Source organism: Eulemur rufifrons, chromosome 3 (assembly GCF_041146395.1).
Source record: "Eulemur rufifrons isolate Redbay chromosome 3, OSU_ERuf_1, whole genome shotgun sequence".
NCBI lineage: Eukaryota > Metazoa > Chordata > Mammalia > Primates > Lemuridae > Eulemur > Eulemur rufifrons.
The window spans coordinates 25,444,273-25,580,523 of NC_090985.1; the positions used below are offsets into that span (position 1 = coordinate 25,444,273).

At 58.0% G+C, this 136,251-nt stretch overlaps 8 protein-coding genes across 9 annotated transcripts; 6 read left to right on the top strand and 2 right to left on the bottom strand.

The window, feature by feature from the left end:
* Positions 1 to 28,709: 28,709 nt before the first annotated feature.
* LY6D (lymphocyte antigen 6 family member D) lies at positions 28,710 to 30,097 on the top strand. Its single transcript, XM_069465923.1, has 3 exons — positions 28,710 to 28,761; positions 29,571 to 29,669; positions 29,862 to 30,097. The coding sequence occupies exons 1-3, from the start codon at positions 28,710 to 28,712 to the stop codon at positions 30,095 to 30,097; spliced, it is 387 nt and encodes a 128-aa protein (XP_069322024.1).
* Positions 30,098 to 37,356: 7,259 nt separating this feature from the next.
* On the top strand, positions 37,357 to 42,668 carry LYNX1 (Ly6/neurotoxin 1). The gene is made up of 4 exons (XM_069465924.1): positions 37,357 to 37,450; positions 38,451 to 38,624; positions 38,840 to 38,941; positions 39,141 to 42,668. Exons 2-4 carry the CDS (start codon positions 38,573 to 38,575, stop codon positions 39,335 to 39,337), a joined length of 351 nt encoding a protein of 116 aa, XP_069322025.1. The 5' UTR covers positions 37,357 to 37,450; positions 38,451 to 38,572; the 3' UTR covers positions 39,338 to 42,668.
* Positions 42,669 to 44,194: 1,526 nt separating this feature from the next.
* Positions 44,195 to 48,071, top strand: SLURP2 (secreted LY6/PLAUR domain containing 2). Its single transcript, XM_069465925.1, has 3 exons — positions 44,195 to 44,249; positions 47,581 to 47,685; positions 47,935 to 48,071. Exons 1-3 carry the CDS (start codon positions 44,195 to 44,197, stop codon positions 48,069 to 48,071), a joined length of 297 nt encoding a protein of 98 aa, XP_069322026.1.
* Positions 48,072 to 55,537: 7,466 nt separating this feature from the next.
* On the top strand, positions 55,538 to 57,617 carry LYPD2 (LY6/PLAUR domain containing 2). Its single transcript, XM_069465926.1, has 3 exons — positions 55,538 to 55,595; positions 56,657 to 56,776; positions 57,412 to 57,617. Exons 1-3 carry the CDS (start codon positions 55,538 to 55,540, stop codon positions 57,615 to 57,617), a joined length of 384 nt encoding a protein of 127 aa, XP_069322027.1.
* Positions 57,618 to 62,905: 5,288 nt separating this feature from the next.
* On the top strand, positions 62,906 to 64,078 carry SLURP1 (secreted LY6/PLAUR domain containing 1). Its single transcript, XM_069465927.1, has 3 exons — positions 62,906 to 62,963; positions 63,329 to 63,448; positions 63,951 to 64,078. The coding sequence occupies exons 1-3, from the start codon at positions 62,906 to 62,908 to the stop codon at positions 64,076 to 64,078; spliced, it is 306 nt and encodes a 101-aa protein (XP_069322028.1).
* A 4,207-nt stretch (positions 64,079 to 68,285) lies between these two features.
* Positions 68,286 to 72,529, bottom strand: THEM6 (thioesterase superfamily member 6). 2 transcript variants are annotated; one of them, XM_069465929.1, is made up of 2 exons: positions 72,107 to 72,529; positions 68,286 to 69,773 (listed from the first exon to the last, which is right to left on the bottom strand). In XM_069465929.1, the coding sequence occupies exons 1-2, from the start codon at positions 72,458 to 72,460 to the stop codon at positions 69,660 to 69,662; spliced, it is 468 nt and encodes a 155-aa protein (XP_069322030.1). In that variant the 5' UTR covers positions 72,461 to 72,529; the 3' UTR covers positions 68,286 to 69,659. The 2 variants fall into 2 exon arrangements, with proteins under 2 accessions (XP_069322030.1, XP_069322029.1); XM_069465928.1 differs by having other exon boundaries at positions 71,948 to 72,529.
* Positions 72,530 to 80,757: 8,228 nt separating this feature from the next.
* On the bottom strand, positions 80,758 to 82,664 carry PSCA (prostate stem cell antigen). The gene is made up of 3 exons (XM_069465930.1): positions 82,613 to 82,664; positions 81,323 to 81,430; positions 80,758 to 80,972 (listed from the first exon to the last, which is right to left on the bottom strand). Exons 1-3 carry the CDS (start codon positions 82,662 to 82,664, stop codon positions 80,758 to 80,760), a joined length of 375 nt encoding a protein of 124 aa, XP_069322031.1.
* A 9,779-nt stretch (positions 82,665 to 92,443) lies between these two features.
* Positions 92,444 to 95,713, top strand: JRK (Jrk helix-turn-helix protein). Its single transcript, XM_069466817.1, has one exon. It carries the CDS (start codon positions 92,894 to 92,896, stop codon positions 94,610 to 94,612), a length of 1,719 nt encoding a protein of 572 aa, XP_069322918.1. The 5' UTR covers positions 92,444 to 92,893; the 3' UTR covers positions 94,613 to 95,713.
* Positions 95,714 to 136,251: the final 40,538 nt, after the last annotated feature.

The following is a 136,251-nucleotide window of genomic DNA, read 5'->3' on the forward strand; positions in this document are numbered from 1 at the left end:
CAGGGTAGCAGGGCGTACCCAAAGAAGTACTCATCTCCATCTGGGATTTCCCCTGGGAAGTACTGCTTTGGGGTCCCCAGATGGAATCTCCCTCTAAAATTCCCCTAGTTATTCATGAGAACAATGTTAGGGAGCTGGTCCGATGAGCAACTTCAGATCTGCTGTGGACTGAGGAGGGGAGGCATGAGGAGTCCTAATAAATACGTGCCCCTCATTGACCAGCTGTCTAAGCAATCACAAGCCCAAGGAGTTCCTTTCGTGTCTCCACAGACAAAAATATATCCAAGTGGTGCACAAACAGTACCCGCTCCAGTTTGAAGATCTCTAGAAAGGTTTTAGGTAACATTAGGGTTATATTTTTAAACCAAGGGTCTGTATTAGGGAGTTGATCCTGTCCCTGCAGGAGCTCACAGGCTGCTGCTGGTCTCCCTAAGCCTTGGGGTACATTTCTGCTGGCGTACTATGGTAGAAATAGTGGTCCCGCGGTCCTTATCTGAGGGCTTAAAGCATTTCTTAATAAGATAATTTAAAGAGGGTGCTGAAAAGACTGTAACAGTCGAGTTTTTACAATAGGGTCAATGGAGAGAGACCGATTGCCCAGTAGAAAGTACACTTGTGACAGTATGGGTCCCTACTGTCACCTTGTATATAATGTCTGATAAGGGGCTGGGTAAGAAAGAGACATGGGGCCTGACACGGAGTTATTAATTGTACCCTGTAGGTGATCCAAGAGACAGGCTTCCGCAAGTTCGACGTACAGGAGGGTACGTTAGTGACATTGTATACAGGGACAACTATAGGGTCAGAATGGTCTTGCACTGAACGAGGTTTAGGATGACAACGCAGCAGCAATTCAGGTTAGCCGAGGAGGGAACAGTTTGAGAAATCCTAGAAGAGTTGTCTCGCCAGGCAAACAAAAATTCCCAAGGAACAAGTGAGATGCATAGGTTATATAACTTCATGTTACTTATCTCTTTTGTGGAAGAGTAACTTTAGGCCCCCTGCGGGCTCACAAGCCCACTGCTCCTCCAGTCACTCCACAGGTGATGAATCCTAGAAGCATGGGGTCTCTGGCAGGGCTGCCTCTTTTCTCCCAGGGAGATGAATCCATGGTTCAGCTCCTGCGAGTCTGACTGACGAGTGAGTTGTCAGGAGCACCTCAAATGGGCCGATCCACGGTGGCTGTAGTCGGTCCTCAGGATGCTGGTTTCTGCAGGTTGTCAGTAACACCTTGTCTCCAGGCTTTATGGGGTGAAGGGGCACGTCCATTGGAAACTGCAGCCTGTTGGAAGCAAACTCAGAAATAGCAGTTAGCGTATTACCGAGCTGTTTTACGTATGAGCCTTCATCTCTGGGGGCAGACAGACACTGGGTGAGTCCCGGCTGGGAGTCCTTAGGAATGGTCTCCTATATAAAATTTCAAAGGGGCTAAGAGCCAGCTTTCTTCTAGGGGCCACCCAAATTCTCAGCAGGGCAAGGGCAACACTTTGTCCCAAGTTACATTGGTCTCTTGACAAATTTTGGAGAGAGTTTTTTAAAGTTTTATTCATTTATCAAGTTTTCCCCCAAGACTGGGGTCTCCATCATGAGTGCAGTTTCCAAACAATTTCTAAAATCCTTGATATTTCTTGGGTGATTTTGGCAACAAAGTCTTCTCCATTATCACTTTGGAGAGTTGATGGAAGTGCAAACCTAGGAATAATTGTTTTAAAGGGCCTTAGTGACTTTCGACACCCTTTCAGTCCTGGTGGGGTAAGCTTTAACCTGTCCTGAAAAAGTGTCAACAAAGACCAGCAAATATCGAAGATTTCCGGGGGCTCACGGCATCGTGGTAAAGCCTACCTACCAGTCTTCTCCTGGGAAACTCCCTCTGCATTGTGTTCCTTCCTTTGGGGGTGGCTGCAGGCTCTGGGAGGCTTTGGGTTATTTTTCAAGCATATAGGGCAGCTTTGGACTAGTGTCTGAATAGTTCTCTGTAAGTTGAGTCCAGCCATATGGGGCTGTGTCTTATCTCAAACCAAGCAGTACTGCAAACGACCTAGGTCCAAATGGCATAAAAGCCCAAACGGCAGAGACAAAGGATTTCCAATGTGCGCACTAGTTTTGAAGAATGTAGTCAAAAGAGTTACTTTTACATTCAGCAATCAAATTCTTATTTCCCATAGTCACACACACAAACGCACTCACACGCCAAAGGGACTGCAGTTCCAATAAATAGGCCTAAGGAGTGCCAAATGCAAACAGCCAGAGATCCTGCTCACCCAGATGACTGAGGCCTCCAGCCCAAACGGGAATCCCAGAGAAACTTCCTAAATGGAGAGAGAAGTTGCTCTGCTGTGTGGTCCCTTCAAACAGCACTCACCTGTCAGGACGTGAATGCCAAAATCCAAGGGTCAAAGGTCCATTCTTCCCCAACAGTCAGGGATGCTTTAGGGGCTGGTGACAGTGAAGTCAGTGGGACAAACCAAAGCCAACCTCCTGCAGAGACTCAGTTGGGCAGCTGCTAGGGAGGCTTTAAAGTCTATCCCTGCTCCAGGGCCCCCAAGCCATGAGCAACAAATCCCGGACGAGCCCCCAAATTGTTAACGAACCCACAAGTGGGGTTCAATGTTGCTCACTGCACAGAAAGGCAATTACTGAGATGAGGCAGATTGTCAAGGAAGAAAGGATTTATTACAGTGGACAGGTCTACTGGGAGGAGGGAGATATGAATAGCTTCATATAGCCTGCCTGCCCTCCAGGGGTTTTTCTGGAGGCGAAATGAACAACGCACAAGGGGAGTGAGCATCACTACAGGTCTGGGACGGAGCGCAGGGCACGTGAGTGCAGCGAGACACTATGCTAGTACATACGTCCCATGATCACAACATGGTGGGTAAGTCCCTCCCAGGGTGGGGATTTCAGTACTAAAATGAGCTAGGGGTTAATACTGGTCATTCTTTAAGCCTCATGCGCAGGCTCAGTGGGTCTTCGGACACGGTCTGCAGTGGGGTATTGCTTACCTCGTCTTTGCCGAACACACAGGTGGTGTGAGACTGTGTAGGAGGCTCCACCATTTCTGCGAAAGAAACTCCAAAGAGAATGCACGAGTGCAACAGAAAGTTACAAAATTCTAGGCAGCACATCTTACTGGCCTGGGAACTTGAAACATAAGAGAACTGCAAGAAAAAAAAACTATTAAAGTGATGTTTTCTTGTTTATGGAGTCAGTTACAGCACCCCCAAAGCCAAAAGAACCCCATGAATTTGGGGAAAGGAGAGCTCTGTGTGCGGTCACAGGAGGCTTCTGGAGGAGAACTTGAGGAGAAGGGAGAATCAGGGGCACCTGCAGGGCAGGGGCACCGCCAACGGGAGGTGGTGGCAGGCACCGTGAGGCTCCCCAGCAGCCAACCACAGACACTGTGGGACCCTCGGCGACAGAAGCGCATTCTTGCTGCCCGAGAGCCAGGCTCTCCTGGAGTGGGCTGGGAGCACCCAGAGGAATTCCTCGGCCTATCAGGAGCAGGTGGAGAAGAGCCCCTGCCAAGCCAGTCACCGCTCTGCTATACCTCCTGCCTCAGTTTCCCCAAAGTGCTCTGGACCAGAACGCACAATTGCTCAGAGGAAAGCCCTCCTGATGTGGTCCCTCTGCATGTGGACTTGCCGTCAGAGGGAGCACGTCCTGCCTTCAGGGCCCTTGGCAGACAGGGCGGTTCTGGGGCTGGCGGCTCCCTCTAAGGTGCCCACTCGCTGGCCCTCAGTCACGCCCTCAGCCCAGGGGTGCATGTGCCTGGCCTCCCCTGGATGCAGTGTCTCTGCCCACAGAGGCCACAGTCTCTCCAGAAAACTCCTGGATTTGACACAACTGGGTAAAATCCATGTCCATACCCTCCTCCCAGCAGGGGCAGTGGCAGTGTCCTCCCCGCTAACCCCACCCCCCTGTAACTTGTGGCCACCATCCAACTGTGCCAGTGGCTGTGGGTAGCCAGTGACGGCTATGTCTGAGGGTCCCACAGAAATAGGAGGGATGGGGGCCACGCTCCAGGGGTTCTCGGGTGGGCTGCAGCATGGAACCTGCTCAGCTTCACAAAGTTCTCTCTGGAATACTGCCCCCAAGTCAACAACACCCACCTCTGGGTCTCAGCTGAGCTCTCCATCCCACCTCCCCTGGGGCTCCTCCTAAGCCATCTGTGGACAGCACTCCTGGTCCAGAAGGCAGCGGGGGCCTCTGGGGACGGCCACTGGCTCCACTGCACCCTCCCAGGCCCCCCAGGGGTGCCATGCGGCTGTCCTGGCCTGCCCTGGGTGGCTCCTACTGCCCGCCAGGGGTCGCAGCTCACAGGGGGGTTGTGGGGGTGGGCTAAGGGGAACTGGACACTGGATGGCTCTTCTGCTTCCCAAAGGTCCCAGCAGAGGCTTGGGGGGCAGCCCCCTCCTCCCTCCACACACTTGCACCTGGGCACCCAGCTCCCCTCCCCCTTCTTCCCATAGGGTACCCCACTGCACAGCTCACAGCACCCCCTTCTAAGCCCCTCCCAGCACCTGGAAAACACTTGTAGAAGAGATTTCTGTTAAAGGGGCCTTCAGGGAGTGAGTCCCACGTGGCCCCACCGTGGGGAAGAGGCCTAAGGCCCCTTCTGCCTGCCGGATCAGTAGGCCCCACTCCTTCCCCCCGCGGCTCTGGAGTGGGTCCCCGTCTTCCCCACCCAGCCCCTCCCCCACACTCTCAGTCAGCCCTGTGGGACCCTCCCTGAGAGTGGCTGTACTGGAGGAGTGAAGGAGCTCAGCGTGAGCAAAGGCTGGAGGCAGGAGTGAGCCGGGTGCACTGTGTGTGTGAGTGTGCATGTGTGCAGGTGTGCATTGTGTGTGTTTAGGTGTGTATGTGTGTGAGTGTGTGCACGGTGTAAGTGTATGAGTGTGTAGAGGTGCATGTGTGTGGTATTATATGTGATAGTGTGTCAGTGTGTGTTGGTGTGAGGGTGGATGAGGAAGTGTGTGCGTGTGTGTAGGAGTATGTGTGTGCATGTGCTTGTGTGTGAGTGTACCGTGTGTGGGTGTGTGAGTGTGTGCATGCCTGTGAATGTGTGTAAATGTATACATTTATGTGACCGTGCATGCATGAGCATGTGCATGTGTGTAGGAGTATGTGTGTTTGTGTGTGCATGTGCTCGTGTGTGTGTGTGTGTGTGTGTGTGTTTGTGTATTGTGGGGAGTGCATGTATAAGGGAGTGTGTGTGAATGTGTCTGCGTGTGCGTGAGTGTGCATATGTGTGTGTTGTGTGTGTGTGCGTGTGTGAAGCAGGGAAGAGGTGCAGGGCGGGGATGAGTGGCTGGAGATGAGATGGGGGCTCTGGTGTAGAAGGCTTTGCGTGTGTGATGACTTAGTTCACATCAGAGGCCAAGACAGGATGTGAGGCGCAAGAACATTTCGTGAGAAAGGCCTGTGAAGGATGGAAGGTGGAACAGGAGTGGGCCGTGGGAGCCGTTGGACACCGTGCAGCTCTGACAGCTGTGGAAGGAGGTGGGAGGTTCCTAGATGGCAGGGCCATTCTGAGATGTTGGCCGGGTCCGTGAGACATCCCAGCCAAAGTTGCCCTACGAGGAGCCCATGGCAGGAACAGTCCCCACCGTGCTCAGTCACCGGCTGGGAGTACCGCAGGGCTAACGAGGGCTGGGTCCAAAGGGCAGGGGCTGGGGCTTCTGTCCCCTCGGCTCCCCACAGCAGAAGGGGCCCTGAGGGGCGCCCTGCCTTGGCTGCCCAGCTGTGGTGAGGGGATGAACTTGGCTGCACGCCCGCTGTCTGTGTTCCGCTGGGGCGGACAGAGACTCCGTGAGCCGCTTTGCCAGCAGGGGCTGCTAGAGGGAGGCTGGGGCACTGCCGTACCCAAGACGGCACATCAAACTCCTCAGCCAGGCTCTGCCGGGGGTTGCTGAAATTTCTGTCCCATGTCACTAGAAAGGAACTGCAGGGCGGCATGTTCAGAGAGGGGAATATTCCCTAAGAGGACTGCCACATTCACTGGGCCCCTGCTGTGGCTGGCGAGCTCCTATTCATCCTTCCTGGCCCACCTCTGGTGCCCCTGTCTATAGGCCCTGTAGGAGCAGCCTGTGGCTCAGTCCCAGGGTGCAGGGGAAGGCAGGCCGAGCTGTCCCCATGCACCCTGAAGGGTGCTGGGAGCTGACGGGGGACCAGGCCACCTTTGTTTATCCAGTATGCCACCTCCTTGCTCCTGGAAAATACCAGCTGCTCCCCTGCATGCTGGCTCCTGACTGGCCAGTCCTGCCAGAATGTGCACCCAGTCTGCCTGGGAACCCGGGGAGAAGTACCTGCGTCCTCCACCTCCCTGCCCCAGGCCCCCTCCTGAGGGAGCCAGCATAGCTCAGGGAGGCGGGCAGCCAGGACATGCCTGGGCAAGCAGCTGAGGTGCAGCCCTGTGCAGCACTCAGTGAAACCCGAACCCAAGGGCAGCCTCCCTCAGGGTGGGTTTAGAAAAGCTGGTGTCCTCCCTGCTCCAGGAGGACAGAGGCAGCAGGAGGCAGGGGTTGCAGGACCAGGCATTGAGCAGGAAGGAAAGGAGGCGGAAGAAGCAAGGCTGGCCAAAGGCAGGTGCCCTGGGGCGCTCCCTCAAAGAGCCCCACCAGCATGAATTCCCAGCTGCTCTTTGAGCCCTTTGGAGGGTGCTCTGTGCCCCTGAGCAAACCGGCATTTCTTTGCTTCCCCCAAACTCTGATCCTAGATCCTAAGATTACATCATCCAATCCCTACAACCAGGGGCAGGACTCAGAATGTGAGCAAGATCAGGGCACAGTGTGTGACCAAGATCAGAGCGCAGTCTGTGATCAAGGTCAGGGCTCAGTGTCCAGTGTCAAAGCACAGTTTGTAATGATGATCAGGGCTCAGTGTGTGACCGGGATCAAGACTCAGCATGTGACCAGGGTCAGCACTCAGCGTGTGACGAGGGTATGACCAGGTCCCAGGTCCAAGCCATGCCTGGAAATCAGAACATCCGTCGTGGAATGATGATGGGTGATGAGGACTAAACTTTGATCTTTTCCTTTTGCCCAAATTTCTTTCTAAGGGGGCCTGGTGAGTCACGCCTACAAATGATAAACAGGTTTTTATGACAAGGTTTACTTCCCGACCTGATTCCGGCATAGCATCCCACGAAGGATGGAAGACCTTATCTTAACTCAAGCGTTCCTTTCCACTGATTTCCTGGTCTTTGGACAAAGCCGAACTCTTTCAGCCAATTGTCAACCAAAGAATCCCTAAATCCACCTAGGACTTGTAAGCCCCCCTTGAGATGTCCCACCTTTTGGGGCCAAACCAATGTACGCCTTCCATGTATTGATTTATGACTTCACCTGTAATTCCTGTCTCCCTGAAATGTATAAAACCAAACTGTAACCCAGACATAGCGCGGCTTGGGGGACAGATTAGGGAGTGGGCCCAGCACCCTACAGCGTGGGTGAGTGGGCCTTGGCCTGAGCCCAGGCCTCTGTAGGTACCTTTCTAGACACCCGCATCTCTCCCTGAGGGAGGAGCTGGGATTCTCTTGGACTCTGGTCCCAGCCCAGGCCTCGAACCACGGGACTGCTCTCCCTGAACACAAAGATCCCTGTGGGCCGCATGGCCACAGGAGGCCCAAGCCCGGCACATCTCCTTTCCAGCAGCTGGCTCCTCTCCCACCAGCCTCAGACTCAGTTTCCCTTGCATGAAGCCCCCACTAGTGGGGCAAGCTCACGCTGCTTGGGCACCACTCATGCCCCACCCGCTAAAGCCTGAGACAGGGAGGGCCCCCACAGGCGCGAGGGGCTGTGGGGGTGTGGTGGGACACACCAGGCAGCCGGTGGGGGGTGGCCACACAGGCCTTGAACTATGGTCTATAAAGTGCATCCTCACTGCGAGGCCAAGACAATGACCCCCTTGCCCTGCTGGTTAAAGGCTCCAATGAGGTGGGTGCAGATGTCCAAGCATCCAGGTGGGCAGGTAACAGGTCCTCAGGACTTCCAGGGACTCAGTGCAGTGGTGTGGCCTGCCCTCATCTCCAGGGCCTGTGCCCGATACCCCTCCAGCCTCAGCCCCCAGCACAGGTGAGAGAGAGGCTGGGGGAGAGGGAGGGGCCTCGTGAGGGAGGGGGAGAGAGGCTTCAGGAGGGAGAGGAGGGAGGAGGAGGGCAGGGAGGAGGGGGGGAACAGGAGGGAGGAGGAGGAAGGACTGGAGCAGGAGCAGGACCCAACCACTGGCTCACTCAGAAGCCTTGGGCTCCTAACTGGGATCCCAGGTCCCTCCTGGAGGTGGGATCAGCTCCTCTGGGCTGGCAGGGCTTCCCTGGCTCCCTCACCTGCCCTGCACACCCTGGGACTGGGAGCTCCTGCGTCCCTGTCCCTTCTCAACCTCTCTAGGGAGCTGAGTCTAATGCCAGGCTGGGGAAGCCCCAGCCCGGTGCGGACAATGCCCAGCTTGTAAAAGAGTGATGCTTGGGGCACACCCCACCCCCAGCCAGAGGGGGACATGGGGCAGCCAGCAGGGGCAGCCCCTGCCCTCAGGCTCTCCCACAACCCGAGGGCCCAGCTCAGCACCCCGCCCCTCGGGGCTGCAGAATCTTTGCCTCTGAAGGCCCTTTGGGACCACTGAGTTCAGCATTTCTCAAATCCCTCTGCAGCCTCACAGAGCCAACACGCAGACCCTGTTGTGAGACCTGCCCAGGCACCAGCCAACTCTGCCTGCCCTAAGAAACTGAGAAGTTCAGGGATAGTCTGGCCCTGCCTGGTCTGCTCTACCCCGGGTAGTCTCCTGCTTTCAAGGACCACCCCCCATACATCAAAATGCAGCCCACCATCTCCAGGGAGTGGCCAGGCCCCCTGGTACAGCCGGCCTGCACACAGGGCTTCACCGGAGTCATCAGACCATGGCTATTTCTGTTACTGTGAGCCCAGCACTCACGCTCATGCACATCCTTGCATCCCCAGCCCTTTGTCCCTGCACCCCCAGCGTCCGGGATCCTCTGCCTGGCACTGATTGGTTCACTATTCAGGGCATGGGGAACCCAACACCAGGTTCTCTCACCCCCTCCTGCTGCCTCTGCGGCCCATGTCCCTTTTGCACCCTCACGTGCAGAGCCCTGTGTCAGGGCTACTAGGGCGCTAGGAGAGGGCCGGGCCAGAAACAGGTCTGGGTTGAGGGAGAGGAGGCTTGTCATAGTCCAAGAAGGCAGTGGCAGCTTGCACAGGCCTCGCTTTCCCTAGGCAGGGCCCTGCGGGGAAAGCTGGAGAAAGGCTGCCTGCCGCCTTGAGACACCCCTCTGGGGCCCTCCTACCCCTACCGGGGAGGCCCGCCCTGAGGGCATGCTCTGAGCCCTCCCCTTCCCTCCGAGGCTGGGGCCTGTGCACTGCCCAGCTCTCCCTCCCAGCGCCAGGCTTGCTTCTGTCACACCCTTCCCACCCTCCAGCCCCAGAGCAGAGTGAGGAAACTTTCTTAGCCCTGGGTTGGGGTCTGAGATGGCATCTGCGTAAGTGCCCAGTCCCTGTCCTGGGACAGCTCTAGGCAGGGCTGGGCCACGGACCTGGGAAGCCAGGGGCTGTTGGGCACGGCCGAGCCCTTGAGAACTCAGGGCCTGGCTGGGACTCCCACACCACACATCCACGGCCGCAAGACCACCAAGCTCAGAGGTGACATGGAGCGCATGGTGTGGGAGGAGCTGAGTGGAGCAGGCTACAGGGCGTGGCGCTCTGGGATCGCCCAGCCAGCACCTGTCGTGTTTTGGGGCCGAGTCTCGGGGCACAGATGTGCACTTACCCCAGGGGCAGTGATCAGAACTCCAGTTCAACCCTGCGTGGTCCCCTCTGGTGTCCTGAGGAGGGTGGGCCCTTCTGTTTCATGTTGGACTGAGGCAAATTTGGGCCCACACACCGTGTGCCCAGAAATATGGAATTTCTGAAAGAAGCTAAAGTATGGTTAAAGTAAAATATTGTTGACAAATACACCGTCAACACCATTCGGAGGAAAGCCTGGGGTGAATTTAAATTCCAAACTCCCTGGCCTTGGTGCTGGGAGGTGGCTGCACAGAGAGAGCCAGTTGCGGCCCTCGAGTGGGCCCCGCACTGCCCACCCCCAGCCCCATCCCCAGTGACCCCGTGCAGGGCATCCAGCCCACCTCCCAGCCCCCACCCTTCAGGCAGGGCAGATGGAGAAGAGGCCCCTTGGGCTCCCGACAGGGTCTGGAAAGGGGCCCGGGCCCAGGCAAAGGGGTCTAAGAGTGCTCCAGACAAGGACGACCTTGCTGGGGTAGGGATGGAGGAAGAGTGTTCCGGGCACAAGGCTCAGCCTTGGCAAGGGCCTGGAGGTGGGTGTGGGTGGCCCATGCAAAGGGTGGGGAGGGCAGACAGGAGGTGAGGAAGAGGAGGCTGGAGGAGCCTGGGGGAGGGGCGTCATCTGAGAGTGGGAGCTGTTGAGGGGATGGAGGAGAGACACCAGGTGGCATGAGCTCCCACCCCTCAGCCTCTGGGACAGCAATGGGACAGCCCCACTGTGAACAGGCCATTTCTCGCATCCCTGGGACACCCGTGCCACCCATGTCACCCCACCGTCCCCTGAGCCTGGCCTGGCATCAGATGGACAGTGACTCAGACACAGCCAGAGCTGCCCCTGTGCACCTCCGGCTCTGCCCTGGTCCAGCAGCCCCACCAGGAAAACAGAGTGTCAGGCTCTGTCCGGCCTCCTCAGTCAGCATCAGCATTGTAAGCGGATGCCCATGTGATTTGGTGCACACTGAAGATTAAAGGGTGCTGGTCCAAAGCCCACTTTCAGCCTACAGTGCCCCAGTTTCCCCATCAGAATGGGTTTGGCACCTCCCTCCCCGCCCCAGTGCACAGGGTAGGGCAGAGGGGACGTGGCTGTGTACACTCAGAAGAGCTGTGGGTGGGGCCCGTTTGCTCAGACCACGGGGCCAAGCCATGGCCCCCTGAGAACTCCCAGCACCCAGGACAGGGCTGTCACCCACCAACCACCTTTCTTCCCCCTGGCCCAACTGGGGCCTATTGATACTCTTGATACCTGCAGGGAGGTAGGCCTGTGGCTCAGGACCCAGGGTCAGGCAGAGAGGGGACACAGGGGACCTTCTGAGAGCTCTGGGGCCCTGGGGGAGGGCAGAGGGAGGTCCAGGCATGAGTCAGGCCAGCCCTGCTCTCCCCAGCTCACCCTCCAGCTAAATTACCAGGTCTGGCCCTAGTCGGGCTGCCGCCATATAAAGGCACCCCCGCACTGGTGGGTCCCCAGTCGCTGGTGGACATCCCATGATGAGGCCTCTCCTGGTGCTGCTGCTGCTGGCTGCTCTGTGTGCTGCCTTGGGTAAGACCACTGGCCACTCCCCGGGAGGGACTAGGAGAGGCAGGCACCGGGATGGGACCACAGGGGCTGGCGCCGGCTGAGGAGCTTCGTGTGCCCATCCGGGGTGTCTGCCTGAATTGGGGCCTACGGGAAGAGGGGTGGCCTTTGTGACGCCTCCCTGTCCTGCCAGGTAGTGTGGAGACCTCTTTCTGGTGTCTTGTTGGCTCTTGTTGGGGGTGAAAAGCCCCACGTGAGTCCTGAGGCCACAGAGCTTCTTGGCCAGGCACTGGGACCTAGGCTCCAGGCAGGATGACAAACCATCCTCTATTTCCCAGGACAAAAGAGATTCCTGAAGTGTGGGACTCTCAGTGCTAAAAAAAAAAAAAAAAAACCAAAACCAAAGTCCTGGGCAAGCTAGGATGAGTTGGTCACCCCCCTTCTAGAGCAGCTCTGCCCTGACCTGGATGACCTGGCTTTGGCAGCGGGGTGGAGGGCTGACAGAGTCTGTGATTATCAGCTGAATAATTATCATCTCCAGGATAATTAGGCTTCCCCTGAGAGTGGGGTGGCTGCAGGGGGAGGGGAGGGAAGGGAGGCCTTGGGGAGCAGTCCCTGCTTGAGGAGGGGCCCACAATGGGGGAGTCTGGACAGACGGATGGAGGGGCCTTGGGCAAAGGCCCGAGGCTGCCCCAGGGCACAGGGCACAGGTCAGGTTGGCCTGAGGCATCACTATCAGAATAGCTGCAGGGGAACCAGTGCCCAGAGGTCCCAAGCTAGGGCATCCGCTCCGGTTCCTCCCTCCCCGGTGGGAGAAGAGGGTTAGGGTTAGGATGAGTCAGGACATGGGGACATGCCTGGGATGCCTGTGTCCTCTGGGGCTTAGCTTTTCTGGGAGGTTGACCCCTATAGTGCCCACTCTCAGACAGCACCCACCAGGAGCTGGCCACTGCTTCAAGGACCTGACAAGTGTGATCGCGTCTCCTCTCTTTACAGCCCAAGGGCAGGGGACTGTCGGGACTCCCCTGGGGAAACTGAGGTACTGTAAGTCCTTGCTCAGAGTAGCCTAGGTGTGGCTCCCTGGCCCACACCCCAGGACCGGAGACTTAGTTGCAGGCAGGGGGCCAGGAACAGACAAGCTGATTTCTCTTGAGGGCTTCCAGCCTGGAAATCGTAGCCTCTGAGCCATGAAGGGGGCTGCGAGGGACTGAGCCAGACCATTTGCTGCCTGGGGTTCAGCTCCAAGTGCCCCCCACTCTCCATGCAGAGGACAAATGGCTTTGACATCGGCTCACCTGTGTGTGGAAGGTGCAACTACCCCATTGAGCACGTACTGGCTCTGGGGTCAGAGCAGGTGTGCTTCACCCAGGGCACGCCCATGGGACACCCCCACGGCTCACCCCCATGGGACACTTTCCACAGGACACCCCACAAGGCACCCACACATGACACCCCCACAGGACACCCCCACAGGACACCCCCTACAGAGCCCCCCTCCCAGGGCCTCCACCCCTGAGCCCTGGCACAAAGATGCCTTTCCAGGCAGCACAACTTCCACACCAGGACAGTGTTTCTGGCTTCCCCCTCCACTGGCATGCCTGTCACAGCTCCTGGGTCCTCATGCCCCATACAGAGTGTCTTTGCCTCTGTCATGCTGCACCTTCTGCCCCATTGTGTGTTCCCCAGACTACAAACAGGAATCCACCCAACTAGGCCCAGCTCCAGGGTCTCCCACTCCAGGAAGCCTTCCCGGGTCACCCCTGCCCTCTATCAGAACAAAGTTCCCTCTTGGCCAGGTGTCTCCACAGAGCGTCCATTGCACCTTCCCTCTGTCTGCTCCAGGTCTCACCCTGCACATCTGTCAGCCATGCCCAAGGAGCCCGTGGGCTCTCCAGAGCAGCAGCCCTGTCCCTGTCCTCCCTGTCATTGGAAGGTGGGGCCAACCACATAGCACACAGGGGCCAGCCAGAACAAGGGCCCCCACCTCTCCCAACCTGCAGCCTGGACCAGGGCCCCCCACTCCTCACGACCTGCAGCCTGGACCAGGGCCTCCCACCTCTCCCGACCTGCAGCCTGGACCAGGGCCCCCCACTCCCCCTGACCTGCAGCCTGGACCAGGGCCCCCCACCCCCAACCACCTGTAGCCTGAACCAGGGCCCCAGTCTCCCCTGACCTGCAGCCTGGACCAGGGGCCCTGCCTCCCCCAACCTGCAGCCTGGACCAGGGGCCCTGCCTCCCCCAACCTGCAGCCTGGACCAGGGCCCTCCCCTCCTCCCCCCATCTGCAGCCTGGACCAGGGCTCCCCCACCTGCAGCCTGGATCAAGACTCCCCCACCTCTCCTCACCTGCAGCCTGGATCAGGGCCCTTCGCTGGGCTCAGCCTGTCACCAGCAGGCTTCAGGCAGATAGAGAGAGGAGCCCATTGCCTATTCCTTCCCTCTAACTAAACAACCCTTAAGCACCTACTGTGTGCAAAGCACTCAGAGCCACACCTGCCCTGTGTAAAGCAGCTCAGCTGCCTCTGGCTTCCAGGCAGCCTCCCAGCCCTGGAGCCTCCTGTAATCCTTCCCCCAGAACCGGAGGGTGAGGCAGTAGCCAGATGTCTTGTGCATTGCATGATTTCAGCCTCTCACAAGCCCAACAGCCTTGGCTGTGATTATTCCAATCTTATGGGTGAGGACATTGTGGTTCAGACAGGGGACAGAGACAGTGAGAAGTGGAACCCAGATCACCTCTGAAGTCACCTCTCCTATATGCATCACACTGCCCCATCCCTTCCTCTGACCACCATCCACCCCTTTGTCCCTCCACCCTTCCATTCACCCAGACCCACCCATCCAAATTTCTACCCATCCCTCCATCCCCCCACTCATCCTCCCATCCCCCATCCATCCACCACCCACCCCCCATCCATCGAGCCTCCCATCCCCAATCCACCCTCCCATCCATACATCCCCCCATCCCCCCATCCATCCACCACCACCCCCCATCCATCCACCCACACATCATCCCCTCCCTCCCCCCTCCACCACCCCACCCTCCCACTGCTCCACACATCCAATATTTCCTGATCTTCTGGTCTTTCCCTTGTTTAGCTGATGAGGCTCCACTACATCCTCTAGAGTCCCCTGTCCCCTCCCAAGAGGCAGCTGCAGGGGGCAAGGGGACCGATGAGTGCATGAGTTTGTCTGTGCTAGGGGAGCCTTGGGCAGAGAAGGGGGTATTGTCAGTGAGACTAGCGTGGGGACAGCCTGCTCTGCTCCACACCTCCCCCTCCCTCATGCTGAGAGCCTCATACACACACACACACACAGGGCACAAGGGGACAGAGTGGGGAGCCACTACCACGAAGGGTCTCTAAGGAGACCCTTAGCCCCATCCCAAAGGACCCTGAGCTCCAGTGGAGGGAGGGAAGAAGAGGAGGCACAGAGAGGGAGAACTTGGGTGGGCCACAAGCAGGCAGCCTGGCGCTTAGCTCCCCACTCCCAGACCAGAGTGACCAGCCCCTGCTTCCTTCCCCCAGCCCAGGCCCTACACTGCCACGTGTGCTGCGGCCACGAGCACTGTGAATCTCTGGTGGAGTGCGCCCCGACCGACAAGTACTGTGTGATCACGCGGGCGAGTGAGTACGGGGGCAGCCCGCCCCGCCCCACGCAGCCCAGCATGGCCCCCTTCACACCCCTTCAGCTCCTTAGCCCCGGCCTGGTCCAGAGCTGACACCACTGCCTTTAGGCAGGATCCCACCACGGCCCGTGCCCACAGGCTGTCAGTGGCAGACTAATGTGTTTACTTTAGTAGCCGTGCATTTATGCGGGTCTATTACAGAAAGCCCCGCAGCTCCCAATAATATTGTCAGAACAAGGCCAAAAAGGGGCTTTACAGTTTAACTGTAAACTAGAGGGGTCCCTTTAAAATATTAGGGAGGGAGAGGCGGTTCTGAAGGTGCAGCCCCCCTTGGAGGCGTCCGTCTGCACTGTCTCCCGCCATAACCTCTAGCCTGGGTGCTGCTCCCTGAGCCTGGAACTCTGGCCCCTCCATGTGCGGCAGACCAGCCTCCCTCAAGGTCCCCTGCCGGCGCCCTCCCCACGTGTGCTCCAGGACAGACCCTCTCCTTCCTCTGACCTCCCATGGACCCCTCTGCTGTCTCGTTCTGGCCTTAGCTGAGCTAGGGCCCAGCACTCAGGTGTAGGGGGGACACAGGGGAGGAGGGGTGGGAGTGGGGAGGTGGTGACAGGCAGGGGCAGGGTCTCATAAGGCTGCAAGAGCTCGTGGAGACCTGAGCAGGGTGGGGAGGTGACAGAGCTGCGGGCCGAGGCAGTAGGTCCCTCACCAACGGTGACCCCTTCATGTCAAAGGCCCTTCTAGCTCCACTCAGAGCCACCCATGTTACAGAGAGACGCAGTCCCCTGCCCAGGGCCAGGGCCGTCTCCCACACTATGCACCGCACCGCCAGCCAGGAAGCAGCACACCCCCCTGATGCCTCCAGGACCCACCTATCCGGTTGGGCAGAAAAGGACCCTGCCCAGAGACACCAGCTCTGTCTCTCTGGGGGAGGCTAGGGGACACCCCCACGCCGCTCTGGCTGCCCCCACGCCCAGGGCAGGGATGGCACAGGGAGAGGCCGCTCCTCCCTCCACCCCCAGCATTTCCCCTGGGCTCCTAGTGAGCATCCGCAGGCACTGGGCCTGCCACTGCACTAGGCAGGAACAAGGACAGGATCCATGGAGGGGCTTTCTAGGGGGAGGTGGCCAGAAAACAACGAACCACAAAGCAAAGGGGCTCTGGAGAGACAGAGCTGGGAGGGACACAGAGGGGCAGAAGGGCACTCTTCTCCCCAGGAGCTCCCAGCACATCCAGGACCTCCTGGGCCCCCCTTGCCTGAAGGAAGCCTGAGGTCTCACACTGGGACGGGGCCAGCCGCCCTGGGGGCTTCTCTCAGACTCCCCAGGCTATGCCCCTGCCTCTCCTCCAGCCTCCCCTCCCTGTGCATGCACCTGTCCGTCCATGGGTCTGCCAGGCAGCACCTCCCTACACAGAGATCCGTGGGGGCCTCCCCGTCTTCCAGGAGCCCCAGAGGTCACAGCTGAGCCTGACCATGTGGAAATGTGGGTGCCAGAGCTGACACTCGGGGAGGGTGGTCCTCGGAAGGGCAGCGTGGGCAGGAGGCATCCAGCAACAGCAAACAGGGGGCACAGGAGCCTCTGGGAGACAGAGGAAATCCAGGTGACTCCTGCACCCTCCCAAGTGACCCCAGCAGGTGACCCCAGGCCGGGACCTGCTAGAGTTACTACAGGTGGGCAGAGCAGGTCTGCCTGGCCCCCGCAGGGTCTGGGGGAAAGGGCCCTGGGTGGTCTCCTGACCCTGCAGAGCAATAGGCCCCACGTGGTTTCGTCCGTCTTCTGGCTCAACCCTCAGTAGCCCCAGCTCAATATCCCCCATTTCTCAGGTGAGGAAACTGGGGCTCAGATTCCACCCTGCCCGAGCGAGGAAGTGGCCAAGTTCACATTGGAGCCCAGGGCCTTCTGTCTCCAAACCCTCTGGCTAGAGACCCACAGCCAGGCCTGTCCCATCTCCCCAGCAATTCCTCAAAAATAGGGTCAGTGAATGCTGTCTCTGTTCCATTTTATCCATGGAGCAAAGCTCCTTATTTTATTTTTTAAAAACTTATTATTTTTAGAAACAGGGTCTCAGGCTGGAGTGCAATGGCTAATTTTTCTATTTTTTTGTAGAGACAGGATCTTGCTATGTTGCCCAGGCTGGTCTCAAACTCCTGACCTCAAGTGATCCTCCCGCCTCAGCCTCCCAAAGTGCTTGGATTACAGTCCTGATCCACCACGCCTGGCCCTTTTTTAAAAGCTGAGCATAAGCATCACTAACCACCACGTTTAGCTAAAGAATCATCTCTGTGCTGCTCCAGGCTTGGGAGGAGGGCACGCCCACAGAGGTGGCACCTGAGGGGTGACTCAGCCTTTCCTTTCGGCCCCTCACGTGGATTGCTGCTGGCTCTGGTGCTGTCCTTAGTCCAGGAGCCACTTGCATCCATCCACACCTGGCGGTTCTGTCCCTCATCTGCCAAGGCCGGGATGTTCAGAATTTGACTCTAACTCCACTGCTAACTGCACAGGGCTAACAACTAACCAGCACCCGCCATGCACCGTGTCCTGGTGCTGCCCTCACGCTCCTCAGAAATTCCTTCATTTAAACCCAGAACAATCACAGAGAGGGTTTCTATTATAATCCACCTTTTCCAGACCAGGAAACAGAAGCACAGACTGATCAAGCACCTTGAGGTAGAATCCCCCACCCCACCCGTGGTTCCTGTGCCAGCTTTGAACAAGAGGTCCATTTGGCCAGGGTTACAGTTTCCAGAATGTCCTGAACAGTGTGGGTTAGGGGAAGCAACTCGCCTTTCCCCGCAGCTGCTGGGTTCTAAGCAGCCTGCTGCATGGTCACCTCAGGAACGCTGTTGTCCCCACTGTGTGGGTGCAGAAGCCCAGCAAGTCTGCCACAGAGGCAGGCCCCCTGGCAAGGCCCCAACTCTGTCTGCTTATGGGACACGAGACCATTTCATGTGACTTTCCTGCATCAGAGCAAGGCTGAGAGCCAGGGCCAGGCCACCTCTCCACCTCTCCAGAGAGGGAGTGGGAAGGGAGGCAGGAAACTGGAGGAGGGACGAGCCCCCAAATCCCCCTGTCCCAGATGTCACAGAGCAGCCTGGTCTCTCTTTGGGACATATCCCCCAAGCTGCCACTTCAAGGCCCCACAGGCATTTGGAGCCCCCAAAGCAGGCTGTGGCTGTGGTGCCCCGTGGTGTCCCTGGGTCCCTGGAGGTGGGATGGGAATGCACGACATGCAGCGCCCACAGACCCTCCTCTCTCCGCAGCTAGCCCGGGTGGCATCCTGGTCATGAAGTCCTGCTCTCCAACGTGCCCCAATAGCACCGTGTCCTCCGACGGCCGTGCCCTCTCTGTCTCCTGCTGCCAGGGCAGCCAGTGCAACCGCAGTGCCGCCTCGAGCCTGGCGGGCAGCCTCGGAGCCCTGTGGGCCAGCGTTGTGGCCAGCCTGCTGTGGGCACTGCTCTGGGCGGCCTGCTGAGGACCCGGCCATTGCTCCCGCTGGGCTCAGCACGGGCTCCTCTGCAGCTTCCGCAGCTCCCGCACTCCCACCCTGCAGAGAAGGGTCCTGGTCCTCTGCCACTCCCCTCCTCCCTCGCCAGGCCACACCCACCCCTCCCAGTCCTGGAGGGGCCACAGCCCTGGTGAGGGAAACTCTGCTCCTGCCTCAAGTAACCACCTGACCGGACGCACCAGAGGGGAGCACCTGCCCCAAGACCCCACCTCCAGGACACCTTCAGCCCTTAGCGGGGGTCCTGGAGACCCCAGGCCATCTGTCAGTGGGAAGAGCCCCTGAGCTCTCCGCAGCACCTCTACCCACATTTCAGGGGCTGGAGGTCCCTCCTGCTCGGGCCCTGCCTGGCAGGACCTCCCTCAGGCCCCTTGGTGTCCTCCTGTGCCAGCGTGACCCTTGCAGGAAGGACAGGCTCAGAGGCTTGGTCTTTGGACCCTCGGGGCTATCCATCCCCTCCACCAGCCCCTTCTCAGCCCTCCCTCCCGCCTTCCACTGCTGCTCATCTCCTGGGCCTGGGCTCACTCGCCTCCTTCCCACCCGCCCCCGCCCACCCTTCCAGTCCCCCTGGGCTACTGCATGCACCCATCACCCTGAGACACCCTGAGAAGGGACTGCCTCCACGCTCTCACTGGGGGGCCCAGTCTTTGGGCCAGAGCCCCAGGCCAGGGACCCCTTCCAGGAGAATTTGCAGGCCTTTTAAATAGTCCCCTGACTGCCCACTGAGAGATGAGACAGGTCACCTTGGGGCTCAGGACCAGGCATTGGAATGGGGGGCATCCATTCTCACTGGGCGTCAGGTGGGGACCAACCTAACCCCCAGCAGTGCCATCTGCCAGCCCTCTCCAGGCTGTTGTGAGAGAATAAAACTGCAAGCTCAGCTTGGTCCTTCTCTAAGATGTCAGGTCTGGGGACTTTCTTGTTGGTCAGCCTCACCGTCGGGGAGGGGAAGGGCCCCCCCCAGAGGCGGCAGGGACACTTTACAGAGGGAGGGGGAGTCCCCGCTGCACAAGCTCCGGGTGGGAGGAATGCACTTGCCTGCTGCCTCGGAGTCCCGTGTCTGCAGAGCCCCTTGGCCAGGGTGGCAGAAACACAATCCCAAGTAGGGGTGTCATCTGTGCTCCTCTGGGAAGCCCTCTGAGTCTCACTGTCCCCTGTCTGTGCTGCCCCCTGGATGCCCACACCCTGTGCACTCGGTCCTGGGCCCTGTAGGGTGGCCCCCGACCCCACACCCCAGTCCTGTGTCCTTGCTGGGGCACACAACTCCTTTGGCCACTCAGGACTCCCAAGACCATGTCTCCTCCCAGGGCTGCTTCTGGGTGGCAGGGTGAGGGCCCCCCATCCGCCAGGGCTTGGCTGCCAGGGCAGGCACAGTGCCCTTGCTCAGACCACCCAGGGTTCTCTGCTGTGGGACCCTGAGTCCTCGCCCTCCTGTCCTGCCCTCCTGTGCTTGGAAGCCAGATAGAGATGTCCTCTCCCTCCACCCTAATTCCTCACATCCCTTCCCTAGGTGACCAGGACAATCTTCCTGTCCAAGTGAGTGGCAGCGGGCCTCCTGCCTGCAGAGGCTGCTCCCACAGCTAGGGGCGGGGCTGGAGGGGCGGCGGTCTCCCACAGGCCAGGAGGGGGGGCTCCCACGTCCCACAGCCTGGAGAGTTTCCACAACCTGGGACAGGAGTTCCACAGCCCTGGGGGTTCCCATAGCCTGGAGGGTTCCCACAGCCCAGGGGCTCCCACAGCCTGGGTGCCTGATCCTGGAAGCCCCCCTAGGCAGATGTTCGCCTCCTCTGAGAATCCACACAGGTGCATAGGCCAGATGCCCAGCCTCCTGCAGCCTCTGCAGCCTCCACCCACCCCAGCTGCCAGGCCTCCCGGCAGGGAGCCCCCCCAGACTCTCCCCACCCCCGCTGGCCTGAGAATGCTGCAGCCTCCCTCGCCCCTCCCCATGGCCGGGCTTTCCCAGCAGCTACTTCTTCAGCCTCCCAGGGCTGCTGCCAGCCCTTGGTGTCCAAACTGGAGTCCCCCACCCCTCTGTGCCCTGCACATCCCTGCCCGAGCCTGTGCTGGGGCCACAGGAGGTGCTCCCGGCGCCCAGGATGCAGAGGGCTCAGGCCAGGGGGAGAGGGCTCCTTCTGTCTCACGGGGGCTTCTCCCCATTACTGCGCCTTGAGCTGTCTGGAGGATAAGAAAGGACAAGGTAGGCTGAGGGCAGCTGGGTGAGCCTGTGAAGCCAGGCTGTCAGCACTCCGTTGGGGCCCTCCAAGCCTCTGGCATGACCTCCCTGCGTGGCCCCGCTGTTGGGCTGCAGGGACGCACAGGGTGGTGGGTACAGGGCTTTGTGGGGGCAGCTTGCCCAGGAGCAAAGCTGGGTTTTCCTTTCCTAAGGAAGGGGGGTCCCTGACTGTCCTGTCTGATGGGGCTTCCCGGTCCTCCTGACTCTGGAAGGGCCCCACGCTTTAGGGCACCCCCCTCCCAGTGAGTCACAGCCACATGGATGTGGCCAACTCCGGCAAGAGCACCAGCGCCAGGGTGCAGAGGTCGGGGTGGGGCCAGGGGACCGTTTCCACACAAAGGTAATCGACTCCCTTCCTCCTGAGACACGGAGAGCTCTGTGGACTTGCCTGGCCCCACAGCTCCTGGGGGGCAGCCTGGTCTTCGGGAAGCCTGAGTTCTCCCCCTGCCCCCACACCTTCCCCACAGTCACAAGCAGCTGTCACTGAGAGAGAGCCTCCTGCATACCAGGCACCCCACAGCTTCTGACACCACAGAGACAGGCACAGTCCCTGCCCCTGAAGCAGGAGAGGCTGGGGACAGCAAGCAAAGTGACAAACCCTGGTGGGCCTCAGTGCCTGGCAAGGGCCGTGTGGGAGGGAAAGGCCTGGGTGTGCTGCTGAGATGGGGACAGCATGTGCAGAGGCCCAGAGGCAGGAAAGGGCTCAGGAACTGTGAGGAGACCCCGGGGTGGGACAATGTGGGAGCCGGGCTACACGAGAGTAGTGCACGGCCAGCCTGGGCAGGGCCCCAGGCAAGGCAGGGAGGCTGGGCAGATGCTAAGAGCATGGGGGGCTCCGAGGGAGGCTACAGGGGAGGGGCTCTGTCTGACCCAAGTCCAGAGTGTGCTTCTCCCTGGGAAAGGAGTGCGCACCGTGGCAGCACTGGCGTGGGGGCAGAGGAAGAGGGGTGAAGGGTGCCCCAGGACTTGGGAGGTGTGGACTCGGGCGAGGGGTGGGTTGCAAGTAGGTTGGGACATGTTACCCCTGAAATGCCCCGGGGAGGTCTGGGTGGGGCAGGGGGAGGGACTGGGCCCAGAAGAGCTGGGGCCAGACAAAATGACACACAGGAAGCGGAAGCTAGGGCTGGCTCTGTGCTAGACTCAGCTGTGACAGCCAGGAATTCTGGAACAAAGATGGGGTTTTCTCAGGTCCCCTCCAGCCAACCCGGCTCTGTGTGACCTGGGTTCATGGTCAAGGCTGCCCCTCTGTCCCCAGCACAGTTTTGGGGGGGCTCCCGGGATTCTGGCAGCCACATCCCCTCCCCCAGCACCTCTGCTCCCCGAGGACCCGCCCACCCTGCCCTCTTACATAACCTCCTGGGTTGTGATGACACACCTCTTGATCCCTTAAGCTCTTAAGATTGTGGCAATGAGCCAGGCTTGGGACCCTCCTCCCTCCCTTGGAGGCCTGTCCTCACCCTTAGGGAGGATTGCAACAACATGCAAACCTTCTAGATGAATCTAGCGCCAAACTCAGATCCCGGGGGCCACGAGGCTGAGTGGAGAGTGACCAGGCAGCTATTCCAGCCTCAAAGCTCAGCAGCCACCTGAGCCTGGGGCTGGGTGGGGTGTGCAGTCAGGGACAGAGACAGGCCTCCTCAGCCCCAGGCCATGCAAGGGCAGCTCACACTGCCCTGTGAGAGGTTCTGGTGCCAATGACAGGCGGAGGACAGGACACACAGTGCGTGCATGTCAGGTTTTTCTTTCCTTCTGAAGGGCTAGGATCAATGGTGTCCTCCCAAAGGCTCCTCCCACCCCCTAAATTATCACATAATCTTTAGAAAGCATGTGTCTGCAGGCTGGGTGTTGCCAGCCCAGAGCTGCCAGTGACTGCTTGTAGACCCGAGGGTCTCAGAGCCTCCTCCAGGGTCTACTCTATGAGCTTTGTGAATTACCGTTTTCTCTTGTCAGGGGAAGGTGTGTGTGAATAGGAAAGGGAAGAGTGCGGAGGGGACAGAGAGAGAGAGAAAGAGATAGAGACATAGTAACTATCTCCTAGAGGACACATAGGTAGTCTGAGGGCAGTGCCCACAGGTGGGGACATCCTGCTGGAGACGGCCTAGAGGGACAAAGGCACCGCAGACCACCAAGTAGCCCTTGCCTGGGAAGTGCTAAAGGCCACCACCTCCACAGTCTTGCTGGGACCTCCCCCGGAGCTGGTCTGCACTGACTCACAAGAGAGAGAGCCTTTGGTGGTGCAGGAACTCCCCAAGGTCAAAGAGAGGACCACAGGGAGAGTAAGAAGGTGAAGGCCCGTCCTGAGAGCAGGGCAGCTGGTGGGAAGCAGCCCATCCACAAGGGGACAGTCTGGAGGGATGTAATCAATGCCTTGGGGCTCTTTTCTCACTAGGGACTAGGGAAAAGCCACATTGTGCCAGCAGCACTCACTTCATCTATGTCTCCCTCAGGTGGTCAAAAGGTCTGACCCATTGGTCCACCCTCCCTGGGTCACTCTATCTACTTGTCTTCACAGGCCCCCTCCATACCTGACATCTCAGAATGCATTTTGTTGTCTTTATGGAATGGTGCCCTGAGAAAGTGAGCTCTGTGAGGGTGCAGATGTTCACATCTGCATTCCTGCATATAACCCAACATGCTGCCTGGCAAATGGCTGGTGCTCTTCACATAATACTTATTGGATAGATGGAGGGACAGATGGTAGATGGATGGATGGATGGAGGATGGATGGGTGGATAGAGGGATGATGGGTGGATGGGTTGACAGGTGGATGGGTAGATGGATATGGATGGATAGATAGATGAATGGATGAGTGTGGGTGAATGGATGGATGGATGGATGGATGGGTGGCTGGGTGGATGAGTCAAGGGGTGGAATGAGTCAAGGGGTGGATGGTAAATGGATAGATGTGTGCGTGGATACTGGGAGCAAATGAAGGCAGGGGAATAAGGAAGGAAAGTGACCAGGGCTCTGTGTTCACCACCCTTGATCCTACCCCATTGAGCTAAGAGTTGGCAGCCATAAGCTCCAGGCTACAGCAGGAGGTGGAGGGAGATGTGGCATAGCAGAGGGGAGACCCCAGGAGTTATGCATGAGCACAAACTCCTCTGTCCTCCCCTAGAACCCTGGTTAGAGCTTGTCCTATCATGCAGAGAATGAACCACCGCCAGGGAACCTGATTCCCACTCAGATTCTTTGAGTTCCGAAATTCTAAGGTTCTGTGTTCTGCAAGCCCATACTGCTAAGAGCCTGCAGTCCTGGGACTCTGAGATCCCCATGGTTCCTTGGCTCTGTGGCCCCACCCCTCTGTAGGCCTCCCCCCACCTCATGGAGGACCATGGTGTGAACTGAGGGCTTCTCCCTCATCACCCAGACCTCAGCACTGGGCACCCCTGGCCAGAGTCCTGAATGCCAGTGCCTCAGAGGGACACAGCAGGTTGTCTGACAATTAGGGCCCACCCAAAGGCTCCATGGAGGGGTGTCCTCATGCTGGTCCTAGGTGCTGGTATGGCGCCAGCCTTCACCTGTGGGCACCACCAGCCGGGCCTGAGAACTGGTTTGTTTTTCCTGGACCTCAGGAATCCAGGGCCCCAGTCCAGCCCTTCCTGGGAACAGGGTGCACCCCAAGGCAGGGAAGCGTTGCTCAAGCTCTGCCCTGTCCATGCAGCTGCTCCCTGGATTTGCATGCTGGCAGGGCAGGAGGGAGAGGCCCAGCAAGCCTGCGGGCCCCACGCAGAGGGGCAGAGCTGTCCCTGAGCGCAGCCCCTGGCCCAGCCCATGGAGCTAACTGCACCCAGCAGCCAGGCCCAACAGTGGGGGAGGTGCTGCTGGTGGCCAGGGTCCCAGGGGATGATCTAGGACATGGCAGGGCCATGCCAGGCCCTGGGAAACCTCCCCCCACCTCATGGGAAGCAGGTGACAGAGACTCATGTCTAAGGTTGTGGCTCCATGTGTAAAGGTGACTCCTGTGCCAGGAGGGAGGAGTGGAGAGGCCTGGGTGTGGGGGAAGGGCCCAGGCCCGAGACCAGGCCCAGCTGTGGTGATGCCGAGTGAGGCCTGCCCCTCTCTGTGCCATCCAAGGCCCCACCTGTGCAGGTGTGTGACACAGAGGAGCAGAGCAGGCCCGAGACAGACCCTGCATCACTCAGCTGCCTGACTCATGGAGCTGCTGAGGAAAGAGGCAGAAAAAGGATGTGACACACTAGGCTACAGGGGGCCTGGAGCCTGGGCCCTGACACCCTACCTGGCCACCCGCCCTTCAGGTATCAGCTTAGGTGGCCCCACCCAGGTCAGTCCTCCCGAGGTCCCCGAGCCCCAGGTCCCTCAGTCTCCATATGGTCACACTCCTAGGTGTGTGCCACACAGCAACCGACTGTGTCTCCCCTGCCTGCACGGTCTGGGGGCCCTGGGCTGGGCGCTGCCTCTCCCCTCTCTTGGTCTCTGTTATACCCACGGTGCCTGGGATATGGCAGGTCCTTATAAGATGTTGTTGAATGAATGAATGAAGCACCTCAGGGCAGAGGGAAGTATTTTATTTTATTTCTGAGACAGAGTCTCACTCTGTTGCCCGGGCTAGAGTGAGTGCCGTGGCGTCAGCCTAGCTCACAGCAACCTCAAACTCCTGGGCTCAAGCGATCCTCCTGCCTCAGCCTCTCAAGTAGCTGGGACTACAGGCTTGCGCCACCATGCCCGGCTAATTTTTCTATATATATTTTTAGCTGTCCATATAATTTCTTTCTATTTTCTTAGTAGAGACGGGGTCTCGCTCTTGCTCAGGCTGGTCTCGAACTCCTGAGCTCAAACAATCCGCCCGCCTCGGCATCCCAGAGTGCTAGGATTACAGGTGTGAGCCACCGCACCCGGCCACGGGAAGCATTTTAGAGCCTTGGGGCTGTGGCTGGGACTGTGCATTTGCCATGTGGCCACCTGAGGCTGAAGAAGCCCCTCCCCATGCCCCAGGGTTTGCCAGCACCTCCAGCCCAGGGGCCTGACTTGTCCACTTGGTGTCCACCCCAGACCAGGGTACGGCCTCGGGCTGCACTTTCAGAAGGCCTGGAGTATTGTGCTGTGCCGCCCTGAGCCAGGTGCCTCCCTCTCTGTGTCCCCACACCCTGTGTGATGCCAGTGGCGCAGCACAAGGGGAGAGGACAGGAAGGCGGCAGGGGCATGAGCAGGAAACGTCTGCCCCAGACAGAGGCTCAGGATTGCTCCCGCACCTGGCTCCCCAGCCCGCTAAGTTCAGGGAGCTGGCAGGACTGGGGGTGGGGTGGTATCACTGCCCCACCCCCCTTCCTTGCCTCCTCTGTTGTCGTTCCTGCTGCCAACTTCCTGATAGTACAAGTCAGATGCAGGGCCCTGGCCCCAGGGGCTGGCGAGAGGGGCCAGGCTCTAGAAAGAGATGACTCTCTCCAGGGGAGGAGGGAGGAGATGCCAGTGGTGATAGGAAGTGCCCGAGACCCTATCAGTTGCCACCCCACTCCCAGGGTGTCCTGGCACCTGCCCAGCCCTCTTTGCCCTCATTTTCTCACCAGTAAAAGGATGTTGGCAGGGGGCTGACATAGGGGACCATGGTAGCGTCTCTCTCCCCACTGCAACCTGAACTGCCACCAAGGCCCCAGCCAGACCACTGTCTACAGGAAGCCCTCCCTGACTGCACTGCCCTCACAAGCTCCCAGCTCTCCAAAAGCTCCTGGCGTCAGAATCACCCACTTTTCCCTGAAAGTAAACCGTGTCTGGGGCTGCTGTCCATGCTTCTGCTGGGAGACTGCCAGGGACAGGTAGCTCACATCCTCGAGGACAGTCCTGCCTCCTCCCACAGGACTGGAACCCAGCTTCGGCCTCAGCTTCCATGCCTGCATTCCCCCAGGGACATGGCCACAGTGGAGTCTGAAGCGCCCCTCAGGGCCTTCTCCAGCCCAGACATGGGAAGCCCACCGCCCCGAGGCCCCACACCCAGACCTCCACTCCCAGTCCACCTGTCGTCATAGACCCTACAGCTCCACCAAACCCAGCAGGAATCCCAAACCTGTTTTTCCAGCAGCTTCCATGCCCCCTGGCCCCAGTGAGTCACCCCTCCCCACCTGTCCTCCCCACCTAGTCACTACCCTGTCACCAAGCCCAGAGCTCTGCTTCCCAAGGCCTCTGACAAACCCTTGCCCAACCCACCCAGGCCTTGCAGTGGGCCCCGTGCACAGGGAAGCCCTGGAGCTGGGGGCTAGTTTCCCGCTGTGTGGGGGTGTGGACCCCTGTGTCACCTGCCTTGTCCAGTGAGACTCCAGCTGCGCTGAACAAACCCTGTGAGCCTGGGACCAGCAAGCAGGACAAGGGGCCATACCAGGCACCGGACACAGATGCGGGGCCTCCTCAGGGGGCTTCTCCCTGCTCCCCTCCTGGGCTTCCGAAGGCACTGCCTCCTGACCCCTCTGCCCTCAGGCAGGTCCTCCAGGTGCAGCGACTGCTTCAGGGAGAGTCACACGGAGCCTTCTCAGGAAGCACATGTGCTGTGGCTGTAACTTTACCCTACCTGGCAAGGGAGAGGTAAGGCCCAGCACAGGAGCTGGCTTGCCCAGGGCATGCCAGGGGGAGGGGCCGAGGGTCTCCAGCCCAGTTCTGACCGGCCCAGGGCCCACAGTGCTCCAGGCACCTTGGCCTGGCCCAAGACCCCTCCCAGCAGCAGGCCAGCCCTGCCGTGTGCTTGGTGCATGTCCACAGGTCTCGGGCAGGGACAGCTGGTGGGCCAGGCCAGGGCTGATCTCCATCTGTGCCCTGGACCCTCTCACCGTAGCCTGGCCTGCCAGGGCAGGGGCAGAACGAGGCCTCTGTGGGTCCCACTCACACCACCCAGCAAGGGGCTGCCAGGCTCAAGTGAGCAGGTAGACGGGGAAGCCAGCAGGGAGAGGGGTTCGCCCTGCTACAGGCAGGTGGGGTCTCAGAGATCCTCCATGAGTACAAACAGGGTGAAGGTGGGACCTGCCTCCCACCTACTGGGCAGCAGACCCCAAACCCTGCACTGGGGCCCTGGGCACTGGGGACCCGGCCCAGAGGAGCTAACAGTCTTGGGAGGACCAGGGCAGAGGCACGTTGGGCAATAACCACAAAGTAGGATGGTGACACTGCTCCTCCAGGCAGCGGGGGCAGGGGGGTGGTGTGGAGGTCAGGAGCAGAGGGAGAGAGGCCTCCCTCCATGGGGAGGGGTCCTGGGCCCCCAGAGGGTGGCACGGGGCTGGTGGACAGATACAGGTTCCTCGGTTCCTCCTTGTGCAATGAGGGGTTGAGTCCTGGCCTCCACCCCCTGCCCCGGCCCCCAGGCCCCCAGGTGCTACAATGGTCCCAAGAGGGGTCCTCATGGCCCTCACTTGGCCCAACACTCACCTCTCCCAGGGGGCGGCCTCTCATCCACCTCCCACACCCCAGCAGCCCATGCCACCCCAAGTCCTCCCACCTCAGCAGGGACCTTTGCTTCTGTGGGGTTCCTTGTTCCGGGCTCTGCTGAGTGGAACCAGCAACCCTAGCCCAGAGCCCAGGAAGGCAGGGCCAGCCCTCCTCCTGCTGCCTCCCAGCCCCTGGGCACAGCCCAGGCACTCACGGCACCCAGCACAGGCTGCCACCCTGCAGAAGGGACTATCTGAGGGTGGGGGTACAAGAGCAAAGACACAAGCATGGAGACGGAGACGGAGAGTGGGTGGCAGGTCAGAGACAAAGTGACCCAGGAATGGATGGACAGCGAGAGAACAGAGACACCCAGAGGCACAGAGACCAGGGCAGGGAGAGACAGAGACAGTCACAGCGAGCTGCCGGGCCCAGAACTGGGAAGGACTGACACTGGGGGCCCCTGTCCACGCCGCCCGCTGGGCCCCGAGGGAGGGGGCAAACCGCTGCCTGGGGAAGAGGCCAGGCGAGAGCTGGGCTAGTGGGTGTGGGCCAGGCAGGGCGGGGCAGGTCTGGGAGGAATGCCACTTGCTGGCTCTCTGCCCACCCCCGCCCCTCCCGGGTCCCAGCTATAAGGCCTCCGGAGAGGAGGAGCCCCCACTGCTCCCAGACAACGCCAGAGATGAAGACCATCCTGCTGCTCCTTGCTGCCCTGGCTGTGGCCGTGGGACCAGGTGAGGGGCTGGGCCAAGGGGACTGGGTGGGGTGGGCTGCTCTGGTCTGTGTGCCAGACCCTAGCCTCAGCCAGGATGGGCCCCACTGGCCATCATCAAACACTAGAAGTTCTTGGCCTTCAGGCTCAGGGAACCCTGACATTGTGGGATGCTAGACTCTTAGAATTTAAACCAAAATGAACCCACATCTTAACTTAATGGGATCAGATTTTCAGTATTTCAGAATCTGAGAATTTTAGAAGGAACCCATGAAGTCACAGACACTCTGAGAGGCAGTAGAGCCGGGAGTTATCTTGAGATGCCTCCCCCAGGGGTCATCCAGCCCCTGCTGCCAGCCCCTCCTGGTCCCCAGCTCCCTCCCAAGACAGGCCAGGAAGTGACCCAGCCCTTGCCCCCACAGGCTCAGAGCAGCCAAGCTGACAGCCCCCAGGGCCTCAGCTCAGTCAGGCCCTCAGAACCACCGCTGTCCACTCTGGAGACAGCCCCTAGGGTGGGGGACAGCAGCCCTGTTCTGAGAGCTGCTCTTAGTGTAGTCCCAGATCTCCCTGATCCTCTAGAGGAAGGGTCTGCAATGCACTGCAGACCGTTTGCTTCCTCACCATTCCCCAGACAGGGCCCAGGGCGGGGCCCCTGCTCCAGGTGGTGGCACCTGAGCTGACATCTGAGGCTGTATTCAGGATATAAGCCCGGCAGGGCCCCAGACTCAGAGGGGACAGGCCTAGGGCAGGGGTGCTAGGGGCTCTGTTCAGGAGGGGTCTTTGGGGGCAGTGGACCAGGCCCCACTGATCCCCTGCCACCCTCGCCACCAGCCCGGGCCCTCCGCTGCCATGTGTGCACCAGCACCACCAACTGCAAGCAGCCACAGACCTGCTCGGCCAGCTCGAACTTCTGCAGGACCATGACCACGGGTGAGTGGCGTCCCCAGGGCGGTCAGCAGGGGTGATGTGGGTGACAGCTTGCTTGGTCACACTGGTGCCACTGGCCCAGAGGTGGAGGATGCTGGCCGGGGGCTGAATGATGGGCTGCCACGGGTGTGAGCTGGGTGGTGTGAGTAGGTGAGAGGTGGCCGCTAGGCCTGACCACACCCTCCCCCCACTCAGTGGAGCCTCTGTCGGGGAACCTGGTGAAGAAGGACTGCGTGGAGTCGTGCACACCCACCTACACCCAGCAAGGCCAGGTCAGCAGCGGCACGAGCAGCACCCTGTGCTGCCGGGGGGACCTGTGCAATGAGAAGCTGTACAACTCAGTGCCCGCCCGGGCCCCACTCGCCAGCACTGCCCTTGGTCTGGGGCTGGCCCTGGGCCTGCTTGCTCTCCTTTTGGCCCCCAGCCTTTGACCCCCCAGGGAAGGGCTCTCATCCCTTTCCCTCCCTTTCCTAGGGATTCACAGCCCCTCCCTAGCCGTGATGGGGGTGCAGATGCCCTAGTCTCCCTGGAAGGCCTGGGGCTGGGCCCTGGAGCACTAGTGACTTGGGGCAGTCCCTTAGGGTGAGAGGAGGCAGCCCCCAGCAGCATGAAGGGCAGAGGACAGAAGTCATTCTGGTCCCTTTTGATTTTGTATTCATTCTGTTTGTTTACCGTTTCTTTTTCTACTCAAATCTCTGCACAGGAATAAATGATTTAAGACCAGAGTGGTGTGTCTATGCTATCCCGGGAGCGGGGGACGTGGTGGGGGGATCAGGCCATTCAGGTCCCCTCGAGCCTCTGACACCTGTCACCCGGGGCAGGTCATGGCAGTGTGGAAGTGTGGCAGTGTGCGAATGATACCTGAAATGCCACCGTCAGCACCCACCCTGGGAGAGGGACAGGATCCTGCCTAGGCACCTCCGTCACAGTCCCGGAGGTGGAGGGCATTCCTGGAGGGAGGTCTGAGTGGAGAGCAGTGCAAAGGGTGTTGGGCCTCCACAGCACTCAGGGGAGAAGCATCCCCCACCCCACCCCAGGCCACGTCCCTGAGACGTTGGTCTAAGAGCCTTCTAAGGGGCTGGCTCAAGACACCTCAGGCCCAAACCCAGCCTTGAACCTCTGCAGGCACTGACTGCCCACAGCCATGGCCCAAGGCAAGTCCAGCTGCCTGGGGTGACCCCGTCCCCGGGAGCTCAGAAGCCCCCGTGGCAAGACCTCACCATGCGGGTAGCGTGACTAAGAGCACACGGGCGAGGTGAGGTTGCCAGAGGCAGGGAGGGGTCCAGGCTCGCTGCCTGGGTTCTGGCAACTTTCTGGGCACGAGGCTGTGAGGTGGCACAAGAGCAGGAACCCAGCAGACACCCAGCGAGCAGCCCTTCCCACCGGGGAGGGCCAGAGCTCCCGGCAGGCCTGCCCCACTTCCCAGCAGGCCTTGCCGGAGGTCCGCACAGGCTCTGACTCCCACTGGGGCTGGCACCCTTGCAGGCCTGGCCTGGAAAACCCTGTGTGGCAGCTGGTGAGCGGCCAGTGGCGCTTCCTGGCCCCAGGTCCAGGCACTCGCCTCTTTGCTCTCACACACCACGAGACAGGCATCGGCACTGTCCCCAGTTCCAGTGGAGAGCCCGGGGTGCTGGACACCCTAAGAGGTGGCCTGTGGTTTGGTGAGGCCATTGCCCATGACCACACAGCCGTCCGCCTCCCCTGGGCCACAGAAGAGAGCTCTGGAGGGCTGCCACCCAGGCCAACGCATCACAGCCCAGGGCTTGGTCTGGGGTGAGCTTCGCTGCCCCACCCCCCTGACTGTGGGGCCCCTTCTCTACACCTAAGTCCCGCCCCTGGGTGGGCTGCTTCTTGGCCTAACTGGGCGGCTCAGTAGCCTACATGTGCCCTTGGCACCCCCCGGTGCAGCCATCACCCCGTCAATGCCACCTGTGGCTCTAACTGGGGGCCCTGGCCACGCAGGGCTGCAGGTGTCCCCCTCGCTGCACTCTGGCTCAGGAGCTATTCCAAGTGGGGGCCAGTGCGCCCCCTGGTGGCCACTGGAGAGCCAGGCATCGGGGCACCTGCGAAGGGAGCGTCATCCTCCCTTGTGCCCGCCAGCACTTGCCAGCGGCCCCATCTGTGCCCCTTTCTGGCCCATTCTGGACGGGTGGCCAGAGGGGAAAGGCACGTGGACCTGGGAGTCATGCAGGACAGCAGAGGGGTGAGTGTGCAGGCCGCAGACCCATCCCATTTCTACGTGTGGAAACCAAGGCTGGAGAGAGGAGTGACTGCTGCCTTCGCACAGCAGGCTGGCCGCAGGAATCCAAGCCCAGAGACAGGCACATCCACCCTGGGGGAGGAGAGGGTGCTCTGTGCCTAGTCCATCCTGGAGACGGCCCGGACATGGGAGACAGCTGCACATTCCTGGGAGGGCCAGGCTTCCCGCTGGCCACAGCAGGGCCTGTGACGTGGCAGGACTCAAGACCAAGCCCCAGAACAGTCCTAGCTCCCAGCCCATCACTGCCCTCTGACCCCAGCCTCTCAGGGTCCCCATCCCAGGCTCCCAGCCACTTGTCTGCCTCTGTGACCCCACTGGGTAGCCCCTTCAATTGCTCTAGCCCCATCCTGACCCCAGCCCCACCCTAGCAACAGCTCCGGGGCAGGGCCTGCAAGAGCCAGGGGTGGTGGCCTTCTCCAACTGCCCCTAGCCCTGTGAGTGTAGACGGAGAGGCTGGCCCCTGAAGGAGGGTCTCCCTCTGCCAGAGCCTGCACATGCACAGTGATGTCTGGGGCAGGTGACAGTGTAGGGTAGGGCTCCAGGGTCAGCCACCCTGAGGTGCAGCCAGCACCCAGGGCTGGGGCTCCGACCCCCTCATGGGGTGCAGGGCTGCCTCTCCTGCCCATCCGGCACACTGAGACGAAATTTTCCCTATGCCTTAATAGAAATGCTAACATTAGTCAAAGTACAATTTCGAGACAAAGGGCTGCTTTTCAGGGAGATTCTGCAAAAGCAACTGATGGCACCTTCTGAGAAGGGACACCCAGACACTCACCCTTTCTAGCATCTGTTCTCCTCATGGCCCAATGTGGCCTGCGTTCCAAGCAGAAGGAAGGAGCCGAGGTCAGAGGGGCCCCTTCAAGCCCACCTTGGACTCCTGGGCCCTACAGAGGGTGTGGGGGTCACCACCCTGCCCAGGAGCAGCTAGATGTGGCTTGTGATAGGCTTCTCTCTCTGGCCCTGCCATGAATAAGCAGGACTGCCGGGGGGGGGGGTCGGGGGGCGGGCAGTGAGGGGGTTCCATGGTCCCTGCTCTTGGAGGGATGTTCTCAAAGAACCAACTTTTGGTTTAGTGATCGTCTCTATTAGTTTTCTTTTTCTATTTTATTGATTTCTTTGGCTCTTATTCTTGTTCTGTCCTTCATTTTGCTTACTTTGGCTTTGATTTGCTCTTTTTGTTCTAATTTCTGAGGGTGGAAGTTTAGGTTGATGTTTGGAGAACTTTCTTCTTTTCTGACAAGACCATTAGGGTAAAACTTCCCTCTAGGGCCCCTGTGTCCACCAACTTTGATGGATGGTATTTTCATTCAGTTGGAAACATTTTCTGATTTCCTTTTTTGGTTTCTCTTTTGGCCCATAGGTTATGTAGAAATGTGTTGTTACTTGGCTTCTAAGTATCTGGGAATCTTAAAGATATATTTCTGTTACCGAGTTCTAATTTAATTCCATTGTAGTCCAAGAAAATGATCTATATGATTCCAATGCTTATAAATTTATTGAGATTTGTTTTGTTTTATGGCATAGAATATGATAAATCTTGGTGAATGCTCTTGGTTAATAAAGGTGTGCTCTCCTTCTGAGGGGTGGCATCCTATATAATCAGTAGGTCACACTGGTTGGTAGTGTTGTCCAAGTCTTCATCCATACAGATTTTTTGTCTACTTCTATCACTTATTGAGAGAAGAGTGTTGAAATCTCCAACTGTTATCAGGGATTTTCTTTTACTCCTCTTCGTTCTATCAGGCATTGTTTGTTGCTTTGTGTATTTTAAGGCTTAATTGTTAGGTGTGTGAGCATTTAGGATTGCTGTGTCCTTGTCATGAGCAGACCCACTTATCATTTGGTAATATCCCTCTTTATGTTCTTCACTCTAAACCCACTTTGATATTAATGTAGTCATTCCTGCTTTCTTTTCACTGATGTCAGCACGGTATATCTTTTTCCATCTTTTTACTTTAAACCTATTTGTGTTTTTATATATCCAGTAAGTTTCTTGAAAACAGTTTATACTTGACTCTTTCTCTTTTTATCCAATCTGGACAACCTCTGTTTTTTGAGGTGTTTAGACCACATAGTGTCATTATTGGTGTGTTTGGGTTTAACTATCACCTTGCTATTTATTTTCTATTTGTCCCATCGGTTATTTTTTCCTTTTTCCTCCTTATGCTTTCCTGTAACTAGTTAATTTTTTATAATTCTATTTTATCTCCTTTGTTGATTTATTAGCTAGAGCTTGTAGATTTTTCCTTCCTTCTTTTTTTTAGTGGTATTTAGTGCTTTTGTACACATCTTTTACTTATTAGTATACCATTTCACACATAGTATAATCAGTTTGCAGCAGTGTACTTCCACTCTCTCCCTCCTGGTCTACTTGTGTTACTGTGGTCATACAATTACTTTACACTTGCTAGAAATTCCATAATACATTGTTACTATTTTGGCTTCAAGCAATTATCTTATTAAGTGATTCAAATTTTTTAAAAAATTACCTTATATTTCCCATTTCAGGCGCTCTCCATTTCTTTACATGGATTCCTATTTCCATGTAGTGTCACTTTCCTCTGCCCAAAGGACTTCCTTTAACATCTCTTCTAGAGCCGGTCTGCTGGTAGTGCATTTTTTTCTGCCTTTGTAGATCTGAAAAATTCTTTATTTCACCTTTATTTTTGCTGGGTATATAATCCCAAGTTGACAGGTGTGGTTTTGTTTATTTTTGTGTTATGGGTGTTTTGTATGTTAAACACAGCACAGCATCATTGTGTCGGCTTGCATTGTTTCTGACAAGAACTCTGCTGCCATCCTTATCTTCAATGCTTGCATATAATGTCTGTTTTAATATTTTTCTGTCACTGGTTTTGAGCAATTTAATCATGATGTGTTTTGATGTGGTATTTTTCATATTTCTAGTGCTTAGGGGTTCGTTGAGTTTCTGGGTTCCATGGGTTTACATTTGCATCAAATTTGAAAACAGTTTAGCCACTATTTTCCTGCATATTTTTTCTTTTCCTTTCATCCTCTCTTCCCCTTCTGGGACTTCAGTGGCACACAGTGGGCCACTTGAAGTGGTCCCGTAGCTCCGTGATGCTGTGTTAATTTTTTCAGTCTTTTTTCTTCTGCGATTCCTTTTAGTAGTTTCTAATGCTGGGTACTCAGGTTCTCTAATCTGTCTTCTCCAGCCTAATCTGTTGTTAATCCCACCCAGCACAGTTTTCATCTCAAATCTACTTTTCATCTTTAGAAGTTTGATTTGTATCTTTAAAAAAAAAAAACTCCTACATGTTCATGCTCTCTTCTACTTTCTCGAACATATGAAATATGCTTACAATATTTGTTTTAATATCCTTGCCTACTAATACTTCATCTGTGTTATTGCTGGGTCTGTTTCTAATGATCAGTTTTTCTCCTCATTGAGTATCAGATTTTCCTGCTTCTTTGCATGTGTGGTGGTGTGTAATTAGTGCTAGGCATTCAACTGAATGAATTCTGTATTGTTGGGTGCTGGATATATATATACACACATATATATAGAGAGAGAGAATATATATGCAATATGTAGTATATATATAGTATAGTATTAGAGAGGGAGAGAGAGTATTCTTTTAAGTAATTTTTAGTTTTGTTCCAGGATGTAATTAAGTGACTTGGAAACAATCAGAGCCTTTCAAGGCTGGCTTTTAAGCTCTGTTAGTGGGGACCAGTGTGCTCTTTAACCTGAGGCTGACTCGGCCCCACCCTTGGGGCAGTTCCCTTCTGAGCACTCAGCTGGATGGCCCAGGGAATATGACGTCTGTCCTCCCAGTTCACACGGATGAACTCTTCCCAGCCAGTGTGAGCTCTGGGAACTGTTTTTGCCTGCTCCTTGCACGTTTGGGGATTCTTTGCACATTTGGTTCTTCGCACGTTTGGGGGTAGGTTCCTCCAGTGCAGGCACTCACTGATCGGTACTCAGCTGAATCTCCCTTTCTCCAGACAGCTCTCTCCGGACTCTCGCCCTGTAATTCTAGCTGCCATGGTCTCCTGGAATTCCCCACTCTGTATGTCCAACTGGGAGACTAAGTACTCCGGTGGTTTGGGGGCGGGGCTTTCGGAGAAGGGGCGGGAAGCGCCTGAGCAGCAGGCCTGTTCTGACTCAGGCTTTCTGTATCCTAGGATTGGCACCCGGGAAGTGGGTCATGGAGGATTTGTTGTTCCCAGGAAGGGGGAAGTCTAATTAGCTCCCCAGGGTGGGGCCGGTCCAGATCCCTGCTCTCCAAACCCCTTCCCAGAGGGTGGGCATCCTGCCCTCCCTACAGTACCTTCTGTAACACGCTTCCTTTGTTCCTCCTATCCTGTGCTGCCTGTCAAGCAGTTTCTGAAAAAAAGTTATTTGTATATTTTGCCCCAATTTTTGGTTAAGACAGGACGGTAAATCCAGTTCCCGTTAATGCATCTTGGTGTGATGCTGGAGGCCATGACAAACTCTGGTTTTGACCTAGGCGTTAATTGTACGTCCCACTCCCGCCCCCCCTCCGACCCCCGCAAATAGAGTGTGAGCCCCATGTGGGTGGGAATATTTGGGAACTTTTGTCCGCTGTGTTCCCCGCTGTACCCCGGCACACGGGGGCATGCGCCACCACTGGGCAACAGAGTAACCAACTGTCCGGGTTTGTCTGGGATGGATGGATTCCCGGAACCAGAGCCAACATACCTAGTAGGCGCAGGGGTCTGGGCCTTGGGCCCACAAAAATGTTTATAATCTCTTTTAAAGAAAATATTAGCTTTTAGGGCAAAGAAAATGTTTTGGTTTTTTTTCACATTGGAAAGAAATGAACATTTTAGGACCCATAAAAATCTATTAAATTTTGCATAAAACAGACCAAAAAATGAGGTATTTAAAGTTATATTAAAGTAATTATTTCATATTGCTATTATGATGGTGGGAGGGGTCCACGAAACAGCGGAGACTGTCAGGGATTGCTTTGTCAGGTGGGGACACCAGATCAGCTCTGGGAGCCGCTGCGCCCCGGGCGGTGTGAGCTGCGCTGGAGAAACGCGGGCCTGGGCCGTGGGGCTGGGGGGCGACTAAACCGCAGGGCGTGGCTGCGTGGGGAAGTGCGGCCGCGGGGGAGGATTCCGCCTCGGGCGGATTTTGCAACAGGACCGGGTGCAGATTGTCTGTGACGTGCTGGGCGGAGCACGTGCGCCTGAGGGTCTCCAGGGTGTCACTGCGGGATAACCTGCGTGCCTGATGGCTGGGTCCTGATGCCTGGGCCACTGTGGGGGTGCCTCCAGTGCTAGGCGCGCCAGCGGGGCGGGGCCTGCAGGGAGCTCGCGTGGGGGGCGGGGCCTGCAGGGTGGGCAGCGCTAGGGGCGTGGCCGGGGCGGGGCCTGCGGCGAGCTCTCGCTGGGTGGGCAGTCCCAGGGGCGGGGCCGGGGCGGGGCCTGGGCTTCCCGGGAGAACCTGCCGGGGGCTCGCGGAGCGGGCGCTGCTGGCCGCATCGACGGACGCACAGTCAGACAGAGAGAGCCCGTCGAGCGGCCACGGGTGAGTCTCAGGCACGGGGGCCTTAGGGTGGTGGGTGGTGAAGGTCACTGGCGAGGTCAGAGCGATCCCCAGCTCGAACCGAGAGCCCTCCCTCTGGCGGGGACTGCAGTCTTTGGGGCGGGGCTCTCGGAGAGGGGGCGGGAAACGCCTGAGCCGCAGGCCTGGCCTGACTCAGGCCTTCTGCATTGTGGGGTTGGCGCTGGGGAACTGGGTCATGGAGGATTTGTTGTTCCTAGGAAGGGGGAAGTCTAATTAGCTCCCCAGGGTGGGGCCGGTCCAGATCCCTGCACTCCAAACCCTTTCCCAGAGGGTGGGCATCTCCATCCCAAACACCAGACCCACACTGGGAAGTGTTTCCTGTCTTGCCCAAGTGCCCTCCTGGGATGCCTTCAAAGCGCATTTCCCCACTGGCTGAACTCAGCTTCTTGATGTCCCGGGAGCTCCCGCAGTGGCCAGGGACTCAGACCCGAGAGGCCCATGCAGGGCTCTGAAGGCCTTCCTGGGAGAAGGGGCCCCATGCAGGGACACCCTGGGAGCGGAGGGGAGGAGGAGCAGTGAGAAGAGACCCGGCGTTGGGCCATTCCTGCCCTGGCCAGCCACCCAGCACCTAGGGCCCTGCGTGGGGAGGGAGCTGGGTGCCAGGTTCCCATAGGGCCCCTGCACGAACCATCCCCTGGGTGAAATTCTGGTTTTAGCCTAGCATTCAAGGCCCCTCCTGCCTCCCTTTGAGGCCACCCAGCCCCTCCCTTTCTATAGCCCCGCCCCTCATTCTCCAATTTTCGTGGGCTGTCTTGGACTCTTGCAGGCGCTGGTCTCTGGTTGGAATACCCCGACCTCTGCTCCTTTCTTGTCCTATCTCAAGTCTCCCCTCATCCAGGAAACCTTCCCTGACACCCACTGAGTGAGATGACTTCTCTGCCCTCCTGCCCCCCTTCCCAGGCCCCCTGTGGGGTCCCTCAGATCCAGCACTGATCACATGTGTTTGTCACCCTCTGTGCAGGGCTGCAGCTCCCACAGTAGACCAGCAGCTCCAGGAGGGCAGGGGGCTGTCCCACCTTCTCTGTGATCCAGGACCAGCTGTGCCTGCCTCCTCACTCTCACACTGCCCTCTCGCCTCCAGCCATGACACCCCTGCTCACTCTATTCCTGGTGGCCCTGGTGGGCCTACCTCTGGGTAAGATGGACCTAGGATGGAGGGATGGACAGACCTACATTTGGGGGCAAGCAGGCTGGCAGTGGGAAAGGAATCCAGAGTTCCCAGTGGCCACTTCTCCTGCCAGCCATCCTGCCCAGGGGAAGGTGATGGGCTGAGGGTCTGGTGGGCAGGACGGGAGCCTTGCCATGTTCTGTGACCCCTCCCCACCGCTCCTGCCCACCCCTTGGCCCCAGCCCAGGCCCTGGACTGCCATGTGTGTGCCTACAACGGAGACAACTGCTTCAACCCCATGCGCTGCCCGGCCATGGTCACCTACTGCATGACCACTCGCACTTGTGAGTCTGTGGGAGCCCCCGGGCCCTGCCTGGGGAGCAGGAGGGGAGGCTCTGCCTGCTCCTGAGCATTCGGGGAGCCTGGGGAGGGAGCTCTCAGCTGAGGGGGCCCTTTCCTAAGGGGCCCGAATGCTGGGGTTGGGCCAACTGGGAGGTCCCAACCCTCTCACAGAAGCTGGCCCATCTCCCCACCCCTCTGCAGACTACACCCCGACCAGGATGAAAGTGAGCAAGTCATGTGTGCCCAGCTGCTTTGAGACTGTGTATGATGGCTACTCCAAGCATGCATCCACCACCTCCTGCTGCCAGTACGACCTCTGTAATAGTGCCAGCTTCACTGCCCTGGGAGGCCTAGCCTTGGCCCCTATACTCCTGGCCACCCTCTGGGGTCTGCTCTAAGCCCGGGACCCCAGGCAGACCCTCTCAAGGACAAAGCTCTTGAGAGACACGGCTACACCCTCTCACCCTGCACACCCCACCCAAGTCTCTACCTTCCCGGAGACCCCCTCAGCCACCCCCAGGGCCCAGGACTGTCGGCAAGAGGACTCTGACCTCCTCCAACCACCCAGGGGACCTCACTTGGCAGCCTTGGCCTTTCATTTTCAAAAGGCTGGTGTGTGGGACTGGACCTCCCGGTGTGGGAACTGGTGTGTCGGACTGGACCTCCCAGAGGTGTCTGCGTTGATGGGTGAGCGTGGGCCCTCCTTCGTCCAGGGCTAGAAGTGTCTGGCAAAGTGTCATTTCTGGTGAGGGGCTCAGCCGGCCAAGGAACACTGATTTGATGGGAGCTGTGGCCAAACCCCACCCTCTGGGCAGACCTTGGGTTGCAGTCCTAGGAGGAAGGGCTCTCCCAGGCCTAGGGAGGGCTGTCTCTGCTTCCTCCTGAGGCCAGCAGCCACCCAGGGCAGCTGTGGGATGGAGGGCCAGGTGAGGAAGGCCTTTGCTCCATCACCTGTCCTAGGAACTCGTGCCAGGCCTGGTGTGGGAGCAGCCCTTGGCAGGGGAGGGGGTGGCCCTCCAGCCTCAGAGGCTCTTGGTGTCCAGCGGGGGTCTGTGCCCTCTAATTGAGTCACATACCTTGACCTTTCCACATCCCCCCACGAGGCACTGGGCCTGAGGCTGGCAGGGATATGGGAGCAGTGGCCGAGCTATATTTGGTGGGGCCTGAACACTGACCAGGGACCAGGGCCAGGGCTATTCTGGGCAGGGAGGAGGGGGGCAGGGCAGTGGGCCCCCAGGGCCTGGTCCTTAGCCTCAGCGGGTTGGGCAGCCTGCACAGGCTCCGGGAAGCCAGACTGTGGTGTCCTGCTGGGCCGCTCAGGCTGAGACCCTGTCCAGCCCCCTTGGCCCTGCCCCTTCAACCCTGGGTTGCGTCCACAGGGACTGCTGGCGCTCCACCATAACTCAAGCACCCCCTCCAGCTTGGAACTCTCATGGACCCCAACCCAGGTCGGGGAGACACAGGTCTGCCCTGCCTGCTGTCCTCGATGCAGGTGGCCCAGGGAGTGCCTGTTCCACTTGGAGAGAGGCCAGATGGGCTTGAGACGCCATGGTGCCCACAGCACCTGAGGCTTTCTCACCTGGCCAGTACCCCCCCACCCTCAAGCACCAGTGTCCATCAGCTGCCGCCTCAGCTGGCCCAGCCCCGGAGGGGCGGGAGGGTGGCAAATGCCCATGTGCTGGGATTGTCCCTAGCCCCATTCGTGGCCCATGCCAGGGCAGCCCAGCTGGAACTGTGATTGAGAGCTCCTCTCCAGGACCCACTTGGGGGATGAGGGTTTCCAGCCCAGGGGCCTCCTCTTGCAGGGGCTCAGGGAACATGTGGCAAGGGTCCTCACATAGGCCTGGGCTGGGGGCAGTTTTCTGGCCTCAGTTTCCTCCTCTGGAGGACAGGTTGCTGAGGAAGGATGGGAGGGTGGAGTCCTTAGCTGAGGGCCCACCCACAAGGAGGACAGGGTGGATCTCTAGCAGAGTGGACTTAGGTGGGAAGGGGCCCAAGGGTGGGGGACATTTGACTTTCCAGAGGTAGTGCGGGCTGTGTACCAGGCCAGGAGGTGGGAAGGCGAGCAGGGCAGTCCTGGACTCCCCCCACCCACCCCTCCAGTGAGTGGGCCAGGCCCTTCCCCTGGGGCCCAGTCGGTTGTGAGCCCCTTCCTGGGGGAGGCTGGGAGTAAGCCAGGTGCCACCCCAGAGCTCCCACAAAACGCCCACCAGTGAGTGGTCAGCCTCGGGGTGGTGACCAGACAAGGCCACCTCAGCTGCAGCCCGCACGGGACTCGGTGCTGGCTGGGAAGGAGGCTCCAGCCCCAGATGGCTCCTGACTCAGCGGGAGGGGCCTGGGACGCGGTCATTACCCTGCTTGTGCAAGTCCATGGTCCTGATTCAGGTGGTGCCCTTAGCCAGAGCTGGGAGGGGCCCCAGGGTAAGGTCCTCCTTCCCTCCCTCCTGTCTGTGGGGTAATGGGGAGGAGGCCTGGTTCACCTGTGGGCTCGGGGACAGTGTGAACAAGGGCCTACGGGAGCTGGGGGTGCTGGGGGGTCGGGGAGGAGGGCAGCTTCTCACACCTGCCTCTTGCGTCCATCTGTCCACCTCTCCCGAATCCTGACCTGGTCCAAGCCCTGCACTGACAACACTGCCCCCAGCCCTGGGACAGGGCTGCCCACCCTACCTCTACCCCGAGACTGGGTTCTGCCTGGCTGGCCTACCTAGCCCAGAGCACACAGAAGGTGCTCAACTTATGCTGGGCCAGACTGATTAGGGGAAAGTGCATGGCTTTGCAAAAACAGAGATCTGGAATGGCAGTGCCAGCAGAAATCAAACCAGTAAACTTGTCCCTATTACATCAATGGTGGTGACGAGTGACATCGGTCCACCCCACCGCAGCCTGGCTATAAGCATTCTGCAGCAGCCCTGCAAGGTGAAAACTTTGTCATGCCCCTCTGACAGAGGCACAGAGAGGTGAAAGTTGGCCTCCCTGCACGCCCCTGCCCCTGCCCCTGCCCCTGCCCCTGCCCCTGCCCCGCTATGCCGTCTTCTCCAGCCTTGGAGGCTCTGCACCCCGAAGCCTGGGAGGGGAAGGCGGTTTCGTACACATGGTGATTGTAAGAGCTTAGATCAGGAAGCTGAGGGGGAGATTGGAACTGGAAATTTCGGAACCCCCGAGGACTAGAGTCAGGGTGGAGAGCCACAGGGCCCCACAGGCTGACCCTCCCCCACCCGTGTTGGCTGTGGCCATTCCCGCTTTGGGGACCCCCCTGACAGAACAAGGAGCACCCTCCGTAGGGTGGGTGCTCGGAGCTATTCACTGCTGCTCTCTGTGGTGTCCCCACGCTGGGAGCGGCCTGAACGTCTCAGGAGTGGCTGCTCGAATGTACCACGGCACCCTGGGATGTTACGTGTTCTCCGTGGAATGTGCTACGCGACTGAGAAGCAGCTGGAGCTTCGGGCAGTGACCTGGAGACAGCCGGGTGGGCACCGCAGCGAAAGGCGCAGGCACAAGGGAGGTGCAGGGGTGGGGCCTGGTGCCAGCCTCAGGGCTGGACGCGGGGAAAGGGCCAGGCCAGCTCTGCTTCACCCCCCTTCGTAGTGTCTGATTTGTTGTAATGAATATTAACTGTATTCATAATTCTAAAACCCTGGAAAAGATAAAAAGAAACTGAGCGGCCCCCTCCTCTGACTTGACGTGCTGTGCCTTCCTGGGCACGCTTTGGTCCTGCAACTCTGGGCGACCTAGGGCTCATCATGCTCCACCTCTCCAGGCCTCAGTTGCTCACGGATGAAATAGTCCCTGCTCCGCTGGTCATGGTGTAAGTGCCCAGCCCGGGGCCTGAACATGGGAGGCCCCAAGTGGGTGGGTGGATGCCGTCCTTTCCCTCCCATCTGGCTTCCGGGGGTCCAGGCGCTTCCCAGGGCCCTGCTCCTGTGCTGATGCTCACCTGAGCCCTGGTGCTGACCGGGACTTGGAATTCCACCCTCAGGTGTGGTTCCGCCATGCTCGCTGTACCTGGCACCCACAAGTGGCCCTCAGTCCCCCACTCAGAATAAATGGATAGATGTACCATCTGCCCTTCTCTGCGGCCCCACCACCTCGGCCTGTGCTCTGCCTCACCTTCCTAGCCCAGTTTGGGTGGTTGTCCTGGCTCCGTGGTCCTAGACCCCTGTCCACTGTACCCCATCCAGGACTTGGGGCCACCCAGTCTCCTCCAGGCCTGATCTGACCGCAGAGTCAGCCCAGGCACCGGGCAGGGACCAGCAGGATTCTTGGGGCCACGGGAGAGGCAGAGCCAGGGCACGCCCACCCCTGGGGAGGCCAGGGGTCCTGGGTGAGGGGGACAGGACCAGGCCCAGCCCATCACTGCCGACCTGGCCTCTGGATTTCTGGTTCCTGACCCCAGCTTCCCACTCCCCCTGGGAGGAGGGTCTGAATCTGCCAGACCCTCTCAGGATCTCCCTCCCTCCGGCCCCACTTCCCCAGCCCTCGGGAGCCCCCCAGACAGGGGGTAGACAAGCTATCTGGGCAGCCAGAAAGCAGACGCAGGGGCCCTGCCTGGCTCCCAGGCCCCTCCAGCTTCCAGCAGAAGAATGATGGCTCCTCCGGTGTGTTCCTCTGGGCTGTCACCCCCCACCTGCATAGACCCTGGGACCTTGGTGACAATCATGGGACCCTGGGGACCTCCACAAGAGGCTGCTCCCAGCCATGATTCTTCTGTGCTCCCAGCCCTGGGAGGGGCTGGGACAGGACGAGACTGGAGGCCCAGTGGCCAGGCGAGGACGTTCTGGCCTCCTCAGAGGAGACCTGGTCATCTAGCCCACTCCAGGGCAGGAGTGCTGATGAAGGTCCCTGGTTTCCATCCACCTGGAAGCTCCATTTTCATTTTAAGGGGAATGGGGTTTCTGGAGGCCTGTGCCAGCCCCTCATCCCAGGCCACCAAGGGAGAGTGGCCTAAGCACTGAGTGTCCACCCTATGCCAGGCCCAAGGGATCCTGACTAGTAAACTGGGATTAACCCTACTTTGTGGACAAGAAAAGAAGGTTCCTGGGATCAGACAGGGCTTGCCCCAAGGCACCCAACTGGCCAGCTTTGGGGCCAGGTTGGCCCCAGCACTGCCTGGGCCCCAGCCCAGCTCCTCTGCGGAGCCAGGCTGCCCGGTGACTCAGACCTGTGGAGCCCTGGAGCGGGCGAGGGCCAGGGCGGGGTCCAAGCAGGTATAAGGCAGCCAGCCAGGGCGCCCGAGAGCCCGTCCTCACCAGAAGAACATGCAGCTCCACGTTGGGGTCCTGCTGGCCGCCGCCGTCTTGATCCTGCAGCTGGGTGAGTGCTGGGGTCGAGGCGTCACCTGCCCTTGTCCTCCCTCCCCCTCCCCGATTGCTCCAGCCTGACCCTCAGCCCTCTGTCTCCACACCAGCCCTGGCTGTGACTGCCCACTCTGGGGGAGCGCGTTTCCTGTCCCCTATCTGCCAGTCACAGCCCTCCTCCTAAGCCCCGCCTGGGCCCACAGGCCCACCCAGCTCAGCCCTGCACTGACCCCTGCACATCTCAGGGCACTGCTCCGACTGGAAACCCCCTCTCCCCTTCCCCACCCCCCAGGCCTCTCCAATTCCACAGTGGCCCCTTGCACACGAGAACATGCTTACTCACACACACACTGGATCCGACTGCCCTCCTCTGGCCCTCTCTGGTCTGACGTCCACTGTGTCCACTGCTCACCGCTCCCATCTCCCAGCCCTGTCCAAGGTCCTGTCCTCTGCCCTGCTCCTGGCTTCCTGGGGAGATCTCATCCATTCCATCCTGCCAGTGTTCTCTGACAACGCCCACTTCCGCCAGCACTGTCCCTGTCTCCCTCAGCTCAGGCTCTTTGGCCCAGGTGCCTGCCCGAGGGCGCCAGGGGGACACCCCCTGAAACACAGCTGTCTGCACCTGCCTTGTCACCTTCCAGCAGAGCCTGAGCTCATCTCGGGACGGCATCTCCATCCCGCACCGCGATGCCCGGACAAAACCGGCTGGCTTCCTTGGTCCACCAACTCTACCTCCCCAAACCCAACTAGCCCCAGCACTCCAGCCCTCACCTGGCAATGTGTCTATTTCCGCAGCTGTGTGTGGGATGACCTGGGCAGCCTCTGCCTCGAGGGGCGGGGCCTAATGAGACGGGGTAGACAGAGTGTTTGTGCATCCCTGGTGCTGGCTCAGGAATCTCTTGGACCTGTCTAGTCTCCATCCCCTTGGGCGGCCCCTGTCCTTTGAGTGGACAAACCGCTGACCTTGAGGACTTCCCCAGGGTCTGGCAGATCAGCCCCATCCTCAAGTGCTGCGGCCCTTAGGGGTGTGCGGGAGACTCAGGCCAATGTGAGGAAAGCCTTTGTCACTGTCAGGGCCGGAGCACAAGGGATCAGGTGGCCTCCAGAAGGAGTAGCCACCCATAGGTCACCCCTTCCCCATGTCAGCCATGGGCCAGCATGTCACAGGAGCCTCAGCCTGGGTGCCAGGTGCCCACTGACTCATCCCCGACCAAGAGACCCTTCCCACATGAGGGGATCCTCCAGCCCCTCCCTGTGCTGAACTCCCACCTGCCCCACGAGGAAAAGCCCCAAGCCAGGCCATCACTCTTCCAGTCACAGCCCCATGAGCCTCTCTCAGGGGCACCCCGGGTCCCACACCCTGGCCAGGTATCTGCTGTCTGCCACCCTGGGGCTCACCGTCTCCCATCCTCAGGCCGGCCCTGGGCAGCCCAGCCACTGTGCCTGCTTCAGAGAGAGCAAGCCCAGTGCAGCCGCTGGGCCACTTGGCTGGACCCTGCCATGTTCCTCGTACTCACAGCCCACCCGCCTGCTTGTCAGCCCCTTCCCCCCTCCTCCCTCCTTTCTCCAGAGCTTGCACGCATGTCCCCAAACATTCACAGCCATTTCCTGTTTGGAGCTAAAACTTTGCCTTCCTCTCCACCATATTGCTAAAAATACGAACCCCCTGATAAGGAGCAGAATTATTATTGTCCTTGATAACCCAGCCTCTGCCCCCACTCCTGGAACTCGTTCACTCCTTTGTTCATTCATTCATTCCTTCAGCCCCTCCTGGGCCTCATCAGGTGGGGGGTGTGGGTGCAGTGCCACATGTGCTCTGGGGGAGCTGCTGAGGAGTGGGTGGATGCCTGGGTTGGTGGGGAGGGAGCACTGAGCACAGCCACATGGGGCAGAGACACTGATACCAGAGGCAGGCAGGAGGCCCTCTGGGAGGAGGTGGCATTTGAGCTGGGGCTTGTTTGCCTGGAGGAAAGAAGGAGCAACATGTGCAAAGCCAGGGAGGTGCTTGGGAGGATGAGAAGGGGGTGAGAGGCAGGTACTCTCTCCCTGTGGCACCCTTGGGGCACAGACACGCCTGCCTGTCCCTTATAATGGAGTAAGGTGCATGGGCTTGGTGGCAGCCATTGTCACCTTTCTTGCTTGCAGGTGAGGGTCTCAGCCAGCTCTGTATGGCTGGTAGAGGAGTCAAGGCTGATGGTGGAGGCACCACCACGGTTGGGTCTGCCTGCCTCTGTCACCTGCTCTGTGGTGGATTCCACCCACAGGCCCCAGGGTCCACCAGGGGTTGGGCAGGATGGAAAGACTGAGGTCAGCTCAGCTCGGACACATGCAGACCTACCCTGTCAGCAGGAGCCCGGCCTCGGAACCTGCGTTGATCAGGTTCCAGCCCTCCCTCCTCGGACGGCAGCCGTTACAGGTCACACCGTTGGCCCTGTGGATCTGCAGGCTGGAGTGCCAGGGCACAGGCTTGTTTACACAGCCCTGAGGGTGTGAACCAGAGGGGGGGCAGGGAGAGTTGGAGGCTGAGAAAAAAGACAGAGCCAGGCAGGGGGCGCTGCTGAGCCTGGTGCGGTGCCCACAGCAGAGGGCAAGACTGACGGGCAGACCCAGCAAAGGCATTTGGGAACAAATTTAGCATTTCAAAAGCAAGGAGGCTGTCCTCATGGAAAAAGGCAAAAAGGAACTTTGCCAGCCTCCCTTATGCTCGTTTGACCGTTCAGTGCTCTGTCTCAGTGCTCTGTCATGTTTGTTCTGGGTTCCCTGCGGAGGTGGGCAAGGCCCCCGCTGTTTCAGCCACCAGAATGGAGGCCCGGTGGGTCTAAAAGGTCCTGCTCGGGTCCCCGGAGGCAAACGCGGGCATGGCCAGAAAGCATGTCTTGGGGTCCCACCACCCCCTGCCACAGGCTCCCCGCAAAAGTCCAGGCCCCTGCACCTCCACTGCCTTGGGAGGTCACACAGCAGCCAGGGCTGCCCCAGCCCACACCCTGCCTGGGGCTCCTTCCTGGGCAGAGGAAGCAGACCGCCAGTCCATGCCGTGGAGCTGGCTCCCACCCACGTGACCGTGGCCCTCCAGCCTCCACATGGCCACCTGCACTCGGCAATAAGCAGCCCCACACAACAGCCAGCCTTGGCTGAGGCTTGGTGTAGGGTGACCTTCCTCTATTCCTATCCTTGGGTCTTGAGGGGCCAGGTACCCCAAGAGAAGGGATGGGAGCCCCAGCTCCTGGGGGAGCTGGATCACAGAATTGGGAGACTGGCCCTGAGGATGGGAGTGGGGTGGGGATCGGATGGTGTCATGCCATCACCTGCCCTGGTGTGTGGCCATCTGTCTGTCCCTCTGCCTGCAGCTTCAGCCCAAGCCATGCAGTGCCACCAGTGCAAGGGCTTTGGAGGATGCTCCCATGTGGCCAGATGTCCGGGGGACTCCACCCACTGCATTGCTATCGCCACCCGTGAGTGGGGGTGTGGGGGCTGGCCAGGCTCTTCTTGCCCAGGTTGGGAGATCTGGGATCAGAGTGGGCAGAGCCTAATCCAGGCACCCCACAAGTCAGGAGCACAGTGGGAGAGCGTCTACATGTGCCAGCCTGGGAGGGTCCCAGTGAGGGGCCACATGGCCTGATGCACTTGGGCGCCAGGTGGGTCAAGGGGCCTGGGCAACTCAGAGCCTCGGGGAGCTCCATGGCTCTCTCTGCACACCCCAGGGGACCTCATCAGCTTCAAGGACCTGCCTCTGGTCACCAAGATGTGCCACAGAGGCTGCCCCGACATCCGAAGCCTGGGCCTGGGCCCCCACGTGTCCTTGATCTGCTGCCAGGCCAGCCTCTGCAACCATGACTGACCACCCACCACTCCCGGTGGACTCTAGGCCCCATGGTCCCCACCCCAGGCCAGCCCTCCCGCTCGCCAGCCCACACAGCCCAACCTCTGTGCCACCGTCCAGCACCACTATTCCTTAGAAGTCCTGCAAGACGTCTTGCCTAAATCCACTGTGGTCCAAGCCTGGGCCTCCCTATGTGCCACCCCTCAAGTCCTGACCCCTAATAAAACATGGCTGGATCACTTGGCTGAAGCTGTCTGGTGAGAGTGGGGCACTGCGTCCTGGGCTTGGGGGTGTCTGGCCCCTCACTCCAGGCGGCCCCTGCAGCCTTTCCCACCCACCTTCATCCACTGAAGGCCTTCCCACATCCAGGACCCTGGGCAGGGAGCTGGGGCTGGAGCACACGAGGAGCCCCTTCCTACCCAGAATGGGAGTCGGGACCCCTCGGAGAAAGGACATCCATGCTGAAGATGTGGAGGCTGTGCATCACTTGTACCCGTGCACTTGCACACACACACACACACACACACACACACGCCCCTTGGTCGGCTGCCCATGGGAAGATCTGCTACCTCCTTGGCCTGGGGTCTCTGGCTCCTGGCAGCCCCCTGCCTGTTCCTCCTCCGATGCCAGCCCCACCTGCCTTTGTGCTCACCTTGCTTATTTCTCCTGGGAGCCTCATGTGCCCACCCAAGCCCTGGGTGCCCCTCTCTAGGAAGCCCCTAGAAGCAGGGGATGCTCTCTCCAGCTCCTCTGGGCACCGGGTGCTATGCTGGGGAGGTTGCGTCCAAGAGTTGGGAGAATGGGATTGACATTTGTGATCACTCATCTTGGTGGGGGGGCGGGACACGGGAGTAAAGTGAGCCAGTGTTTGTGGAAGTTATTCACCCGCTCGGCAAACATGTAGTTAAGGGCTCCAGCAAGGCCTGAGCTGAGCCTCAGGCTGCGAGGCCGAAGGACACTGGCAGCCCTGGCGCTCCTGCTTTCAGAGACGTTGAGGCGAGTCAACAACTGTGGCGTACGATTCTTCCCCAAGTTAACACCTGCTAAGCAACGAACCACCAGGCCCTCTCCTTGGCCTTTCTTGTTCTGACCTTGGCAAAGTTCTCATGAAAAATAGACACATGAAAAAGCCGATGCAATTGTAAAGCTGCCTGGCAAGGCAGGGGGAATGTCCCAACATAAAGTAAATCAACAAGGACCCCATTCAGGGCGGTCACAGGCACAGAAAGAGATGGGAGGGACCCGTTGGCGATGCCCAAAGAAGCCCAAAAGCAACATAGAATGTGGAACGTGCTGGTGGTGGTTCTTCAGATCAGGGAGGCAAGGAGGGAGCACAGGATGCCACGCGGGCTGCCCGGTTGGATCCTGACTCCCTCGTTCTATCAAAAGGCAGTCCAGTTGCAGCAAAGAGTTAAATGTAAAAGGAGAGCGGTGTTGAATGTAATGTAATGTAGTAATCAAAGGGTTAAATGTGAAAAGAGGATTGGCTCATGCCTGTAATCCTAGCACTTTGGGAGATTGAGGTGGGATCTCTTGAGACCAAGAGTTCGAGACCAGCCTAAGCAACACAGCAACATAAAAAAATAGAAAAATTAGCCAGCCGTGGTGGTTGGTGGCGCATGCCCGTAGTCTCAGCTACTCGGGAGGCTGAGGCAGGGGGATGGCTTGAGCCAAGGAGTTTGAGGTTGCTGTGAGCTAGGATCACACCACTGCACGCCAGCCTGCGTGACAGAGTGACACCCTATCTCAAAACAAACCTAAAAAAAGTGAAAACAAAGACTTTTTTAAGTGCTAGATAATTTAGAACAGAAAAGCTAGACACATTTCCCAGAGGATTAGACACAGAGTTTACCGTAGACCCAGCCATTCCGCCCCCAGTCATACATCTGAGAGAAGCAGAAACGTGTCCACACAAACACTTGCTCACGCATCTTCGTAGCAGCATTACTCATAGCAGCCCAAAGTGGAAAAAACCCCAATGCCCATCAACTGATGGATGGATAAACAAAACATGCTCTGTCTACACTGTGGAAAACTGCTCAGCCACACCCAGGAAGACAGTCCTGATCCGTGCCAAAACACAGCAGCCGTGAAAATTCCGTGCTTGGTGAAAGAAGCCAGACACGGAAGACCACAAATGCTGTGATTCTATTTGTGTGAAACGGCCAGAACAGAGCTGCAGAGGCCGAAGCACACGGGGTGGCCGCCAGGCACTGGAGGGGCATTGTTAGGAGGTAGGGGGACCAGAACACCGTTTCCCAGTCTCATACCACTCAAGGCCATACTTCAAATCTGCTTACCAAAATGCGTGTGGGGTGTTCTCCACCCGCAACCAGCCGATTCTGCAGTGACACCGGCTGGGTGTCCCCTCATTCTCCTCAATTCCGACACCATCTACCTGGAGGTATCATCAGATCCCCCAGGGTGAGAGCTCAGTCCCACAAGGCTGTCCCTACTTCAGATGCTGTTGCAAGCCCCGGGTGTGGCCTGTGCTTCTGGCCCACCAGCCATAAATCCAGCTTCCCTCTAGGGTTCCCAGCCATAGCCGCCTCATTAGCATGCAAAAGACACTTGTCACTCTGGAGATTCCAAGGGCTTTAGGAGTCCTATGGCAGGAAACCGGAGGACCAAATAGACATCTCGCCTTATAGGGGACAGGTGGTGCTAGAGGGTGCAGGGTTTCTTTTCTAGATGATAATGACATTCTAAGGCTGACTGGTGATGGCTGCACATGTCTGTGAATACACTAAAAACCATCAAATTATGCTCTTTAAATGAGTGAGTTGTACGGTACGTGAAGAATATTCAATAAAGCTATTCAAAATTAAAAAAAAAAGAAAAACAAGACAGAGAATCCAGATGGAGAAAGGTTCATAAATGACTATATAAAAATATTTTAAAAAATGAAAAAAGAATACCATAAACAAAACTAAAAGACAGAAGACAAACAAGGAAATATTTGCCACACATGTAAAAAAAAAAAAAGACGATTCTCTGTATATGCTCCAGCCTGGGTAACAGGGAAAAAAAAACCTTGTCTCAGGAAAAAAAGAAAAAAAAAATCCTTCCGGGTTCCTCAGGGGAAGGGCGACACCATCAACAAGGGCGAAGGAATGAGCAGGCTGCTCAGAGAAAAAGCCATTCGAGCGGCCACGTGGAAGACAGGAATTCTCCCACACTCAGGGTCAGAGAGGCGCAAAGCAGCCTTTCAAGTCTAGGAGCACAGGAGCGACAAGGCCGCAGTGAGAAGGGCCAGGGGACGGCGTCTGTGTGTTGTCACCCAACGCCAGGATTTCTGCCTTGGAGGAATGAAAGACGCTGGCTCCGGGGGGCTGGAACGGGACTTCGTTTTCTAGCCCCTGCAGCCTAAGACGATGCTGGGCCGGAGGAGGGGGTGGATGTGTGGGCCCCCTTCCACCAGCACGGGCTTCCCCATTGGCCAACCATGGTGAGATACCACCATGGACCCGAGCCCAGGGGTGCTCTGCTGTTTGCAGCACCCCGTCTGCTCTGCTCTGTGTGGCCTCTCCCTGGTCCTCTGGACTGGCCGCATTTTTTGCTTTAAGCACTTCTGTTTTGGGGCAGAAGTCCTCAGGCTCTGCGTGGGGGACCTGGGGCCAAGCCCAGTTTCGATCACATTCTTAGGGAAGGCCTCACCCCATCCCTGAGTCTGGCCCCTGTAGGAGCTGGCACTGTTACCTAAACAGCCTTGTCCCCTGCACAGCCCCTCCAAATTTATGTCAGTAATACACACTCAACCAGAAGAGTTCTTTCTCTGCTGGGGCTCCACGGCCTGGTATGCCCTCCTCCCCAGCCTGCCTTCAGGGTGGTCTCCTCTGGGCAGTCTCTGCTGAACCCCAGCAAGGCTGAGGGGTGTCCCCTCCTGGGCTCTGGCTCCAGCAGAGCAGACCGAAGGCCTTTAATCCTAACCTATTTTATCAGGGTCCTAGCCCAACCGTAACCAAGCTCCGCCCTTGAAAGACCTACCTTAAGTCAGACTCTCAGATCCCAGGAGTGCTGGGGGGCAGCTAGGGCAACGCATCCACAGGTTTTTTGGTGACATTTTGGGGAGCCAGCATTGGACAATACTCTGAGGGCATTTTAGAGTTTTATGGACAGTGCCAATTTGTGCTCCAGGGGCTGCATCCCAAGACAGCACACAGAGGCCTTATCACCCCTGTGCTCCGAGATTTGAAATGCTGTTTCACTGCTCTCTAATTCTGGAGCAAGATGCAGTCAGGGATGAGGAGTTTCTGCTGGTGGCAGAAAAGGAAGACAGAGATTGAAGCCCGAGGAAGACACAACACTCCGGTGCTGACTTGCAGGCGGAGGGGCCACGCAAGAAGGAGCAGGGGTGGCCCTGGAGCAGAGAACAGCCTCTGCTGACACCAGCAAGGAAACAGGGGCGTCAATCCTACAACCGCAAGGACCCAACTCTGCCGACACCTGAGTGAGGCTGGGCGAAGCTTCCTCTCCAGGGCCTGAAGATAAGAGTGCAGCCGGCCACACCTGGACTTCCTCCTGTGCGACCCTGAGCAGAGAGCCCAGCTGAACCCACAGGGTGAGAAAGGACTGAGCTGTGCTGAGTGCTGTTTTAAGCCACTGAGTGTTGGGTGATTTGTTACACAGCGATAAAATCTAATGCCGCTTGCAGACTTTGATGAAGCCAGCAGCCGCATCGAATGGGCCACAGGGCAAGGAACTGAGGACAGCCTCCACCAAGAGACAGAGAGGCACAGAATCCGGCCAGCACCATGCCAGTCTGGCAGGAGCAAGGGTGGCCTCTCTTCCCTCCTGCCCTCCCCCTACTCTGTCTCCATGACAGAGTTGACTCTTCGCCTGATCTGATCTCCAAGGTTCTGGAGAAGGATGGCACAGCAGAGCTCCAGTGTGCCCAGAAAGGCAGTGGTGCTGTGGGAGAGTGAGCAAGGGCAGCATCCGATCCCTGGATCATAGGTCAGGGGCAAGTTCTGGAGCGCAGCAGCTCCAGGGCGCCTTCCACTTCCCCAGTTTAGCAGCAGCATTGCTGTGGAGCTCGTCCCTGGAGGACTCCCTCATCACAGGCTGAGCCCTGCCTGATCCTGGGCACAGGCTGAGCCCTGATCCTGGTCACACACTGAGCCCTGACTGTAATAGGGAATGGCCAGGAGAAGAAAAAAAAATTCTGTCTCTTTAAAACTTCCCCCACTCTTTTTGGGACCTGCATTCTGGCCTTCACCAATCCCTGAGGCAGGTTAAGTCTTTTGTTAAAACTCCCAGGTGGTACCAGGCCCCAGGCAGGCGGCTGGTGGAGTTCACAGACTGTCTTTGGCAGAGATGGGACTATTAGAATAGTTAACCACAGTAATTGCCTGAAGCCTGGAACCCTCCCTTTAAAAGCTCTGTATTTCTGCCTATGTTCAGGTGATGTGGGTTTTGAGATGATAGTCTCCATTTTTCCTCCCTTTGCTGGCAAAGGAATAAAAACGTCTCTTTCCTTCCTCCTCAGACCGTTTGTCTTTGTTCTTCTGATTCGGACTTGTGGACAGTGGCCGAGTTTTAGTAACATGACCTTGGTCACACACTGAGCCCTGATCCTGGTCACACTGAGCACTGAACTAGAGGTTTCTGGAGGAACTGGGAAGGGAAGGGCGTGGGCCTCCCAGAAAAGAGCCCTCTCAGACAGAGCCAGTCCAGACCCTGGCCAGGCCACATTCCTCCCCACCCCAAGCAGGTGGCTGCAACTTTGCAGAAAGGCTCCGCCTGGGCTTCCCTGGTGGGGGTCAGGCAGAAACTCTAGGAGGAGCTGAATGCCTGGGGGCCAGGCAGGTGTTCCACGTAGAAGGTGGGGGTGGAACCCCTGGGTCTGAGGACAGGAAGAAGGTGGGCCCTGCCAGGCAAAAGAATTGGGTCAGGCCTCAGGAGGAACCCAGGGTGTGTGTGGTGTGGCGTCTAATCCAGTTAGCTTCACCCAGAGTCAATGGTTGGTGGCATCTTGGCCGTGTGGTGACATGCAAATCAGACAGGCTTGAGCTGCTACTCGGCCACCACCCAGGCCTCGCTAGGCGACCTTGCCTAAGTCAATTAGCTTCTCGGAACTCCAGTGCCTTTACCCAAACTAAAGTCAGTTAGCCCCGTGTACCTCCACCGCTGCAGTGAGGAAAATAAGATTGTTAGGCTAAGTCTCTACACGTGTTGGGTGCCAGGGATCCTGGGTGCCCCCCAAAGCCACCACCCACGCACCCTCAGCTCCCATCCAGAGCTCGGGGAAACACAGGCTCTCCCAGTCACATGGGGCAAAGCCCAGATCCCAAATAGAGCTGACCCAGCAGGAAGGCTTAGGGACCAAGAAAGGGCCATGTCCCCAAAGACAGAATTTCAGCCACTGGAGGGACAGGAGAGGGAAGGGCATTCCTGGCAGTGGGGACAGCAGGAGCAAGGTCCAGGAGGGGAGTGAGATTTGTACACTTGGGCAGATGGCCAGGGCTGCAGTGTGAGCCTGGACACAGTCCGGTGAGACTGTAGCCTGGACCCTCAGGGTAGAGACACCAAGACCCTGTCAACCCACCGGCCCCCGCCAACATACTCTGGCAGTATGGGACTTAGAGGAGGGGGTGGCAGGATCACAGTCCAGGCCCACCCTGGGGAGGCTGGAGCAGGCACTTTGGGAGGATGTTCATGGGGGCGTGGAGAGCTATGGCTGCACCTGCCCTGAGCCCCCAGACCCAAATTCACCTATTTCCTGTCTGAGCCTTTGTCAAGAAATGTCACCTCAATTTCCTTACCTATAAGGAAGCTAGGTAAGCCCTGCCTCGGGGCAGCCTCATTAGACTATTAGAAATCAAGGTGCCCAACCAGCAGAGCCAGGGGACACAGGATTAGTGCCCCCAAGGCAACCCCAGCCCCTCCCCACCTACCCCTACCCTCCATTCAGGACTTTCTCTGTTGACCCAGCAGTTTTCAGTGCCTGTCTCCTTAAGCCTCTGAGCAAACTTTGTGGCTTGTCGTCCAGTGGCAATTGAGCCCCCAGCCCCCAAAAGCCCTAGCCTGATTCCCTCAAAGGAGCTGGGAGGTGGGGCCAAGGTCATCAGGGAAGATTCTAGCCTGGAGCCACTGGATCATGAGTCTGCCCTGGAGACAGGAGTAGGGCCCAAGGCAGGAGGGGACCTGTGGGGTGGGCGGGGGGACTCCCAGGCCGTGTCTGGGTGGAGGGGAGGGGAGAGAGGATCCCAAATGGGAAGGGGGGGTCCTGGAGGGACCATGGGGCGAGCTGGAGGGGTCAGGAAGGGGCAAGGAGAAGGAGGACCAGCCTGGGGCAGGGAGGGAGGAGGCGGGACCAGGCAGGGAGTGGCCCCACCATGCCTGGGGTGGGGTCTCCCCACCTCCACCTGGTAACTGGAGCCCACTAATCTGCTCAGCCAACCAGTCTGGGCACTTGGTGTCCGCTGTCCCTGCTGTCCCTGCTGGGTAGGCCCAGGATGAGAGTGGAGCCAGCGGCTGGGACCATGCTGGGGACCCGGCTAGCACTCCTGGCGCTGGTGCTGGCCGCCTGCGGGAAGCTCGGTGAGGCGCGGGGACACGCGGGGCAGCCCAGGCAGAGGGGACCCCACCCCATAGACATTCCCACACTGTCCCCAGGGAGGGCCCTTCAGGAGGGGGCCTCCGAGGTGGAGAAGACAGAGGGAGTGGGGGGTCCCAGGAGGGTGTGGCCCACCAGAGGGTCTAGGAAGAGAGTGGGGCGGGGTGGCCGGGGGCCCTGGCCGGAGTACAGTGAGCAGAATGTGGCCTCCCAGGTGGGCAGGGGGCCAAGGCTGGCATGGCAGTGGATGGTGAGGAGGGAAGGAAACCAGACAACAGGGTGGGGCCACTGGGCTCAGGTCTGAGAACAATCGGGACCATGACCTGGACTCCAGGGGCCCCCACACTCAACCAGGAAAGAAGCTTGGTCCAGTGGGCCTGAGCCAGGCAGTTCTGCCCATTTCCCGAAGGGAGAAACTGAGGCCAACCAGAAAGGGGCAGAGGCCCCAGGCAGCTCACACTGTGGGGATGGAAGAGCCTGCGGGCTCACTGTGTAGGGGGCTGCTAGGGCCAGTAAGAGACAGCCAGACCCCCTGCGCTCCTGTGGCTGAGGCCAGGGACACTAGGGCAGGAGGGAAGTAGATTCATCTCCAGCCCCAGTAGCCTGCACCTCCTGGGGAGAGGACGCCTTTTGTTACACAGACACCTGCAGGCACACCAGACACGCCAGCCCACCCTGCACCTATCTCCTGGCCTGATCCCTGAATCCTCACGAAGCCCTTCCCTGGGAGGGAACCAAGGGGTGACCTGCTCCTACCCATGCCTGAGACCCACCCAACCTTGGTGCCTCTCACTATGGAGACGCCAATGCCTCAGTCTCCCTGTGCCTGCCAGACACTTCCAAAGCTGCTCCATCTGCCCTGGCCTGTGGGCTGCGCCCATCTCCCCAGTGGCCTGACCCCAAGGCCAAGCTTGTGGAATCTTCCTTGAGTTTTGGCCAGTGGGCATGGGGACCCTGGCCAGTGTCATTGTCCCCCTCAGAGCTGGGCCTCCATGGCAGGGCTGAGGACCACCCAGCAGACTGTCCCTGATTACTTCCCTTCCAGCACTGGCCCTGCAGTGCTACACCTGTCAGGAGCCCACGAGCGTGTCCAGCTGCACCAGCATCACCACCTGCAACGCCAGTGAAACCATGTGCAAGACCACGCTCTACTCCCTGGAGATCGGTCAGTAGGCACCGGTGGGGCGGGGCTGGGGTCCCAGGTTGGAGCCACCTCCAGGCCAGGCACCACGGGCCAGCTCAGCCCCCAGGCACAATGGGCAGCCACCTTGTACTCCTTCCCAAAACAGGCTTTCTGTCCAAACAATGAGGCCTCCCTCTCTCCTTTCCTTCTTTCCCCCACCCTGTCCCTTCCTTTACCGCAGCCCAGTACTGGTCCCGGCCTGTTAGGAAGTAGGCCACATATCACTGCCTGAGCTCTGCACCCATCCCTGCAACCCACGACACCTCATCCCCCCTCCGCAGTCCATGGAAAAATTGTCTTCCCGGAAACCGGTCCCTGGTACCAAAAAGGTTGGGGACCGCTGCTTAAACGGGGACATATCCATAACCTCATTTGGTAGGTCACTGGCTTGGTTCCACCATCTACATTGGGGCAGCAACTGTCCCATAAGGTGAGAAATGCTGGTGCAGGACACCAGGTGTGTCCCTGGCATATAGCAGGCACTCGGTCACTGAGCCAGGAGGGACTGAAACCCGGATAGGCAGCCCCAGAGGGGATTCTGCCCAAGGGGACCCTGGGGTTGCAGCTGGGGGGCAGTAAAGGACGGCCCTAACAGCTGACTACTCCTGGATCTGCAGTGTACCCCTTCCTGGGGGACTCCACGGTGACCAAGTCCTGCGCCAGCAAGTGTGAGCCCTCGGATGTGGACGGCATCGGCCAGACGCGGCCAGTGTCCTGCTGCAACACAGAGCTCTGCAACGTGGATGGGGCATCTGTCCTGGACGGTCCCCATGGCCTGGCCTTGGCCCTGGCCCTCACTCTTATCCCCCTCTTGAGCCTCTGACTCTAGACCACTCCCACCCTCACGGCCCCCTGCCCTGTTTAACCCAGCCCCAAATCCCCTGAAAGAGCGTTGCCTGAACCAGGCCTCCTGAGTCTCCTTTCTGGGCAGGGCTGCATCTCTGGCTCCGTCCCTGTCCCAGTATGTCTGTCTCTCTTCCTGTCTCCCTGTGATGTGCTTTAAGCGCTGTAGCAAGGACAGTAACTAGGCCTGGGACACAAACCAGGCAGATCTCTGCCCTTCACGCCCTCAGGGACTGCTCAGTGGAGCACCCTGCTGCCCACCTCTCCAGACCCTGAGCAGGGCGGTACCCCGAGGCTGCTGCGAGGATGCTGCGGGTGGGAGTCCAGCGAGATCACCGTCTGCCTTCTCCAGGGCCACCCACACATCCAGTCCCCGCCCCTGCTCTCCTCGAGCCCCTCTCTGGGGTGGCGGACGTCAGGTGCCCAGGGTAGCCACAAGCTCCAGTGTGGAGGAGCCTTCATGTCACCTTGGCTTGGAATCAGCACCTGAGTCCTCCAGGCCAACCCCCTAGAGAGTCCTCTGCCCCACAGGCCTCCAGGCTGACGCAGCAGTAGCAGGTGTGGACACACACGCGTAGGGACACAAATGCACGCACACACACTTGGTACTAAAAACACAGAACGAGGGCCCAGGAACTTGAGGAAGAATGGGACCCAGCCCTCCCACCCAGCACCAGCCCCTCCCCAGGGCTGCCCAAGGGAGGTGGGGACAGGAGATAGGCCCTGTCCTGAGCAGAGGACTGGGCAGGGCCCCCTCGTTTACCCCGGGACCTGCCCCGTGGCCCTGGCCTTGCCCCTGCCAAGACCGGACTGCAGAACAGGACAGTCCCTGGCACCTCTCGCAGCTGCTCCTGGGCCCCTGGGCGAGCCAGCCTCCTGGGGCAAGGCCTGAAGGCTGCAGGGCTTTCGCCCCCGGCCTGCTCCCAAGGGCAGGACCCCCACAGCCCAGTGAGCCCCACTGGCCCTGGAGTGCAGTCAACCACACAGCGGAGCCACCATCTATCAGAGAGGCCCTGGGGGCGGAACCAGGGTAGCCTCCCGGAGTCAGGGGTGACGGGGAACCTGGGAACATTCTACTGCTGTCTTGGATGCCCCATCTGGGGCTGTGACCCTCAGACCCTGAGCTTTGACTTTGTCAAGAGGGAGCCATGGCTGTCAGCCATCATGTCATACCTCTCACCTGGATTTTCTCATGTCTCCCAAAAAAGTGAGGAGTCTTGGAGTCACTTGGCCTCAAAGCCTGGGCTGAGACTAGTTAGATACACACATACATACCCTACAAACACACATGTACCCCACAAACTCCCACAGAGACTGGAAACCAGGCCCATCTGTGACCAGAGATCAGGGCTCAGTCTATGACCAGGGATCAGGGTTCAGTCTGAATCCAAGGCTTAGGGTTCAGTATATGACCAGGGTCAAGGCTCAGTATGTGACTGGGGAAAGGATTCAGTCAATGACTGGGAAGGGTTGAGTTCACGCTCAAGCACAGGCTATGTGTGAGGCCCAATCCAAGCCTTAGAACCCTACCTTTGACATTGTCCTCATTGGTTATGAGGCCAACTTTTGGGTATCTGTCCCTGTCCTGAGGCTCCCTATAGCCTGAGTCCTTCAGCCAGCAGGGAGGAGAGGCAGAAGGTGAGCTGCTGGGGCAGGGACCCAGCCAAGCCAGGGCCCCACCAGTGTAGCAGCCTGTGCAGTTCCACAGCCTGTAGGAGCTGGACAGTGCAAGATGTGGCATGGTGGGGAAGGGAGGAGCTAGTGGCCCCAGATTTGGGCTGGAAGAGGAGATGGGAGCAGGTAGGGAGGGGAAGGAGCTGGATTCCATGTCTGGTGGCACAGACCACCCTACCCCTAGCTGGCTGCTCCTCTCTGTGGGGGGTTGTGGTGACCAGGAGAGCAGATCTGTCCCACAAGGGCAGGAGCTGTTCTGAGAGGGAGTGAGCTCTGCATCCCCAGGAGTGTCCAAGTCTGTGCTAACTAAGCTCCATCAGAGAGGCTAAAGGGCATAAGTACCCTCAGGAGTGGTCACTCTGAGTGCCAGGCCAAAGTCTGGGCCACAGACAACACCTGTCCTGGGTCTCCTTGTAAGAAACAACATTAGTCACCCAACAACCCACCCATCCATCCATCTCTCCATCCACCCACCCATCTGTCTGTCCATCCCTCCATACACCAACCCACGCCCCCACCCACCCATCCATCCATCTCTCCATCCGCCCACCCATCTGCCTGTCCATCCCTCCATATACCAACCCACGCACCCACCCACCCACCCATCCATCCATCGAGCAAACCCTGCTCAACAGTGAGCATGGCCAGGCCCAGGGTGTGGGGGGCTCACAGGAATGGAGACATGTTCCTCTACGGGAGGAGGAGCTAGCTGACAGTCTGGCAGCCCCTCAGGCCAGGCCAGGCAGGGCGGGCACCAACCGTCAAGGGTGGGGCAGGGCTTTGCCTGCATCCTGAAGGGAGTGGAGAGCCCGGGAGGGTTCTGGGAAGAGCAGTGGTGAGGTACAGTGTACATTTCAGCCGGTCCCTTGGAGTGGAGGGTGGAGGGTGTCGTCAAGCAGGAGAGCCAGTCCCCAGAACACAGATGGCCTGACCTGGCAGATGTGGCCAGCTGGGTGGGCAGGTACAGGCAGGTCCACCTTGGGTAATGGGCCAGGCCTGGAGAGAAGCCCTGGAGGTTCCTCTCTGTCCTCCCCCGACTGAGGAGGGCAGGAAACAGGAGGGAGGGTGCGAGGGCACCGCACTGGAGTCTCTGCCAGCTGCTGCTGACAGTCTTGCAAAGCCCAGACAGTTTTCACACACAGCCTCGCATTTCAACTGTCCAGCAATCCCAAGGGCTAGGAGTGACCAGCGTCCCACTTACACATTGGCCGCTGAGGCTTGGACAGGGCTGAGGCCGACCCAGATGAGCACTCCCAGGCTCGGGGAGCTGAGTTGTCCCCAAGGTCACACACTACCCTTGATAGGGCTCAGGCCTGGTCTCTCGGTTCCACATGTGGGGCCAGCAGGAAGAGCATGGATTCACCAAGAGGCGGGAGGAGAGGAGGGCAGTCGCTCAACTAGGGCATAAATCCTGCCCTGCCTGGTTGTGTCTGGCCCAGGCACAGTGCTGCTTTCCCACCTGCCAATGGGTGCTGGGCGCAGGGATGGGCCAGGGTGGTGCCCGTTCTGCCCAGAGGCAGTGTGCCCCTCTCCTGGCTGCTACTCCCACCCTGAGCATCCTCCCAGGTCTTCCTTCCCTTTCAAAGCCAGGGTAAGCAGCATCCTTCCAGGCAGCCACAGCCAACAGCACGCTGGCAACTCCATGGACAGGGCCCACACCTGTGCAGCTCGCAGGGATGCCCACCTCACCTGTGCTCCAGGTACCCCTGCACTGTGATCTATGTGGGGCTGAAAGCCCTACAGAGAGACCCATCTTAGCCCAGCCCTTGCTAGTTTTCACAGCCACCGGGTGGGGCGGATGTTCCTCTGCCCAGTTTGCAGATGAGAGAAAGGGGGACGAGAATGCCTTGAGCAGGCTTGGGTAACATGGGAGGTTGGGCGGAGCTGAAACCAGGCTCCAGAACTGGACAGTCCCTGGCACCTCTAACAATGTCTAGGTGTGTCTACAGCTCCATTGTTTGATTTGCAGTAACCACGGTCCCGCCCTTTGCAAACCATGCCCTCCCCTTGCGTTCTTGCAACCATCCCCAGCCTTGTACAACTGGCCTCAGCCCACACAAGACCAGGTCACTTTTCCAATCTACAAACAGGAAACCAAAGTCTAGAGGGAAAAATGGGCCACCCCAAGGCCACATATAGAGAAAGCAGCAAGGCCAAGACCAAAACTCAGGCCTCCTAGATGGGTGCCAGCCCGGAGCTCTTCCAGCAGCCCATTCTGCCTCAGCAGGGCCCACGCACCATGCACCTGCCTACCCCCACTTTTCTAGCCACCCATCCCTCCATCCCTGAATTCCATCCCTTCATTCCTCTCTCCACCATCCACCCTCTCAAACAGCATCCATCCAACCACCCATCCACCTGTCCGCCCATTTGTCTGTCCATCTACCCAACATCCATCCATCTATCCCTCCAACCATCTATCCACCCACCCACTCATCCACCCATTCATTCCTCCACCCATTCATCTATCCACCCATCCACCCAGCCATCTATCCTTCCATCCCTCCATCCTCCATCCTCCATCCATGTATCCATCCACACACGACCCATTAGGACCTTGGAGGACAGGGGGACCAGAGGGGCTGGCATACTGGGAAGGGCTGTGGAGCAGCAGCATGGGGATGGGCCTCACAGCATGGGGAGATGTGAGCCATTGGGCAGGGGACCAGACGGTGTGCTCTCTGGGAGGCGCAGGTGGGCAAAGGAGTGGGAGGAAACAGTGTGCGTGGGAAGCGCCATGAAGAAGGTCAGACAAGACTGTCAGGCCAGAAGTGTGGGCGGAGCCCTGTTGTCAGGGGCCTAAAACTGAGAAACTCAGGCTTGGTCTAAAGGCCATTAGCCGAGAAGGGGCCAGCAGTGCTGAGGGCCCAGTGCTGGGCTCACACCTGTCATCCCGAGAGGGGCCTGGCTGGCCCATACCACCTACACCTGACACTGCCCACACTTCACCAGGCCCTCACCCTTTCCCACACAGGCCTCTACTTTGCGGTCATGTGTATCGGGTGCACCAGGCAGACGGGGTCTGGGTGTGGAGGACAGTGATCTTGGCCCTTGGCCAGCCAAATGGGGCCATAGTTCCTGAGTGGCCTCCCTGATAGGCCAGGTCAGGCTCCAGGGAAGGAGCACCATGCAGGGCCTGGGCAACGAGGGCCAAGGCCACCCAGGGCCTGGGACTTCAGGGCCCCTAAGACTGGAGCTGTGTGTCCTATGTGAACGTCCAGAGCAGAGCCAGGATGTGGGGGCTCATCAGAGGGTCAGTCTGAGTTCGGTGGGAAGGGCCTTCTCAGTCAGACCTGGCCCAGGACAACAGGGCATGTCTGGGAAGAGGTGAGTTCCCCAGACTGGAGGTGTGCAAGCAGAGGGCAGGGCCAAGGTCCTCAGACTGGGGCTCCCAGGCCCCACCCCTCAGGGCCGGTGAGTGACGATGGTTCAGGTGGCCACCTGCCATGGTCCCTCCGGCTGCCTCCCCTGTGACACCCTACTGACTCACAGACCAGCTCCTGCCGCCACCCAGGGGCTGGTCCCCAAGGGGCTAGGTGGGTATAAATCTCAACGCGAGGCCAGCCACCTCTTCCAGCTCCCGAGCACAGAGGAATGGCCTCGTGCTGGGCCGTGCAGCTGCTGCTCATGGCAGCCTGGAGTGTGGGCTGTGGTGAGTGGGCCGGATGTGGCTGGTGAGGGACCCTGCCTCTGGGCCTGTATGCCCGCCTCCCAGAGAGGACAGGGCTACTGGGGGGCTCTGTGGCTGAAGGCCTCCTCAGGGCCCCACCGGCTCATCCTCCTCACTCTCAATGAGACTTCTGGGTCCTAGAGCCCAGCTTCACCCTGGGACAGGGGTCATGGCCCCATTCTCCAGGAAGGAAGACTGAGGCTCGGTAGAGAGATGCAGTGTTCAAGTCTGTCAGTCAGCCAGAGGGCCCTGAAGGGTCCCAGTTAGTCTCCTTCAGCCCCTTCCTTCTGGTTCCAGGATGGGTCTTGAGGCCAGGTGATGAGGGTCTGCCCCCACCCCTTGCCCAGGTGAGGCCTTCAGGTGCTACACCTGTGAGCAGCCCACAGCCATTTCTTCATGCAAGAAAATCACTTACTGCAAGCCGGAGGACACAGCCTGCAAGACCGAGCTGGTGACCGTGGAGGCGGGTGAGGCGGGGGCCCCAGGGCAGGCCTGGGGTGTGCAGAGGTCAGGGCCATCTCCCCCAAATGCCTCCCTCACCCTGAAGTTGCTCCTCTGGGCCTGAGAGGTGGCAGGTGGGAAGGACAGGGTGGGCTTCCCTACCTTAGAGGGGGCCCATGCAGCTGAAGGGGGGTGCACAGCCCCTCAGGGACCACCCTGGGGCACCAGGCACTGGGGATGGGGTGGGGCAGAGGCAGAGGTCCCCTGTGGAGCTCAAGCCCCAGCTCTGCCACAGACTGGCAGGTGATGTTGCCTCAGCCTCTGGGCTCGGGCTCCGTCTTGGGCTAGCGCTGCAGATGCATGAGCGGCTGAGTCACTATCCACAAACATGTCACAGTTGGGGCAGCGGGTGCTAGGCATGGAGGACTCCCCAGACCTGAGCCCTTAGGAATGAGGATAGGCGGGAAGGGTCAGAGGCAGCACGCAGGGCCAGGCGGGGCTACAGCTCTGACACTGGCCCCCCTGCAGAGTTCCCCTTCAACCAGAGCCCTGTGGTGAGCCGCTCCTGCTCCACCTCCTGCATTGCCACTGACCCCGACAGCATCGGGGCTGCCCACCCCGTCTACTGCTGCTTCCGTGACCTCTGCAACTCGTGAGGACGGCGGCTGGAAAGGCACTCCTCGCGCGCCTCCTCTCCTGACAGGGCCTGGTTCTGCCTGCGGTGCCCTCTGCCCACGTGCCTCCCCGGGCAGAGCTCTCTGGGCCTCAGGCCACTCATGGGACCTGAGGGGAGAGAAGCACACCAGGGATGCTCTCTGCCCTCCGTCCCTCAAACTCCTAGAAAATAAATAAGCCAAGGGTGGAGACGACTGCTGTCCTTCCTGGGTGCTGAGAACCCACAGAGCAGGCGTCAGGACAGCCAGGCTGAGGCGCGGCGTGTTTCAGGCACCTGACACTGGCTCTAATCTAGGGCCTTTTGGACCCATTTCACAGACAGGGAAACAGAGGGGAAAAAGCCTCCTGGGCCGCCCTTCCTGCAAACTAACCCCACAACCTCTCAGACCAGGACCCATACCTAAGGCCAAGGAAAATCTCCTTTTCCCTCAGAAGTCCCCCCTCAAACCCTGGAGCCGTCACCCCCACCCCAGAGTGGAAAGGAAGCTCAGAGCTGGAATCCACTTTCCTCCAAGGATGAGTAGGTCTGGCTCTGCCTGCCCAGCCCGAAGGGACTTCCCAGGTGTGTGCACCTTGGCCTGCTGGCATCACACAGCTCCACGGCCTCAGTCACCACCGCTGACCACCACCTGCTGTGCCCTTGGGACGGCTGAGATTAGATGAGACAGTGGCTGGAGCTGCGGCACTCCAGTGGGCACCTGGTCAGGGCTGCCCAGCCCTCTCCCCGGACTCAGTCCCAGGGGCCAGCCTCCGTCTGACAGGATGGAGGCAGCAGCACGTCCTCAGGGGCCTTAGGACCCAGGAGACCTTGCTTTCGGGCCCCTGCTGCCCCACCCAGAGGGGAGCAGCGGCAGCAAGGTGCACAAGGCAGCTGTGGGGCCCGAGTCACCCCCTCTCCAGGCCCCAGTTCCTATCTGTGTCCTCTGGGTTGGGCACCTTCTGAGTTCTGCACAACTAGGCCTTGGGTTTTAAGGCCCCACAGGTCACCTGACCATGACCCTGGGGTCCTGCTGGCACCTGCCACTGCTGGGGTGGGAGCGATATGCAGCAGGCAGTGGTCTGGCCAGCTTGGCAGACGGAGGTGCATAGAACCCCTGTAAGAGCTCGTGTGTGTCCTTGAAGGGCTCAGGGGTCAGTACACGCTCCCACTCTCCCACCTCCACGCCCTCCCAGAAATGCCAGGAATTCACACCCTGAGGAGCAGCCCCGCCAGAGAGGCCTCCTTGAAGGCGTCCCACCTGGGGCCCTCCCCGCCGTGCCTACAGGTCCCCAAGAGAGCCATTCCCTGGCATGACCGCCGGACTCTAGCGAGCCCCACTGGGCACTGGATTTGGAGCCAAGGGGCTTCTCTGGCCCAGCGTCCGCAGCGGAACAAGGGGATAATGCCCTGGGCCCTTGGGAGGTGGGGTGGGAAAGCCTTGGCGCTGGCGGGACCGGCGCGGCCAGCAGAGGGCACACGCCGGACCCCGGAGCCCGTGGGAGGAGCCTCTCCGCCGCGCAGCCTCTGCCCCGCCCGGACCTCCACCGCCAGCTGAGCCCAGCCTGGTCCGCAGGGGACCACGGGGAGATCGGGAAGCTCTTGCCCCATGGGCTGGCCTTGAAGACGCCCTCCTGCCCCGCCTGTCCCCGCCACTGTCCCAGGAAACGCGACGCATGAAACTGGCGGATGCACAGGTGGGACCCGGGAGGGCGCGCCCACGGGCGGGGATAATGGGCTTTCACCACCTGGGGGACATGCGCGGCCTGAGGAAGAAGTGGGCGCCACACCCTGTGACTGCGCTGGACGTGGGGAAAGCTGGAGGGAAAACAGAGTCGTAAAGAAATGTGGGTGTCGGGGCGGAGAGGAGCCGCCCACCCAGGGTTACCCCGCCCTCCCGCGCCATGCCAAACACCTCCCAGCAGCAGAGTGGCACGCCTGCTGTCCCAGCTGCTCTGGAGGCCCAGGCAGGAGGATCGCTTGAGCCCAGGAGTTGGAGGCTGCCGTGAACTGTGACTGCACCACTGCACTCCAGGTTGGGTGACAGCGAGACCCTGTCTCTAAAAAAACGAAACTAAACCAAACCCCTCTGACTTCCTAGAGAGGTAAAAGGATCGAGTATTACTCTTCTGTTGTTTTAAGAAATCACACAAACAAGGGGAGTGTAGAACGCTGGGCCATTGCCCTCCAGGCCTTCAGGGGCAGGACCCTCAGCCTCCCCAAGGGTGTCCCCAACTTGCAGGTGTTGAGTGGGGAAGTCAGACAGGATGGGCCGTCATGACACATCAGCACCTTTGGTCAGCCTCACTGAGCCACCTTGGCCATGTTGGAAACTCTGCCCTAGCCTCAGTTTCCTTGTCCATGAGGTGGGCAATGGTCCCACTGTCCCGGGATTCCAAGGAGCCAGGCAGAGCTACACTCTATTCAGCAAAGGCTTGGAAGTGGGGTCTGCATCCCTGGTCCCTGAGTGGGACACAGCAGTGACCAGCCAGCTGAGCCCAGGAGTCAGGCACTCCAGCCAGGAATGCAACAGGCAGCTGGCCCAATGTGGGCCCAGGGACACCAAGGCTGCCTCCGAGACCCCACCAAGGCAGCCGGGGCTCTCTCCACCTGGCCCTCAGAGCGCACACTGCCCTCTCTCCCTTAGGATGACGGTCCCTGAGCACTGCCTCCCTAAGCCCCTCACTGCTTCACCAGCACCCACGGAGGGCCTCCTGGGCCTGGCACCTGGACACAGTACAGACCCTAGACACCACAGGGGGTGGGGCACCTGGAGCTGCATCATTCCTGCCACTGTCAGCCCAAGGGAGGCACAGGAGGGGTATCAGGGCCCACCCTGTGCACGGGCCAAAGTAGTCACTTTTCTCTAACTTCTCAGGAGCAGCAGGTCTGTGGGCTGAGAGTGGGTCCCACTGGACAAACAAGGCACTGCCTCATTTCCAAGTCCCAGCCGCCCATTCCCTGGCCCAGGCAGGTCCCATTGCCAGGGATCAATGCCCCTAGTCAGCAGGGCCCCTCCTTCGCTCCGTGGTCAGTCCATCCTCCAGACATACAGACCAGGAGAGCCCCACTGGCCTTAAACCCTCTGCCAAGCTGGCCCACAAGAGCCCGGCATGTTTGTTCAGCCCCTGCATGGACAGTAAAGCCCCAGAGGCCTTCAGGGTGCAGCCCCCTCAGCCATCTTCATGCCCCCAAACACACTCACACACTCATCCTTAGTCCAGTCACTGAGCCTGGAACTCCATGTCCAGGCAGATGTGCCCTTCCACAGCCTAGGGACAGCCCCTAGGCCAGGGACCCACAGGGACATTTCACATGGTGTCACACAAGGCCCAGTTGCCCCATCCTGCAGCCTCCACCCTTCTCTCAGGTCCCAGCCAGCCACGCAGGGATGCTGGCTGGACCAGCCTGTACCTGAACCACCTGTACGCCCACTACTTCCTGTCTGGAGTCCCCTGGGAAAATCGTCCTCTGGCAAGAGTCAGCTCAGGGGCCCCAGGAGTGGGGCAGAGGCTTTGGCTGTCCTGGCTGCAGCCGGCTCAGCAACCCCGCTGAGTCACTTCCCCTCTCCAGCCCTACTTCCCCATCACTGACGGCTGTTTCAAATCCAGCTCCTGCCAATCGCCTATTCCTTCCCTGGCCCTTGGGGCTTGCTGCACTCTCCAGAACAGGTGGCCAGAGCACAGATATGGCCCACACCCCCTCACCTGCTGTGTCCAGGGGTCCCACTTTTCCCTTCCCTCTTCAAAGGGCCTGCAGAACAGCCCCTCTGCTCTCTGCCCACCTTACCCATCAAAGCCCATTGACCTCGGCTCCCAACGGCTACCCCCACCCTGCCCCCAACTCCAGGAGCCGGGGGGCCCAGGCCCATACTCTGGGACACAACCTCCCAGGGCGATCCTGGGACTCAAAGGAAGAAAACTGGAAATCTGTGCCAGGCATTTGTGGATGGGGCGGCAAGGTGCAAGGGCTGGGGTCCAGGAGAGGGCCAGGGCAGGAAGTGCCAGCAGGGGCCTTTGGGCAACCCCTTCCTGGCCTGTCCTGTGTTCTGTGGGATGCGGAGTCCTGCCCTGCCAGCCTGATCCCTGAGTTCACGCAGCCTGACAAGCCTGGACAGCCCCCATACCAGAAAACATCCCAAGAATGACCCCTGTGGGGAAGGGAGCAGAGCTTCAGAAAGGAGGGCTTTCCCCACATTGCACTTGAAACTCTTTAATCTTGCACTTTCTTTAAATAAAACAAAAAGATTGCAGCGCTCCCATGGTGGCTTTAAGGCAAGAACAGCAGCAGTGTGGGGCCGGGGTGGGGTGGTGTCAGGGGCATTCCTGTAGCTCCTGGCTCTGGCTGGAGGGGGATTCTAGGGGTGGGCAGCAAGGAGGCAGTTCTGGGTCTGGCTGCCATCAGTGCCCTGGGCTGGCAGGGGCAGGAGCACAGGGCCTAAGCGGGCAAGCAGCAACCCCCACACCCACCCCAGGCCCCAGCACCCCAGCTAGACAGGGCACCCTCTCTCTGGGAGCTGAGGGCATTGGCCAGAGCCTCTGGCTGGGGACCAGCCCCCACTCTGCCCTCAGTTTCTCCAGCTCTTAAGGCCAGAGATTAGATAGGAGCAGGCGGCCCTGGCCAGCATCCCAGCAGCCTGGTGTCCCCATGAGGTGCAAGGACAGACCCCTAGAGCAAGACAGGGTCTGGACTGGCAGCAGGGAAGAAGCCTGTAAAATAGAAGGCAGAGGGGCCAGGAATACCCAGCCTTCTAGGGAGGCAGCCCTCAGAGCAGGGAACGGGGTCAGGTCGGGACGGCTCTCAAATGAGGACAGAGGCCTGGGGTGCTGCAGTCCGGAGAGGGCAGGGCCCAGCTCAAGGTTACAAAGCATGGCCCTGATGGGCACTCACAGAGTCCCAGACCCTGCTCTGTCCTCCCTGACCAGGACACCCCAGCAGGGAGGCCTGCTGCCTCTTCCAGAGCCCTATACCAGCTGACCCCTCCCTGCCACAAGCCTCAGCTGCTTGCCCGGCCCTCCCGCCCCGAGGCCAACGACACCAGGATAGCTTGGGTAACCCTGTCTGCTGTTGTCAAATGCCAGCCAATCCTCCCTCCTGCCCTCAGCCTGCCTCCAGCCCAGCCTTTGACCAACCAAACTCCACCCTGGGCCTGCCCCCCACCTCACCGGATGCCAGGGGGACTGCCTGGCGAATGCTACCTCTACCCTTCAGAGGCCCAGCTCGTGCCCAGCACTGCTCTGGCCTGGCCCTGCCCCACCCCTCCTGGCAGCTCCAACCCAGATGTGTTCAGGCCGCTGCGCTCCTGGAACATCCTCCCCACCTAGGCCACAGAAGTGTGGCCTCATTGCAGGGCTGGGCCAGGCCTCTCTGCCCATCCAACCCCACCCCAGGGGCAGAGCCGGGTCAGGGGGCCAATGCCACCCGATCCCCTGACCAGCCCAGAGGGATGTCAGTTACTGGGGAGCCCAGAGAGTGAAGAGGGCCGGGCAGGGGCCACTCCAGCTCGGAGAAAGCCCAGCCCAGCCTGCTCTTTCTGCAGGACAGGCCACCCGACGGGCAGGGGGGGCTGGGTGTGGAGGCAGCGGTCACTGGTCCTTGTTGACATTGCGGAGCCCACTCTCGGCACAGAGCAGCTGGCTGCTGGCCATGTTGTAGCTGATCCAGTGCTGCAGGTCTTCAGGCAGCTCAGGGGACTCCACCTGCAGAAGACAGGAGAGTGAGGCTCCCGCAGGTCACATGCTGCTATGGAGGTGAGCAGGGGCCCAGGAGGGGCACGCAGCCAGGTTGCTTCCTCCCACCTCTGGGTCTCTGCCCATGCCGTTCCCCAGCCTGTGACCTCCCAGGAGTCCCCTCCCCACTGCCCGCCCCAGCTGTGCCCGACTCCTACCCAGCGCCCTGTGTGTGTACTTCCATTGGAGCTCTCTCCACAGGGCCCTGCCTTTGTCAGGCCTGTCTCCCCAGTGGGGCCATGCTCAAGCCCTCTGTGTCCCCAGGCAAAAGCCCCTGAGGCTGGCAGATTGGAGGGGCTGATGGGAGACCCAGAGGAGCCAGAGGCCTCAGGAAGTGGGTGCAGGGGGAGAGGGTTGGAGGGAGATGACATGGGAGCCGCTCTCCCAGGAAAGTGCTGGATGGGGCTTGCGAAGAGTGCGCCGAGGGCGCTGGACCTGATCTCCAGGGCAGCTCTGGGCCCGACCACTTCATTCCCAGCCCTCCCAGCTTGGCTGCGCCAGCTGCCTCCTCCTGCACACACAGCCACTATTTGGCGATGGGAGCAAGACCCTGGGCCAGGTGTGAGGGGTCAGAGGCCTTGTAGATGGGTGTTGGGGACTCCCAGCATGAGGGGCGAGGTCAGGCAAATGCCTACCTGACCTCAGGGTCAGCGGCCACACGGAGGAGCCTGGGCCTTCCCTGCAGAAGGGCCGGGACCAGGGAAGAGGAGCTGCCCAGCCCCCATGGCAAGTCCTAGCAGAGCGGGGCCTGAGCTCTGCACCAATGTCTGGCTCCAGCCCAGCTCTCCCTCCCTTGCCTCCGCGCCCCACGCCAGCCTCTCAGCACACAGGACTCTGACCTGGACTCAGCCTGCCCTAAACACACCCAGCACTGGGCCTGGGACCCTCACCCACCCAGGTGCTCAGGCTAGACACCCGGGCAACTCCTGGCCACCCCCGGCCTCCAGCTGTGCCAGGCACCCACAAGATGTAAGCTCCACCTCATCAACTCTGTCCTCCTTGTGCCATGGTCCTGTCCCCTCACCTTTCACAGGGACCTCACCAACCAGCCCACGTCTGACATCATACGGTCCCACGCAGAAAAGCTGCCCTGGCCTGCCCTCCTCAGCCTCCATGTCCTCACTCTCAACCTTGACGGACACCCCCTCCTGGACTCCTGCCACATGCAGGGACACAGGGCAGAGAGGAATCTAGGCCCTTCAGGGGGATTCCCTGACTCAACACAGACAGACGAGGGAGCCGTGCCTGTGGCCCACTGTGCAGCTTCAGGCAGTTGCCATCGCCTCTCGGAGCCTCGGTTTCCCCACCTCTGGTATAACCTCTCACCACTGAGGTGAGCTGTGTCCCTCCTCTGCTCCGGAGCTGCTGTCCGAGGGAGGCCAAAGAGGGGCAACTCCCTGCCTGGGGGTGCAGCAGGGGCAGCCAGGCCCCAGCCTCTCCCGAGGGCTCCAAACAACTTTTCAAAAGCCTGTCTGTGGCAGGAGCCTGCCCTGGCAACCATGGCCACCATGGCCATCCCCAGGGCCCCGGTTGCCATGCTGCAGTAGGCTCTGCTGTGCCAGGAGAAACAGGCCCTGGGGAGGAGCCTTGAGCCCCAGACAGACACACATGGCCTTTCTCTCCAACTGGAGAAAAATAGGAAGCTTGCAGCTCTCCAGGACCTAGGCCTTCAACCTCAACCTCAGGTGACAGGGACCCAGCCCCTCAGCTCTGAGGGAGTGGAAAGGGGCCTCAGGTCCCCAGCAACCTCCTCTAATGACCAGCCCCCTCCAGCCTATGTTCTCCAGGCCACACAACAGCACCAGGACCTGCACCCCTACGACCGGCCTGGTCTGGGCTTCTCTGTTTTGGAAGAGGGGAAGGGTGAACATGAAACTGTGAGGGGCCAGGTTAAGGGACGGCAGGAGGGGAGCACGCTGAGTCCAACTATGAAGTGTTGATTCAGGGACCCTGGGACCCCTCCCCTCCCCATGACATCAGGGAGGTAGGTAGGCCCTCAGTCCACAGAAAACGGCAGGAGAGGTATGGGGTGGGACGGAGCACCCCAAAGAGGCGCAGACAGCAGGCCTTCTCCAAGAAAGGGGGCTGGGGACCAGGAGGCCCTGGGGACCTCGCAGGACCATGCACTGGGCGGGGCCGCTCACCCTGCGCTTGCACAGGTGCAGCACGACGCTCTCCGGTGAGGTGCCCAGCACGTGCTGCCGGAAGCGTAGGAGCGCGCACACGAAGTCGTCACGCAGGCTGACAAAGCGGGCCTCCAGGTAGAAGGCGCGGTCGTCCCAGCCCAGCAGGCGGGTGCGCACATCGAAGGGCTCGAGCAGGCGCAGCGAGCGGCGGTAGCGCGCGCAAGAGGCGGCTAGCACGGTGTGCCCCCCCACATCTCGCAGGGCCCCGAGCACACCGCAGCGGGTCAGGTGCGCGGCGCGCGCCACGTCGGCCTCGCGCAGGTAGCGCGCGTTGTTCATGTGCAGCAGCAGGTCCAAATCCGAGGGCAGCACGCGGCCCGGGAAGCGCTGCTCCGCCAGCAGGTCGCGGACGCGCGGCTGCAGCAGTCGCGCGCGCAGCACGGCACACGGCACGCGCACCAGGTACCAGCCGTCCAGCAGCGCGAAGAAGGCGAGCGCCAGGGCCAGCAACGCCACCAACAGCACCGGCATCGCGGCGACGGCGCGCCGTGCGCTTGAGCCCGCTGCTCTAGTGCCGGCTGCTTCCCGCTGCGCCGCTGCCCGCAGCCAGACCGACCCGCCTAGGAACCCGCAGGCGCAGCGCGGCCGGAGCGAACCACCTCGCCGTGCCGGCTGAGGGGGAGGCGCCGCGGAGCGGTGCCGCAGCGCGCAGCCCCAGCTCCGGTACGCCCCCGCGCCCTCATGGTCCGTCCCGCCTCCCGGGCCTGCCCCGCGGTCGCTTTCCCCCAGCGGGGCGGGGCGTGCTGAGCGCTACAGCGGCGTCTGGCGGCCGTGCCCGGCGCTGCAGGCGCAAAGACGTCCCTGGCCTTACGCAGCGTCTCCGCCTCGGTCGGGAGTGCCAAGCCCCTAGCGCGTCTCTCGCTAGCGGCGAAGACGCGGAGGTTTGGCCTTTGTCTCAGTAAAGTCAAAGGGTCCAGCACTTCGCCAGTCTAAACTGCGAGACTTTGCAAAGACAATGGGACATACCCTGGTTCCCAGTGGCGCTGCTGGGAGACGCTACCGGACCCTTCTGCTGCAGAACCTCCGGGTCTCCCCACGCCCACAGGGCGAGGCCCCAGGGCGTTCGCGGAGGTTCTGGACCAGTCGCGACCTGGCCCCGATGCCCATTTTCAGTCCCAGCCTGTAACCTCATTCCAACCCCCAAAAATCCTGCTGACGCCACTCTCATTCCCGAGCATTCCTACCCTTTGGAGCCGGGTAAGCGTAAATGACTCAGCAACATATTTAAAAGTCTCTTGCCTTGGGTACTTGGGACTCTGGCCCAGCCTGTGTCCCTCTTCCCTGGGAGGCTGGGGAGGAAAGGCGGCCCAGGAGGCCGGGCCAGCTCTCCAAGGCAGCCCCCAGGGTTCTCAGGTGACAGCGTGTGCCTGTGACCTAGCATGTCGCCTCATTAGGTCTGCGCTGGGGTCCAGGAATCCGTGCGTGGGTTTAATGAGCTCCCGAGTCAGGCTGCAGGTTCCGGAGGCTCTGACAAGACATAGGGCAGCAGCTGGGCTGAGAGGGGCTTTAGCCCAGCACACACTGGTTTTTAGCTGGGGTTGCAGAGTTCTTGACTGCCCTCAAAGGAGCAGCTCCGTGGGGCAGACCACCCCACAATTCCGGGGCTGCTGTGCATGCCTTGGTCACTGTCAAGGGCAGAGGCTGAATTCTTTGCTTTTCTGGCTTTGTTTCTGGGGCCAGCAGCTGTGGCAGAGTGGGATCTGCTTGATATTCCCAGGGACCGGGAGCTCATTGTCCTGATCTAAGAAGGGCCTTCTGCACACACTGCTCACACTTTTCCCTGTAGCACCCTGTCCTGGCTCTGAGGTCTCTTCCCCTGGAGGGGCAGCCCCTTAAGATGAAGAGAGTGAGGATATATCCTTTGAGTCCATTGGCTGTTGCTCAGAGAATGCAGCCTCCTGGTCACCCACTTTGCCCTGTGTGTCCCATGGCACCAGACGAGGGACCCACAGCTGGAGGGCCAAGGCTGGAGATGTCAGCGAAGGTTGGTGAATGAGAAACCGGCTCAGAGCTTAGAAGACCTCCACCATCTTCCTGCCACCTCTACTCCGGTTCTTACAGGCCTCCGAGTGGAGGTTTTTGCAAGTTCTTGGTGTTGTGAAAAAGAATTTCAGGACTCACCACATAAACCAACCAAGCAAAAGCTTTATTGAAAGGGGAAGTACACTCTCAGGAAAGAGCGTGGGCAGGCCGGAGAAGGGCAGCTCCACTGAGAGAAAGTGGCCTTAGCTCTTTTCTTTTGTGGTCTTACTATTGAGGGGAGGAAAGAATATTCAAAGCCAAGGGGTTGGCTTTTACTAAGAATTTGGGTAGTAATTCCTAGAATTGGGTTCCTTCCCATTTTCATACTTTACGTGGTTGTTTTGGAACTGTCATGGCCGTAAGGCTGGTGGCGGGCACCCCTCCCCTCCCTAATGGAAAAAGAAGAAGCCCACGACCTGCCAAGGACAATGCCTGTAAGGCCCAGCTAAGTTAAAGGACGACCTCACCTGGATGGTTACCCTGATAAGAGTCTCAGTTCCTAGAGTCCACACATAACCACCGGCCCCTCCTATTTCTCAATACCCACCCTAAAACTACAAGGGACAATTCCTTGCTCTCCCCACCATAAATCTTTCTGCCAAAGAAACCCCTACCCCCAGCCCTAAAAACATATATAAACTCACTCAGACTGGGTGATGCGACTTCCCGGGTCTCTCTCTCTTGGGGCCTGTGAACCTCGCCCGGGAGCGCCCCAATAAAGCCTCATTACTTACCCCTTTCAACTCTGCTTGTCTTTCTTTCTCTAGCGCCGGCCTATCCAAAAAACCTTACATTTGGTGCCGAGACCGGGGAGGATGCTTTAACTTTCAGCTGCGCTGCCCCTCCCCTGGACTCGGGTCTTAAAACCTTACAATGGCAATTTCAAGGGCAGAGAAATTTTAAAGCCACAATGCAAATGATATTGTAATTAGCCAAAGTTCAGGTAAGGTGGCAGAGATGGTCGACAAGCTGGTTAAAACCAGTTCTTTCCTGCGGTTCTCAGCTTCTCCAGTTAGCTTCTGCCTAAGGGCTGTGTAACACCTGTGCTGCTTCAGGCCCCTGCATTGGTCTCAGCCCTGTCTCCCAATCTCCTGCTCTAACGCCCACCCTGTTTCATTCCAAGCGTCCGCTCTCCAGGCCTCCCCAACCCCGTGTGAATGCACATCCCACCTCTCCCACCTTCCCCTTCCCTGACCCCCTGGCTGGGCTAGATCCCCAGGGTCTCCTCGTACAGGGAGCCTCTCCCCAGGGTCTCCCAGCCTCTCTCTGCTGGAACCTGAGGCCAGGACCTGGTCTGCTTCACAACCGCTGTATCCCAGGGCCAATGCGATGCCTGGCACACAGCGGTGCTCAACACAGCCAGATGCTGGAGGGACTTGTGCCTTCCCCACCCTCCACCATCGGGCTGCATCTGTCCCACACAATGGACAAGGGCATCTTAGGGTGGGACACTGGCAATTTTTTGGGAGGCTTGAAGGAGTCTAAGTCAGGTGGGAGACTCCTGGGCACCAGACCTGGTAGCCCCTTTCTTGTCCTGGGCTTGGGGTGTCTGAGCCCACAGAACTGTGCAGTGTGGAGGAGCTTGGGGAGGTGGGCAGTGGTGCTCCTGAGCCCCTTGGTTCCAGAAGGATTTCCATGTGTGCAGTAACACCAGGCATTGTCACCAGAGGCAGGATCACAGCCCTAGTTCTAGTGGCTGCCACCTAGGTTCACCCAGGTTCAAGGCTTCAGGACTAGGAGGAGTGCAGGTTCAGGGTGCTGCTTCCCGGGGGAACGTGAGCAGCAGGAGCATGGTGGGCATGGGAGACCAACCCAGCCGGGCCCAGCCAGGCCCAGCCCAGCCCGGCCTGGCCTAGCAAGTTGCCTGGGGCCTCATAGCAGCAGTTTCAAGGGTGCTTCTGGTCCAGCTGGTTGGGGTTATAGGGCTCACACGTGGCCATGCACACTTTGGTCATGGTCACTTTGAGAAGGGGGCAGGGTAGGGGTTGGGTGGGTACAGACCTGGGTTTGTAACCTGGGGGTGGCCCATGAGCCTTAGGTGCATAAAAAGGGGGTGGTGGCCCTAGGGGTGGTGGCTCTGCTGCAGCTCAGGAGATGCACTCTGGGGCAACCCAAGGGGTTGCCTGCTGGGGCTCTTTTCTGGGTGCATGTCTGCCTGGGCTGGAGCTGGAGGCAGGTGTCCTTGCCGGAGTCTGCTGAGTGCCCCACTGTTCAGGCAGCCAGCCGAGTCCCTGGGCCAGGAGCATGTGTAGCAGTGCAAAGCCAAGCCTGGGCACAGGCACGACCCCTCTCCTGGGCCACCCCGCCCCCACAGCCTTAGTAGGGTGGGTGGATGGGAGTCCAGGATGCGAAGACTTGGGTAAAAACTTCATACTTTCTGGCACTCTCAAGACTGTGGTGCATCTTGCTTGGCCCACAGAGGGACTCCTTGAGGTATCTCCCAGGACGACCTCCACCTGGAGCTTCAGAACTCCTTCCTGTCTGGCTTGACTCCTGCAGCTGGGGCCACTGGCATGGCTCAGGAAAGGGAGGAGGGGAGCCCCACTGTGTGGGCCCCACTCCAGGGAGCGTCTGGAAGCAGGGAAGAGGGAAGCCAGGGAGAGATGGAGGGGAGGGGAAGGAGGGAGAAAGGGAAGTGGGAGAAGGAGAAGAGATCACCACCACCCGCCTCCCACCCACCCTCAGCCCTGCAGCAGCCAAAGGGTCTGAACATGTCACCCCTCAGGGAGCTGACCTGCCCCTGCTCCAGCTGTCCTCCCTCTCTGCACCCCAAGCCTGGCCAGGGGAGAGGCAGAACTTACAGAATAGGGGCCCCAGGCAGGTGAAGAGCTGGCCATGGAGGCATCCCACTGTGGCTGTCCACCCTGCAGTGTGGCAGGGTGGGCAGGGACCTCTACAGACACTGAATGCTCAAGGGTGGGGACGTTCTCAGGGAGCTGGACCAGTCACTGACCTGGGGCGATACCCCTGGAGGCCTGGTTTGGGGTAGTCGGACACACAGGGGAGGGTGGCTAGGAGCAGCTGTGTGACCTCAGGTCAGTCCCTTCACCTCTCTGAGCCTGTTTCTACCTGGGTGATAATCTCTGGCCTCACCACTAACTCACTGGGTGATTGTGGGCGGGTTGCCTTGCCTCTCAGTGCCTCAGTTTCCTTCTCTGTGGGGGATGAATGAATGAGGCATGGAAAGCCCGTACAATAGTGCCTGGAATGTGGTAAGGGCTACACCAGCATTTGCTATTATTGTCCCCTGTTGTTGTAGATGTGAAAGGATCAGTCTAGTGGCTTAAACAGTAAATGCTTAGGAAATGGCTTCTTAAAGACTGAAAAGGTCCACCCATTCAAGGGAGCACCACAGCCGTCAGGTACAAGGAGGAGGATCTGTGTTTCTTCACATGGACAGACAGCAAGTAAAAGAGAAGTTTACCCACCAGGTGCAGTGGCTCACGTCTGTAATCCCAGCACTTGGGAGGCCAAGGCAAGAGGATCACTTGAGGCCAGGAGTTCGAGACCAGCCTGGGCAACATACAAGATCCCGTCTTTACATAAAAAAATTAAACATAACTTGGTGTGGTGGCACACCTTTAGTCCCAGATACTAGAATTACTTGAGCTTAGGAGCTCAAGGTTGCAATGAGCTATGATCTCACCACTGCACTCTAGCGTGGGTAATGGACTGAGACCCTGTCTCTTAAAGAAAAAAAAAAAAGCAGTTTACTGAAGTCCAGGCACACACATTGAAAGTGTGTATCTGCATATATTTGCGTAGGAAACAACACGAAGGCTGCCACAATGTTGACAGATATTACCCTACGGTTTGGGTGTGGGCTTGGGACTTTTTCTTTCTTGCCTTTCTGTAGTTTCTATGGGTGAGGTGATGTGGGAAGAGAAGGAGGTGCTGGTTCCAGTCCAGATCCTGCCTTGGGGCAGCTGAGGGACCCTGAGTAGGTAGAGGACCCCTAGAGCCCTGAGAAGCCAGGGCTGGGGGCTGGGTTGCTCCATAGGTGGCCCTCCCTGGCTGGTCCCTGCCCTTGGAGCGGTGAGGCCCCTGGCAGCCCTGTGTCCCCCGATGTGCTATGTGGCCAGAGCAGGCTCATAGTGTAAGGGAGGGGCAGGGCTGGCTCTTGTCACAGGTCCTCAGCTCAGAGGCTCCCTGATCTTGGGGACAGCTCAGGAGGTCAGAGGCAGCCCCAGGTTACACTTTGTCCCTCCCTCCCTCCCTCCCTCCCTCACCTGGCCCAAATCATTCAAATACAAGGAAGTCCCGGGACAGGATGTAGGGGCCCTTTGCCCACTCTGCCCCTGTGCACCTGTAGGTGCAGGACCCCGATGGGCTCCAGCGCTGCGACACATCTCGCATCTCTGAACTTCAGCCCCAGGGAGAAGGACCCCCTCCCACTAGGTTCGGCCGATGTGTGGGCACCTGTGTGGGCTCGGTGTCTTGCTTGCTAGACAGGAAGCCATTCTCATCACCCCCGACATTTGCCTGTGGACTTCCAGGGCTCCGAGAGGCCTTCTTGACATGCCAGTATTTTGGATCCTCTTTCCTTACTTTATTTTTCCTCCTATCCCTCATCACTTTCAGGCTACGTATTTTGTGTTTATCCTGTTTATCCGACTCCACTATCCTGTAGGCTCTGGAACCTAGGCTGGCTCTAGGGTGTCTGGGAGGGCTGGGGAGCACCCAGCCGCACCAGGGTGACTGCTGTATTTGAAGTGCCTGCAACAGTACCTGGAACATAGCAGGTGCTCGATAACTGTGTGCTGAGCAGATGGGACAGTGCAGGGTACCAGCATCCCACACCAGTGTTACTGGTGATGACGGGGGCAGGTCAGCAAGCCAAGGCCGACAGCTTCAGGAGACGCGGTGTGGCCAGAAGCACAGCCCTGAGCACCCACCAGTCCTTGGGCTGCTGTCGGCCAAAGTTCCAGCCCCAGGTCCTGCACCAGAGCCCTGATGGGTACAAAGTTATGCCTGGGGCCCCCAGGTCTGCAGCACCCTCCCAGAAAACAAAGGCCCAGCCCTTGACCCTGGACCCAGGCCCCAGACCAAGCAGGTCTGTGTGCTGAACGTGCCCTGGGCCCCAGTGAGGGTGGGCGTGGTGGAAGCTGGAGCCCGAGCTACCCCAAGGGAGCTGGGCAGGTGGGCTGTGCCGGAGGTCAGCGGGGCAGAGGGAATCAGCACTTAGGGTCACTCAGATGCTGGCCTGGGGAAGGTGTTCCCTCCCTACATCACTGCCCCCAGGCCACCCAGTGTTCCAAAGGGAAGCTCCCACCTGAGGTCACACCCAGGGTGAGCTGCCAGCCTGCCTCTTCCTCAATGTGGCCCTGCCCTCAGCTGTCCCCACCCCCAATCTGAGCTCCAGGGCATGGGTTCCAATCCTGGCTCAGTATGCAATGTAGGCGACAGACCCCTTCCCTCTCTGAGCCTCTGTGTCCTCTTTTCTGAAAGAGCCCCCGTGGCCCCCAGTGCTCCTGGAGGCTTCACCCTGAGCACGTCTCCACCCAGAGCACAGGCCACCAACCCCCAGGCCTGGGACAGTAAGGCTGGCTGTTTTCAAAGAGGCTTTCCCAGGAATGAACAGAGCAGGGATGGGTGGTGTCCTCCCAGCAGGCCTGGGACTCCAGGTGTACAGGGATGGTGGCATGGGCACAGGCCCTCCCCGAAGGAGCCCTGAGAGGTGTGACAGGGCACCTTGAAAGGGGAAGGGACCTGGGGGTCAGGGTTGGGGAGGCCTCTTGCAGTGGGTCACTGGGGACCGTCCTGTAGTGCTTGTATGCTTTACTGTGGGAATGCACTTCTTACAGCTAACAAGTTTTGAAAACCAGAGGGGCTCAAATCAGGCCAAAGGGAGGGGTGGGGAGCTCATTGGTAGCAGCTCTTCCCCCCGGGAACCCTCTTCTTCCCATGAATTTTCTGGGTCCATCCTCATAGTAGGGAGGGGTCGTAGATGAGCACCTAAGACTCAGAGAGGTTTGGCAACATACTTGAGGCTGCACAGCTAGTGCGAGAGCCCTGAGAGATGCTGTCTGGCCTTCTGCAAGAAGTCCTCCCTTCCAGGGGCCACACATTTGCTCCTGCAAGGTGGAAGCTGCAGCCCATAAAGTCAGGGCCACAGCCACAGACCTGGCTGTGGGGACATCCAGACACAGCCCTAGACCCTGCCCCCAGGGGCGTGCAAGGACAGAGGCTCTCTCCAGCTTACCCAACAGGTGTTTATTAAGGGCCTACTGTGTGCTGGGGCTGCTGCTCAGGGACCCCCATGGAGATGGGGGGCTGGTGCCTCCTTCCAGCTCTCCAGGCCCCATCTCTTGAGACTCCTAGGACCTCGGACCACCCCCATGGTGCCCAGTTCTACTCAGCCCATTTCGTCTCAGCGTTGCTGGGCCCTCCTGAGTGCCTACCCCTGCTGGTTCAGGGACACCATGGACCAGACCCGGCTCAGCTCATGGAGGGAGTGGGTGGGCAGGGAAGGCTTCTTGGCGGAAGAGGTGCCTGAGCAGAGGGTTAAGGGTGGGGGATGTTGGGGGGTTGGAAGGGCCTTCTGTAGGCTGGTCCGTGTCACCAGAGCCCAGTCTGCCCAGCGGGTGGGCAGGAGTCCAGGAGGGCCAGAGGGGCACAGTCACACCTGTGTTAGGACATGTTCTCAGGGACTGGGCCGTCCCAGCTCAGCCTGGGGTGTGTGAGGAGTGTCCCAGGGACCCTGGGCACCATGCCCAAGGTGGGCTGTGGCAGGGTGCTCCTGGAGCCTACAGCTGGCTGGGGACCCAGAACAGCAGGCCGCCCAGCGAGGTGAGCAGCACCAGGATGGTGACAGCCGGCTGCAGGGTGTGGGCCCCACTGGCGTTGCACAGGTTGGTGGAGCAGCACGTGACGTTCTTCTCGCCCACGTAGTAGTCCTGAGAGTCGTCCACACAGTGCGAGGTGCAGCCCTTGCTGAGGATGGTCAGGAGACCAGCGGCATCTGGCAGGGCATGAGGACCAGGTACTCGCCGCCTGGCCTTGCCCCCGACCCCCTGTCTCCCCAACTGGAGCTCTGGAGTCACCCTGGGCTGGCCTCAGAACTGCCAGCAGCATGAGGGCCGGGCTCATCCATGTCCAGATGCCAGGGCAGCTGGGCCTCCCACTGGGCACCAATGTGTTCAGGGAGAGTGAGTGTGGGGGTGGGATGGGTGGGCGGGTGGCTGGGAAGCTGAGCACATATGCGTGGGCAGGTGGGCAGAAGGATGAAGAACTCAGGGGCAGAGACTTAAGCCCAGGTCTTTTGGTCCCCGTGGAGGGCAGGGATGGTGCAGGGACAGCGGGGCCACTCACGGATGCGCTCGGTCCAGCACTGGGTGTCCGACTGGCTGCAGTTCTTCACGTGCTGGCAGTCACTGTTGCTCACCTTGGCCTCACAGGAGTAGCACTGCAGAGCGTGGCCTGTGGGGGGTGGGTGCTCAGGGGCTGCCACTGGCTGGGCTGGGGAGCCTGCAGCCTGCCAGCCTTATTTTCTCCTCTGGCACACAGGAGCTGAGTGAGGCCTCAGCCCCTTCCAGACTGTGGGAGTGGAGGGGACAGGGGCCAAGAGGGCTGGACACGCCCTCAGGGGAGGGCAGTGATTCTCCAAGTATACCGGGAGCCGCTTCTCTGCGCACTTCCTGGCTTGGTGCCTGATGCCCACTCAGGGTTTCCAAGCTTTGCTAAAATGCCCACACTGCTGTGAGGGAAGGGTGACCAGTCCCAGGGGCCCTGCTGGACACTGGGGAGGTGGGGCATGGACGAGACCCTTCCTTGACTTCCCCAGGCCACCGAGCATCGAGGCCCACCCATCCTTGTCCCCCTCAGCCTGTCCAGGCCCAGCCCGGACTTGGCCCCTCAGGCCTCCTAGGTGCTGTGTGGGCCCCTGGGTCGGGTCCTGCCCTGCCAGCTTGTCCTGACCCTAAGTGTCCCCCCTTCAAAACAACAATAAAGCTGGGATCCAGGCCCCCTGTGAAAACAGGAGCTCAGCACCACTCTCCCCGCCCCGTAGTGAGTACCCCACAAACTCTGCCCTTTTTAGTCCCCCGGTGGCCTTGGGGGGCCATTTTTATGATCCCCACTTTCCAGAAGAGAGGTTTAGTGACTTACGCAGGGACCCTCGGCCAGGAGGGACTGCGCCAGAGCAGAGCAGCACAGGCCAGACCCTCCCATGGGGCCCTTGGGTCCTGTCGGGAAGCCCCAGCACCCCTCCCGCCCCCAAGTCTTCTCCCTTCCTTCCAGGGTGCTGCTTAGTGGGAAGCTTTTTGTCCCATGCCTCCTGGCTGTCGGTCAGCATCTCCGTTCCTCCCTCTGTCCAGCCATCCGTCCATCCTGCCCCTCCAGGAGCCCAGCCCCAGGTGCCCCTCCACACCAGCCTCTCACGGGATGGCAGGGAACAGCTCAAGGTAGGAGCAAGTCCTGGCTGCCTTCCTGGTGGTGCCAACAGCTGCCCTTGAGGGCTCCGGGCTGGGGCAAGGGCCCTCATGCAGCGACCTCCCTTCTTTCCGCCTTACCCCTCCGCTCCCCTGCACCCCCATCTGCCCGGTGGGTCCTCGCTGGCTCACCCCTGCCCCAGCCCTGCCTGGGGTCTGGACAAGGCCTCACCTGGCTGCAGGGCCAGACCAGCGGCCAGCAGGGCAAGGAGGACGGCCTTCATGGTCACAGGTGGGCAGTGGTGGAGCGGGTCTCAGGGCAGCCTTATATGGTTTCAGGAGCGGGTGGGGGAGCAGGCAGGGGCGTGCTGCCCATGGCCACACTAGCACGTTCCCCGGAGCCAGTGAGGGCCCGAGGGCTGGGCAGATTCCAATCTCCCGCAGGCCGGCACCTCCCTTCCCTTTGTCCTTCTTTCTCCCTGGAGGGCAGATCCCGCCCAGGGCTGTTTCTCGGCCACCCCCAGGACAGAGCTGGAAAGTCCTCAGGCCCCAGACTAGCCTCCCCCACCTCACAGAGCAGCCCACACCAGGGAGACACTTTCTCAGGCTCAGCCGCTCCCCGGTCTCCAGCCAAGGATGAGGGCCTCATCCTCTGCCAGTGCAGGAGCCGCACTGCCCTTGTGGGGCCTGTGGTCCTGGCATGACAGGCCTCCGTCAGAGTGTCACAGACAGATCAGCAGTGGCCACTGACAGGCAGCTAGGGCCATGTCCAGGGCAGGGGCTGTTCTGAGGGACACCTTCCCTGGGAAGGGGGCCCAGCTGCACAGGCTCAAATTTATGGAGCATTTAGTGTGCACCAGGCCCTGAGCTAAGTGCTTTCACCTCAGAACCTTGTTTAATCCCCACAACATGGACTTTTAGCTGCCAGGGAGTGGTAGAAATGCAGCTTTTAGCCACCTTTGCGATGGCAGGGGATTGCAGGAGGCTGGGCCTGGGCTGGACGCTCTCCATCGACCCCAGACCTGTTCTCCCCAGTGCTCTGCGTCCTTGGAGGCTGGCCTGGCTTCACTGGCAAGAGACTGAAAGGAAGGGACAGAGGTCAGGCTGGCTCTCCTGCCAGCACTATGACCACTGGGTAGTGGTGGCAGTGGTTGCGGCCCTCTAGAGGAGGCTCAGGTCCTGTTGGGCAGCCTTCTCCTGCTCCATGGGCTCTGGCCAGCCTTGGTAACTGTGCCTTCCCCTTGTCCCTCCAAGCTCGGGGGCAGTGGATTCCTGCTGCCGTCAGCTTTGGGGGCAACTTGTGGTCCCTATTGTCTCCAGAAGCCTCACTCCCACCTTCATCCACTGTCCCTCTGCTCGCCTCTCCCTGGAGACCCTTTTGGGCATGCCATTGTTTGGCTGCACACTGATGGACGGATGTGCTGGCCGTGACCACTGCCTGCCTTCTGAGTACATGCCTGGAGGAGGACAGGCCCCACTGCCAGGATGAACCCCACCCCTGGTGCTCTCCCGTCTGTCCTTGTCACCCTCCTCAATTTTTCCCCCTGAAGAGGGCCTGGGGTATGTTGGGGGCAGTGAGGATGTTGTAGGAAGAGAGAGTGAGGGGAATTAACCCATCTCCCCGCACACCTGGACCCTCCAGGAAGGCCAAGGAGCAGGTGTTTCTGGCCACCTCATCCTGAGTCCTGGATCAAGATGACACAACTGAGGTGAGTCAGGGATGACTCGAGACCCAGAGCTCCCTCGGATTCAGTAGCCCTGACAACCAGTCTATGGGCTCCCATGGGGGGCCTCAGGCCAGCCCCAGACCCTCCATGGTGTCCCCTCCCCGCTGCCAGCACCCACTGCGTTGGGCTCTTTTCCACGAACATTGTCTCTCCTTTGGCAGGCGAGGGGCCTGGGCCCAGAGAGGGGCAGGAACTTGCTCAAGGTCATGCAGTGCGAGTGTGGCCTCTTCTCCACTCTGCCCACCCAGAACTTTCTCTCTGAACACACCTCCAGCCCACAGGTCTGTAAGTTCAGGTGCCTCACATGGTAATTAAAATGAGTGTGACTTCACTGTTCCATGTGGCCGCCTGCCTGTCTGCCCCATCCCCCCTACACCCGCAGCCCCCGATCCTTGGGACTCCGGCTGCCCCTGCACAGGAGCCTTTCCTGTCTCTGTATTCAAGACACCGGGTACCCAGCACCAGCCTGGAACTTTCATTCCTCAAATATTTGCAGGTGTGTAAATGTTTGTTGATCTGATCTGATATGAAGTGATTGCTCTAAGGTGGTGGTTCTCAAACATGGGCGATTTGGAAAGGCCTGGAGACATATTTCCTTGTCCTAGCTTGGGGGTGCTACTGGCCTGCAGTGTGTCCAGGCCAAGGCTCTGCTCAACACCCTGCAGTGCACAGGACACCCCCAGAGTCATTGGCCCCAACTGTCAGTTGCGCTGAGGGTTCAAGACTGGCCTGAGGATGGCCTGGTGGCCATGGCTCAAATACTAGAGCCATATCCCTGGCCATGGGTTTAGTTCTCACCTCAGCCCCAAACTGACCCTTCACTATGGTCAGTCTGAACTTTGACCCTAGTCACCAAACAAGCCCCAATTGTGGTCACACCCTGAGTCCTGAGTCTAGTCACACCCTGGTCACTGACTGAGCCCTGATCCTGGTCACAGTCTGACCCCTGTCCCCTGTCCCCTGTCCCCTGTCATTCATGCTTTGGGCATACACTGACTGCAGTGTCTGAACCTAAACTGAGCCTGGATCCCCTGGTGTCCCACCTTCTAGAAAGATCTGTCACAAAGGGGCATGACTCCCTGCAGTCCCCTCCATGCAGTGGACCAGGTCTAGGTGTGGCGTCACCTGACTCACCCTTGATCTCTTTCCTCTGCTCTGCTGCTCACCTCCTGGGCTCCAGATTTTCCTGTTCTCTCTTGGTCTCCCACCTGACTGCCATGGCCCAAACCAGTTGGGCTCTCTGGAGATCCTGCCCGTCCACATAGTGCAGGGGTTGCCCCGATCCCTGCCAGGATACCAGCCGGGGCCAGAGCAGCCGGGCCAGGTCCAGGATCTCCTGGGAGCAGACCCACCTTGTGCAGAGTCCCACCGCCACCTCCTGGGGCTGCCGCACAGTCCCACACTGGAGCACACATCACTCCTGTGTGAATGTTATACTTCATGCAGGCTTAATTTTTAAAAATAAAGATAGCATATTAATTTCAAAACCACAACTGATTTCTGTTTACACCACTGTGGGTCCTTCCCTTTGGAAAAATTGTACTCATAGATCAGGAGGGTGACTCTGTTGTGGTCAGATCATGGACCACGGGAGTTGGGGGCACTCTCAGTGCCAGGCCTCCATCTGAGGTTCTGGAAGTTAAGGGCATGACTTGCAAGCTGTGTGTGTGTGAGATATGTGTGAGGGTGTGTTTGTATGTGCAAACTACGTGAGCATGAATGTGTGTACATGTGGTGCCATATGTGAGAGAACCTGTGTGTGTGAGTGTGTGTTGGGGGCACTAAGGCCCTCGAGGACCCTCCAGGCACTGGGCTGGGTAGCTGGGGCCCCTCAGCACCTGCTTCCCCAGTCCTCCCTAGCTAAGCACCTGCAGCCCTGCCCCCATCCTGGGATCCAGCCCCCCTTAACTCCCCAAGGGCCCTGCATCCCCAGAGAAAGGGCCTCTTCCTGGTTCTCACAAAGGTGCGATCAGGGGCCCTGCCGCACACCTGCTCCCCTCCAGTCTCGGCACCAAGGTGGCAACGAGCACTGTCTCTGCCCCTGCCCTCTGCCTCCAGTGGCTCTCAGAGCTGTCCCTGCCCCTCTACCCCTTCTGCCCGTGCCCACTCCTGCCTCTTGGCATGAGCGGGGGAGACCCCAACCCACCCAGGACAGCTCCCTTCTCTGCCAGCTGGGCATGGGTTTCACAAGCACCCTTTACCAGGGAGCCAGAGCCCCCCCCCCAACCCTGCCACCTTGAGACCCACCGGAGTGAGAGTTAGAGAGTGACTTCCCCCCACCTGAGGCCTCCAGAACTCGAGTGAGGGGCACCGCCAGGGGTCAGGCCTGCCTCAGGGCTGCAGGAAGAGGGGACGACATGAACAGGGCATAGCCCGTGAGCTTGTGAGAGGACCACAGGAGGTCGGCTCAGGCATGTCCGTGTGGCCCAGTGAGGACTGGGCTTTATTCAGGGACAGGGAGTGAGGTCCCCAGACTGACCCTCTCGAAGGCCCCTCCAGCTGCCAGTGGGGATGGTGAGGCCAGTTGGGAAGGAGGCTGTTGCTGTGGTCCAGGCAAGGTCTGGGGGGGCTCAACTCTCTGAATTGGGGGATGGCTAGGGTGGGAAGCCCTCTGTGCCAGGCCCTAGGAGACACCAGTGTATCTTATTCCTTCTTTTCCCCTTTTTCTGAGCCCTCCCTACTACCAGAGTGGACTTGGTCGTTGAGATGAGGCCTGAGGGTCCCGGTGGTAGGAGCACTTACAGAACCCCCATGCAAATTGGGGGTCAGGCTCCAGTTCTGTGCCAAGCCCCACCCCCGCCAGCGCCGTCCAGGTCCTGGGAGGTGCATGCAATCCCATGTCCACAAGGCGGCAGCAGAGTGTCACATGTAGGGATGCAGCGAGCCCACTGGCCACCTTCTGGGGACTTCGCTGTCCCAGGAGACCCTACCAAGGGAGGACCAGTCCAGTGGCCCCACCACGTGCCTGGTATGCTTTGTGACTCAGTTTCCTCCTCCTTCAAAAACTCATCTGACCTTGCATTCCCAAATTCCGGCTCCACAGAATCACATGCAATAAAATGCTTGCTGTTTCAAGCCACTAAGTTCTGGGTGGTTCGGTAGACAGCAGTCGACAGCTAATAGGGGGCTAAGGTCAGAAACCAAGAGAGCAGGGAGGCGGCAACTGCAAGATCATGGAGGTGTGGGCCGAGGGAGGGCAGGCGGAGGGAGGGGAAGAGGTCGGATGTTGTGTGGATGTGAGACAGAGAGAGTCAAGGGTGACTGATTTTCCTGGCCTGAGTGAATGGATGGTGAGTTGCCATTTACTACAATGGAGGGGCAGCAAGTTCCAGGGTGGGAGCAAGGCTGGGCAGGAGCTCGAGCGTGCAGGTCTGGAAAAGCCATGTCTGAGATGCTGTTAGAAACTGTGCAGAGATGTTGGGTCCCAGACAGGAGTCTGGATTTCCGGGGAGACGTCCTGGCAGAAGACATGAATTTGGGAGTTGCCAGCCATTGATGGCATGTAAAGGCATGATGCTGGAGGACCTCCCAGGGAGTGGGTCCAGACAGAGAAAAGAGAGCTGGAGTGACCCTGGAATCAGCAAGGGAGGGAGGAGAACCAGGGGCAAGGGGTCCCAGGCACCGAGGGAAGACTATGAAGTAAGCAGGTGTGAGCTACCAAAATCTGTATTAGTTTCCTGTTGCTGTTGTAACAAGTTACCATAAACGTGGTGGCCTAAAACAATACAGACTTATCTTACCGTTCTGGAGGTCAGAAGTCTACAATTAGTCTAAAGGGGCTCAAATCCATGTGTCCACAGGGCTGGTTCCTTCCGGTGGCTTCAGGAGATAACCTGTTTCCTTGCCTTTTCAACTTCTAGAGCCACCTGCTCTCCGTGATTTGTGGCCCTTCCTCCAGCTCTCCAACCTCTGTTTGTCACATTTCCTTTGCTCTCTGCCTTCACCGTGGCATTGTTTTCTCTCCTTTGGCCTCATAAGGACACTGTGAGTGCAGTCCATCGTCTGTATCAGTGGGCTATGCATCTGTGATCGGAAATATTAAAAAAAAACCCTGCATCTGTACTGAACATGTATAGACTTTTTCCCTTATCATCATTCCTGAAACAGTAGGGTATAACAACTATTTTATGCAGCATTTACAATGTATTAGGTGTTATAGGTCATACAGAGATGATTTAAAGCATACGGGAGGATGTGTTGGTTTATATGCAAATACTACACCATGTTATAACAGGGACTCGCGGATTCTCAGATTTGGATGCCCTCGGAAGGCCCTGGAACCAAGGGAGACTGTACGTTGGGTCCACCTGGATAAACAGAATCATCTCCGTCTCTCACGAACCTTAACTCCCACCTGCGAAGTCCCTTTTCCCAAGTAACATATTCACCGGCTCTGCGGATCAGGCTGGGGACATCCTCGAGGCCATCATTCAGCAGGCACAGTCCTACCGCGGTTCCCAAATCCTCGCGCACCATACATCCATCACCTGGGGTCCACAACAGTCTCAACTCACTGCAGCTCAAGCCCAGATCGCACCGAGGTCTCACCAGCTCAGAAGTTTCAAATCTCCTCCGGTAAACCACCTAAGTGAGGTACAGATAGGCTCGCTACGTAAGCGGCCGAGCGGGACGAAAACGGACCTTGGCTAGTGGCTTCCGCCGCGGGAAGAGGGGGGATCACTGCCCTCCCGCACCAGACATTTGTCCCTTCAGTCAAAGGCTGTCCCGGGCTGGGGGTACTAAACCCAAAGTCGCCCTCCGCACTGACCCTTCCCGAGGCCACAAGAAGACCCCCAACGCCTCCTGCACGAGGTTTTCACTTGTAAAACGTGAGACTCCAGTCGCCCTGAGCCCATCTTACAGATGGAGAAAGCCGAGCCCGGAACGTCCGCGGGGGAAGCCACACACGGCCCGCCCCCACCCCACTCCCCCTCCCGCGTTCCCTCCGCTTCCAGCCGGCTTCCGGGCAAGCCGGCTCTGGCACCCAAACGCAACCGAGATGCCGAGTCCTCCAGCCTGCCTAGAGCGTCCCGGAAGCGGCTGGGGGAGGCGGCGAGGCGCGGACCAGAGCGGCAAGCACATCCGGCCGGCGGCGGTGGCGGCGGCTCGGGGTCTGCAGGGTGAGTGGGGACTGGGCCGGAGGAGCGGGAAGGCCGGGCCGGGCGGGCGTGGGCGACCGCTCTCCGGCCCCTGCTGGACGCGGGTGGGGGCCGCGGGCGGGGCGGACCGCGGGCGGCAGCGCCCACCCCCGGGGAGCCCCTCCGAGCCCCGGGGCCGCCCGCCCTACCGAGGACCCGGGCGGGTCCGGCCCCGCGACCCTCCTTGAAGCTCCTCCACCGCCGTGCCTGGCCTTGACGCCCCAGCCCAGACCCCTCTCTGGCTTCCACTTTCAGGGAGGATTAGTCACGAGGTACCTTTGACCCCAGAAGAAACCAGAAACGGAGACTTTGCGTTTCCTTTTTGGTCCGTTTTTGTTCTTGCCCCAAACTGAGTTTCTACCCCTAAACACGGTCCTTGGGATACAAAATTTTAAAACAAAGGCTGTCCACAGTAACCCTGAGAGGTCTGCGTGATTTAGGATGTCCTTCGCTGAGAAAGGGACCCGTGTTTGTAACTCCTATTGCCCGCTCCGTAAACACTCCGGGCGCTCTCCCTGCAGAATGCACACCCCTGGTATTGCTGTCCAAGAAAAAAGAGCCCCATCCTTCTCCCCCCGAAGACTCTCCAATCCACCTCTTCCCCACTCTCTAGAATCTTGCTTCCTTTCAGTATTTCTGATACACCACCACCACCAGGCCGGTGAAAAGGTGCTTTCTTATAGCCTTCCCCTCAGTTTCTCAGGGCCTTTTCTAAGGCATTGTGATCCCCTGACACAGGAATGGGTCTGAATGTGGAAAGTGCCTCCCCCTTCTGCCCCAGCTCTGTGCCCTTTGCCCTCACCATTTTTTGTCTGAGTCTTGGGCACAGGAGAATAATGTTTATTTAATTCCATGTTCAGGTGGCCCCAGAGTATCAATGCTTCCTTTAATGGCACAAGGCTAGAAACCCCCTTAATTTCTCCGTGCCATGTACCCGTTTGCTTAAGAAATTGTTTCAGAAAGAATATCTGGATTTCATTCTTAAAGGAAGTTTTTGGTCTTGCAAGCAGGACAACAATGTGTTCAGTCATCTTTTGTTGCCCTGCCACACCTCCATGTCACACATCAGGAAATGTCCATAGTAGCCCATTTCTGATACTGAGCTGCCTCCAGGAAGCTTCTCCAGGCATCTCAGTCCTGAATCAGTTTCTCACAAGTTACTGTGGGATTCCATATTTCCCTGAGTTTTTTATGGTGGTTTCATATTAAAAATCTCCTCGAGGGTGGATTATGGCCTTTATGTGCTGTGCCAAGCAGCACACATACCACACAGTCACCCCAGTAAATAGAATGTAAGATCTTAAGGGACCAGCACCTGCATCTTGCAGACCAGGAAACTGACTCAGAAAGGGGTAAGGACTCTCCCATAGCCAGCTGGTGACAAGCATAGAATTTGACTTTGGAGCTCTTGCTATTTTTGAATAAACTTCTCATTTCTCTTGAGTTGTGGTCTCAAAGGGTACGTTTTTATGTTCCGCATGTAAGTAGTCCTCTGGCCTCATTGACTGCATGAAGTTGTAAGAAACAGCCCAGAGAAGGATTCAGGAGGGAGGAGCCGTGGATGGGAGCTCTAGTGGTCCATCCGTGAGTGCGGTGTGCCTTTTCATCATGGACTGTGGCTGAGGGCAGGCAGCTTGCTGGTGCCCCTGCCTGGTGGTCTGTGGTCCCTCCAGATGAGAATGGGGTGGAGAGGGCATGAGGCCAAGTCATGAGGGACATGAGTGGAGAGCACAGGACTATCCGTAGCAAGCACACTGCACTGAACAGACCCACAGGGCAATTCAGTGTTGGTGCCAACGTCTCTTTGGTCCTCACAGGCTAGAGGACATCAGTGTCTTATCAGGTGACATGTGTGATTCCCACAGGCTGCCCTGGGCTGGCGAGGATGCTGTTCTGCTCAGTGGTGCAGGGAGGGCTGTCGGGTGTTCGGAGAAACTGTTGTAAAAGGATAGGATTATATAGCTCAAAGGACCATAATGACCCAGATCTTCTTTATACGGATAAAGAATGGGCGGATAATTAAAAACTCCAACAGAAAGATGCATTTGATTAGAGCCATGGAGTTTATATAAGTCACTTTTCTTTGTATTATCTTACTAACTTTGATCAAAGGTGTGTATGTAAACTTAAAAACAAAGTTTATTACTTACAGGATACAAAATTATTCAGGAAAAAGTCCCTGCTCCTGGTGGGCCATGAGATAGTTCTGGTATTTTGCTTCTGGCATGAATTAGTAATTTATTCATAGAGCATCTTAAATTACCAAATACTTTGGAAGCCCCTGCTCTGGCCTAGCTCTCTCCTGTGTCTTTGTGCGCATGTGAGAGAGTGCACCTGCACATGCAAATGAGTGGGGGGGAGTGTCCAGCAGGGTCTGTGGTCCTGCTTTGTTGTGGAGCCCAGGTGGACCGCACTGACAGGATGGCACTGGGTGACAAGTAGGGACTGGAATTTCAAAGACCAGCTGGCTCTGAGCTTGAGGAGTCCAGTGTGTGAGACGCCCTGACATAGTCACATGCTGTCCATTTACTGTGGCTCCCCTTAGACACATGTGGTTATGGAGGTCAGGTGGTTGGTTGTTGGAAACTTTGGCAGCACCTCCCCGCTCTTGGGAGGAGTTTGAGGCCACTGTTCTAGAGAAAGTTCCAAGGCCTAGTTTTCTAGAGGCAGTTTGGGGCTTTTTGGCGAGAGAATTTTAGGCACCCTGCTCCAGTGGGGTTTGACGGGCATGTTTCAGAAGAGGTTCATGAGATCCTCAGCCCTGGATGGTTTTGTGGAATTGCTGCTCCCTGCATCTCTCTGTCCCCTGCCTCTGCTGTTCTAGAAGGAGCAGTTGCTGCAAGAAAGTCAGTTTGGGCAAGTGGGAGGATTGTTCTTGGGTCAGCCCAGCGTCTCTGACTTTCTGGCTTCATCTGATGGCCTCTCCCTTGGCATTTTCCCCCAGGAAAGGCCAGACTGCTCTCATGAGAGCCACTTTTAGTTTCCAGCCACAGCGAGTTACTCCAGGGTTGCTTAGTAGTAGCTGGGAAGAGCCAGTGTGACAGCACATCAGTGGGCTGGACTGGGCATCTACTGGGGACAGCCTCTTCCCCACGGCTCCTGCATTGGTGTGTCTAGAGTAATGCAGGTGCACTCAGGGAGGCCCCAGGTGCTCTCTGTCATGTTCTTCTTTCTTTTCCCCTCTGCTTTCCAGTTCCTGAAGTACTGTGCCCGTGAGGTGCCGTTGTGGATCCTGGAGAGAGGCAGAGGCACAGGCACCCACAACCCATTGCAGTAAATCCTCAATTAACCTCAAACCTGCCCAGTGTCTGGGGAGCTGCTGCCACGGTACCCACAGAGAAGGCCGAAGTTCCAGCCATATGGAGCAGTCCAGGGCAGGCTGACATTGGTCACCTCCCCCACAGAGAGGACCAGCAGCCGACTACATTGCTAGGAGCCAAGGCCTGAGTGTGCTGAAGCCTGGAACACTCTGGAAAGCTGAGGCTGGTGTTGCTGCAGGTGGAGGGAGGAGCCCGGGAGAGACGGGGGCTCGTGCCCAGGATCAGCAGAGCAGGGCAGGCAGAGTGGAGAGGGAGAGACTGAGGCACGGGAGGGAAGCAGGAGGAGAGGGAAGGGGCCTGCGAACCTCAGGACCAGCCACCCCTCCCCATGGCCTCCAAGCAGGCTGCCGGGAAGAGCAGAGGGGAGAAGCGAAAGAGGGTAGTGCTGACCCTGAAGGAGAAGATCGACATCTGCACACGCCTGGAGCGGGGGGAGAGCCGGAAGGCGCTGATGCAGGAGTACAACGTGGGCATGTCCACCCTGTACGACATCAAGGCCCATAAGGCTCAGCTGCTCAGGTTCTTTGCCAACTCGGACTCCAACAAGGCACTGGAGCAGCGGCGCACCCTGCACACGCCCAAGCTCGAGCACCTGGACCGCGTGCTATACGAGTGGTTCCTGGGGAAGCGCTCCGAGGGTGTCCCGGTGTCGGGCCCCATGCTCATCGAAAAGGCCAAGGACTTCTATGAGCAGATGCAGCTCACGGAGCCCTGTGTGTTCTCTGGAGGGTGGCTTTGGCGTTTCAAGGCCAGACACGGCATTAAAAAGCTAGATGCATCCAGCGAGAAGCAGGTGGTTGACCACCAAGCGGCCGAGCAGTTCTGTGGGTTTTTCAGGAGCTTAACTGCTGAGCATGGTCTGTCCCCTGAGCAGGTTTACAGCGCTGATGAGACCGGCCTGTTCTGGCGGTGCCTGCCAAACCCCACCCCAGAAGGTGGGGCCGTGCCTGGCCTCAAACACAGCAAGGACAGGCTGACCGTCCTGATGTGTGCCAATGCCACGGGCTCCCACAGAATCAAGCCCTTGGCCATCGGGAAGTGTAGTGGCCCCAGGGCTTTCAAAGGCATCCAGCACCTCCCTGTTGCCTATAAAGCCCAGGGGAATGCCTGGGTGGACAAGGAGATTTTTTCTGATTGGTTCCATCATATTTTTGTTCCCTCAGTGAGAGAGCACTTCAGAACCATAGGTTTGCCCGAAGACAGCAAGGCCATTCTCTTGCTGGACAACTCCCGGGCTCACCCGCAGGAGTCTGAGTTGGTTTCTAATAACATTTTCACCATCTTCCTGCCTCCCAGCGTTGCGTCATTAATTCAACCCATGGAGCAGGGCATTCGAAGGGACTTCATGAGGAATTTCATCAACCCTCCCGTCACCCTACAGGGCTTCCACAGCCGCTACAGCATGAATGATGCCATATTCAATGTGGCCTGTGCCTGGAACGCGGTGCCCAGCCAAGTCTTCAGACGGGCCTGGAGGAAGCTGTGGCCTGCAGTCACATTTGCTGAAGGCTCTTCAGAGGAGGAAGGGGAGGAGGAGGAGGAAGAGACAGACAGCTTCAGAGCTAAGCCGCACAATAAGACTTTTGCTCACATCCTGAAGCTCGTGAAAGAGGGTCCCTGTTGCCCAGGCAACAGACTTCATAAAAGCGAGGCCAAAGAGTGGGGTGCAGTGGAAGGGGAGGTGGAAGAGGTGCGGTCCCCTGCTGCCGTGTTGCCAGCAGGGGCCATTTGGAATCCAGAAAAGACAACAAAAGCCGGCCAAGACAGTACAGGAGACTCGGGTGAGAGTGAGGAGGCGGCCTGGGAGCAGGCGGCCATGTCCTTTGACGCAGTCATCCGCTTTGCAGAGGGCCAGCCTTGCTTCTCCACACGGGAGGTGGGGCAGCTGCGCACACTGCGCTCAGTGTTCAGGAGGCAACGGCAGATACGGAGGAGGCGCATGGCTCTCAGGGCTGTGGTCAAAATTGAAGCCCTCCAGGAGTGCCCTAGTGGTCGTGTGGCCTCAGCTTGTTCTCCTTTGCCCTGCTCGTCCACAGCAGATGACTGATGGCTGTCATCGGCGCTTGCCCCTGGCCACCAGTGCCTGCAGCTCTGTGCTCCCCAGCAGTGTGGTCATTTGGCCCAGACTGTCTGCCTGAGATGGGAGAGCACTCTGGGACAGAGTCATGGGTGCCCACAAGTATGGAGTCTCAGTTACCAGAATGGCCTGTTCCTTGCGTGTCCCTGGTAACCAAGGTTTGACTTTATCACCTGTCCCATCATCTGAATGTGAGGAAATATTCTGGAAGGGTCCAGCCTAGCCTAAAACAGACCAGAGCCTTACCCTAGCTGGACCTGGGGCCAGGCTGGGCTGATTCTGGTCTTGGGTTGGCTGGCTGAGCCTTGCTGTGTCGCAGGGTAGAGATGTCTGTCTGTTCAAGTGGAGAAAAGCTGCCCTCCAGGCTGACAGGTGGCAGTACCTACCACCACCAGATAGGCTGCCATACATCCCAAGTTCCAGGGTCCACCTTTCCTGCCCCTTAGGAGGCCCAGTCTGCGGGGCTGGCAACCATCCCTGTGTTGGCTGGACCCCCAGCATGGTGCCTGAGGACACAGCCCAGGGCTGGGACTCAGGTCGTGGCTGTGTGTCAGGAAGCCTCGCTCGCAGCTGTATAGGCAGCATGTCATTCCCCGTGTCTCCACTTCAGTCATGGCCTCACTCAGCAGCGTGACTCTGGGATGTTCCCTTGTTGCCAGCAGATCTTATCCCTTGGGCTCTGACCACAAGGTGTGGGTGGCCCCCATGTTGAGTTGACTTGGCGGAGTTCCTTTCCGTAAAGAAAGGAATGTTTGGCCAGGACCTGCTCAGCGCCCAGATAGAGGAGCACGGGGCGCTGCGTGGTGTTTTTAGCGCTTTGGCTCAGAGTCCAATGTACCATGTTCCCCAGAGTTTCTCACTTATGGCCTTTACATGAATAAATCTTGATCAGGCATTCAAAAACTAGTCTTAGGTTTGCACGTAAGTCACTGAAGACAGTAAAACAGGCTACTTAGATTTCCAGCAATATTTATGCTTTTATTCTCAGCTGTGACCACATCAGTAATAACTTTTTGGAAGGGTTGTCTGGACTGGGTGGTTTCACAGAGGCTGGTGGTAGGAGGACGTGATTATCTGCTCCATGTCTCTAGCGGATTTGTAACTTCTCCATTTCCACGGCACCACTTGCTGCCTGAAGCTGCGATTCCAGAAGGCCTTTGTCCACAGTGATTAGCCTCCTCTTTGAATGTACATGAAATAGGTGTATTTTCCTACATTCTTTTCACTGCTTTGTCCTTGAATTTCATTCCCTTTTTGAATTCACATCATGGCAGCTGAATTGGCACATAGTTTTCATTCTAGCTATTTCTTCCACCAAGAGATCCTTGTTCCTGAGGGAAAGTGGTTTCTCCTATTTTTACATCTCTCCAAACACAGAGGTGGCAGTCATTGCTGACAGCCCTATGTCGTAGAAGTGTGTTTCTTGCTTTAAATGCATGTATGAAGATTGTACGTGATTGGTTTTTACAGGTTTCATTGCTGATTCTTTGGGCCCTGTTGCCGTGTGCTGTGTTGCTCACATTGCTCCCATCACGTGTCTGGGGTAGCATTTTGACATTGTGTACTTTGTCCTATTTTCTCGGCTGCTGTGCATCCCTCATGGCTGAGCCTGACAGCTGAGACTGTGGAATTGCAGCTGCTTGAGGTGTCACAGGTTAGATGCCAGCGGCCCAGGGCTTCCACAGCAGCAGGATGTGCTGGGTGGGTGGAGCTGCGGGAGGGAGCGGAGTGGGGCAAGCATAGTTCCTGGCTGGCTCATCTGGGTTCCCCGGGGATGGTCAGCCCATAAGACTGTAACTCCTCAGGACCAGGACTCTTACCCCTCATTGCCATGACCTGCTCCTGTCCTGGCCGTGTTGGGGCCGATCAGTCACCTGCGTGGCTGGGGTGACGTCTGTCCTCAGGGTGCTCCTTCTTCCAGAGCCAGCTGCAGCGAGGCATGCTGGAGCCTGACCCTGAGCACAGCCTTCTGTGGCTGGGATCCCTGATATGTCTCTGGGGAGGGTTCTCATGATGAGCAGTACTCGGGCCCTGCTCTTCCTGCAGCTCCCTGCTCTCCCAGGCTTGTGAGGCCTCCCTCAGTGTGAGGTTCAGGGGCTGTGTGCTCTGCGGGGCCCAGAGCTTGTTTGTCTCTGAGTTGCCGGGCCCAGCTGCCAGGCCAGTGCCTCCTGCCTCCTAGGGCTCTGCAGAGACAGGCTGTGTCCTCTGGACATGCTTTGTTCTTTTCTTCCCAACCAGTATCTGAGACGCTTAAGTGGTCATATATTTTAGTTTCAGGATCTTTTTTTCCTAAACCATGTCAGGTGGACCCCACTGTGCCATGTGCTGGGATGGAGGTGCACGGGACCATGTCTCTTCACTTTGCTTCCAGTGGCTGCTGAGGCCCCTCAGGAAGCCCCGGGCTCTCCAGAGCGCAGTGTGAGAATCGAGTTAGTCCCACCTAAATGTCTTCTCCCTTCTCTCCTGTGAGCACCAGGCCGAGTGCCCTCCCTGTCTTCTCACAGTGGCCCCAAAGGCAGCAGCTTCAGATCCTCACTGTCTGGCGGGTGTTGGCAGATACTGAACACTCTGGTTTGGTACCTTAGTGGCTTTTCCTGTCCCACCAGGAAAGCCGCTTTCAACCACTGTGCTCACCTCAAGTGGTGCCTCTGAGCACTCAGGACCAAGGGTGTGCACCTGTATCCTATCCCAGTGGCAGGACCCTTGGCCACCATCCATCCCAGGGTGTTGGTACCCCCACACCAGCAGGTGTCACCAGTGCACTTGCCAGGCACCCCCGTTGTCACCATTTAGGACTCTGTGGGTCATTTCCTGGGAGGTCTATTTGCCAACCTTGATCTTCCTGTCTCTTGACGTTCAGGATGAGTTAGAGGACCCACAGCGTCCTTAGCAGTGCCGGAACAGGACTCGGCCTCTCTGCTCTTCCTAATAGGTATGAGGAGTCTGATGTCCCAGTCCTGGATACCTTGTAGGTGTCATTCACTACCTGTTGAATAAATGAGTTGGGCATCATATCCTGGGTGATGCCTGAAGCACTAGAATCTAGGGAAAGGAGACAGACAGAATCTGGTGGGAAAGTTGGAACGTTGTGCAGTTGCAGCTTCCCTGACTTGGGATAGGCAGCCTCTGCCGTGGGCATGTCCCCATCCCTAGGGGTGGGCAAGCAGAGGCTGTATTCACAGGGCAGTGTAGGTGGAATTCAGGTGTCCGTTTGGAGGTGGGATAAGTAGGTGGTCTCTAAGCCCCTTCTACGTTGGAGTCAGTGCCCAGAGCACCTGCTTCCCAGTGGTAGGGTGTGCACTGCCTGTGCCAGCCTGGCTGTCTGTGGGTGCCCCAGGGACTGTCCTGGAAGTTGTCTGTCTCAAGCACTTGAAGGTGTAGAACAGACCCTGCCCTTCCACAGTAGTTCCTGTTGGGGGCAGGGACAGACAACTTGTGCCTTGGGCCCGTATGTGTGTTATTTCCACATAAGCCTCATTCACAGTTAGCCACTGCAGAGCAGATGGGAAGAAGACAGCGCTGGTCACCCCTGAGGCCAGCAGGCCGCAGCACTTGTCCGGTGGACGGAGGGAGGGTGGGCGTGTGGATAGACTCACAAGTGGATGAGGTGATGGAAGAAAAAAGGGTGGAAGGAAATTGCAGCCCCTGCTCACGATCTCTTCCACTCAGTCTTCCAAGGCTCGGAGGCTAGAGTCCCCTGGGAGGCAGCTCAGGGCCACAGCAGCCAGATGAGTTTCTCGGGGGCAGGATTTGAGGCAGGGATATGCAAAAGGCACAGACTGCTTCCATTCCTGGGAGGCTGTGGCATGGGGCAGCAAAATTTGGGACAAACTGAGACCCACCCACACTGTACCTGAGAGGTCCTACCTTAGCCCCTCTGCGGGGAGGAAGCTTCCACAGGCACCCCTGTTGGGGTTTTCCTGGGACATAAATATGCTTATGTTGGGGTTAGGGTATGGAAGTTACAGTGTGGACTGGTGTGAAGTGGCAGTCAGGAGGGTTGGGTGGTGGGCTGGGAGGCAGGGCCTGGGTGGGGCTCCTGAGCTGTCATGGATTGCATTTTGTGTCCTAAAATTCATATGTTGAAACCCTGACCCCCAGCAGGATGGTATTAGGAGGTAGGGCCTTTGGGCAGTGATTTAGTTTAGGTGAGGTCCTGAGGATGGGACCCCCATGATAAGAGTGAGTCCTTATAGGAAGAGGAGACTGGAGCTTACTTGTTCTGCCATGTGAACGTACGACCAGAAGACAGCTGTCTGCAGACCAGGAAGAGAGCCCTCCGTGACACCAGGTCTGCCAGTGCTTTTAGTGTTGGACTTGCAGCCTCCAGAACTGTGAGAAATTAATTTCTATTGTTTAAGCCACCCAGTTTGGGCTATTTTGTCATAACAGCCCAAACTGACTGAGATAGTAAGGAGAGAACAGAGGTTCCAGCCTGCTCCAGGTTCAGGCAGCCCTTCCACCTCCTCCCTCCCACCCCCAGTGCCAGTCATGGTCCAGGCACCCTGGGGGACTTGAGATGAGTAAGAAGTGCCCCTCTCCTTAAGGCTCACCTGGTCTGTTGGGGGAAGCAGACCTACAAACCCACAATGATCCTGGAGGACCCCCACTTTTCCCCACCCAGTGGCTATAGTAGGAGGGCCCTAGATAGAACTGTGTACACAGTACACAGTTTAGCTCTTGTACACATACAAGTTGAGGAGGAGGATCCAGGTTGGTGAAGCAGCTTGACTGGTAGAGTCAGGCTCCTGCCACACATAACTTGAGTTTCCAGATGTTTCAAGATAGCTGCTCCAACCCCCCACCACTGTGTCTTGCTTCCGGAACACATACCACTTTCTTTGAGCATCCCCTTGGAGTGCACACACCATTTCTGCTCCTGTCCCTTGGGCTAGGTCCTGGTCACATGAACACAACTAGCTGTAAGGAGGGCTGGGCTGCATGATTGTGGAGGATCAGAGAACACACATAGGGCACGTTTATCAGCGAGAGCCAGCCAGTGCCTGCCTTCACGCCTTCTCTGGTGGTCATGTCTTGGGTCTCAGCCCCCCACCTCCATGGGGACATGGGGACACTTACAAGGAGAGCTGAGGGTATAGGGGATGGGGTAAGCAATAACATTTAGTGGGCCTCAGCTTGTGGGATGTGGTTTCCCCACCCTCCACAAAGTGGAACATTCAGCTTCTGAAATTAGGGTATCACTCAGAGATGGGACATTGTCCCCACCTCCAACAACAGAGCTATGTCTCAGAGAAGCAGATCATAGAGCAGAAAGCTCCAAATGCCTCCCCACAGGAACTGACTTCATTTACAACAGTATGAAGTTCAAGTCTAAGGGTGCTCTCAGAACCTTTGAAAGTGGTGGAGAAAGGGAACTGGGGTAAATCAATATATTTATTGGAGATACAGGCTAAACAGTAGTCCTGGTCAGAAAAGAATTTCAAACACTGACTTCAGGGACTATCCCTTCAAAGGATCCCAAATTTGATTAGATTTATCTATGAGGCAGTTTATGCCCAGGGCATTATTCAAAACTATAGAGTCATCAGCTGACAATTAAGGAGCCTAACAGTTGGATGTGGTCAGGGAAGACAGTCAAAGAGAGCTCTTTCAAACCACAGCCATCCAGGGTAGCTGGGCATACCATGGGCTGTGCCCCTGAAGGGCAAATCTGAGAATCAGAGGCTGGAAGGGGAGAGGGAAATAGACACCACTAAAATAATCCACTCAATCACCAAGCAAAGTAAACAAGAAAATAATAAGTCCCAGATTGAGATAGCCAGTACTCAGAATTACATTATGTTATCTAAGAGGTCCACTTTCCAACACATAGGAATGAGATATGCAAGGAAAGAGGAAAGTACGGCCCACACACTGGGGAAAAAAGAAGGCAACAGAAAATGTCTATGAGAGCAAGATGTTGGATTTGACACAATTCAAAGTCGCCATAGTATATTGAAACAACTAAAGGATGCTACAATTAAAGAACTAAAGGGGGAAAAAAGAAGTAAAGGAACGTATGAGCCAATATTGCATCAAATAGAGAATAAAAATTATTTTTTAAATAAAAAACCAGATGAAAATTTTAGAGTTAGTTGAAAAGTATAAAAACTGAAATGAAAAATTCACTAGAGGAGCTGAACAGTAGATTTGAGCTGGCAGGAGAAGTAGCAAATTTGAGGATAGATTGATAGAAATTATAAAATGCGAAGAATAGAGAGTAAAAAGAATGAAGAAAAATAGAGTGAGAGAAACGTGGGGCACCACTAAGCACACCAATGTACAGTTAGTGGGAGAACCAGGTGAGAGAGAGGAAGCAGCAGGAACAGTGTTTAAATATTGGCCAAAAAATCCCCAAATATATTGAAAAATAATCTACAAATCCAGGAGGCTCAATGAAGTCCAAGTAGGATAGACACAAAGAAATCCACAAATAGACACATATAGTAAAATTGCTGGAAACCAAAGAGAAAATCTTGGAAACAGAAAAATGATACATCACTTACAAAGGAACCCCAGTAAGATCAACAGCTGACTTTTCATCACAAACAATGAGGGCCAGAAGACAGAGGATAACATATTCAAAGTGCTCATATCAAGAATCCTATATCCAACAAAGCTAGCTTTCAAAAATGAAGACAATTTGAAGATGATTCCAGGTACTGTCTACAAAAACCAAGAGAATTTGTTGGGAGCAGGCCTGCCTTCCAAGAAATACTAAAGGAAGTTGTAACCACCAGAACAATCTTATCTGGCTATACTCTGTTGGTAACAGATTATCCAGTTATTTTGCAGGCACAGAGCTAAGAGTTTGCAAGTTTATGCAGGGAGAGCATGCACAGAAAATAAAACTGCAACCTCACATCGCATCCAAAACTGAAGTTTTGACCCCGTTTATGGAACTAAAAGATTGGGATATGGCCAGAACCCAAGTGCCTGAACAGGTTCAAAAGTGAGGGTCCATTGTGTAGGAATGTCAGTGATAAGACCCTTCCCCATGCCTTACCATGAATAGTCTTGTTTGAAGTCTTTCCAATCAAAACCTGCCCTGCCAGCACTTCCACACACCAGCCTGTCTTCCCTGACCCATAAAACTCACCGCAAGCCCCAGAATGGGGAGACAGACTTGAGCCCTGCCTCTTACCTCCTTGTTGATTGACTCCCAATAAAGCATTCCTTTTCTCAAAAGGTGGTGCCACGATACTGGCTTCTATGTGCATTGGAAAGTGAGTCCACTGCCCGTAACAATTCTGGCACTCCAGATGGGACAAAGCCTGCCCAAGGTACAGTAGCCCCTTGGCAGGGTGCGGGCCCCTTGCAACAACCCTAAGTGGCCATCTAGACTAGTTTGTCTAGAGCCTTGGCTGTGAGGCCCCTGTGTCTCTGCTGTGGTGCTTCAGGCCCCTTGGCAGTACTTTCTCTTTTGAGGAAAGAAGATGCTTCTGGATCAGACATCTTCAGGGTGAATTCTTAATTAATATGGGCTTACATGCCTGGGCACAGTGGCTCATGTCTCTAATCCTAGCACTCTGGGAGGCCAAGGTGGGAGGATCCCTTGAGGTCAGGAGTTCAAGACCAGCAATAGCAAGACCCCGTCTCTACAAAAAAATTGAAAAATTAGTTGGGCGTGGTTGTATCTGTAATGCGAGCTACTTGGGAGGCTGAGGCAGGAGGATCTCTTGAGCCCAGGAGTTTGAGGTTGCAGTGAGCTATGATGATGCCACTGCACTCCAGCTGGGCTGATAGCAAAACTCTGCTCAGGAAAAAAAAAAAAAACACCACAAAAATCAAAAAACAAATGTGCTTATGCCTTAAATTGTCTCTGATCTCATCATAAGGATTGTGGGTTAAAGTCCCACCCCAGGGGGACTGGTTGGGTTGGAGTCCCAAAGAATAAGGGCAGTGTTCAAAGCTGTTACCCTGAGGTGCTCAGTTTGGTCTGGTTTTGATTTTCATTTGTGTGTCTGTATTTTTGGTCTGTATGACAGTATTCGGCCCACTGGAGATTGGAGACTGATGGTCACCGCAAAAGCCTTCTGAGGCCTCTAGTTCATCTGCGTGATCAGTTGGAACAAAGAGGCGGTTGAGCCTCCCCAAAACAATGGCAATCAATAATATTAAATAATTAGTATTTCAAGTCTTCTAAAAGAAATCAAAGAGTATCTCATAGTCTCCCTCAAAGTGAGTAATTTGAAATTAAACAGAGAGGCTCCGTGAATTAGAAAAACCTAAAGAACATGGCACATGTGAAAAATTTATGGAGTTGACTCCTTTTCCTTCTTCCACGTCTACCTCTCCTCCCCTCCTCCCTCTCTTCCTCTTCCTTCCAACTCTGCTCTGGTCCCACGGTGTTTCTCTTTTTGGGGAGACCTGAGATTCAGTGTAGGAGTAAAGTCTATGATTTTAAAGGTCTGGATGTTCTGCCTTCCAGCTGTGTCTGCTTTGCTGAGCTCTCACAGCGGGAAATGAATCATGTCAAACTGAAAGAGGACACTAGACAATGAAGCTCCACTCCGCACTCCAGCAGGTTTCGTGTATACAGGAATCTACACTTGCAAGTATCTCCCTAGATGGGAGGGGTTTACTAAAGGAGATTTAACATTGAAATGGCCAAAGTGGGGTTCCCCAACATTAAGGCATGCAGGTTTTCTGGGAGTCCAGCCGGCTACATAGTATGGCCCATTCTAGTGCACTTTTTAAAAAACTGATGGCCAAATTACATCAAAGAAAATTCTGAGTTCAAATAGTTATTAATCAAAAAAGAAAAAAAAATGCAACTAAAGAGTTAACATGTAGTTTAAGTTCTCTCTCTGTTCTTTCCTCCTGCCTACTTTGAATCTGATGACTTTTGTTTACTGTTGCTGAGATAAAACTTATGTTCTTGGTAATACTAATTCAAAGTTAGTTGGCTGAAGGGGGGGAAAAAAGCATGAAAGAGGTGTTTTAAAGTCAAACTGCTGTGGAAATTGCTTTACTCAGAATTTTGGTTTATGGCTTTCATTAGATTACCCATTGGGGCAAATAAAGTTTAGCCACGTGGACAGGTTCCAGTTTTGTCAGGAAAATAAGTTAGATTTAATTTTTGTTTACACATATACATGTATTATGTTAATATGTTATGTCTACATAGTACCAAATTGGCTTGTAAATAAAGGAGCACTCATAAATTAAGTAAATAAGCTCAAATGCTTTTCAGATTCATATGATTTTAGTAATCTTGGTACATAAAGATAATTTTAAAATTGTTGATAAAATAAAATAGAAACATTTTCAGAATTTAATTTAGGCATTTTTGCCTGGGTCTATTAGACAGGTTTTTACTGTCTCTGATAAATGTTTTACAGTCACAAAACTGTTGCTTCTATATTTTTGATGTTTGCTTAATTTGTCTGTAAGCTTAAGTCTTTAGATTTGAGACTTTAAATTCCAAGGACTAGATAAGTGACCATGATAAGTCCTGGGGTAACAGTCAGCCCATCTTCCCAGCCTGGCTCTGACTCTTGGCGATGCAGGCAGGGATTAGATTCCTCAGGCATTATCTTCACAGCTCTGTCCTTTTTCCTGGGCTCCACATCTGGTACTTAATTAAAATTACTTACTTCCTGTATTTTTCACTAGAATAAGAGTTACTAAGAGTTAACGTTTTAATTAACATGTGATTAAAACTACCAGATATGAGAAGCAATTCTGTATGCAAAATGTGTAAGGAAAGTAGGATGCGGTTTTGGTTAAACAAAACAAAACAAAAAAACGAGGTTATGAGAAGGCATGGGAATGTGGTTTTTGTTTAAGGGAAAGTAATTTTGCCTAGTTTACAGGTTTTTAAGGATTGTTTAAATTGAAGTAATAACAAGAATGATGGATAAAACTGAGTGGATAGAAAGTTGGGAAGGAAAGAGAATGGGAAAAATTGTAAGAGCTTGTAATGATTTATGGAAATCTTGGGGTCAAAACTGATTGAGATTGGATGGATTTGTTTATAAGATTTTATTAAAATTAGCTGTAGCATTAATATACTAATGCAAAGGTAAAATTTTGTCTTTTGAATGAGATTTTCATGTAATATTAATAAGAAAGAGTAAAAGATTTTTGTTTACCTTTTGAGTAAACTACAAAAAAAAGGGGGAAAGAGGGAGAGGCAGAGCCTCGTGGTCTCTTTGTCAGGTCTCATGAGTCTCCTCTCTGTTGAAGAATAAAGGTTTTGCTTTTTGAAATCTTTGAATTATCATTTTGGCTGAAAGACTGTTTACAGTGAACTGTGATACTACTTTGAAGAAGTGTTTTAAACCTTTGATGTTTAACAAACTTTCCAAAATCAAAATTTCGAATTCTAAAGTTGGTCTTTTTGACCTCAAATGAATTTTTTGGATATTAGGCCCTTGGAAGTCCGAGAGAGACGAGTACCTGAGACTGGGTAATTTGTGAGGAACAGAGATTTATTTGGCTCCGTTCTGGAGGCTGGGAAGTCCAAGAGCGAGGGGCGCGTCTGGCGAGGGCCTTGTGCTGTGCCATCCCATGGCAGAAGGCAGGAGGGTAAGAGCGTGTGAGGGCGAGCGTACAAGACAGGGCCATACTTGCCTTTGTAACAACCCACACCCCCAATAATGACTATCCATTTGCAAGGGGGAGCCCTCATGACCTTATCATCTCTTAACAGTTCCACCTGTTAACACCATCACACTGCCAATTAAATTTCAATGTGACTTTTGGAGGGGACATTCACACCACAGCATCTGTCTCTCTGTGCCAACACGGATTTTGGAGCCAGCAGAAGCCCAGGACAGGCCCATGTACCTAGGCAGGTGGAAGGTGGTCACCCCAGCTCCATTCAGGGCCTGTAGCTGCACATATGGGGTCGTTTGTTCATCTGTCAGGCCTTTACCAAGGCCTCTGGGTCCTGGGTGCTGCCCGGCCAGGGGGACAGAGGTGACCAGGATGAGGTGTTGGCCCTCAGGGAACCCTCAGTGTAGCCCAAGATAGACAGGTGACCCTCAAGTTACCCAGCAGAGGGATGAGGGTTGCAGGGCAGGCCTGTGCAGAACACTGTGGAGTGGCCTGGGAAACTGGAGGGCTTCCTGGGGGTGGGGCGAGCTTGGAGCTGGGCCTAGGAGGACTTATAGGAGTCCCCAGTGGGAAACCAGGATAGACAGGTCCTATGGGCAGATGGAAGAGAGTGTGGAGAGGCCGCGGCCAGGTATCCCCTACGCGGGACACTATAAGCCACGAGAGGGGCACGTGGAGGAGGGGCTGGGGGTCTCTACACAGCCTCCCACGGGGCCCTCCCCTTCATTGCTCTGGTGTCTGGCTGGGCCACCCCTTCCCTCCTCCCTGCTGAGGTGCTGCAGCTCTCACATCCAGGGGCAGTGACACCTCCCCCTGTTTCTGATGGGGACACAAGAACCAAGACCTGCCAATGAGTTTGAAAGCAGGAAGCCTTGAAGAGGCGGATCCCAGGAGCATTTTGGATGGCCTGGTGCCCTGGTCCTATGGATTGGAGGACAGCTCAGATGGATGGGGAGATGGAAGAGAGCCAGGGCGGGGGGTTCTGCTGCGGTTCCCACACCCACAAGGCTGCAGCAGTGCGCTGCCCACAGCCAGGTTCCTAGCACAGCTGGGGGCTTGCCAGCAAGAGAGGATGGGTGGCTGCAGCTACCTGCGGGGCTGCAGCCAGGCCTCCAGTGACCCTACAACTGCCTTCTTGATGCAGGGTCACTGTGAGGATATGACCTACCAGGGTGGGCCAGCCCTGGGGCCATGGAGCACAGAGATTGCCAGGCTGCCCACCTGAAGGGGAGCCCATGGGCAGGGGCCCCAGCCAGGGATGGCCAGCCTCAGTGCCTGCTCTGCCACACGAGCTGTGCAGCCTGGGCATCCACTGCCTTCTGCCCCCCTCAGCCTCCTTGTAGTGTGGGCAGCTGCTGGCTAGAGCTCAGAGATAGAGTGGGGCCTCCTGCTTTGTGCCAAGTCATTTGTCACAAGGCTGTGGCCAGTGCCTGGCCCTGCCCAGGCTTGGCTCTGGTTGGTTGGGGGTGTGGGGTTGAACCCCACCTCAGCCCTGTCCCTGCTTGCTGGATGGGACACCTTCAGAGCCATCGGACTCAGCTGGGTCTGCCTGGGCTTCTGTGCCATGCTGTGCTTGGTGCTCCTTGGATGCCCCTATGTCCTGGTTAGCCTGGTGGCACCTGTTGTCCTGATACAATCACTCTGAAGAATCTCTGGGTTTGTGAAATTTCTTTTCTTTTCTTTTTATTTCAGCATATTACAGCTGTACAAATGTTTAGGTTATATATATTGCCTTTGCCCCACCCAAGTCAGAGCTTCAAGTGTGTCCATCCCCCAGATGGTGCACACCCCACCCATTAGGTGTGTATAAACCCATCCCCCCTCCTCCCTCCCACCTGCCCGACACCTGATGAATGTTACTACTATATGTGCACATAAGTATTGATCAGTTAATACCAATTTGATGGTGAGTACGTGTGGTGTTTGTTTTTCCATTCTTGTGATGCTTCACTTAGTAGAATGGGCTCCAGCTCTATCCAGGGCAATACAAGAAGTGCTGGATCACCATTGTTTTTTGTGGCTGAGCAGAACTCCATGGTATACATATACCACATTTTATTAATCCATTCATGTATTGCTGGGCACTTGGGTTGTTTCCACATCTTTGCAATTGTGAATTGGGCTGCTGTAAACATTCTAGTGCAGATGTCTTTTTTTTATAGAATGTCTTTTTTTCCTTTGGGTAGATGCCCAGTAATGGGATTGCTGGATCAAATGGTAGTTATACTTGTAGCTCTTTGAGGTATCTCCATATTACTTTCCACAGAGGTTGCACTAGTTTGCAGTCCCACCAGCAATGTAGGAGTGTTCCCGTTTCTCCGCATCCACACCAACATTTATTGTTTGGGGACTTTTTGATAAAAGCCATTCTCACTGCAGTTAAGTGATATCTCATTGTGGTTTTGATTTGCATTTCCCTGATGATTAGAGATGTTGAGCATTTTTTCATGTTTGTTGGCCATTAGTCTGTCTTCTTTTGAAAAGTTTCTCTTTATGTCCTTTGCCCACTTTTTAATGAGGTTGTTTGATTTTTTCTTGCTGATATTCCTGAGTTCTATATAGATTCTAATTATCAGCCCTTTATTGGATGTGTAGCATGTGAATATTTTCTCCCATTCTGTAGATTGTCTGTTTGCTCTCATGATAGTTTCCTTGGCTGTGCAGAAGCTTTTTAATTTGATCAGGTCCCATTTATTTATTTTTGTTGTTGCTGTGATTGCCTTTGGGGTCTTCTTCATAAATTGTTTCCCTAGGCCGATGTCTATAAAATTTTTCCAACATTTTCTTCTAGAATTTTTATAGTTTCGTGTCTTAGATTTCAGTCTGTTATCCACCATGAGTTGATTTTTGTGAGAGATGAAAGCTGTGGGTCCTCTTTCAGTCTTCTCTACATGTGGCTATCCAGTTTTCCCAGCACCATTTATTGAATAATGATTCTTTTCCCCCGTGCATATTTTTGTCTGTTTTGTCAAAGATTTGGCTAAAATTTCACAATATAACCAGCCAGTGGGTCAGTAAACAGTGAGAGCTTTAATGATTTGGAAAAAAAAATCAAACAAAACCGCCCCCTCAATTGTAAAATCTTAATATGTACTTCCACTGACATAACTCAGGATATTAAATATAAAACTATCTGAAAGACTAAAATAAACTTTTATTACAGGCAGATTTTAGAAAATGACCTAAAAGTGAATATCCCCCAATAACATGGAACACTAGCCTCTGAATGGCCAATTTTTGTGTGGAAGGGAAGGAGGTCTATATAAAAGCATGGATCATGCAAAAATGAGAGAGCTGTGACACTCCACTCTGCCCAAAGGACTATAAAACAAATCTAAAGTGCAATTTCATATTGTATCTCCCAAACTAAAATAAATCATTCATAGTGACCAATCACCTGTGGTCTTGTGCCATTCTATTTCCTGTGTGCTAATTTTGGGTCCTGATTCTCAACTAGATAGTGAGTCCAGTGTGGGTGGGGTACACTTAGTACACTCTGTGGCCCCCACAGCATTTGTCACAGCAGAAGTAGCCCACCAACACCTATTGATCCAAAATATAGCCGGAAACTCTTAACAATAAGAAAAAACAAATAAGCCCACTTAAAAATAGGCAAAAATGAGACAACCCAATTAAAATATCAGAATAAAAAATCACTAAAAAGATGCACATAAGCATAGAAAGAGAGGCTCAACATCATACATCATTAGGGAATTACAAATTTAAACAAAAACGAGAGGGCCAGTTGCAGTGGGTCTGCCTATCCCAGCACTTTGGGAGACTGAGGGGGAAGTATCACGAGGCCAAGAGTTTGCGGCCAGCCTGGGTGACATAGTGAGACCCCATCTCTACAAAAGAATTAACACATTAGCCGGCTATGGTGGTGTGCACCTGTATTTCTAGCTACTCGGGAGGCTGAGATGGGAGGATCACTTGAGCCCAAGTTTGAAGCTGCAGTGAGCTGCGATCGAGCCACTGCACTCCAGCCTGGGCGACAGAGCAAGACGCTGTGTCTAAATACAGCCACCAACCCAAACCGTGAGATACGACTATACACCTACTAAAATGGCCAAAATCCAAAACACTGATAACACCAAATGCTGGCAAGGATGTGGAGCAACAGGAACTCTCGTTCATTGCTGGTGGGAAAATAGTACAGCCACTTTGGAAGACAGGTTGACAGTTTCTTATAAAACTAAACATAACTCTTACTATATGATCCAAAAAACACACTCCCTGGTATTTACTTAAGTGAATTGAAAACTTACGTCCACACAAAAACCAGCCCATGGGTGTTCATAACAGCTTCATTCATGATTGCCAAAATTTGGAAGCAACCAAGATGTCCTTCAGCAGGTACCTTCGTAGTACATTCATACAATGGAAAGAAATGAGCTGTTGGGCCACACAAAACCTGGAGGAACCTTAAACGCATATTGCTAAGTGGAAGAAGCCAGTTTGCAAAGGCCATACTGTATGATTCCAACTATATGACATTCTAGAAAAAGCAAATCTAGAGAGAAAGAGGACCAGCGGTTGCCAGGGCTCAGGGAGGAGAAAGGGAGAGAGGAATTGATAGATAGAGCACAGGGGAATTGTAGGGCTGGAAACTCTTACGTACGATAGTGTGAACGGTGAGTACCTGACTTTACACAGCTGTTAAAACCCATGGAACTGTACAACGCAGAGTGAACCCTAATGTCAACAGCGAACTTTAGTTAATGTATCGATGCTCATTGACCAGTTGTGACAAATGTACCACACTCATGCAAGATGCCAATAATAGGGAACACTGAAGCTGGGTTGGGGAAGGAATATGTGGGAGCTGTCTGTACTTTGTGCTCAATTTTTCTGTAAGTCTAAAATTGCTCTAAAAAATAAAGTCTATTAATTAACAAAAATAATAATTAAAAAAAGTGGGTTTGGACAGTGAATTGTGTGGTCACCCTTCAGGGCCCACCCTTCGCACAATACCTCACACAGGTGTTGCTGTAGGGTATAGGCTCCTCTGGAGCCCCTTTGGCCAGCACTGTTCACCACTGGAAGGTCACCATCAGAGGACGTTTGAGGGTATGAACCCCGAAGTCAGCTCCAGCCCTCAGGCTCTCCTGTGTCCCCCAGGGCCCGTGGTGGTGGTGGTGTGGGTAGTGACCCCGGAGCAGCCATGGCTGGGCAGGGGAGCTAATGCCATTCGTCAAGGGGTTAGGCAAAGGCAGAGACCTTCCCACAGGTGAGGCCTCCGAGAGGGGCCTGAGGCAGACAAGGGGTGAGCACCCACGCTGCAGTGGGAGGCACCCTGCTGGGAGGCTGGTGCAGCTCTGTGCTCTCTGGGGCAGCGGATCAGCACCTGGGAGGCTGAGCCCCCGGTGTCCTCGAACTGTACCCAGCTGGGGGTGGCACCTGTCCCAGCCCCTCTGTCCTCAGCCTGGGCTGAGGAGGAGGCTGGGATAGAGCCTGGTAGGCCAAGGGCTCCCCCAGGGGGGAAGCCCAGTGACATCTGCACTCCTGAGCTCTGGGCACAGCCCTTTTCTTGCCTGAAACAGCCTGTTCTGAGGTGGCCCTGGGGGTGGGTGACAGGAGACCCACCAAGAGGTGGGGCTTGGCGCCCAGGTTGGCCTCCAGCTTGGGAGCCTCACGGACATTCACTGTCCAACAGAACCCTATCGGGCTCTCTGGGGCTGGGCCTGAGGCAGGGGGCACAGCACAGGAAATGGCGGACCTGTCACCTCTCCCCTCTGGCCACCGTCCTGGCCCCCGGGAGGGAGGTCGGCACTCCAGGAGGGGAGGAGGGGCGTGGGTGCGTGTTCTGTGAGGGTTGGCGTCCTGTGGGAGGGTGGTGTGCACTAGAGTGGCCACGGGGGCCACGTGCAGCCCTGTGGGGGCCTCCAGGCTGGGCTGTGGGGCTCTGCCTGCCCCCCACTGACCCTGTGGTTTGCTGGGCTGTGGCCAGGCAGCGGGCTCTGCTGGATCCATCCCGCACGCCTGGCACTGGGTGTGTCCCCAGCGGACCGCGGGAGCTCCCTGGGCACCCGTCTGCAGTGTGCGGCACGCGGCCAGGCTGGGCCAGGACCGGGCCTGTGTGGAATGGGAAGAAATAAATAATTCACACTGAATCATAGTCTTCGGAACCCTAAAAATCATGTCGAGCCCTGAAGGAAACGTGGCTGTGAGGTTGGTCTGCGCCGTGCCTCACGTAGCTGCTTCTCAGGTTGCAGAAGAACGCATTGTTCTTGCTCTGTGCATTAGTTAAGAAAGACTAAATGGTGCCAGAGATAGCCCTCCTCCCCCCTGGGGGCACCAAAGACCCCATGACAGTTACATCTTCCATGTGGAATGTTAAAAATACACCTTTCCCGAATGGAACACGGCCTCGACTGATCGGATCACTGTAAGTATGTGCGGGCGTCGTGTGGGAACGCTGAAACCCCGCTAAGCTTCCAACGCTGAAACCCCGCTAAGCTTCCCGAGCCTTGTCTACATAAACCACCCCATGTCTTGTCCCCTCAGACTTCCCGGGTGGCCGTCCTCAAGCTTTGTGCTCAAACGATTCTTCCCCGAATCTCCATTTAAGGTTCGCAGAGGCCACCCCCACCCTCATGCAGCCTCTCAGGCACCCCAGACAAAGTATGGGCCTGGGTCAGAGGTCAGCTTGGACACCGGGAGGGCCCAGGGCACCTGTAGGCGGGCAGGGGCTGGACCTGGAGTGCAGCTGCAGGCCAGTAGAAAGGGGGTGCCCCCCAGAGGAGCTGCCCCCCACTCTCCCCTTCTGAGATCCTGGGCCAAGCCTGAGCCGACACCCCACCCCTGCTAACCTGCCCTGCTGCCCTCCCCTTCACCCTGCACCCGCTCCTCTTCCTCCAGCTTGGGTCCCAGCCGAGAGGTCCTGCTGCCTGCAGAGGGCAAGGAAGGGAGTCCTGGGCCTTGGGGGAAGATGAAGACGGCTGAGACGCAGGGCCTTCCCTGCAGGGAGCTGCCCTCTGGGCCCCGGGCACCGGCTGCGCCACACCTGCCCTTTTCTGTATGTGACAGGATAGCCACCAGCCCCACCTTCCCCCAGGCCATGATGCCAGGCCCTCCCAGACGTGGGTGGGCCGGGTTGTGCTCTCTCTCAGAGGGTCTGCTCGCAGCCTGGGACTTGTAGCTGTGGTGCTGCAATCCCCCTGAGGGAGCTAGTGGCTCCAGCTGGTGGGCTCCTTGGCTCCCTGCTGTCTCCTCCTGCACAGCTGTCTGAGGGGCAGGAAGGCCCAGCCAGGCTGGAGAGGGGGAGGCACCTGGGCCTTTTTGTGGCTGCTGTTTTGGTGGCTGCTGTCACCTCCCCATTACAGGTGGGGGCTGACGCAGTGGGAAGAGGCTGCTGTGGGCGCGTGGCTGGCTGGTGGGAGGTGATGCTAGAGTTGGACCTGGATCTGTGGGAACGGGAGCTGGGAGCATCCTCTGTGACCCAGGCTGCTGGTGAGGAGTCTCCCTGTGGCAGCTGTGACAGGGTGAAGAGGTGGTGGGTCCCCAGCGCTGTGCAGGAGGTAGGGTGGCCCTCAGCTCACACACACCCCAGACTTGCTGCCTGCTCCACAGCTTGGAGGGGCCCTGGCTCATTTTGGGGGAGCCCCTGAGGCCCAGCCCCACTGCCAGCACCTTGCATTTTCCCCAAAATGAATGTCATACTACCCTTTGTATGGGGCAATAAATTTTAATAAAGGGGTTTATTTTTCCCCTGCAAGGCCCAGAGTAGGAGTCTCTCTCTTCAGCAGAGGGAGGCCCGAGCTCAGGAACACTCCCACCTCGGGCTGCATCGCATGAGGACACTCATAAATCTCCCTTATTTGTGGTTCCCCCAGTGGAGCCATCAGCTCTCATGGCACCTTATTATTTAATGAAGCAGCAGGCATTATTTAAAACCTCCACCCCAGGGTTCACGGTTGGAGGGCAGCTTCTTAGAGGGAGGCTGAGAGGCCTTGGAGGGTTCTTGTGTGATGGAGGCAAAGCCAGGGGTCTCTGAGGCCCCTCGTAGGTGCTGAACCCTCTGGCCTCCCCCACTCTACGGGGACCCTTGAGCCGGGGTCTCCCCTCTGCTGGGTATCCCTGGCCTCCTGCCCTGTCTCCCTGGCTGGCAGCCTCATCTTAGCTTATTCCTAAAACCAGAAAGAGTCCACTCCTCCCTGGCCATAGAGTCCCAACCTGCAGTTCTCCTCCCGTGGCCCACCAGACCCCTGGTCTGGGCACAGGCTTCGTGTCTGTTGTGGGGTCAGTGGGCACAGCCACAAAGCCCCACCCTGTTACAGAGGGTCTTGCCCACACCAGAGGCCACCAGTGGGGGCTGTCCGTGCAAGAGGAGTGCTCTGTCCACAGCTTGCAAAGGACAGAAGGTACAACAAAATCACTTTAGTGCAGCTAAAACAATTAAGTGAATGAAACAGCCTTTCTGTTTATCAAACTCAAGCAAAGTATTCGATTAATTGAATTGTCTTCTCCAGCCTGCTGTCTGCAGGGATGATAAACAGTGACAGGCTCCTCTTTCGTTGGTATTCCTGTTTTATGTCCCTGCTCTGAGAGTCACCAAGGCAGCCCTGGGGGATCCCGAGTCAGGACTGAAAGGGGTGGGGGCAGCCCAGGAGCGGTGAGTGCTCTGCCGAAGGGAGTTCAAACCCAGGTGGCTCCTTTTCTTTGTCCTGTTTGAAATTACAGGGGCAAATCTCAGAATCCCAGAAACTGCCTCCCAAAGCTGGGCAGCCTGACCCCTAGACATGGCCCAACCTGGGAGCCCCTTGCCCTTGGCCTCTGCTTGGCCTGGGCTATCTACAGCAGGTACTCAGGAAATGCTCCTGAACGAATGGGCACCCACAGCTCCTGGATGCCAGTCCCAACAGGCCCCACCCTGGCTGCTTGCCAAGCTGTGCGTGGTGGCCCGGCCCCGCCCAGCTCATAGTCATTAAGCTCCTCCTCCCATGAGGGGAAGCCAGGCCACTCAGCCACACAACTGTGATCAAGGGCTTCCCGGGTTTTCTTATTGATTGGATTTTATTTGGTGACATTAAATGATGCTATGGGCCAGCCGGCCTGGCTTCCTGGTTCATAAATGGTATCAAAATGTCATTGTGATTCCTTTAGAGGCTTTAAAAAGGATGATCAGGTCACTGTGTCTACTTTATAAGCTGCGACAGCCCTGTGGGACTCTTGGGGCTGCTGTCTTCTGTCTCCCGTCCCCTCCTCCCTTTGCCACAGGCCTGAGGCTTGGAGCTGGAGCCAGAGCCACTGCATGTGTGTCTGCCCCGAGCTCAGGGGTCTGTGGGCTGGGGGTCTCCATGGAAGACAGGCATCGGTCGGCCAGGAGTGAGGGCGGGGAGCTCAGGGGCACGGTGCCCAGCCGCTGGCCGCGGAGAGACAGCTGGGGTCTTGGTCTGCGTTCTCAGGCTTCTGCCCCTGTGTTGACGGGGCCTCTGCCTGGCAGGGCTCCCTGTGCAGCCCTGGAGGTAGGAGAGCCATGTCAGTCTCTGCTTCGCCAGGTGTGTGACCTTGGACAGTGCACCCCACGCCCCTGAGTCCTGTCCCCTCCAAGAAGACAGGAATCTGTGAGGTTAAATGAACACTATCCCAGAGCAGATCCCCCACGGGGCTGACTCAGCTGGCTCAGCAAATGCCCGCCCCCTCCCTCCCTCCCTGCAGACACTCACCCGGCCCCCCAGCCACCCACCCGGCCATCTGTCCATCCGCCTGGCACCCTCACTGACAGCCGGCTATGATTTTGTCCCCTCCCAGGCTTACTGGACCAGGTCTTCCTCACTCTTGGGGACAGCTGGGGCCTTTCGCACCCCAAACACCAGAGCTCACAGTGTGTCCCTTGTCAGTCATGCCTGGCCTTCCCGTCCCCTTGCCAGGTGTGCCCACCTTAGACGCGGTGGACAAGCCCAGAAGGGAAAGCAGGTTTCTGGAGGCTGCAGGTCGGAACACCCGGCCGCGGAGGCCAGCTGAGATGTGGGGCTTCCTCCCCAACGGCTCGGCGCCTTCCCCTCCCGCCGTTCAGTTCCACACAGGGGGTGCCGGCTCCGCACCTCCTCTCACTGAGCCCTCACAGATGGTGCCCGTCCCCCGTGTCCACTCACGCAGGCAGCCACTGGGGAGGTGGGTAGCCCCCGGCCTCCTAGTGCACACCTGCAGGCCACCCACTGCCCCTCAAAAGACTCCAGGCCACCAAAAGCCCAGACAGTCTCGAGATGGAGAGAAGGCTGGGGGCCTGGGGTAGTGAGACCACCCAGGGCCTCAGCCACACAGCCACACGGGGTCACGGCCACTGCCACCATCCTTCCCCTGGAGCACTTTACCTCCCCGGAAGTCTCCAGAGTCAGCTTTTTCTCCTGGCATCTCCATGACCTGCTGTGGCTTGGGGAGACTGAGGCTGTGTTTTCTGGGGTCAGCGCAGGCTCCCTGGGCCTCACCCAGCTCCACTCCCTGAATCAGGTGTTCTTGGCCCCCAGGCCCATGTGAGAAATAAAACATCCATCCATGGCCCACAGCCTCGGGTCGACTGGGCAGAGAGAATGCAGCCAGTTTTGGGGTATTGCGGTGGGAGAGGGGGCCGAAGGGGGCAGCCCCACCTGGCCTGAGCTGCCTGAGGCCCACACTCCATCCTCGACGACGGTGTCCTGGGATTTCCATCCTAATTATGGTACAGAGGTGCCACTGGGCAGGAGCCCCCTGTTACCTGCCCACCCCAGAGTCACCACATGTGGGGACACGGCACGACAGGCTCCACCAGCCTGCGCTGAGCTGGCATGTGCTCCTCCCTGGGGCCCCCGTCCTCTGGCCGGGTTCTCTGGGCCCCCATCTGCTGAGCAGAGAGCAGGGCCTCTGCCCTGCTGGGGCCTTGGGCCTCTCCTCTGTGCTGTTCCTGCCACTTCCATCCTCATCTTCAAACATTTGTTGAGCATCTACTATACGCCGGGCTCTGGCCTGGGCACTGGGGACCCTGAGGGGCCCGTGATCTGAGGGGGGCGATGGGGAGTGTAGCCAAAAACTCTCAGTGCACTGCAGCAGCCATGGGAACCGGCATGTGTGCAGCATTGGGGGCCGTCAGCCCACACACGGGAGGACAGCCACTCCCCATGGCCACAGCAGGGGCAGAGGCAATGGATGAGGGGCTGGGAGGGGCATGGGCCTGGAAAGTTCCTCCTGTGCCCTTGGGTGGCTCCTGTCACCCTTTGGGCTCATCTGAGAGGGCCCCTGCTCAGAGGCTTCACTGGACACTCGCCACAGTGGGGTCCCTGGCTGTCTCCACCCCTGTCACCGACAGGGACCTGCTAGTGATGGAGGCTTCCTGGTGTAGCTACAGAAGGGCCCAGCAACGGTGGCCCCTGGGCAACACCAGGAGCCTGCAGGCCAGGGGAGTGAGGGAACAACGGGAATCAAGCTAAGGCAATGCGGGAACAAAGGCCGCAGGTGCTGGCAGTGCCCTTGTGCCAATTCTCCTGGGGCAGGGATGGTGCTTAGCTACCTTTCCCCAACCTGTACTTCCGGAGATGCGGAGATGCGGAAGGAGGTATGTGCAGGACGCTGCTGTGAGGTGAGGGTCCGCTCTAAAATGCCCCAGGGGAGCCTGCGGCAGGAGCAGGAAGGGGAGAGTAGACAAAGGTCCAGGTGCTGGGGGCCCCACCCAGTCGGTCCTTAGTGCTCAGTTTCCCGTAATGAAGGCCCCGGCTCCTCACCGCCTCCTGCCATTCTCCTGGACAGCGACCCCCAGTGCGGGCTGGGGGGCAGGGGGGAGCCACCTGGCTGGGGGCATCCTCCTACTGTTGCCAGGCGGTCAGGGCTGGAGCACTGGCGCTGCCGCTGACGCACTCTGCTCCAGACACAAAGGCTCTTTCCAAGGAGGAGGAGGCCCAGATACCTGGGAGGTGAGTCAGCCCCTGACGTGGTGAGTGCGGTGCCTGCATCACTGCTGACAGGCCTGCCAGCACCTGCAGAGCTGCAGACGGAGGGAGGGGAGGGAGAAGGGGAAGAAGGAGGGAGGGAGAGGGGAGGGGAGAGAGGAAGAGGGAAAGAGGGAGGGGACAGAGGCAGAGGGAGGGAGGGGAGAAGCCAGAGCCCCTCGCAGCCACAAGCTCAGCCAAGGCCCCGGGCAGCAGGTGATCCGGGGAGGGGGTGCTGGGGATGCCGCACAGGCTGTGGACACAGGGAGCCTGGAAACCAGAGGGGCTGCTGATGAGCTGGGTTTGAGGCTCTGCTCTGGGCACCCCTGGCCTCCTGCCACCGTCTGTCCTCCCGGCTGGCTCTCTGCAGCACTGGTGGCCGCCACCTCCCTGTCAGTGTTTCCCTCACAGCACCCTCACCCCCAGGACAGGGCAGGGCAGGCCCTTGCCCAAGGTCACGAAGCACTGGCCCTGAGGACGCTGGGTCTGGATCCTCAGATGGGGACAAAGTCAGACTCCCCTGCCTGAGGTGGCGGAGCGGAGTCCTGTTTGGAACCCTCAGACCGGCCGTTCCTGCGCCCTCCAGAGCCTGGAGCAGAGCCGCTTCCGCCACCTCCCGCTCCACCAGGCCTGCGAGGTCCAAGTGCATTGGGCGATTGTCTCAGTCTGTGTGCGCGGCTACACAGAACACCTGAGACTGGGTGATCTATAAAGGACAGAAATTCATTGCTCACAGTTCTGGAGGCTGGAAGCCCAAGAGCGAGGCGCAGGCATCTGGCCCGGTGAGAGCCCTCGTGCTGCGTCCTCACGTGGCAGAGGCAGAAGGGGAGGGAGAACTCAGACCCCCCTGTTTAGGGCCGTAATCCCATTCACAGTGGGGGACCCTCACAGCCTCGTCACCTCCGAAAGGCCCCACCTCTCCAGGCTGTCACAGTGGCAACACCTGAATTTTGGAGGGGACACATTCAGACCATAGCAGAGGAGGAGAAGGAAAGTCCAGCAGGTGGACTTGTGGAGTGTCCCCACAACAGCCAGTGCCAAGGCCCTTGACTCTGGCTGGCACCCACCTTCCTGGGGCATTCCCTGCTCCCCGGAGCACACACTGGGTATGGTGGGTGGGAGCCCAGGCTCCAGCCACAGGCCTCCAATTTTGGAACCTTCAGGAATGTCCCCAACCTGGCTTTGCTCTGCCCCACCAAGAAGCAGGCTGGAGACCCTGTGCTCAGGGGACGAGCCGGCTCAGGGTGGCCACAGCCTTCTGACAGCAGCAGCAGGTGCAAAGCCCATCCGTCATCATCGCCCCGGGTTGTGGAGGGCTGCCAGGAATCAGGCTCCAGGGTCCAAGCTGTCCTCATTCATTCATTCCCTCCCTCCCTGAGCCCCCGTGTCAGCGGCAGAGTCAGGGATCCAGGACCCCTGCCTGGGCCCCACCGTGGGGGAGCCGTGGCCCAGACTGCACAGGGCAGGGCAGGGGCTGGGCTGGGGGATGCGTCCTCTTCTTGCCATGGGCCAGCCCTGGGCAGTCAGTGGGCTGTGGGGGGTGCCTAGCCGGTGGGGAGGCCACCGTGGCTCCTGGGGTCTGGGTTTCACTGTCTGCCCCCACAGGCGGAGGTCTGACTGCCAGCTGGGGCTGTCACCACCTGGTCACACCCCCTCTATGGACAGTCTCCCAGCCGGGGACCAGCGTGTGCTGCTGGGTGTGGACACTGAAGGGACAGACCAGGGACTGGCTTTGTTCTCTCGCTAGGGCCACGCAGCACCCTCTGCTGGCCTCCTCAGGGAGTGCAGGTGGCCAGACCCTCCCAGGGAGCTGGCTCCTCCGGGATCAGCCCAGGTTGGGGTGTGGCCTGGGGTGGGCGGTGTCCGGGCAGCGAAGGGCCATCTGCTCAGCATAGCATGCGCGACTGTGGCAGGATCAGGGCCAGAGGGCGCAAGAAGGCCTCCGGAAGGTTGGGTGTGGTGGCCCTGCAGGAAGGTGGGCTCCATCGCCAAGACCCAGAGGAAGAGGGGGCATGGAGAAAGCAACACAAGGCCCCCCGGGGCAGGCGGGAGGTCGGGGGAGTGCTGGTCCCCGCAGCAAGGGGATGGCAGGACTGAGGGAGCTGTGGGGCTGCAGGGCCTGGTCCAGCTCTGTAGGGAGGTGTGTTCTCGGGGACAGCCCAGAGTGTGCGGGGAAGGGCAGGCGCTAGAGGCTGCACCACAGGACAGGGGCTGGGTGGGCAGGGGCCCAGGGCACATGGGGAAAGGAGGGGTGCAAGACAAGCCCCCCAGCAGGCTCCAGGGGCCTTGAGGATGCTGTCTCCCCACACACTTCTTTCTCTGTCCTCACTCCCAGGGACAGCTCAGACAACTCCCACTCTCCTCACATCCCTCTGCCCTGTGGTGTCCCTCCCATGGTCACCCCAGGTCCCTGCCATCGTCCAGAACACTCCACCCACAATCTTCTCATCTCTCTTCAGCCCCCCACCCCAGGGAGACCTCAGCACCCAAGCCCTGACCCCACAGTATCTACAGGAGGGTCTCATTGATTCTTGGGCTTAGGACAAGCTGATTTATCTGGGTGACCTGTGTGCCTAGCACAGGGCGGGCACGTGCTTCACGAGTGTTGGGCGGAATAACCAGAGGCCATGGCCACAGGCAAGGGCTCAGGGAAGTCCTCCACCTGAGGTCCCGCAGCAAGTGTGGTGTGTGGACAGGTCTAGGCCAAGAGAGGCCTAAGGTCCCGAGCTGGTGCCTAATGACACTTCTCTCTGACAGCAAGGGCAAGAGGAGCAGACCCAGCCCTGGTCCTAGTCACATAGCGAGACCCAAGCCTGGGTAACATGCTTATCCTGATCTTGGTCACACACTGAGCCCTGACCCCTGTCCTCTCTGGATCATACAGAGGATGAGACCAGCAAGCCAGGAGCCCCCATGCACGTGTTTTGCTCTCAACCCAGAGAAGACAAGAGCTGTCCTCCTCTCTCCTCCTCCACATGTGACTCAGTACTGTCCCTAGCCACACGCCCCTCCTTTCGCCCCCACCACAATTCCACACTGAGTGAGGCTCCAGGCCTTCTGGGTGACAGTCAGCAGTCCTACGGACGGGTGGGTGATTCAGGGGCTGACTCATGCAGAGTTGGGGGAGGGTGTGTCATAGCTGCAGTCCCCCAGCCTGTCCAGGTGGCCCCTGGAAGAGCACCGAGGGGTGCTATCTTCCCCTGGGGTGGGGAGGGCCTCTGGGTGCCAGAGCCAAGATCCCTCTACTCCAGGCCCCACCCTGGGTCCTGGGCTTTGGTCTCTCCCAGGCATCAACTGGGGCCTGTGGCCTCTTTACTGCAGGGGTTGGGAGGCTGCCCTGACATGGCAGAGAGGGACTGGCAGGGCTTTGGGAGGTCCTCGGGTGGGGTGATTCCAGAGAGCCCAACTAGAGGTGGCCCTCAGGGGCAGGGAGCTCCTGCCTATCCCTGTGGTCACTCAGTCACAGCCCCACCTCGAGGGATCCTGTAGACAGACACTGGCTGAGCCCAGGGGCTGGGGCATGCAGAGAAGAGGGGACATTGGAGCTGGGGGAGGAAGGGATGGAAGAGACCTGACAGCAAAGGGCCAGAGTCCTAGGGCCATAGTACCAGAGGGGGCAAGGCCAAGGTGCTGAGGGGGTGGGGCCACAGGCCTGGAGTGGAGGGAGCCGTGGTCATGGAGGTTGCAGGGGCATGGTCCTCGGGGCAGGGCCATGGTCATGGAGGGGGCGGGCCATGGTGATGGAGCAGGTGGACCCTGTCCCTTATCTGGCATGGCTACTGTTCTGACAGTGAGCTCTGGCCTCCAGACAGTGGCCACTGGCCCACTGGCCACAAGGAAGGGTGGGGCCTCATCACGTTTGGAGAAGATGGACTCTGGGCTTTACCAGGTGGACCTGACAGGGGTGAAGGCAGGCAGGCTGGCAGAGAGGTGGCCCGCGCCCTGAACTTACCACCCCCACGGTACCACCACCAAGCTGAGGGGAGGCATGGTCCTCCCCATCTTCCAGATGAGGACACTGACTGAGCAAGGGGCAGAGGTGACTATGGGTCCTCCAGGTCCTGACCTCAGGGAAGGTGGCAGCTCCTCCTCCTCCCTCTGCGCTCCCCCCACCATTTGCATTCCGTGTCTCCAGAAGAGAAAGCTCTGGGGCTCAGACTACCCAGAAATGATCAGCGAGGTGGACCCCTGCCGCCTGCTTCTTGCCCAACGGCAGGGTGGCTGCCTGCGCCCTGACAGCTCCACCTCCGCCTGGCTTGGCCACCAGGGCCTCCACCTCCCCGTGCAGCCGGGGCGTCCGCCCTGTCCGAGGCGCTGAAGCAGAGGCACCAACCGACCTGATTCAGAACTTCCATATGGCCCGGCAGGGCAGGGAGGGGCAGGATGACTTGCAGGTCTGAGGGCTGCGCCTGAGCCTGCTCCAGAGCTGGTGTTGAGTGTGTGGCCTGCGAGTGCACAAGGAGGCAGAGCCCGGTCCTCCATCCCTAGGGTGCTGTCCTGGTGGCTGTGTCTCAGGGTGCCCTGTGACCTCAGACAGTGACCTCTTCGCTGGATAGCTTGCAGGGCCTCCCCCTGACTCTGGGTGTTCTGCTGCCCTGGAGTGGTGGGAAGGGTGTCAACACCAGCCAGCCGGGTATGTCCCGGCTGGGAGAGAGTCCAGGTGACATGCTGGTGGGGGGGGGGGAGGGGGAGGGCATATGGAACCTGCTGGAACCAGCACGTGGGAGGTGGTGGGCCCATCCTTGCCCCACCCTACCCTGTCCCAGTTCTTGTCCTGTCGTATCTATCCTGGGACCTCAGATGTTCCCCTCCCAAGCAGAAGCAGAGGAGGAAGCAGGAGCTCAGGGAGCGATGTGGCTGCTCCGTGTCACACAGAGGCAGCTGTGGGCCCGGCCTCTGCCTCCCAGAACAGGGCCCTGCTCCTCTGACCACCTCCTCTCCCCTCCAGGCTCTGCCCCAGGCAGGAGGCCCCTCAGCACACTGAGGTTCAGAGAGGGACATCGGCATGGAGAAACTGAGGGAGAAGGAAAGAGGAGACACCCTCGCCTGTGGGCAGAGGACAGAGCTGCTGGCCACCACCCCTGGGCACTTCCTCCCTGACCTGGCTTGCACATTTTGTTTGGCTCTTTGGTGTCTGTCCAGGGGCTGGGGAGGGGCCGTGCTTTGCAAAGAGGACCAGCCTCCAGTCCTCCTCACCTGACACCTTGACCTAGCCATCGCCACTACTGCTGTTACCAGGGGCTGGAGCTGGATGCAGCACCCAGGCCAGCGCTCCAGCCCTGCAGACCTGTTTCCTCCTGTTCCTTGTCCCTGTCAAGAATGGGTGGTGAGGAGTTGAGTCAGGAGACTGGGCTCAACCAGGGGGAAGGTCGTGGGGACACCTTCAGTGGATGCTGTTTGTGGTCATCTTAAGATGTCTATAGATTCTTAGGAACTCCCCATGCATGAGGACAAGCCTAATTCTCCTCTTGCTCAGTGTGAGCTGGTCTTGTAACCAATAGAATATGGTAGCAGTGTGTGATTTTGAAGACTGGATCATAAAAGGCACTGAGGCTTCCTATCTGTCCTCTCCCTCCCTCCCTCGCTCCCTCCATCCCTCCCCCCCTCCATTCCTCCCCCATCTCCTCCCCCCCATCTCCCCTTCCCCTCCCCACACTTCCCTGGGCCCCAGTTCTCAGGATGCTTGCCCCTGCCCAAGGCTAGAGATCCCCAGAGTTCTGCAGCTGTCAGCACTTGCAACCTTGATGAGAGCCACCTGTGACTGAACCAGGACCTCCTTAATGGCAGAGATGTGATGAGTCATCTCTGGACTTTCCCAACATTGCTGCCAACAAAGGACACCACCAATAAAGAGTTGTTGAATAAGAAAAGGATAAATCAATGTGAGAGTCCCTTGACAGACAAACTAGGAGTGCAGCATGAACCTGACCCTCCAACTGAGGGCAGGGTAGAGACACTGCTACTCCCTGGGGTCTCAGGCCTCCAAAGTCATCCCACCTCTGATCCCAGGGCTGTATTTCTTCTGGGGCCTCTCTGGCTGGGACTCCTGATCCTTGCTTGGGCAGAGGGGAAAGGCTCCGTGAGACAGTCTCCCCTGCTCACACAGCTGCCCACTGCCCAGCCACTTCCCCATCTACCCTCCTCAGTAGCTGCTTGGGCTCTGTCACCTGTCTGGGCCCCAGTGGTCACTCCTTCTGGGCCCCAGAGTTCCTGGTGCACACTTTTAGGGGCCCTGAAGGGCTGTGCCTCCAAGTTGTTCATATGATGGATTCTGCAAAGACTGAAGTTTGGTATTACCTATCCTTGTGCTCCAAAAGGTGGATGGGTGGGTAGGGTAAAGGCTAGGTGGGGGATGGATTGCTGGATGGAAGAGTGGAAGGTTAGAGAAGGTAGGATGGAAGGATGGACGGGAGAATGGTTTACTGATCATGGTGTTAACAGTTATACAGATGATGATTATGGCTGTGATGGGGTTGGGGGTAGATATGGAGAGTACTGGTGAGGAAAGTGTTGAGGGTAGCAGTTGTGATGATAATGACATTGGTGGTGATAATGAGGATATAAGTGATGGCAACCAGGACAAGGTTAATGGACATGACGGTGGGAAAGGTGACCATAAGAGCTATGATGGTGATAATCATGATGTCATGACAATGTGGAAGCGGTGCTAACGGTAGTGATGATAGTGATGGTGATACTGTAATGATGGTAATGGGGATGATTATGGTAATGATAATGGTGCTAATCATGACTGTTGTTGAAGGTGATGAGGATGATGGTGGTAATGATGGTGATGATGTCACTATTGGTGATAACTGATGATATCACTGTCAATGATGATGATGGTGATGATGGTGATGATGGTGACGATGATGGTGAGGGTGATGGTGATGATGATGATGATGGTGATGGTGATGATGGTGGTGACATTGATGGTGAGGGTGATAATGATGGTAATGATGACAGTGATATTGTTGGTGATGTTGATGGTGATGATGATGGTGAGGGTCATGATGATGATGACAGTGATGTTGATGGTGATGATGATGGTGTTGATAATGATGGTGATGGTGATGGTGAGGGTGATAATGATCATGATGATGGCAGTGATGTTGATGGTGATGTTGATGGTGATGATGATGGTGAGGGGCATGATGATGATGACAGTGATGTTGATAGTGATGATGATGATGATGGTGATGTTGATGTTGATGGTGATAATGATGGTGATGGTGATGGTGAGGGCGATGACGATGGTGAGGTGATGATAGTAACAATCATCATGATGATATCAAAGGATATGGGGCTGGGGTGGTGATGAGGGTGTTTGTGTCAGTGATGGAATTGGTGATGGTGGAATTTGGTGATGAGGGTGTTGGACATGTGAGGGTCACAGGTGATGGTGACTGTCATGCTCTGAGGCCCTGATTGGACTGAGAAATCATCCCAAAACTGGCTTAGCTGACTGTCCACAGGTTTAGGGCCTGCCTCCTCTAAGCTCCGCCCCAGGTGTGGGCTGGCAGGGAAAATTACTTTCAGGCTCTTAAAGGCTGTCCTTCTTGCAGGCTGTGGCATGGCCCTGGGGCACCTCTCCATCCACCCAGAGAGAGAGACAAAGACTGTGGGGCCAGCGGGGCCAGCATGACCCTCCACTGCTGCAGTTTTCCTGTCTCATTGGTCTCCTGTAAGTGCTTGTGGGAGACAACATGTTGCTGCCCTCTCTCTAGATCTGGGGTTAAGTAAGTGGAGGTGTGAGCCCCCTTCTGGATGTCCCACTTGTCCTCAGATGTTGCCCTGGGCAGGTGATGAGGAAGTAATAAAGACTCCATGGCTTAATGCTCCCATTGTCTGTTGAAGAAAACTGAGGCCAGAGAAGGGAAGGGATCAGGTTAAGCCCAAATCTGGGTCTGGGTCTGGGACCTCCCTGCCCCTGGGACCTAGGGTGAGCCCACCTCGTGTGGCAGACCCCTCCCCTGGCTGGGGAGTCACACTCCTGGTCCTGGGCCTATTTCTGCCCTGTCTCCTCTGGGGCCCTCCCTGTCTCACCTCAGTAGCCTCGCTCGTGATGGGCGGGGCAGGTCAGTCCTACGCAGCCCGCCTCACCATGCCATCCCTTTTTTGTCTGGACCAAAGATGGAAAAAGGAGGGTGGGCGAGGATAGAGGGAGAGGGAGCCAGGAGAAAAGTCTAATGAGTAAGTAGTTAATTTAGGAAGTGGCTTGGGCTTCCAAGCCGTTATTCTCTGAGGAGATTCCACGCCCGTCCCTAGCAGCACGGGCATCTGCCCCCTCCCATTTATTAATAACGCACTGTGGTAATGTCATTTGGCACTCTCCATAAATGTGTCACTACGCTGACTAATTCTTCTTAATTAGAAACCAGAAGGACAGAAAAGCATTGTCCTTGGAGGCTTGACAAGCATGGGTCTCTTGAGTCTGTGCTGCCGCCACCTGCCTGCTGCTTCTGGCATCATGGGTCCCTCGACATCCTGGAAGTCGGGTCCAGCCAGGACTGAGTCTCAGGTTCAGGCCGGGTGGTGCTGGACTGTTCTGCTGGGATCTGGGCTCAGCAGCACAGCCTTGGAGGAGCAGCTGCTGTGACAGTCCCTGGGTGGGGGCAGAGGGGTGTGACGCCCACACCTGCCTCTGGAGGAGGCCATAGCGGTTACCTACCATGGTCATCAGGTGTGTCCCTCATGGGAGCTGGGCCAGCCACTGGGCACTCAGGCAGGAGCAGGGCACAGTCTCTGCCCACAAGGTGCTCCCGGGCTGTATGGGCAATACCTCATGGCAGGGTAGTGTTCAGCGAAGGCCAGATCTGGGAGGCCCAGAGTGGGTAACACTTCCTGCAGCCTGAGGATATCCTGCACAAAGGGACCTGGAGCCAGCCCTTGCTGGGCAGAAGGAGGGACCTGAGGAAGGGGCACAGTCCACAGCCCCCTCGTAGTGCCCCTCACTGCTCTGTACCACGTGCCTGCCTTGGGCTGGGGGGGGCTTGAGGGCTGTGGAGTTTTCTCGACAGGAGACCCAGCCCAGGGCCAGTGCAAACCCACATCCCATAATAACCCCTGTAATAACAGCCACGGGAGTTAACAATGGGCGAGCACTTTATGTGCCAGGCACTGCCTAGCTTAATCCTCGCCCCTCCTCTGGGTGGGTGACGTTGTCATGGCTGTGATCACGGCAGCACTGGCAGGCTCAGCTACTTCCCGTGGAGAGAACTGACAGCCAGAGGTCAGAACGCGAAATGAGTATTTCAGCAAATGCTTCCACACGTTCATCAGACCCCCTCAGCTCTGGTACTCACAAGAGACTTTCTTCTTTAGCAGCAGAAATGTCTTCCCAGCTTGTTTGCAGAAATGGGGGCCAGCAGCTCCGGCAGGGGCGTGCTTGGAAACTATGACATGCTCCATGCCGGCCCGGGCCCAGAGCCGCTCACCAGCTGTGGCCTTGTCTGATCTTGCAGAGACGTGGCGACAGGGCATCGTTCAGATGGCTGGGCCGGCTGAGCAGTCGTCCCAACATTCACACCCTCCTAGGGGACCCCTGTGGCTGGAGGAGGTGGGGGCGTGGATGACAGCCTGGCTCACTGGCAAGCAGCCAGCGTGGCACTTTCAAATTGTCCTGTCACAGCAAACAGCAGCATGGACTGGGACCTCCTCTCCTCTTCACCCAGTAGGAAAGTGAATTGAAAAACTTCCCAAGGTCACACAGCCAGTAATGACCACGACTGGAGTTTGAACCAGTCCTGTCTCCCCCAGAGCCCTTACCCTTCATCAGCAAAGGACAATGCCAGCCGGAAGGCAACCTGCACGGGGTGATCATGCTGGTAACGAAGGTGGTGGCAGTGACGGGGGTGGCCGTGGTGTGGTGTGGCCCCCAGACTAAGGCGGTGATGGCAGCAGTAGTGCTGGTGGCATTGGTGATGGTGGTGGTGGCAGTCATGGTGGCCGTGTGGTAGAGGCAGTGGTTGCAATGGATGCAGGTGATCACTGCGGCATGGGGTTGGGGGAATGGTTGTGACCATGTTTATGGCAACTCGCAGGTGAGAGCCTGAGCTACCCTGAGAGAGCAGTGCATGTCAGGTATCTCTCGCGGGTCTCTTGGGACAGGCAGTGCCTGGGCCTGCGGGCCTGGGGTGGCTCCAGGACCCCTCCTCCTCCCTCCCTCAGACTCAGCCTTATCGCACCAGTGGAGACGCAGAGACCCTACGGGCTCTTCCGATGGCAGTTAGTTTTTATTTAGAAAAATGCAGTGCTTGGTTCAGACCCTGTGATGGGGACCCCAGACCTGAGGGGGCCAAGCCCCATGGGGCAGCCTGGGAGCTGGGAGGGCAGAGCACCCTCAGGTAGGAGAGGGAGGAGGAAGCTGTGGCTCCAGCTGGGGAGCTGCTGGCAGGGAAAGGAAGGCTGCTGGGGCTCGGGGCGTGTGTGGGGTAGGGTGTGCGTCCAGGTTGGAGACAGAGGGATGTGGAGCGCGGTGGAGAGAAGCAGAGACAGAGGGAGACAGGGAGAGATAGAGAGACAGACAGAGGGAGATGGAGAGTTAGAGAAACAGAGAGACAGAGAGACAAAGACAGAGAGAGAGATAGAGACAGAGAGACAGAGATGGAAAAAGACAGAGAGATAGAGACAGAGAGATAGAGAGAGACAGAGGGAGACAGAGAGACAGAGAAAAACAGAAACACAGAGACCCAGAGAAAGAGGGGGACAGAGGCAGGATGGCCAGAGATGGAGCGAGGCAGGTGACACAGCCAGTAGGTGGCGCCTGGGGCCTGAGGTGCGTCTGGGGTCAGCCCAGGAGGGAGCAGAGGGCAGGGAGGACTTCTCTGAGGGAGTGGCCCATCTGAGGGGGAACCTGAAGGCTGCCAGGGGTCCCAGAGCCCTTCCTGGCAAGGTCATCTGCAGACACCTGCACATGGGGCAGGCAGGAGCTGGGGCTGCGTGCAGGGCCGGGTGTCGCTTGCCAGCCGGGACCGGGGCAGCCCCTGCCCCACTCTGCGCCACACCCCCCTGGGCCAACACCCTGGCTTTTCTCTTGAGAGGGTCCCATCCTCGCAGGCACTGCCCTCCATCTGGGGCCCTGAACCCCAGATCTGCTTGGTCCAGGGAAGGAATGAATACATTTGTAGAAGAATCCATGAAATTTGGGAAGCATAGTCCCTAAGAAGGGGCCGTGGGGGACATGCACCCCAATGCAACCTCCCTGGCTGTGGTCCCACCATTCCTGACTCCTCAGCTGGCTGGAAGGGAGGAAGGGAGGGGGAAGACCCTACCAGCCCCTGCCCAGGGGTGGGGGAAGAAGCCCAGGTGACTGGACAGGTGGGACCAGCCCTCACCTTCCCCGACCCACCCCCATCCTGGCTCCACAGGGCCTGGCGCCTCCCCCACACTGGGCACCGAGGGCAGCGGATGCAGAAGGTCTTCTGAGGAGCCCAGCTGGGGTCCTGAGGGTGCCAGACAGAGGCACAGTGGGAGGAGGATGAGCGGCCTCGGAGACAGATGAGCCTGGCTCGAGCGGCGGATGGGCCACTCACTGTGGGCCAGGTTCCCCGCACGGCCCTCACACTCTCTGTGGCTCAGTTTCCTCACCTGTAGGATGGGGTGGTAGGGACTGTCCCCAGCTGTACTGGGGTTCAGGGAGCTGCTCAGCAGCTGTAGGGCCCCTCCCTTTCTCCCATGTGACCTCTGCTTTCACCCGCTTTTCCACAAAGAGCACAGAGCAGTGGACCCCTCCATCCCCACCCCAGGACTGAGGGGTCCTGACGGAGGGACGGGCGCAAAATGAAAACATGGGCCCTTTTTTTAAAAATCAGTGAAAACTGTGCAGCATTAGAGCTGGCCTGGCCTACTGAGTCAGGGCCCTGAGCGACCACCCAGGCCACTTGTGTGTCCTGTCACAACTCTGCACTGAGCCTCGCACAGGCCAGGGGCAGGTGCCCTCAAGGAAGCCCTTGGGACACCCACTAGGGACTGGGGAGACATGGAGCCCAGACCTGGGCAATGAGAAGGCTTTTGCCCAGTGGCTGACACCTCCTTGGTGGCGGAGGATCATGGCTTGGGCCTGGCACCTGGGAGGCTGGCAGGGGACTGGGAGGTGCCCACGCCCAGGAAGCAAAGTGGGAGGAGGTGGGGGAAGGCTGGCCAGGGGCACCTGTGGGACCAGCAGCCAGAACAGCAGGTCAGAAGCCACGGAGGGCCCTTGGCCTGAGATGCAGCCTGGGTTGCCTGTGGGAGTGAGCCAGTGGGCGGGGTGGGGGTGGTGGGGGGGTGGCAGCTGACCAGGGCCCAGCCCCCAGGCAGAGGCAACGGAGGGAGGAGCCAGCCAGACAAAGCTGGCTGGCGCGGAAGGGCTGGCGGGAATGGACAAGGGAGGTCTAGCTCTGTGGTTTCCGGGCTGCCCCCAGGGGGCCAGGACCCTGCAAGCCCCTCCTCCAGAGAGCCTTTCCCCACCCTGCTGCCGGGCTCCTTCTTGAGCTTCCTCCCCCCCCCCACCATCTGCCTCAGGGGGCGGAGCCCGGCGGGCAGCCCAGGTGGTGAGGGAGAAGCTGCACCAACCCCTGGCACCAGCAGGTGCTCAGTAATGACAGCTGTCCACATTTTGTCAGCCCCGCACGGAGCCGGCTCTCTCAGGGGAGGAGGAGTCCCTGGGGATTTGCGGGAGCCCACGAGGCCTCCGGGCAGGGCTGGGACCTCTCTTGGGAGAGGAAAGTCCCCAGGTGCCCTCCCCTGCCGGCCCGCCGTGTGCAGCAACCCTCCTGGGGCCCAGCGCCATGGGAGCAGGCGGGGACACCGAGGTCCAGGGAGCGCAGGGCTGGCATCCCCCCAGGCCTCGGGCCTCCCAGCCTGGGCTCGGCCATCCATTTCTGGCAGGGCTGGGGCTGGGCAGGGGTCCCCTCAGGGCAGCCCCTCAGCGGCGGCGAGCGGTGGCGCAGAGCCTGCCTGCGTGGGGAAGCTCCTCGCAGCGTCACAGCCCAGCTATTCTCAGCCTCGCTCCTTGTATGGTGCCGGAAGCGAGCTGCAACGCTGGCAGCCTGTGGCACGGAGAGAGATTTAAATGGAAATGCAGAGAACAGCAGGAAAGTGCAGCCGCCAGGGCGGGGGCGGCAGGCTGTCCTGGATGCCACCCCCCTCCCTGGCACGGGTGTCCTCAACCCCCAGCTCTGGGGGCGTCCGGCCGGCCAGCTGGCAGCAAACCTTCGTCCTCACAGAGGGGTGGCCACCCTCGGGGCTCCTGCAGCATGACTGGAGCCAGGTGGGTGTCTAGGGAGGCAGTGGGGGAGCGCACAGTCTGGCTGGGGACCCCGCGGGGCTGAGGGGTCATGGCTGCCAGGCTCCACCCTCCAGGCCGGACCCCAGTGGCTCCTAGTGAGTCCTCATGCTCCCCATCCCCTTCACCCCCCTCCCGCCCCACACAACTATGCCGGGCTCCCTGCTCAGCATGGGCCACTCGACATGGGGACTCCTGCTCCCCCAGCCCAACCCTCTAAAGGGCCCTTCTCATCCTGGCTGAGCCAAGGGGGCTGCATTTCCCTTGCCCTCTAGGCTCTGCCCTGAAGGAGAGAATACAGAGGGCCACCCACTCCACATCCACCTGCCATGCCACCCCTTTCTCTCCTCACCTGTCTGCTGCAGTCCTCAGCACGCCTGGGGGCGGAGCATCTCTGACCAGGAGATGCCATGTACCCAAAGCATGCCCAGGGCAGGCACCAGCAGTGTACAAGAGAAAGCCTTGGCCGGATCTGGTCAGAAAGGCACCCCTGCCCCCACACACTCACACTTACACACACACACACACACACACACACTTACACACACATACACATTCTCACGCACGGTCACAAACCCCGCACAGACACACAGAAAGAAAGATATCATGTCTGCTTAGGAGCACACACAGGGGCGGACAAGGCACACAGAAAATTCAACCAAAAAGGCACTGGGAGGCCAGGAAGCCTTCCTGGAGGTGGTGACTCTGGGCTCAGATTAAGACAACACAAAGCAAAGTTGGGGCTTCATGCTTAGGTTTTAACACTAGGTTATCATCATGGATTGAACACGGGGTGGCAAGTGGTGGAGTGGACAGGGTATTTTGGGTGGAGGGAACCTTTGATCACAAGGCCAGCTGGCTCCTCCTCACCCTGCACCACACCACCCAAGCCGACACCAACCTCAGCCACCATTTAGTCCAGTCTACCTGCTGTGTGTCAAGTATGTAGGGCAGGAGGGGTGGCCTGGGTTGTGTGAGGTCACACAGCACCATGGGGGTGCGGGATGAGAGGTACCTGGCCCCCATCTAGTGCTCAGCCCAGGCTGGAGGCACCCACTGTGCCTAGGGATGCGACCCAGGCAAGGGCGCTCATGAAGGGCCTCCTGGGCTCCAGCCTGTCCACTGTTCCCACCATCACATGTGTTTCCTGATGTGTGTGCCCAAGAGTCACACCTGCAATGACCAGGTGGCCCCTCCTCCCTTGTCCCTGACAGGGCAGTACCAGTCCGAGGGGGACCAGCTTGACGCCCCCATCAAGAGTCCCGGGAATAAACACCTGCTGGTGCTGACAGGTGGCCCAGGACAGTGGCCCTGTGCTGCCAGCCAGGTGCCACACACAGCCCAGCATCCTCCAGGCCTGCATGGGGGGTCATGGGGATGCCCCCTACCTTATTGGGTACCCTGTATCTCCCTGCACCCCCTGCCCCCAGGAACACGCATCCACCTGGTACAGTGCCTGCCAAGTCTGCTCAGGAACTGTTTGTTGACTGAATGACTGACTCACCCCATGGGCTGAGCAGGGCAGAGACAGTGTGTACACATCACGGTTGAGGAAACTGAGGCTCGGGGCGAGGGTTGAGGGGAATTGCCCATGGTCACACAGGACATGACAGTGTCTCTCCCAGACCCCTACACCCTTCCTGCCCTGCCTCTGGCCTCACCCACCGTGTGGCCTGGGCAGGCAAGTCACTGGCCCTCTCTGGGCCCGGATCTCTCCTTCCATATAATGGTGGGGTGGGGCGTGGGTAAGGAATGAATGTCCCTTGAGGATGGGCTCACACCACCCCAGGGCCCTTGTCTGCTGGTGGTCAGTGGAGATCTGGGCTCTGACAAGCCTCCTGGCCCCAGAGGGGGGCCTGTGGGGCAGCCCAGCTGTGCCAGGATCAGAAAACACAAAACTTTCCTTGGAGGCTGGACTGGGAGGCGCTGAGGCGGAGGCAGGAAGGAGGGGGGAGGAGGAAGCAGGGAGGAGGGTCTGATGTGTGGGGGCCCGGAACAGGCTGCTTGTTCCAGGGACAGGGACACAGCAGCACACAGCCTGCCAAACAGGAGAAGAGGAAGGAAGGAAGGAGGGAGGGAGGGAGGAGCCCAGAAAGAAAATGTTCCCACAGCTCCAGGGGGCTGGGAGGCTGCGAAGGGAGGGGGTGCTCGGAGCCCCCTCCGCCCACCCAGCGACTCTGTCTCCTGTTGGCCCCCAGGCCATCGGCTTCAGTTCCCTGCACCAGTGTCTGAGCACCCCATGCCTCAGGGGCTCTCCTGGCCCTCAGTGTCGCCTTGGGAGATGCGCCCAGCACCGACAGGACCCCCAGAGACCCCTGCCCTATTCCACTCCGGCCCCCTCCAGCGGTCTCTCAGAGGCTGTCTGGTGCAGCAGCGTTGCCGCTGGAGATTCAGGCAGGTGGCTTGACAGACAGGGACCCTGCCTCTGTCACTTGCCCGCTCAGTGGCTGGGGGCAGGTCCCCAACCTCTAAGGACCTCTGTGGGAACTGGGGCAGGGCTGCCTCTGTGAACAGTCACCAGGGCCACACGGCCTCTCCTCCCTGCCGGATTTCCTGGCTCAGTCCTCTTTCCACCTTTGGTCTTTTGCCCAGACTCAGCACCCCCTGCAGAGCAACCCCCTGCTCTCGGGAGGGGTCTGGGGCCCTCAGCCCCAGCTCTGGTCTGCCTCACCTGTCCCCCATCCCCACTGCAGGCGGCCCCTCAGCAGGGATGGCAGACCGGGGCAGTGGGGCACGGGGCTGTGGGGGGACAGCAGAGATTCCAGGCATCCTCCGAGCTGCCTGGGCCCAGATCCGCCCCGGCCAGCTGCCCCCACATCTCACCGGGGCCTGTGCAGCTGCAGTAGGACCCACCCGGGACCCATGCTGACTTGGCCTTGGAGGCAGAGAAGGTGGACAGAGTGGGGTAGCAGCCAGAGCCCCTCTCCTGCGGAGCCAAGGGGGCACCTCCCTCCTCTCACATCCCAGAGGTGACACTGAGGAGGGGCTCCCAGCAGGATGAGTTGGGAGCATCCTCGGGCCAGACCAGGTAGGCACCTCAGCCTCACTGGACACCCAGGCCCTGGCATTGTCACCCACTTTACAGATGGAAGGTTGAGGCTCCGGTGAGCAACTGCCACATGTCTCCTGACTAGAAAGGGTGGGGGCAGCTCGACTTCTTCACCCTTTCCCTGAATCCCTGAATGCCTGCCCAATGCCCACCAGGCCAGTGAGCTCACAGACACGGTGCCTGCCCCAGACGGGACAGGGTGGGGGGCTGGGCAGCTTGGGAAGCCCTGCCCTGTGCCAAGAATAAACGGGCCATAGGAAAAGAGGACGCCTGGGGTGGGAGCCCAGCCTGAGAGCCCAGTGGCAGGACCAGGGGGCCGAGAGCAGGTTGCAGGCAGAGGTCAGAGGTCAGCAGCTCCTGCAGCACCAGGACCCCAGGCTGGGCAGCCAAGGACACTTGGCTTGAGGGGATGGCATGAGGCTGTCCACCAGATCTGGTCCAGGATACTGGCCCACACCGGCAGCCTGGTCTGTCTCCCAGCCCCACGGGCAGTGGGTGGCAATGGGCTGAGGCCATGTGACCAGGACACCTTCAGGGCAGCAGGACTGGAGCGTGGTCACTGTAGGAGTGGGTGTCTGGACCACCTGGGCTGGGCAGGCAGCAGGGGCAAGAAGGCTTTGTCCCCAATGTGGGGCCTCCTCAGCCCTCCCCTGATGTCCAGGTCCTCATTTGATGAGGGCAGCCACGCAGCCCAGGGCAAAGGATGGCAACAGGGGCCCTGGAGTGCGTGGCAAATGATCAGAGTGGGTGGGCGTGTGCGTGTGCGTGGGCGAGTGTGGGGTGCAGTGGGAGCTCTGCCCCGCAGGAGCCTGGGCACACGCTGAGTACTGCTAACTCCTCTCCCCACTTCCCGGGAGACCAGCAGGGCAGGGGCATCAGCCTCACAGCACAGGACTGGAGTGAGTCAGCTGGGAGGTGTCCCAGGCCCATGGGCCTGCTGGGGGGCCGATTCCCTACGCTCTGAGCCAGCAGGGACAGCTGGGCATGTCCCTGGAAGGGGACCAGGGAGGGGCTTGGGGCACCTGTCCTCTGAGGAGCAGGGCACGAGGCTCAGGGCACGGCCCCCCCAGCCTTGCTGAGGCACACCTATGGGGTCCCAGGCTGCAGGGGCTCAGGGGCCAGCACTGAGGGGTCCCCGGAGGCAGGTGTGACCCTGTGTGGAAAGGACACTGTTGCAGAACAGTCTTAAGAATGGAGGGAGGGAGCTGGCACCCCCAGGCTGGACAGGGGGGTCAGAGAGGCCCAAGGCTGGAGCCGGGAAGAGGGGGCAAAGGATGCATTTGGGAGAGAGACCTACTCTGGAATAGGCATCTTACTAGGGCCTACCAGCTCTCGGCCTGGGGGGCCACCCTCCCCAACTCAGGCCACAGGAGCGGCAGGCCAGCTGGCTCTTCGAGAATGGGTCCCCCAGGGCCCTGTCCACCTGCCCCTTCCAAACCTGCACCCCTGGGCCACCCTGCTCTGGGTGAGGCTGGGGCTTGTCAGGAAACAGGCGGGGGGGGGCGGTGCTAGAACAGGAGAGAAGGAAGGGCAGGCCCTGTAATAAGAGGCCCCCACAGCGGCTGGGAGCCAGCCTGGCCTCTTTTCTGGAGGCGGAAGAAGGAGCCCAAGGCTGCAGTGCGGGGGTTTGGTGAGGGCTTCTGGGGCGATAATTGGGCAGCGATTAAGTGTTCCCGGTGGCAGCGGCTGCTGCCTGTCACCTGTCAGCTCTGCCGGCCGAGTTCACAGCCTCTGTACAAACCCTGCTAGGCAGGGAGGGCAGGGGTCCATGTGACCGACCCCCAGCATCTACTCCACCCTGTCCAGAGCAGGCCTGTGCTCTCTCAGGCCACGTGCTCTTGATGGGGCCACCTCTGTCTTGCTGTTTAGCGGGGGATGGGAGAGGGGGTGCTGAGGGGGCCATGGTATTGAGGAGGCATCAGGATTCCCCATGAAGGGTCTGGCTCTGGTCTGCCCAACCCTGCCCTGCTTGCTGGGCCACCTTGGGAACCTGCCCCCTCTCCAGGCCTGGCGCTCCACACACAGGGGCTGACGCTGGCCTTCCAGACCCGTGTGACAATGCAAGCTCATGCTGTCACCCCCAGGTTACACTCTCCAACCTTAGCTCAGGTGTCCCCCCAGTCCCATCTTCTTCTCTCTGCCCCCCACCCAGAAGTCTTGTCAGTTTGCTGCTGCCTTGGATGGGGGTGGGGAAGCTGGAGGCCACTGCTGGCCAGAGGCCTGAGAGCCAAGCCCTGGCAATGCCACCAGCTAGTCAGGGGCCCTTAGAAGCCACATGGGCTTGTAAACCACAGGCAGAGCTTGCCCCTGGTCACTGAAGTGCTGGCCCTCACACTCGCGGACACACACGCACGGCCAGTGCCCAGCTAGCTCATCAGACTGACCCCTGCTGCCACAGTCACGCTCGCCCCGACACACACGGCCACGGTGACCTGACAGGTACACTAGGTGCCGGGCCACACTCACCGACAGGGCACCGCACACAGCACCAGGAGCCCCGGCAGCCTCCTGTGCCCTGGGATTCCGCAGTGGGAAGGCTGGGGTGGTCCCTGTGCGCGGAGGCTTCTCTGCCTGACTCCCCCTCCCTGCTCCGCAGCGCCCCTCCGCCCTCCCTCCTCTGTCCGCCCACTTGCCTTTAATTAGAAATGCCAGGAGAGCCATTTTGGGGGAGTTTTTGCCAGAAAGACATTCCTGGGGACAGGACAGGGAGGAAGGAGGGGACAGACTGGCTCTGGTGGGGGGGGGCTCCCCAGGAGAGCAGAGGGGGAGGAGCTCTGAGAGGTGGGCAGAGAGTGGGATTCCAGGGAATGTGGGTGCCTGTGTGCCCTTG

Excerpts from the sequence above, each read along its gene's own strand:
- LY6D (XM_069465923.1), top strand. The coding sequence starts at position 28,710 with ATGAAGACCATCCTGCTGCTCCTTGCTGCCCTGGCTGTGGCCGTGGGA. Across the intron at positions 28,762-29,570 it reads GGCTGTGGCCGTGGGACCAG|CCCGGGCCCTCCGCTGCCAT; the intron begins GTGAGGGGCTGG and ends CCTCGCCACCAG. Across the intron at positions 29,670-29,861 it reads CTGCAGGACCATGACCACGG|TGGAGCCTCTGTCGGGGAAC; the intron begins GTGAGTGGCGTC and ends CCCCCCACTCAG.
- LYNX1 (XM_069465924.1), top strand. The coding sequence starts at position 38,573 with ATGACACCCCTGCTCACTCTATTCCTGGTGGCCCTGGTGGGCCTACCT. Across the intron at positions 38,625-38,839 it reads CCTGGTGGGCCTACCTCTGG|CCCAGGCCCTGGACTGCCAT; the intron begins GTAAGATGGACC and ends CCTTGGCCCCAG. Across the intron at positions 38,942-39,140 it reads CTGCATGACCACTCGCACTT|ACTACACCCCGACCAGGATG; the intron begins GTGAGTCTGTGG and ends ACCCCTCTGCAG.
- SLURP2 (XM_069465925.1), top strand. The coding sequence starts at position 44,195 with ATGCAGCTCCACGTTGGGGTCCTGCTGGCCGCCGCCGTCTTGATCCTG. Across the intron at positions 44,250-47,580 it reads CGTCTTGATCCTGCAGCTGG|CTTCAGCCCAAGCCATGCAG; the intron begins GTGAGTGCTGGG and ends CTCTGCCTGCAG. Across the intron at positions 47,686-47,934 it reads CTGCATTGCTATCGCCACCC|GGGACCTCATCAGCTTCAAG; the intron begins GTGAGTGGGGGT and ends TGCACACCCCAG.
- LYPD2 (XM_069465926.1), top strand. The coding sequence starts at position 55,538 with ATGCTGGGGACCCGGCTAGCACTCCTGGCGCTGGTGCTGGCCGCCTGC. Across the intron at positions 55,596-56,656 it reads GGCCGCCTGCGGGAAGCTCG|CACTGGCCCTGCAGTGCTAC; the intron begins GTGAGGCGCGGG and ends CTTCCCTTCCAG. Across the intron at positions 56,777-57,411 it reads GCTCTACTCCCTGGAGATCG|TGTACCCCTTCCTGGGGGAC; the intron begins GTCAGTAGGCAC and ends CTGGATCTGCAG.
- SLURP1 (XM_069465927.1), top strand. The coding sequence starts at position 62,906 with ATGGCCTCGTGCTGGGCCGTGCAGCTGCTGCTCATGGCAGCCTGGAGT. Across the intron at positions 62,964-63,328 it reads AGCCTGGAGTGTGGGCTGTG|GTGAGGCCTTCAGGTGCTAC; the intron begins GTGAGTGGGCCG and ends CCCCTTGCCCAG. Across the intron at positions 63,449-63,950 it reads GCTGGTGACCGTGGAGGCGG|AGTTCCCCTTCAACCAGAGC; the intron begins GTGAGGCGGGGG and ends GCCCCCCTGCAG.
- THEM6 (XM_069465928.1), bottom strand. The coding sequence starts at position 72,460 with ATGCCGGTGCTGTTGGTGGCGTTGCTGGCCCTGGCGCTCGCCTTCTTC. Across the intron at positions 69,774-71,947 it reads TGCACCTGTGCAAGCGCAGG|GTGGAGTCCCCTGAGCTGCC; the intron begins GTGAGCGGCCCC and ends TGTCTTCTGCAG.
- PSCA (XM_069465930.1), bottom strand. The coding sequence starts at position 82,664 with ATGAAGGCCGTCCTCCTTGCCCTGCTGGCCGCTGGTCTGGCCCTGCAG. Across the intron at positions 81,431-82,612 it reads TGGTCTGGCCCTGCAGCCAG|GCCACGCTCTGCAGTGCTAC; the intron begins GTGAGGCCTTGT and ends CACCCCCCACAG. Across the intron at positions 80,973-81,322 it reads GTGCTGGACCGAGCGCATCC|ATGCCGCTGGTCTCCTGACC; the intron begins GTGAGTGGCCCC and ends ATGCCCTGCCAG.
- JRK (XM_069466817.1), top strand. The coding sequence starts at position 92,894 with ATGGCCTCCAAGCAGGCTGCCGGGAAGAGCAGAGGGGAGAAGCGAAAG.